Source organism: Paramormyrops kingsleyae, chromosome 12, assembly GCF_048594095.1.
Source record: "Paramormyrops kingsleyae isolate MSU_618 chromosome 12, PKINGS_0.4, whole genome shotgun sequence".
NCBI classification, from domain to species: domain Eukaryota; kingdom Metazoa; phylum Chordata; class Actinopteri; order Osteoglossiformes; family Mormyridae; genus Paramormyrops; species Paramormyrops kingsleyae.
In genome coordinates, this window is record NC_132808.1 from 14,819,741 (window position 1) to 14,937,956 (window position 118,216).

At 41.6% G+C, this 118,216-nt stretch overlaps 7 protein-coding genes across 10 annotated transcripts; 3 read left to right on the plus strand and 4 right to left on the minus strand.

Moving 5' to 3' along the window:
* Positions 1–9,410: 9,410 nt before the first annotated feature.
* On the plus strand, positions 9,411–11,970 carry LOC111858079 (keratin, type I cytoskeletal 13-like). The gene is made up of 7 exons (XM_023839478.2): positions 9,411–10,067; positions 10,190–10,272; positions 10,391–10,547; positions 10,875–11,036; positions 11,126–11,251; positions 11,365–11,588; positions 11,817–11,970. The coding sequence occupies exons 1-7, from the start codon at positions 9,426–9,428 to the stop codon at positions 11,923–11,925; spliced, it is 1,503 nt and encodes a 500-aa protein (XP_023695246.2). The 5' UTR covers positions 9,411–9,425; the 3' UTR covers positions 11,926–11,970.
* Positions 11,971–27,280: 15,310 nt separating this feature from the next.
* LOC111858080 (keratin, type I cytoskeletal 13-like) lies at positions 27,281–30,052 on the plus strand. Its single transcript, XM_023839479.2, has 7 exons — positions 27,281–27,803; positions 27,925–28,007; positions 28,159–28,315; positions 28,617–28,778; positions 28,871–28,996; positions 29,110–29,333; positions 29,551–30,052. The coding sequence occupies exons 1-7, from the start codon at positions 27,354–27,356 to the stop codon at positions 29,669–29,671; spliced, it is 1,323 nt and encodes a 440-aa protein (XP_023695247.2). The 5' UTR covers positions 27,281–27,353; the 3' UTR covers positions 29,672–30,052.
* A 3,991-nt stretch (positions 30,053–34,043) lies between these two features.
* On the minus strand, positions 34,044–40,081 carry LOC111858087 (E3 ubiquitin-protein ligase TRIM47-like). 2 transcript variants are annotated; one of them, XM_023839492.2, is made up of 6 exons: positions 39,827–40,081; positions 38,927–39,023; positions 38,024–38,565; positions 36,586–36,717; positions 36,023–36,184; positions 34,044–35,923 (listed from the first exon to the last, which is right to left on the minus strand). In XM_023839492.2, exons 3-6 carry the CDS (start codon positions 38,561–38,563, stop codon positions 35,891–35,893), a joined length of 867 nt encoding a protein of 288 aa, XP_023695260.1. In that variant the 5' UTR covers positions 38,564–38,565; positions 38,927–39,023; positions 39,827–40,081; the 3' UTR covers positions 34,044–35,890. The 2 variants fall into 2 exon arrangements, with proteins under 2 accessions (XP_023695260.1, XP_023695259.1); XM_023839491.2 differs by having other exon boundaries at positions 36,586–36,720.
* Positions 40,082–45,039: 4,958 nt separating this feature from the next.
* LOC111858110 (uncharacterized) lies at positions 45,040–83,715 on the minus strand. The gene is made up of 19 exons (XM_072718464.1): positions 83,576–83,715; positions 81,722–81,833; positions 81,246–81,593; positions 80,851–81,126; positions 77,904–78,011; positions 76,783–76,803; positions 74,727–74,747; positions 73,699–73,719; positions 66,465–66,485; positions 65,391–65,411; positions 63,742–63,768; positions 62,580–63,109; positions 51,843–51,879; positions 47,963–48,573; positions 47,631–47,726; positions 47,140–47,373; positions 46,917–47,064; positions 46,089–46,115; positions 45,040–46,008 (listed from the first exon to the last, which is right to left on the minus strand). The coding sequence occupies exons 2-19, from the start codon at positions 81,792–81,794 to the stop codon at positions 45,479–45,481; spliced, it is 3,150 nt and encodes a 1,049-aa protein (XP_072574565.1). The 5' UTR covers positions 81,795–81,833; positions 83,576–83,715; the 3' UTR covers positions 45,040–45,478.
* On the minus strand, positions 48,786–59,108 carry btr12 (bloodthirsty-related gene family, member 12). The gene is made up of 7 exons (XM_023839549.2): positions 59,005–59,108; positions 56,923–57,548; positions 55,945–56,040; positions 54,342–54,575; positions 53,990–54,137; positions 53,718–53,744; positions 48,786–53,044 (listed from the first exon to the last, which is right to left on the minus strand). Exons 1-7 carry the CDS (start codon positions 59,009–59,011, stop codon positions 52,506–52,508), a joined length of 1,677 nt encoding a protein of 558 aa, XP_023695317.1. The 5' UTR covers positions 59,012–59,108; the 3' UTR covers positions 48,786–52,505.
* Positions 83,716–87,726: 4,011 nt separating the features above from the next.
* On the plus strand, positions 87,727–98,298 carry LOC111858089 (DDB1- and CUL4-associated factor 8-like). Of its 2 annotated transcripts, XM_023839496.2 has the most exons (13): positions 87,727–87,888; positions 88,660–88,723; positions 88,977–89,048; positions 89,894–90,492; positions 90,692–90,832; positions 90,994–91,088; positions 93,287–93,397; positions 93,843–93,973; positions 94,434–94,541; positions 94,629–94,759; positions 95,545–95,664; positions 95,815–95,922; positions 96,073–98,298. In XM_023839496.2, exons 2-13 carry the CDS (start codon positions 88,684–88,686, stop codon positions 96,172–96,174), a joined length of 1,758 nt encoding a protein of 585 aa, XP_023695264.2. In that variant the 5' UTR covers positions 87,727–87,888; positions 88,660–88,683; the 3' UTR covers positions 96,175–98,298. The 2 variants fall into 2 exon arrangements, with proteins under 2 accessions (XP_023695264.2, XP_023695265.2); XM_023839497.2 differs by lacking the exon at positions 95,545–95,664.
* Positions 98,299–98,798: 500 nt separating this feature from the next.
* On the minus strand, positions 98,799–112,681 carry znf219 (zinc finger protein 219). Of its 2 annotated transcripts, none has more exons than XM_023839493.2 (5): positions 112,527–112,681; positions 106,791–106,887; positions 104,486–106,535; positions 104,206–104,352; positions 98,799–103,696 (listed from the first exon to the last, which is right to left on the minus strand). In XM_023839493.2, the coding sequence occupies exons 3-5, from the start codon at positions 106,530–106,532 to the stop codon at positions 102,585–102,587; spliced, it is 3,306 nt and encodes a 1,101-aa protein (XP_023695261.2). In that variant the 5' UTR covers positions 106,533–106,535; positions 106,791–106,887; positions 112,527–112,681; the 3' UTR covers positions 98,799–102,584. The 2 variants fall into 2 exon arrangements, with proteins under 2 accessions (XP_023695261.2, XP_023695263.2); XM_023839495.2 differs by lacking the exon at positions 112,527–112,681 and adding an exon at positions 111,471–111,575.
* Between the last annotated feature and the right edge of the window lie 5,535 nt (positions 112,682–118,216).

Below are 118,216 nucleotides of genomic sequence, written 5' to 3' on the forward strand. Positions count from 1 at the left end.
GCAACTGGGCACAGTGTAGGGAGTCCAAGAAAAATACTATCCACAAAAAGATAAAGACAAGAGTAATGATAGCTGTAGGGGGATACGCAAGAAGACTAGAGTCTAGTAATATTCTGTGATGGATTTTAGAGAAATTGCCAATTTGGTGTTGCAAGGGTCTGATTGCTTGTGGGGCAGATGGAGGGGTGAGGAGAGGAACAAGGTTGTGACTCCCCCAAATTTTCAATTCATTTATATGAGGGTGGCAGCCTTTTTTTTAAAGCAAAGAGCGAGTTCATCCTATATGTATGACAAGATTTACAGAGTCTCAATGGATAGAGAACAGGGTTTGAGATACGATTTTTAAAAGCGAAATATGTATATATGTATTTAACACAAAAACAAAACTTCAAGTACAAAAAATAAAGAAAAACAATTTCGTGGCGGGGAGGGGGGCTCTCAGTTTTAGATCACTCGGACGCGTAACAGCACAAAGGCGACTAACAGTATAACACTGATCAGGTAGCGATAGTCGTCACCCTCACCCCTTCTTTCTGAGTAAAGTTCGTTTGACTCTGCAGTTGTCTGCCCTTCACTCTCCACTTCACTACTTGTACCTGTGCTGACCGAGCGGTGCAAAATGTCCTCACCACCCCGAACTCAGCTGCCTATAATATGTAAATCGGAGAAAATATAAGAATTTTTGGGAAGGCGTGGTGACGATTTACTACGAAAAGTATATGAAAGAATTAGGAATCTCAATAGATTTGAAGCCTACATCTCGGACACTGAAGGAAACTCCGGAAAGCATACCACTTCACCGGAGCTCTCTCGTCATAGAGAATGACTTTAAGGAAGATTATGCAGTTAAAACATCACAGAAGCACGCGACGGACCACTTCATTCAAATATAACTAAAGAAATATCTAAATGAAAAATAATAATATTAACCCATAAATAAATTATTTATATTTACGAAAGTATTCTCATGATATGTTAAGACATAAAAATGCGAATGCGTCTATCGTTCCGAGAAGCGCCGCAGCCTCGAGCTCAAAGAGCCACTCGAAGCTCGCGAGCCGCAGGTTGCCGATCCCTGAATTATATGAAAAACATTGCAGAAGTACAGGGCATCTGGCTGCCTACTAGCTAGCTCGCATCTATTTCACAAGAAAAGTAATGAAATATTAAAACTAGTAGAAATAACTGTAGTGTCAAGGAATGTAATCAGAAGTATTTTGCATGATATTTTCGCTCGCTCTTTTATTGTTGCCTATAGGGCTTAGGTCCTAATAAAATCCTATGAAACAACGTGCTTAAATTGAGAGTGCTTTTAAACTTGATTTTTTTTTGTGTCTGTGTTAGTCCTGTGACTAGGGGCAGAGCTATTGATTCTGAGCCCCCTGACAAAATGTCACCTTGGGCAAAACGAACAGCGGGTCCCTGCCTTAGGAATTTCAGAATGGGGTGGCCACGGAAGAATTCCCGATGCATAATGTTTCACATGTGCATACTTATTTGTTTTTATATTCGGGGGGTTCTAAATCGGGCAGACCATGTCAGGCTTGTTCAATTCTCTGTCACATTTGTGTAGACAATTTTTTTCTTATAGCCAAATTTTTATGTCGGCATTTTATGCAGGAGCTGAAACTCATACTGACCCCTCCAAAGGTACGTACTAGAGCCCTGCGTTGGGAGCGGGATCCCGCGGGACCCAACGCAAATCTCACGGGATTGGCCGGGTTTTAGATTGTCGTGGGCGGGAGCGGGCGGGAGTGACAGAGATAGCGGGCGGTATAAAAATAGACAGCGGGTCCCAAAATTGTTAACTTAGCAGGATGGAGGATGCAGCTGATGTTGTTAATAAAATTGCAAAGGGAGAATATAAAACAAAACTAAAATTGGGGAAATCGGAGATATGGAAAAACTTTAAAATTGTAACAAACAAAGAGGGTAAAGAGTTGAACTTTGTGTGTTGTGTGAAGTGCGGCAAAGCGATAGTGCACAACGGGCACAAATCTGACACTTCAGGATTGAGGCGACACACCTGCCCCATTGCTGTACTCCCAGGTAGAGCCCTGCATTGGGAGCGGGTCCCGCGGGATAAATCTCACGGGATTGGGCGGGTTTTAGATTGTCGTGGGCGGGAGCGGGCGGGAGTGACAGAGACAGCGGGCGGGATTGGGCGGGAATCGTCAGAAATTCAGCGGGAGTGGGCGGTAATGGTCAGAAATTCAGCGGGAGTGGGCGGGAGCGGGATTAAAAAAATAGTCCCGCGCAGGGCTTTAGTACGTACTGTAGGCTAATCAGGAGAAGGCAGGGCTGAATAATTACAGCTAAAAGACATGGGGTACAGAGGATGTCCGAGTTTCTTCTTTATACCAAAAATGTAGAAAACAAATTTTAAAGGTATTTTTTTTTTGTAAATAGAAAGCCTGCAAATTTAAATTTAATTGACTTCAATGCATGTAAATGATAAAATGTATATATAATAATAATTATATAAATGGTATAATTTTATGTTTCAAATTTTTTAGCGCCCCCTTTACAGCGTCCCTGCCTGCGACCGTGCTGCTGTAGTATTGGAGAGGGCGGGCGAGGTGGTGTAGCTTTGTAATGCTGGTACTGTACGTGTTGTCTTTACAGATCACACTTTTGTTTGTAGTGGTTTTTTTTTTTTCCTGACTTCCTTCTACCTTTAACCAATCAAAAGTGAAACATTTAGTCAGATGTCTTGGACCCACCTCCTCTACAATCTGATTGGTTATCTCTCTGAACCAATCATTTTTGTGTAAAACTCATACGAGCGTTGTGCACTGCCCAGGACTTCTACCGCCCTGAAAGTTGGTGTTGTGCAGCATGTCTGGACTTTTAGATGTTTAATGAAATAAATGAATTGATCTTTTGTATCTGGTTGTGCGTTGCAGTTTTTACTCTTAATAGGCTATTGAGCAAATCGTTCTGTTGCGACAGGTTAAATTCTGGGTTCATTACATCATGTGACTATGGAGCTGTCACTGACAAGCATTCTCTTTTAAAGTAGGTTTGATTGACTTGCTTAAATCAGATGTCACAAATCTACCTTAAGTATTCTTCGAAAGTTCATAGGATGTTAGGGCATTTATAGCTTGTAAGCGTGGGATCCCGATCTTCATGTACAGTAAGTGATACGTAAAGACTGAATTCAGCAATTAGATGGATAATGCAGAATGCTTGACAAAAAGGTGCTTGGTTAAATGTGCTGTTTCCTTTTCAAGCAGCAGGAAGGTGGATTGATGTACTGTAATGGTTCGATCCCAACCTTTTGTTGACTACGGACCGATTTGTTTGTGCAAAAAAAAATCATGGACTTTTAAACCTGTCAATCGGGAGGGAGGGGGAGGGGCGGGCCACAGGAGGCAGATCGATCGACTGGAGAGATTTAATATTTGATAAGTGTAACTGTTTCAATTTCTTTTCTCATGCGATAAAAACACACGATCGACAGGGGTCGCATAAAAGGCGTGTTTCTGATGTATCCAAATATTCCTTGAAATTCACAGACCCCACTCAAAATTCTCAGCATTTCATGCAATACTCGCCACGCTCCCAGGACTGGGAACCGGTAATGTACTGCATGTAAACATAAATATATGAGTAAATTTAGCACAGAATCGAAGAGGATGATTTGACTTATGAATTATCAGTACATCAATTGCTTCAACCCTGAAAAATGCTCATGTTTCAATGAAACCATTACAAAGAGCTTTATTTTCGAGAAATAACCCTAGTACAAAGCATGTTCCGGGACAGTAGGTTCAAATTATGTTCATTGTCTTGAATAACAAATGTATAAAAGAATATATAGTTTTTTTCTCATATTCTGAACAGTATTGAATATAAAGCCTTTCATTGCAGTGAATATCTTGCTGCATCCAGGTTGGATTTAGTTTATGGAAAAACAACCAGGCGTGGACATAATGCTATTGCCGGGGGTGCAACGACTCAACTCCCAGGGCACCGTGGAGGTAACATTTCAGTGTGGGCTGGAATTACTCATAGGGGTGTGCCAGACTGCACAAAATGTGCAGAATTTCAAGAAGGTGATATTATACAATTGGTAACAGCAAACTGTGCTTCAGAGTAAAATATTTATGCACAATGACATGTTTCATGTTAGCCTGTCAATTGCCAGTCACATCCTGCAATACAATGACATCTATTTTACCTTTCCTCCTAGTGAAAATCTGTGCTTCCAATATGTAGATGGCATTTTTCAGGCTTACAATAGTCTCACTACTCTGTTGCATGCATTCCACGATGGCCTACCCTTGTTGATCTGTTTTGCTGTACTTTACGCTACTCAAATAACTAGTGAATTATGTATGAGTTTGTTATTTCTTTTTTTTTATTTGCACATATCTCTGACTTTCCACCTGGATACTTATAAGCGGGTGGGGCGGGATTGCACTTGAGCAACTGGAGAATAATGGAATATGATTGGATGTCGTGTGTGCTTCGTGCCAATCACCGTGGAATCTTGAAATGCTACACCACTTTGGCCAGTGTAACCAGGGGCGTACCTAGAAATTCTGGGCTCCTTGACAAAATGCAAAATGTCACGTAGCTTTCCCCCCCCATAATTCTATGTATAATTTCATGTATTCAGGCGTTCCCATCAAGAGTTGGGCCCCCTGAATCTGCTAGGGTACACATGCCCCTTTGACACCCCCGCCTGTAACACAAGCCATTTGCTCACTTCCCATGCCGGTTTACAGAATGTTCTGTTCCAAAAGCTCAACAGGGAACTGGGGCAACAAGAACAGCCCTGTTACTTTGTTATTAGTCACAATAATTTTATACTGATATTCTGTTTTTTCCCCTCTGAACTTTGAAACACCTCTGAAATCTCTGGAATCCGCATTATAAGAATTTAATTCTCCATCCTATGCATGAGGCTTGTTGAGACAAATGCCTTATAGTCAAACCATGCAGGATCAGACATTTCAGGGGAAAATGTACCCTCTGCCTTAAGGAAAAATTATAGCCTGTCAGAGACAAGTACTGGTGGCCTACTCAGGTCAGAACACTTGAGGCTAAATTGTTTAGGATTACTTTCTCAACATCCTTACAATGTATGTCTGTTTTGTTATTAACCTGCATATTTGTCGTTTTTTTTTGTAAACTTTTGTCAACAAATTCCGTTTTAAAGTCAGTAAATCCAATTGCTTGTGTTTCTAAGTGTTCTCTTCAATGCTTTATAAGTCTCCAATTTGTAATGCACTATATTTATGGTGTAGTATAAAAACATCAGCACTTACTGCTGAAATATTAAAAAAGAGAAAATAAGTTAAGTAATTTTGAGTTTACTTTTCTACCCAATTTTCAGCTTTATATATACTGTATGAACTGGTATGTTGCTAAGATAATTTTTTAATGATATATTCTGCCAAGAGTATCAGTTGGTACAGTAGATGAGTGATTAGAAAATGCAGTTTCCTTAACTTGATTATAATAGCCATTTTAATAAATATTTATGTATAGTATAGACTTACTAAAATAAGGATTTTTCATTTTTGCCATTTTCCATATTTTACAATAAAATCACATGGAATTATCCTTTGACTATGGTACTTTTGACAGGTGTGTGTGTCTGTGTCAGATGATTGTTGAATCATTTGTTCATGATTCAACAAACGCAACACACTGAACAAGAAAGGAGTCCATAGCAGGACACCAAGCAGGAAGCCACTGCTGTCAAAGAGAACATTGCTGCATACCTGAAGTTTGCAGTAGAGCACTTGGACTCTTCACAGTGGTCCTGGGAAAATGTTTTCTGGAGTGATGAAACCAAAATTGAACTATTTGGGAGGAACAAGCAGAAATTCATTTGCCGTAAAAAGGGCACCTGCATATCAACATCAAAACATCAGTAAAATACAGTGAAGGGAACATCGTGATTTGGGCCTGCTTTGCTGTGTCAGGACCTGGACAGCTTGCCATCATTGAGCGGAAAATGAATTCCCAAGTTTATCAACAAATTATCCAGGATAATGTGAAGGTGTCTGTCCATCAATTGAAGCTCAGAAGAGGCTGGGTGATAGAACAGGACAATGACCCCAAACATCGCAGCAAATCCACAGCACAATGGTTTCAGAAGAACAAAATCCGCCTTTGGAGTGACCCAGTCAGAGCCCAGATCTCAGTCCTATTGAGATGCTGTGGAATGACTTGCAGAGAGCCATACACAGACGACAACCAAAGAATATGGAAGAGTTAAGGCCGTTCTGCAGGGAAGAATGGGCTGAAATTCCCCCTGCATGATGTGCAGGTCTGACCTGCAGTTACAGGAAGCGCCTGGTTGAGGCCATTGCTGCCAAAGGAGGGTCAACCAGTTATTAAATCCAAAAAACAAACAAATAAATAAAAATAAAGCAGTCCTCCGCAGAGGGGTGGTGGTGGAGGAAATATATATATATAAAAAATAATTAATAAATAAATAAATAAATAAAGCAGCCCTCTGCAGGGGGGGGGGGGTGGCAAAAAAAATAAAAAATCCAAAGGTTCACTTACTTTTTCCGCCACCACTGTGAACGTTGATTGTGTTTGTATAATAAAGACATGAAAGAGTAGAATTTTTTGTGTATTATTGGCTTAAGCTCATTGTGTGTATCAGTACCTGTGACTTTAGATGAAGATCAGATCACTTTTTATGACCAATTCCTGCAGAAAACCAGATAAGTCCAAAGGGTTCACATACTTTTTACTTTGACTGTATATAGTGTTTTAGTGTTTTAAACCTATAAACATTTATAAGTGTATAGGACAACATGAAAAGTCTTTCTCTGTTTCTCTAATTTTATAAACATTTTAGTGCAATTGCAAATTTTCCCTCTTGGACATGATTAATCATACTTTTTCAAAATGAGCAGTTCTTGCTAATCGGGTCCAGCAACTCTCAGCCTGTGGTTTATGACATAAGGATATCTTGTCCATACATGCCTTCTCTGACAAACTCGAGACTCTCCCTTTTTTCATGCACACTCCTTTTTTAACCAGAACAGAATAATCTTGTGTTACCTTTGAATTGCAAATAAACTCTAATCAAACTTAAGCAGACCTTTCTTTGAAGACAATCTCCATCGGTACAATAAGGAACTTAGGGTTATATTTTTTACAAATAAAAATGCCCTTTTCAATGTAAGCAGCCACTGGAAGAACTGGAAGCACAACTTTAAGTTTAATGTTAAAAATAAAATGATTTCATTTAAACCGTTCTGGAGTTTAACACGGGCACCAAATTTATAATATCCCACATGCATTGCTGGTTTTAAATAATACATGTAGTTTTTTCTGTTCTTGCTGGAAGCACAAAGGACTGGCAGCCATCAAAAAGGGGCGTGTGGGGTTACTTGTTTTTGCTTGTGGCGAATATTTTTGCTGTGAAGCTGAAACACCTGGTGGGACAACACCTGAAACATGCAACGCTACATTTGAATTCTAAAGCGTTCATGCTTCATATATGATTAAAGAAGGGTCTTTTTGTATCACTGAACACAGAAAATCCGTATTTTAGGTTAAAACTAATGGTACCATTTCACAATAAGGATCCCTTCTGCCATTTATAAATTGTACAAACTGAATAATAAACAACTGTTACAACATGTTTATAATTGTCTATTAATGATCTACAAAGTGTAACAACCTAATTAATAACCTGATTTTAAACCATTCATAAACCCTTTGTAAGGGTAGTCTTACTGTGAAGACTTAATTTGAAGACTTAATTTGGTACCATTAGTTATATTGCAAATACATTAAAAAGCTATGGCTTTGTATCACTTTTGTATGCAAATAACCTGTTTTCAAACTTAAAGATGTTTGTATGAGATGTTTTTGGAAAGTAATGAAATTTTAATATTTGATTGCGATTGCGGTTCAAGCATGATTAAACAAAAAAAGCTTGCAAAACAAAAAGGGAGCAAGTGAAATGTGATGTTACTAAAAATATATATCCAGTATGATTTCTTATACAATGGCTTACAGTTAAAAAATGGAAAATTTTAGTTTTTCTCATCATTTCTATGGTGATAGAAGGACAATGTTTGGAGTAGCAAGTTACAAGAAAAACAAACCTTGACAGACTGTCAATGAGGTAACTGCGGTGGAACGAAGTCCCTCCTGTTTGAAGCAAACAGACTTATGCAAACAAATTTGTTTGTGCAAAGTTGCCAAGGAATCAGGAGCATATATTGAAATTTCCATACTGGGAATAATTCAGTTGATAACCACACTGCACTTGTTAACTATACTTGGAAGATCTCTCTGTAAATAATTTTGACTACAGGCAATTGTAAATATTTAATTATTGTCTTTCTAAGCACTGTGCAGTCTCTGTGTATATAACTTGAAGGTATGCTACATGTTGTAAAGCTGGCTCAAAAGTAGACATTAACTACATAGATCAGCCTGGTTTTATTAAAATGTTGCATTATTTTCATTTTTTTTGTTAATAAGTAAAATATTCTGAAGTTAATTTGTTGTCATATACCCAGATAATTAAGCAAGAAATGTTAAGCGTGACAATTGTCAGCTAAATATTTGAAGTATTTTTAATAGTAAAAATTTTGGTTACTCTTTGATAATGAATGAATAGAATTATTTACTTTATATGCTGTCTTTGAGACCACCAACTTGCTTTACGTATTAAACAATACTGAAGGAATACTGTAGGTATCCAAATTATATCCTTTCATGACAGATATTTTTCAATACTTTTTTTATATTTTCCACATTCCCAGTGGGGCAGTCATTTTGCTTTTCACTTTTGATTGACTGAGTTTACAAATGCAAATAATTTTGAACCAGTGAAATAGTTTTTTGGACTTGCTAGTTAGAATGTTCCAGATTTAAATACATTTTTGAACTGAAGAGAACCACGAAACAAAGAAAAGTATTTTGCAAAAAAACTTCATTATTAGTAGAAACAGATGTGTTAGGTGCACAATGTATTTCAGAAAAGAGTGCAGTTAAGACGAAATTTAATTGATTTGAAAATTCAACACCCTCTCTTTTAGGGTGTTCCTAAAAGTAATGACACCTGACTGTAAAACAAAGGAGAATTGTACATAAAATTCAAAACTTCACTCATGAATGACAGTATAATGCAATCCCACAATGTGTGTCTGTGTGTGTATGTGACTTTATTCAAGAATCTTGTGTATTTTTCTCAGCATTTTAAAAGCATATTGCACAACTTGTGCAATCACTCTGCTTGTTGATTGATAGAGCCTGACACTTCTGATCTCTTTTCAGATAACCTTTGTAAAATAGACAGTGAAGAGCTTTGGGGTAGAGCTGGTCCGGTAAAGACTTGCAGGGCGTTGTTTGTGTGAGATTTTACATTCTTCATATGACAGGCTTAGTGCCCTGCAGCTTTCCTCTTTGATAGATGGCCATGGGCTGAAATGTCCCTTTTGTCTAAGCTCAAGCCCACCCACCAACCGAAACCCCTCCTCAGAATTTACAGTTTAAAAGCAGCACCTCTGCCTGTCCACTGCACAACCACTCCTCTCTATCCAGAGCAGAGTAGCACCATTCTTGAAACCATCATCGCCATGCATTCCAGCTTCAGATCCTCAGTTGGGTCCTCGATGGGTTCCTCCATGGGTTCCTCCATGGGAAGCTCACGGGCATCCATGAGTGTAGGGGGCATGAGGTCCCTTGCCCAACGAGCTCCCAGCGTGCACGTTGGTGCTGGTGGTGGTGGGGTGCTCATGTCCAGCGTCTCTAGCTCTGGAAGCTTTGGTTCTGGAGGCTATGGCTCTGGGGGCTATAGCTCTGGAGGCTTCAGCTCTGGAGGCTTCAGCTCTGGTGGAGGAGCAGGTGGCTTCAATCTGGGAGATGGCATGAATGTGTCCGTCAACGAGAAGGCCACCATGCAGAACCTGAATGACCGTCTGGCTACTTACCTGGACAAGGTGCGCTCACTGGAGAAGGCCAATGCTGACCTTGAGCTGAAGATCCGCCAGTTTTTGGAGAGCAAGACCACTCCCTCTGCTCGGGACACCTCTGCCTACGAGGCCACCATAAAAGATCTGCAGACTAAGGTAAACCATGTTCTAAAGAACAATAGCAGTTTGGACGTAACTACACAATAGTGATAATTGAACAGTGAAGTGTTTTTTTTTTGTACTGCTTTAGCATAATTTTGCCGTGTCTTTTGTTTAAGATCCAGGATGCCACTCGAGTCAATGGAGGCATTTATCTCAGCGTTGACAATGCCAAGCTGGCTGCCGATGACTTCAGAATGAAGTGAGTTTCATTTTAACAAAAACAGCAGCTGCATTATGATTTTAGAAAAGAGTAATGTACTAATTATTAAAGATTTTATACATGCATGCTTTTTACATTTGACTTATCTGATACTCAGGTATGAGAATGAGCTGGCCATGAGGCAGTCTGTGGAAGCAGACATTGCTGGTCTTAAGAGAGTCCTAGATGAGCTGACATTGAGCAGATCAGACCTTGAGATGCAGATCGAGGGGCTGAAGGAAGAACTTATCTTCCTTAAGAAGAACCACGAGGAGGTGAGTCCAAACAGAATGAGCAAATACATAAAGAGGCAGGAAAAAAACTATACATGTATTTTTTCCAAGATATTTTAAAAAATCAATTAAAATTTTTATTTATTTAATATTATTAAGCTAAATTTCAAAGATCGGCATGCTATTTATAGATTTACAAATTACATTTTAATACAGTTCACAGCTATTTGAAAAATGAACAGTGAATTGGCCCTGAAATGTTTAATTTCTCTAAGATGATAAACAGCCTTTTGCGACTTCCACAAAAGCACAAAGTAGATGAGTGTTACTACTAAGATAGTGAACAGGCCGTTTTACGTGTGATTGCAGGAGCTCCTGGCCTTGAGGACTCAGATGAGTGGTCAGGTGCATGTGGAGGTGGATGCTGCACCACAAGAAGACCTCAGCAAAGTTATGGCAGAAATCCGTGAGCAGTATGAGGTGATGGCAGCCAAGAACCAAAGAGAACTGGAATCTTGGTTCCATGCTAAGGTAAAACTATTATTGTCATTATTATTATTATTATTAGTGGTTTGAAGAGTCACATTCAAAATGTCATGCTTTTTGGATTCACTCAACAGACAGAGACGCTGAACAAAGAAGTTGCCTCCAGCACAGAAGTTCTGCATCAATCGCAAAGTGAAATCAAGGAAGTCAAGCGCACCCTGCAAAGTCTTGAAATTGAGCTCCAGTCCCAGTTAAGCATGGTAAGGATGCGTGTCACACTCTACGAAGTCCACTAGCACTGTTGCTCTGCTCTGCATCTTGCTCCTGCTCAGACACTCTCTTTAACACTCTGTGTTGTAACTCCTGCTCTTAGAAAGCATCCCTGGAAGGCACACTGGCAGAAACTGAAGCCCGGTACGGTAGGCAGCTTGCTGGCTTCCAGATGCAAGTAACCAGCCTGGAGGAGCAGCTGATGCAGCTCCGTGCTGACTTGGAACGTCAACGGCAGGAGTACAATGCGCTGCTGGACATCAAGACACGCCTGGAGATGGAGATAGCAGAATACAGAAGGCTGCTGGATGGAGAGGCCACAAGCAGGTAAGTTTCTTTGCACTTTTGTCCAAAGGAACGTACAGTGAATCTTAATGAATATCACAGAGAATCATACCCAATGGAATATAATTTCACAGAATATTTTTTAATAAATTACTTTTTAATTATTTCAATTATACATATTATAAACTTCTATAATGTACCTATCTGCCATAATTGCTTATCCTTAACTGGGACAATGTGAACTCATGATCATATTTCTTTATTTTTCAGCTCATCAACCACCACAACACGCAAGGTGGTGACAGTTGTGGAGGAGGTGGTGGACGGAAAGGTGGTGAGCTCCACTTCCTCCGCCACCTCCAGTTCTTTAACCAAATGAGAGAGCCAGCCAAAAAAATAAAGCAAAATCAAATGCTGGACCTTACATTGTGTCATTCTGGTTTTTTTTATTCACGAGTGATGAATAGGACTATTGTTCCAAGAATCTAGAACACAAATACTGCACACAAAGACTAAGCATGGGAGCCAAACACAGATGTGAGACTATAGCTCTGCCCACTGAATGACCATATGAGGTTGTCATTCAGGGCAAAAAGAGCCACTGACATAATTCTAAAGACATAACAAAGTTGTAGCTCATCTGCAAATGCTATTGCTTTTTGTTATAATGTAAAAATCAAGTTTGCACATGCTTTTACCATTCAATTCCTAAGAAATATCTAGTTCATATAGTTGCCTGAAATAAATCATTTTCAGATCCAGACTATTTTCTTGTCAATGAATGTCCTATGTGTAACAACAGCACTTGGGAGACAAGAATCCAAATGCAGAGCAACCAGATTTTAATGGCAAAAGGCAGGAGTCATAGTCAGGTACAGTAGCAAGGCTCAAAAGGCCAGTAGATCTATTGTGGGGGTGAAGGGTAAGGAAATCATACATGCAGACACCAGGAAAGTGATACACACACTCACTCCAAGAGAAGAACAGGATCGCACAATTAGAGGGCTGAAAAATGGGAAGGTTATTCAGGCAGATCCATGAAGCAGGGAGAGTAAATGATCGGCTAGTTCCAACTGAGGACTCATACTTCACAATGAGGTACCGGATCACGCAGGTCGAAGTAGCCACTATAACGCTTAATCAACCGCAGCATCCAGTATTCAGGTGAAGCAGACTGGGTGAGGGTGGTGAGGCTGTGGTGAGGGTTCAGACCCCATCCTCACACTATGCATGTGTAGTTTTTTTTTGTTGGTTATTTGAATACAGTTTACTGAGTCCCTGTGACACAGGATGGATGGAAGGGTGGATGATGACTTGTTTATTTTTTCTTCATTTGTATTCAGATAAAGCAGACTGATAAGCATTCGTGTACAACTGAAAGTCTTATATGCTTTATATCAGCCTGTTATAGATGAACCTTCTTGGGTATTGAATGTTTAAATTTCTCAAATACCCCAAAAATTTCACACACACACTACGGATCTACCATTCTGTAACTGATGGTCAATGCTGAGTACAGTTGCAGAGGTGATGTGACAGCCGGCTCCAACCCAGTCACTCCACACCATGGGCTGATCAGCACCACACACAGCAGTGGTAACCATAGTCAGCTCACCGTTAGCATTAGCCTTCTGGACTCGTCGGTCCAGACCGTTTAAAAAGCTCAGCGAGTTTTTGTCATAGAATCATTTGGTAACGCTTTACATTAACTGAACCTTCATAATGCTTTTATATTGCATTCCTAAAACGTTCAGTACACCTTCATAATGTATTCATTAAGTATTCATAAAACATTCATAAACATCATGTATGTATACCTTTACATCCTAACATCCCTTGACAGCTGTAATATACATTAATAACAAACATTATATAATAATAACAAACATTATAATAATTGTATATTCATGTAATGTTTGTTATTAATGTATATTAAAGCTGTTAAATTAAGGGATGTTATGATGTTAAGGTGTACTTGCATGCTGCTTATTAATTTTCTATGAATGCATTATGAATGTCCTGCCCTGATCGTCCGCTCCTTCCGTGTGCCACGCCCCCCTCGTTAACCTTGTGTGGATTCCCCGTGTTTATCAGCTGTTTCCTATTGCTGTCATTAGCTCAAAGCATTTAAGTCTGCGTTAAATATGTTTTCCCCAGTCCGGTCATTGAAGTCTAACGTCCATCTGTAGTGTTGCCTCGTTTGTTTTTCCATAATAAATCCCACGATTACCATACTACCGCTTCTGTCCTGCTTCCCCGCTCCACGCCCAAGCATACAGCCGCGACAGAATGACCGGACTCGTGAAAGAAAAGCCTGGCAATCCGCCAACACGCCTGCCAGACGACGAGATGGCCTGTGTCCCGAGGCTGATCTCGGAGAACTATGTGTTCTGTGATCCTCGCCTGTACTGGGGGGATGCCGACTGGCGATTGACACCTGAAGGCTGCGATGTACTACCGGACAGCAAGGAAAAAGACAAAGAGGAAGAACCGAAGACAGGAGATGCCGGAGCTCTTCCTAAGGGTCATCTCGGTCTCCGCTGCCTGCCCTGCTGCGTGTCGGGAGGAGCCCCTCCCGATCCTCAATCCAGCAGTGTTCGCGCCTGAAATCACCGCCGCCACTTTACTTCAGCCGCCCGCCACTTCACCTAAGCGGAAGCACAAACCCCACATCGCCACTGCGTCCCTGCAGCTGCCCGACGCTCGTCTGCCAGACGTCACCATCGCCTTTCGAGGTATACGGATAGGTGCCAGGGGATGCCATCCTGCAGGTCCCCATGATCCTTAAAGGGACAGCGCCTGCTACCAAGGTGCAAACCCTGGCTCTGTCCCCCATGGTTCCTGCGCCCGAGGCTCATTTGCCTGCAGCTTCGCCGTTGGCTACACCTTAGACCCTGGCCTGACGGTTTTTTACCCTCCAGGGCCTTTACTGGCAGGTAGTGGCGGAACCCGTAGTGCAAGCCTCTTCAGGGGCTGCCATGCTCCTGCAGAGGGAGTTTGCTGCTGTCACTCCAGCGTCCCCACCCCATGAGCTGGAGAAGGTGGAGGAGATACTGAGTAGGCTGCTCCACTTGAGGATGGAGCAGGCTTCCTCAGCAGGAGATGCCGTGCCCGCCTCCCCCGAGCCGCAGTTCCTGCCCCTGTGGTTCCTGTCCCGTGGCTCCAGCACCGCCCTTTGAGGTTCCGGTTCCCGTCCCGGCAGTCAACACGCCGCCCTCCAAGGTTCCTGTCCCGGTGGCCGACGCGCCGCCCCCCATGGTTCCAGTTCCTGCTTTGCCCTCCATGGTTCCAGTTCCTGCTTCATCCCCTGTGGTTCCAGTTCCTGCTCAGCCCCCTGATGTTCCTGCACCACCCGTTCTGGCTGCGCCCCCGGAGGTTCCTGTGCCACCGCCCGAGGTTCCTGCAGCGCCGCCCCCCAAGGTTCTACCTGTGCCCATTGTTCCTGCTGCACCGCCGCCCAAGGTTCTTGACCCGGTGGCCGCTGCAGTGCCCTCCGTGGTTCCTGGCCCGATGGCTCCTGCACTGCCTCTGGAGGTTCTCGCCCCCGAGGTTCCCATTCCGGCACCTGAGGTCCCCGCACCCGAGGTTCCCGTTCTGGCGCCCAATGTGGCACCCTCGGAGGGTCCCGACCCGGCGGCTAACGCGCTGCCTCCTGAGGAGCCAGTCCCCGTGGTGCCCACTCCCGAGGAGCCAGTCCCCATGGTGCCCACCCTGCAAGGCCCCAGCCCCAGCAGCTGACGTGCCGCCCTGCGAGGCCCCATCCAGGCAAAGTCTGCTCCATTCTCTGACTAACCTCTGTGCCATCACGCCCGAACGCGCTCCTCCCTCTGGATGATGCTCCAAGCTGCAGCCCTCCAGGGATGATGAACACTCGTTCTGGTCGTCGCAATCCCTGCTGTCCCCACAAGGTCGCGCCGCGATCCCGGACGAGCCCCCAAAATGTTACCGGCCTCAGGTCTAGGGGATTCTGAACCGGCAACACTCGGTGCACAGGCCTGGTGACACTGTGAACCCGGAAGAAATACTGGGAAACGATGAGGAGAGAAACAAGAGCTCACATCTTATCCAAACCAGCTCCAGTTTATTTCTATGGGAGTGGCGTGTAAAGAAATAAAGACTATACAAAAAAAAAAGATAATAATAATAGTACTTTGTTTCCCCATTTCCTTTTCCACTATTTCATACCCCTTACACTGGGGAAAACTCCCATAAACAAGAGCACATGCCTGGGTTTTGATTACACTGATTGAGGAGCTGCAACCTTTTATTTTGTGATGTGAGAGAGTTTTCACTGAGGATATGCGGTGAAACATGCATTGCTTCTATTCATGGGTAACTGCAAATTCGGGTAAGTAGTGACTTTGTAAATTGCAAAATGTCACTTGTTTTCTAATTTTGATCACTACTGTAAAATCTTGTCTATAAAAATATGCAAACTGTTGATAACTAGGTTGTTCTAGTTTTTCAATAAATTTTTGAGATTGTTTTACAAGCAATCGTTTTATTTAACTTAAAATACATGTTGTAAGATAGCTTAAAATAGTATTGATTGTATTTGTTGAAAATAATGTTTATTTAAAATATAAACTTTTGCTGTAAAAATTTTTGTGTAATTCACATAAATGATGCAATGGACTGGGGTATGTTTCCCAAAAGCATAGTTGCTAATTACATTAGCGACTTACGCATTTAGAACCACACAATTGAATCTAAGTTGGTAATGGGAGCTTTTGGAACATGTGCCCCAGTTCAGCAGTAAAATATAAATATATTTTTTCATTATTCCATTGTGGCATTTAGCAAACTGAAGCATGGCAGCGGCAGAAACAAAACTAAAAATGACAGTTTCCGAACAAAGCAGCTTTTTTTGTAGCCCATAAAGGCGCTGCACAGAAATATCAACCACACTCCTATTGCATAAAACTGAGAAACACAAGGTCTGAAGCTGGACTGTACAGTACACAGATGATAACTACTTACAGAGACCACAGAAACACGTGAGTAACTGGCACAGATTGGGGCACACACAGGTAAACACACTTACATGAACCAAAGACACAGCCCAAGTATTTACAACACGGAAAACAAACAGAGCTATGTACTGTACATAGCTCGCAAGCATGCCGGGCATGTTAATAGGCTCCACATAGTGGAGCCATTTCACCGACGCTACAACAGTATTATACATACAAAAACTGCTTGGAAGGGCAAAGCATGTGATGTGTATCTTCAACCAGACAGGAACTGTTTTGAAGGTTGGCATCCTGATCATGACAGTGGGGTGACAACAGGGCACAGCTGGCAGCTCTCGATTGCCCCATTCAGTCCCCTTTGCTGAAGCCTAAAGCCCATGCAGAGAAGCCCGGGTGAAGGGAAGAGAAGAGAAGCCCTGAAAAGAGGGCAGGTATCTATTGTTTTCTGTCTTTGTGCTACTGAAATTAATGAGTGATACTTTATTGATCCCTGTGGGGAAATTCTCTTTTTGCCAACCCCATGCTGATGTCCTTGACACATACAGATGACAGCAGCCACCTACAGTGCCTGTGGAGCTGGGGGTTAAAGGCTTTGCTCAAGGGCCCATGGCTGTGTGGTTATTCTGCTGAGGCTCAGGCCTTGAGCCACACACCTCCCCTCTTCCCTCCTATAACTTTCCCTGATGAGGGATATTCCTGCATCTCTATCTCCGGAGCCTTATTGCTGGTGACAGTGGTGGAGAATGCAGGCACCTGGAGATGCTGCCACTGAACTGTGGGGTTTTGCCTGGAAGAGGGAATAGTCCGGGATGGTTGATACAGTAGGATACCTGAACTGCGGCATATTTCAGCAGTCTAGGGCTTGTCCTGCTCTCTTCGTCCAATGTAAACTGGAGAAAAAATAATACATTTAGCTTACCGCTGTTGATGAGCTCTCTCTCTCTCTCCGAGCGTGTGTGCTGTGTCCGTAACCCCCGCTTCTCCCCCTCCTGCTCAGTGCACATACACAGACTCCACCACACATCATGTAGCTGACCAATCACATGCGGCTTGAACAGAAACAATTAGAGGGGAAAAAACACAGAGCAGGTCCAGCCCCCAGGCAGGCTCCGATTGTTCACTTCGAAGAGCCGGTTACATCACTACTCCAGTAATGTCTTATATTCCCACAGAGCCCCTCAAGACTCAGGTGGAATAATAAAAGCCATCTATCTGCAAAGTTTATCTATCTGCATTTTCCCACCTTACTCTTCTCCTTTAGGTTAGAGAACAATCATCAGAACTGCACTGCTTTCCAATTGGCCCGTTTGAGTAGGGGCGTGTCAGTTAGTGCCTCCTCCACTCAACTAGGAAAGCACCATTTGCACCACGCACAGTTCACTGCATGCCCATGCAGTAAAGTTTGAACCTGTTGGCAGCCTTCTTCAATCAAATTAAAACAGCTCATAACTTTGATTCTTCCTCATTCTCTAGTTCTTATACATTTTCTAATAGTCCTGCAGATTCAGTTGAGTTTGCACATTTCATCTGAGCATTTACTTGATTTGTTAAAGATCACGTTAATCGTCAGCTAAGTCCAGCAGTTACAGCAGGCTGCTTGTGCTTGCCTGCTAGTTACTGGATTGGCTGCTAGCTAGTTAAATCGCTAGTCTAGTTACTGCAGTTGTCTTGTAAAAAGGTACACAATCATTGTGATAGAAACAGTTTTATTAACTGGTTAGGTAACACAAACAAAAGCAATGCATAGGTGGCTCATTAAATAGCACAAACGCCTGCCGCAGCGCATTTTTCTGAATCCACTGTTGAGCCCAGCACTGCTGCTACCAACACGGAGCAGAGCACCTTTGCATCCACGTCGGGGACTGCAAATGTACGTCCTCCATCACAAGATCTCGACAGGCCTATAGACAGTTTATTGGTGATTTCATATTTGTCAAAGTTTATGTTTTTAACAGCTGTATAAAGTAATGTTATTTTTTTTTGTACAAATCAACTCTGGTGAAACAAAATAAAAAATGTCCATTTTCAGGGTTGGCGTGACATGCTTTCAGACTCACACGCTCATGCAAAAAATCTTTTGGCAAATATATATTATTCCATTGTAAAGCTAAAATTAGCTCCATCAAAAGCACTGGGTGCTTTAGAAGTCATAAAACTATTTACGAGGTAATAAAGCTGTTACATACATGTAAATGTGTGTAGACTTGTCTCTAGTTGAAAATGTCACTCCAGTCAGCTGACCAAAGTTGGCAACCGGCATTTTATTTGAAATGATAATTAAAATGCACTGTTTTCCGCTGAAGGGGTTTGTCCTTCTGTTTGCATTGTTACTCCGACAATTATAAAACAAATGAGAAAACATTAGCTATATCACTTTTTATAACTATCTTTTCGAATAAGACAGCATATACCCAACTGTAAATCCAATTAAAGTGTACTTAATATATCATGATTTATTTTTTTTATTTATGGAAAGAGACACGATATGCTGCTACTCCTAAAACTTGGAAAAAGTTTTAATACCGTTACCGTGCAAAAAGTGAAAAATACTGTGATAATAATTTTAGGTCATATATCCCACCCCTACTCTCCCCCTTTCACCAGTCATTCCCACTTACACTCTGTCTTTCATTCACACGCATTTTAGTGGGATACCACTTGAATTAAATTTATTTTTTAAAGAATGCCTACTATGCTCATTTTCACAGTTTATAATTTTACTTTTCTGGCCTAATAGAATAGATTTACATGCTTCAATGTTCCAAAAACACATTATTTTTATGCTGTTCATCCCTATATCATCTATTATGTTGTCAGTTACATTTTTTTGTGAAATGTGATTGGTATTTTTGAAATTAGGTCTGTCTCCTGTTGCTGTGACTGAGACAGGACGTGAGAGTAACCAGGAACCACTATTTATTATTATTATTATTATTATTATTATTATTATTATTATTATTATTATTATTATCAGTTCACACTTACAGATATGGATACAATAGATTGATTAAAAATATTTTTCCACCCATTTTGCAGTTTTTTTGCCCCCCCAAATAAGCCAAATGACACTCTGGTCACACCTCTGGTTAGAGATACTCCCCTGATCAGTCTACCCACCACCAGATGTGGCAAACGGTACCTGCTGGCCCAGCACTGGCTCCAACCCAAGTCCCACATTCCACAGTAGGTTGCAGCCCTGAATTATTTACTGCACTCCCTCCTCCAGGACATATGGAAAGTGCTCAGCAGATGCTTTAAACCCAGTTGCAACATCTGAGGTCCTAGACCAGAGCTCTTCAAATCTGAACCTCAATTCCAAATCCAGGCTTTATTTTCAGTTCTCCCAGGTAGTTAGTTTAATAATTGCTGATTGTGATTGGCCATAGTAGCTTCATGTCCAGCTTCACGGGCAAGGGAAGGCTGGAAAATCAGCAGTGCTCTGACCTTGACAACCATGATTTGAATACCCTTGTCCTAGACCAAGACCGTGCAGACCATCAAAAACGGGCCTGGAGGAAGACAATTTGGGGGAGCCACAGGAGATCTGAAGCAGCCCTGCTCTGTAGGATGAGCACTTACCCACTAGCCCCAATACGGGCCCAAAGTTAGGGTTAGGGGTTAGGCTTAAGGTTAACATTTAGGGTTAGGGGTTAGATTTAGGGGTTAGGGTTAGGGTTAGGGTTAGCTATGGGATCCAGTGACACAAATTAGCCAGACACTTCACCTACACAGTCCACCTGCAATATTACCCCATGATTGCTGTCCTGGATTTTGGGAGCACCATCACCATAGCCCCCCCCCCCTGTCCTAAAGCAGCCTCCCCAGTGGTTTCTGTCCCCTTCATCTGCTTGCATGGCGACATGACGGTCATCTTGGCACTCAAAGTGCACATTGCTGGCTCATAGTATGAGTGTATAGTAATTATAATGTCATACTACTTGCAGTTAAAAAATAAAAAAAACTTCAGTTTTTCTGTTAAATCTGATAGTGATACAAGGACAATGTTTGGAGAAGCAGTGACCAGAAAACCAGGCATCTCATTTATCAAACGCACATATGATCAGTTTTGTGTGCATGTGTACGAATGTGCGTATGTACAAGGGCTGTTTCATAAGTAAGGTCTCCTACCACGTTGCATCTCTGGAAGTGGGAAAAAAAGTTTGCTTATGCGTTGGGTAGCCGATATTGTGCAGAGTAAATGAGCTTGTTTTCAGCTCAGCGTTCAAAGCTCTTAAGCAGTAGTGCTCATTAGTAATGAGTGCTACATCCATGTTATATATAAAGCAGTGTTCAGTAATAGAGTTTTTCATACTAGAAGGTTGCTTGCCAGTTGAAATTCATAGGAAAGGGGTGTGATTTACTGATAATTTCCCGCTAAAGGAACGGTGAATTACGAAAGGTATTGTGAAACCTCATAAGCACTTAAGCAACACATCAGCAGAATCAGACCTGAAAGAAAAACTTTGCATCAAGACAATGCAAGGCCGCATAACAGTGCACAAATAAAGAAAACAGTTACAAGCCTGAAATTCACAATTGTCCCATGGTCTCCTTACAGCCCAGACTTGGGACTGTCCAACTTCTGATAATTCCCACAATCGAAGGAGACGTTTTTACACATTTTTCCTCAGATGGTGAAGAAGTTGAAGCTGCTGTGCACAAATGGATAAGAAACCAACCAGAGACTTTCTTCATGGATGGAATGAAAAAATGGATAGACTGTTTGGAAAACTGTGTAGCAGTAAATGTGGACTGTGTTGAAAAATAAATTTACAATGTTTAAGAAAAGTAGGTTTCCTTCATTTTGATATCCATCCATCCATTTTCTGAAACCGCTTGTCCTGTTCAGAGTCGCAGGGGGTCCGGAGCCTATCCCACAAGCTATGGGCACAAGGCAGGGAACAACCCAGGATGGGGCACCAACCCATTGCAGGACACACTCACACCCACACACACCTATGGGCAATTAGGTAACTCCAAGCAGCCTCAGCATGTTTTTGAACCATGGGGGGGGGGGGGAAATGGAGTAATTGGAGGAACCCCCACAATGACACAGGGAGAACATGCAAACTCCACACACATGGAACCCTGGCAGAGACTGAAACCCTGATCTCAGAGGTCTGAGGCAACAATGCTAACCACTACGCCACCATGTTGCCACAGTGCCAATGACATTACCAGCAGGGAACATGCAGCGCACAGAACATGGCACAGTCATTACCAGTGACACTGTACAGGGGCTATTTTACAACCCACTGCCCAGAATGCACTGGGAACATATAAATTACATCTGTTAATGAGAGGCAACTTGCCGATGCTACAAGTCCCCCCCAAGGCAGGCAAACCGGTGACGCCCTTATGACCAGTTCCACCCCCCTTATGACCAGTCCCATCTCCTTGAGGGGTTCATGTTCCAAGAATCCCACTATTCAAACAGTAGGAAGGCTCATCACTTGATGAAGTCAAAAAGGTCTGGTGGCAGATGCTGGTGCACCCTCTCTGGCACCCGTAGCAGCCACTCATTACCAGTTCTTGTATATGACCGGGAAGCTGGGGCCTGTTGGCGGAGCCAGGCTGCTAGCAGGAGCTATCAATGCCGGTCCCCCCAGGGGTCAGCCCTTGGACTTACGTGACTTTGAGGTGGGCCACTGCTGACTGCCAGCCTGTTTCCCCTGCTGCCGTTCTCACTGCTCCAGTTCACAGTGTTCCACAGCCAGCTGGGCCTCCACAGTGTGGCACGCTTACTCTTAGTCAACGACAGTGGCTGCCATGGCCTCAGCCTTCTACTTATCAAGGTCGCGCTGCTGCTTCCTGCTTGCCAGCTCACTGTGCAGCCACTCCAACTTGTACCACCCCTGCTCCATGTCCTCGTCAAGTTCCTGGCACTCCTCATGACCCAGCAGCACCATCTCTGCAACCTCAGCCTGCTACTCCTGCTGGTCGCACCATGAGTCACTGCAGCTGGCACACTGAAATCCCTCCCTGGCAGGGGCATGGACTGTGCCACGAGAAGCTGTCGCCCTGCTTGGCCACTTATGTAGACTTGGAGGGCTAACCTGCAGGCAGACCGGAAAGCTGAGGACGAACTGACCTGTTGTGGGGTGACTGCACCTCCCTCAAGCTGAGTGGCTCTGTAGTGGCCAGGCAAACTTTGCTTCCTCACAGGGTCACACTGTTGTGCTGCAGATCAAGAACAGTCTTATTGCCAGCAAGGAAGTCCATCCCAACAATGCAGTCATCTCGAATAGGGTGAGGCAAAATTCGTGGCACACTATCATGCCCCCCAGCTGGACCTGGTGATGCCGACGGTCCTGCATTGGAACCATCTCTCCAATCTCCTCCAGCATCTCCGTCCCTGGCAACAGCTCCCCTTGATGACGCAGACTACAGTCAATCAGGGTGCGACAGCAAACTCCAGCAATGATGCAAGGTTGGAAGGGTCTGCGTATGCTGCCAACTTTCCCAATGGGGTGGGTCGCCCCAGCACAGTCGTTGGTCTGTGGTGAGTTGTTGGAAAAGGGCAACATCCTTCTCGCTGCCCGTCACTCGCTTCCTGACATCCCTGGGGCAAATTCCGGGCAGGGGAGGGCCCTCTTCCCCACAGTGCCAACAGGTGACCTGCAGTACTGGGCCAGCCTTGCAGGAAGTTCACCACTGTTGCTATCTGGCACCACCACGCACATTAGGGTGCCCTCCTAGTCTGCCATGCCTCCACTCTCTCCTCCTCTGCTAACGCTACATGCTGCACAAAGCCATCAAACACTCTTGCAGCTGTAGGCTACATGGGTGTAGAGTGGCAAGAATGGCCTGCAAGGCCAGGATGCTGATGTCAGCGGCTAACACCCCTACCTGTTCTCCCCTGCAACCCTGCCTCACGCCAAACATGTGCTGGCCATTCGCCTCCCCTCCACTGCTCCCAATCCGCAGCTATAATGCTGATTTGGTCTGACAAGCTGAAGCAAGCTTCTGGTGTGATGTCTAGGAGATCCTGTACAGCTTCACCCTCAAGTGCAAGTCTCAGCTGGACTGCTGCCGTCAGCTCATCGCAGGAGTTGCTTCTTGCTGTGAGCTCGCAATGGATCTCAAAGAGCTCCCACGACTGTCCCCCACTGTCCTTTGGGGGCTGCTCACCGGTTGCCGGTGCATTAGTACTGTAAGCATGGAAGCTCTTGGCCTGAACGCTTCAGCGCTTGCCGCTCATCTGTTGTGCCCTTGACTTGCTCACCCCCTCTGCTGTCTTCAGTTGAAGTGCTTCGAGAGGCTGGTAAAACACCACATCATCTCTACACTGCCACCTATATTTGACCCATTTCAGTTTGCTTACCGGCCAAACCGCTCCAGAGAAGATGCCATTTCCTCTGCTCTTCACCTGAGCCTAGGACATTTGGAGGACAAGGACACTCATGTACGAATGCTGTTTGTTGATTTTAGTTCAGCGTTCAACACGATCATCCCCCAGCAGCTGGTGAGCAAACTGGGCCCCCTGGGTATCAGCACACCCATGTGCAACTGGCTGCTGGACTTCCTCACTGCCAGACCACAGTCAGTGAGACTGGGTAACAACATCTCCAGCTCCATCACTCTCTCCATCGGTTCCCCTCAGGGCTGTGTCCTCAGTCCTTTGCTGTTCACGTTGCTGACTCACGACTGCTGTACTGCATCTGCCTCGAATCACATCATAAAATATGCAGATGACACAACAGTGGTGGGTCTCATTAGGAACGACAACGACCAGCCCTATAGAGAGGAGGTGAAGCGACTGGTGGGATGGTGCAGGCATAACAACCTGATCCTGAACGTTGAAAAGACCAAGGAGATGATCATCGACTTCAGGAGAAAACAGCCCAGTCATTCACCACTCGCCATTGACAACAATGTCGTGGAGGTGGTCAGCAGCATAAAATTTCTGGGTGTGCAGATGACTGGAAACCTGGACTGGTCACCAAATACAACTTCACAGGTAAAACGGGCTCAGCAGAGGTTGCATTTCCTGCGCAGGATGAAGAGAGCACACCTTTCCTCTCCCATACTCACCACTTTCTACCGAGGCACCATAGAGAGCGTGCTAACCAGCTGTATCTCCATCTGGTTTGGCAGCTCAAAAGCCTCAGACAGAAAATTGCTGCAGAGAGTGGTGAGGACTGCAGAGAGGATCATCGGGACTTCTCTTCCATCCATCCAGGACATTGCACTTAAACGCTGTCTGAGGAGAGCCCGTGACATCATCGGGGATTCCACCCACCCGCACCACGGTCTGTTCTCCCTGCTGCCTTCTGGGAAGAGGCTTTGCAGTATTAAGACCAAAACAGCCAGATTCTGCAACAGTTTCATTCCTGAAGCCATCAGACTCCTGAACTCATAACAGCCCCTCCCCTACACCCCACTCCCCCACACTCCGTGTCTCTCCATCCATGCACATGTCACTTTTCAAAGAACTTGCACTGTGTCTTGCACTGTCTACTGTCTTACACTATGTCTTGTGGTGATGTACACTGTGTTTTTTGCTGCTAAATTGCGGTACTTGCACTCTGCTCCTATTTATATATTTATATATACATCTTTTTATGTATATTTTATTACACACTCTGCCAGGCTGATGTCGAGCAAAATAAATGCAACGCAATTTCGTTCTGTTGTGCACTAACCTGTGTATCTCTGAATGACAATAAAGTAACTATTCTATTCTATTCTATTCTATTGTCGCCCTCTCCAGATCTCTGCAGGTCCGGTCCTGCAGCATCAGTGGAGCTGCTTCTGGCGCCCCTCTTCTGACATCAGTGTGAGACCCAGCGGACCCAGGCTCCAGAGAGGCAGGCAAGGCAGCCCACTGTATCTGTATTGACGCTGAAAAAGTCCCTCACTGGAACTGGACATATATGATTTTTATTACGATTTGGTTTAATTGGTTTTTAATTTTCATTATTATTTTGCTAGTTTTACTTAATTTTTAGTTGCTTTCGTATGGCTTTCAACACTCTCACATGCGTGACACTGTACTTACAGTGATAAATACCAATTTGCCTGTGCATGTGAGCAATTCTTACACACCCATTTAGGACTTGTTCCGCACATACTGTAAATGAGACCCCAGATCATGAAAAGCTTGTCTAGCAAGTCACTGAGGCGGAACCACACCTCTCCCTCTAGAAACAAACAACCTTCTGCAAACAAATTTGTTTTGTGTCAGATTAGCAGGAATCAGCAGGATATATTCCCATTTCCATTCTTTGAATAATTCAGTTGATAACTACTGAAAAACTTTAGCTAACGGCAATTGTAAATATTTAACTATTGGCTTTCTAAGCACTGTGCTTTGTCTGTATTCATGACTTGGATATACAATATATTTATTACTGGAAGCTCAAAGGCAGATAGTTATTAAATAATCAGCCTTGTTTTATTAAAATGTCGCATAATTTATTGGCAATGACTAAAATATTCTGAAGTAAATTCATGGCATATACCCAAACATGCAGAGGCTGAGGGGAGCACACCTGAAGCACACAGGTGTTGCGGTTGAACCCATCCCCAGGTGTTGCAGTTGAACCCATCCCCAGATGTTGTGGGCCTATCAACGAAACACAGATGAAGGAGGGTGCCCACCTGATGCAGGTCGCTGAAACCATATCGATTGCCTCTCCCCCACCCCAAAACATTAAGAAAGCATCAAGAAAGTGCTGATTATCTTAGGGATTGTACCAACAAGTCCTTTAGCTAAACCATAGGTAACTAAGTAAGAAATAATAAGTATGGCAATTAGCATCTTAATATTTTAAGTATTTTTAATAGTAAAGATTACTCTTTATTAAAGAATGAATACAATTATTTACTTTTTAGGCTCTCTTTTAGCCCAACAACTTGCTTTACGTATTAAACAACACTGTATATATAAATACTGTAGGTATCCAAATTGTATCCTGTTGTGTCAGATATTCTTCCTGCTTATTTCTGTTTTCTCCATTCCCAGTGGGGCAGTGGACATGGTAGTATTTCTGTTAGCTTTTGATTCACTGAGTTTAGAAGTGCAAGTGACTTTAAACCAGTGGAATAGTTTTTGGATTTGCTAGTTAGATTTTTCTAGAATTAAATGAAATTTCAAATTAAGGAAAACAAGCAAAGAGCAGTGTGTTACAAGATTAATTTATCAGTAATTACTACTAAAAATGTAAGACAATTTAAGACATAATTCAATAGCTTTCAATATTCAACACCCTGTTTTTCAACTCTGAGTGAACTTTTTTAAAGAGTGTTTCTTAAAGTAATGACACATCACTGTAAAACTAAGTAACACTGTATGTTACAAAACAGAAATTCACTCAAAAATGGCAGTATAATGCAACCCCAAAATGCATGCATGGCCAAATCACACAATGTTTTTGTATGTGTGTGTGTGCAGAGTTTGGATGTGCGTGTCTGCATGTGTTTGGCTGTTTAATGCTTAGTCCAAGAATGTGTTTTGTTTTTGTCTTAGAACAACATCCAAATTCATTTTAAAAGCATATTGCACAACTTGTTGTAGAGCCTGATACTTATGATTTCCAGATAACCTTTAGAAAATAAACACTAAAGAGTTTTGGGGTAGAGCTGGTCCCTGCAGGGCATAATTGGGTGTGATTTTACATTCTTCATATGACAAGCCTAGTGCCCTGCAGCTTTCCTCTTTGATAGATGGCCATGGGCTGAAATTTCGCTTTTGTCTAAGCTTAAGCCTACCCATCAACTGAAACCCCACCTCAGAATTTACTATTTAAAAGCAGCACCTCTGCCTGTCCACTGAACAACCACTCCTCTCTATCCAGAGCAGAGTAGCACCACTCCTGAAGCCATCATCGCCATGCAATCCAGCTTTAGATCCTCGAGTAGATCCATGGTGAGCTCCTCCATGGGAAGCTCACGGATCTCCATGAGTGGAGGGAGCACCAGGGTCCAGAGCCAGCGAGCCTCCAGCGTGCACGCTAGTGGTGGTGGTGCTGGGATGCTCATGTCCAGCGCATCTAGCTCTGGAGGCTTCAGCTCTGGGGGCTTCAGCTCTGGGGGCTTCAGCTCTGGTGGAGGAGCAGGTGGCTTCAGCATGGGGGATGCCACGAGTCTGTCCACAAACGAGAAGGCCACCATGAAGAACCTGAATGACCGTCTGGCTACTTATCTGGACAAGGTGCGCTCACTGGAGAAGGCCAATGCTGACCTTGAGCTGAAGATCCGTCAGTTTGTGGAGAGCAAGACCGCTCCCTCTTCTCGGGACACCTCTGCTTACCTGGCCACCATAAGAGAACTGCAGACTAAGGTAAACCATGTTCTAAAGAACAATAGCAGTTTGGACGTAACTACACAATAGTGATAATGGAACATTGTGTTTTATTTTTGTGCTGCTTTAGCATAACTTTGCCTTGTCTCTTTTCTTTAAGATCCAGGATGCCACTCGAGTCAATGGAACCTTTTATCTCAGCATTGACAATGCCAAGCTGGCTGCCGATGACTTCAGAATCAAGTGAGTTTCATTATAACAGAATTACCAGAAACACCAGCTGAATTATGAATTTAGGAAAGAGAAATTAACTAATTACAAATTTTAAATGATTCTTAAAAATTTTACATGCATGTTTTGTAAATTAGATTTTAACAACTTTTTTGATACTTAGGTATGAGAATGAGCTGACCATGAGGCAGTCTGTGGAAGCAGACATTGCTGGTCTTAAGAGAGTCCTAGATGAGCTGACATTGAGCAGATCAGACCTTGAGATGCAGATCGAGGGGCTGAAGGAAGAACTTATCTTCCTTAAGAAGAACCATGAGGAGGTGAGTCCAAACAGAATGAGCAAATACATAGAGGCAGAAAAAAACCAAAACATGTAGCCCATCAACACAATTTTTTTAATGCATAAAAAAATCACATTCACGTAATTAATATTATTAAATGTAAAAGACGAGTATGCTATTTACACATTAAATTTTTATACAGTTCACATCTATTTAAAATGAACAGTGCCCATGAAATGTTTTGTGTGATAAAGAAAACTTTTGCAATTTCCAAGAAAACACAAAGTAAGTGAGTTTTATTGCTGAGATAATGAACAGGCCCTTTTACGTGTGATTGCAGGAGCTCCTGGGCATGAGGACTCAGATGAGTGGTCAGGTGCATGTGGAGGTGGATCCTGGCCCACAAGCAGACCTCAGCAAAGTTATGGCAGAAATCCGTGAGCAGTATGAGACGATAGCAGCCAAGAACCAAAGAGAACTGGAATCTTGGTTCCACACTAAGGTGAAACTATTATTGTCATTATTATTATTATTATTATCATTGGTTTGAAGAGTCACATTTAAAATGTCATGCTTTTTGGATGTAATCAACAGACAGAGACGCTGAACAAAGAAGTTGTCTCCAGCACAGAAGTTCTGCATCAATCGCAAAGTGAAATCAAGGAAGTCAAGCGCACCCTGCAAAGTCTTGAAATTGAGCTCCAGTCCCAGTTAAGCATGGTAAGGATGGGTGTCACACTCTACGAAGTCCACTAGCACTGTTGCTCTGCTCTGCATCTTGCTCCTGCTCAGACACTCTCTTTAACACTCTGTGTTGTAACTCCTGCTCTTAGAAAGCATCCCTGGAAGGCACGCTGGCAGAAACTGAAACCCGGTACGGTAGGCAGCTTGCTGGCTTCCAGATGCAAGTAACCAGCCTGGAGGAGCAGCTGATGCAGCTCCGTGCTGACTTGGAACGTCAACGGCAGGAGTACAATGCACTGCTGGACATCAAGACACGCCTGGAGATGGAGATAGCAGAATACAGAAGGCTGCTGGAAGGAGAGGCCACAAGCAGGTAAGTTTCTTTGCACTTTTGTCCAAAGGAACGTACAGTGAATCTTAATGAATATCACAGAGAATCACACCCAATGGAAAATCATTTCACAAAATATTTTTTAATAATTTTTTTTTTTATTCCCATTATACATAGTATAACCTTCTATAATGTATCTATCTGCCATAACTGCTTATCTGACAACGTGAACTCATGATCATATTTGTTTATTTTTCAGCTCATCATCAACCACCACAACACGCAAGGTGGTGACAATTGTGGAGGAGCTGGTGGATGGAAAGGTGGTCAGCTCCAGTTCCTCTACTTCCTCCGCCACCTCCAGTTCTTTAACCAAATGAGAGAGCCAGCCAAGACAATAAAGCAAAATCAAATGCTGGACCTTATATGATGTGATTCTTGTTCTTTTTTTTTAATTCGTGAGTGATGAATAGGAGAATAGTTCCAGGAACAAAGGTAGAACACAAATACTGCACACACACGAAGAGCTAAGCATGGGACCCAAGCACAAACACAGGTGTGAGGCAATAGTGTTGTACGTCGCATAACCCTATGTGATTGTCATTCATGACAAAAAGAGGCAATAATATCAATCTAAAGTAATCACAAGGTTGTAGCTCAAAAATGTGCCATTTCTTTTCCTTATCATGCAACAAATGTAAAAGCTGGTATGTGCTTGTTTTGCCATGAAAATTATAATAAAATTCCAGTTCAGCAAATAAGACCCTGGCCCTTTTCTTTTTCAATGAACAATGTCCTACTGTACATGTCTCAAACCTGCTTTATTCTTGCAGGTTATTTGAATACAGTATACTGTTGTATCCCTGTGCCACAGAATGGATGGATAGGTGGGTAACTGTAGTTTACTGTGCGGAATTGACTCTTTACACATATACTTCAGATGTTGTTTTGGTTATAAATTATATTTTATTCATTTGTTGTGATAAGCATTAGTGTCTTCTGAATCGAAGGTCTTATATACTTTATATCAGTGACACAGCTGTTACGCACCAGCGGCTGATCAGCACCACTATGGTGTTGAATCTCAAAACCACGCACCTATGCGCTTGTGAGCAGAAAACCCCATCCTCTCTATGCGCTTGCATCTGCACAACACTGACTCGCTTGGAGTTAAATTAGTCTCAAAACCCAAACCGTGCAAGTGTATGTGCTGAGGAGGAGAAAGCAATGGAATGCCGAAAGGGTCATAAACACCTCAACTTATGCATTGCCTTAAGCGCATACAAGATTACGTGTCCTTCTGGCTCCTTGTTGACGCTTAATTGATGCCTTAATGATGCATTTTTGACACACAAAGTGCCTTGATGTCATGTTATTTCCATGTACTTAAGGCAAAACATATTTATGTTGGAGGCGTTTTTGACATGTGCAATGCATAAGTTGAGGCGTCTCTGACACGTAATCAACGCCTTATTGACACATTTTTGACACACTAAAAGTGCCTTGATATTGCATAATGTCCGTACTCAAGTCATAAAATACGTGAGTTTGAGACGTTTTTTGCATGTGCACTTAAGACAATGTGTAAGTTGAGGCGTTTATCACCCTTTTGGCGTTCCTTAGGAAATCCATCCTCTCTACACACACACTCGCTGGACCCTCTTGACGTGCTCACGTCTGCACAACACTCGCTCACTCAACAGGTTGGGTTTTATGACTTTGGAGGCGGGAACAATTTATAATTGTATATATTGTAAATCTTCTCTTGAAAAAAACTATAGCATGTACTGTAGGAGGACAGTTTGGGCTTGCAGACCCGCTAATGTTTTGATGTTCAGAATTACAGAGATAGAGTCACAAACTAGCCAATTATTGCAACTGAATATTTAACTAAATAAGTGCTTTGGGTTTATCGGGTGACTCAGAGGAGCTGCCATGAAAAGTCAATGGCAATAATATGATTCCAAGGTGGATGTAAACTAAAATACAATTGTAGTAAATTGATAGTGTCAGGGTGGAACCAACATTCAAGCACACTCCACTACATTATGTCATCCTGCCAATCCATATATCCCCTGCCAACCTATACACATCCACTTTCCCCTTCCAAGGTAATCCAAAAATTTTGGATATAGCATTGTCATTTCTTTTATTATTTATTTGGAAAGCAAAGTATCTACTCTGTGGAATATGGAATAAAGAATGGTGGATGCCAAGGCAACAACCTGACTCAATGTGTTGTCATAGGGCAATATTTTTCTGGCTGGTTCCTTTCTCATTTAAACAATTCATTTTTTAATTATCATATTTCTGGTATTTGGAGCGGGTATACAAAATTGTCACAGCCAAATTAACGGATTGGGTTGCCTGTGCTGGGTTGGTGCCCCATCCTGGGTTATTCCCTGCCTTGCACCTGGAACATAGGCTCCAGACCCCCCGTGTCTCTACATAGCACAACCAGGTACAGAAAATGGATGGTGGATATAAGTTGAGTGACCAACATCTATTGTGCTTCACTCCTAACTGATGTGACTTTCCAGCAATGATTCACCTCAGTATGCCGATTATACAGAAGAAACAGTACAAGATGTTCTCAGATAATAAATGCATAGCCATTAGTTGCGGCCCACCAGCACCTCCACTCAGCCACCCATCACCACAATGGCGGCTGAGGCCGCTACACATCCACCTACCCTAAGTGACCCCCTCCCCTCTCCCTCTACCACCTTTCTTTCTCAGTGGGACTTAACAAGATGCTCAAGTGTCTGAACCCCTGCAAATGAGCCGGCTCATACTCTCGTCTCCCCTTCCACACTGAAGCATTGTGCTGACCAACTGTCTCTGGTGCTCACAGATATCTTCAACACTTCCCTGGAGACATGGCAAGTGCTAGACTGCTTCAAAACCTTGACCATCATTCCTCTCCCCAAAAAGCCCAGGATCACAGGGCTGAACGATTACAGACCCGTCGCCATGATCTCTGTAGTAATGAAGTCATTTGTGCACCTCGTACTGTCTCATCCCAGCTCTGTCGCTGACTCTCTCCTGGACCCAATGCAGTTTGCCTACAGAGCTACAGTAATACATCTGCAGACAATGCACAAAGCATTGGTGCGCAAAGCCGTCAATGAGTCCATCCTCTCCTCCTCCATCACCATTTGTTGCACTGCTGCCACTGTCTGGCATATGGGCATACTGTTGTGCATCATCCACTCTACAGAGAAGGTGATTGGTTGCACTCTGCTATCCCTACAGGACCTACATGCCTCCAGAACCTTGAACCAGGCAGGAAAGATTATGGCCGATCCCTCCCATTCACTATTCAGAAAGACTCAGGTTTGTCAAGACCAGACCACATGCCACGCAAACAGCTTCTTGTCTTTAGCAGTTGAACTCAACAAGCCCTCTGACCCCCACTGCCAGTCTCTGCCTTCCACTCCCCCACTCACTTTACACACATCTTTGTACATCTTTTTTCATCTACTGGACATCAGATATTCTATACCATTTTATTCCAGTATTTATACACTTAATAATAATTCAGATTATCCTTCAAACCCCAGGAAGATATCTCTTATCCCAGTGTGTATAGGGAACCCAGCCCCAGTATAGGAGACATGGCTTAAGTCAGTCATCGGTTTGCTAAATTCCAGATCTGCACAGGAATATAATACCCAAGGACTTGAAAATCTCAATATTCATTCATTCACTACTAATTAGGTAATCGGCTAATATGCAATTGAGCTTGAAAAGGTAAGCTTGATGATGTTCCCCAGCGCCCTCTGATGGCCAAGTCGAGGCATTGTATTTGCATCTGTATTGTGCAATAAGCATGCGCAAGTATAAATAGCAATCAGGAAATTGTAGCTGGACCTGATGCAATCACACAGCACCTCCAGGCCTGTATATTCACCCCATACCTCACAGGTAGACTAACTACTGCTGTTTCTTCTGCTTTGCGGTTGGAAAGGTATAACACCTAGAATGCAGCAGTCCTTTTCCCTATCACATGGTGCTTCGATTCCATGACTGGGGCTGTGCACCAGATTAGCCAGTTTACAGCCAGTTCTGTTACTTGGTTCATCTGGCCCAACACTGGCTGCAGCTGGAGCGCCACAAATCCCAACAGGCGGTGGAGATGTTCGCCATGGACTGGTTTTTTGATACTGTTTTTTTCTTCTTTTAGATAAATGTTTTTTGTAAAGAACAGGACCGAGGTCTAGTAACAGTATGATCCATCATCCATTTAGTGATGAAACCAAAATTATAGTGAAGGAACAGAGTTGAGAGCTAACTGGGGAAAATAGAATCCAAATCACAATCCAGTAGTGGGGTCTGGAAATTCAAGCAGATGGTCAAAGCACGGAAAGATCTCAAAGTCTAGTCGTGAGGGAAATGCTTGGCAAAGAGAAAAATAATACCTTACAGCAGGATGTCTGAAAAACATGGCATGTATGTAATTAAAACCAGAAATTGGTTACAGGTGTTTAAAACTCCAGTGGTGAGGATCAGAGGAGGGTCTCAAGTCTGGGCTGGATTTCGGATCCGGAGTCACACTGTTACATTTTTCACTCCAAAATGGCAGATACATATAAATCTTGTGTTAATGGCCTATGTATATGTAGGAAATTAGTTAAAGAGTATAGGTAACAAATGAATGAATAAATGCATGAATAAATATTTATTCCAAGGACAAGATATATACTAAACAGTAAATTGTTAAATAATAATATTACAGTTGCATTTGTAAAGATTGGTTTATTTCAGATTTTTCCAAAATACAATCCCTATCTCTCTTCTTACTGCATTTCACAGAATTCATCTAATTTAATCACATTTTAAAATGAAGATCATCCTTATTTGCAGAGCTGCATAATACACTGGGTGTGTCCGAAATCGCGCACTTGCCTCAGTGCACTGAGATGTAGTGCGTAGTGCGCACTTCCTCCTGTAGTGCACACTACCATGGGTAAGTGCTGTCATAAATAGAACACTAACGTTTTGCACTTACCGGAAGTGACGGACTAGCATTTGATCGCGATTCTCCAGCGCCCCAAAATATTTGCCGTGTTTTGTTTACAATGAATTTCCTTGTGGTTTTATTTGCGTGTATATAACTTATCTACGACCGCCTAAAAAACTGCTAACATTTACGTGTGCGAACTCTTCCAAGCCGATATAATCGCAAACTCAAAATTATCTATAACTGTCGTCAGAGAGTGACAGGCTACACACCGAAGTATACATCAGTAAAATAATTTTATTAATGTTACATTTATATGACGCAGTTGCCTCCGCTTGAGCTTGCGTGTCTGTGTTGTCCGCCATTATTTAAACTTGCCGAAAGTCCCTCCCCTTCCGCTACGTAGTCAAAATGGCGTCTGTTTAGTGCGAGTAGTGTCCATCGTCCTGCACTGCGTTTTCTGGCCGCTTTCAGTGCACCATCCGGGTACTTTCAGTAAACTTTAATTTTGCCTTAGTTGTCAGTGTGAACGCACTACGCCCTAAAATCGCGCACTAAAAGTGCGCAAGTGCGCGATTTCGGACACACCCACTGACAAGCTGAGCTTAATACATACTCCTAAAAAGATCCTGAAGTAACTACCAAACAAACACCATGAAGGAGGAGAATGCAAACATATAATAAAGTAACATTATATCGGACAAGTGCTCCTTCCACTGAACCGTAGGAGTAAAACAGTTAAATGTCTCAATAAATAGCAATCATTCAAAGTTAAAATTAACAATATATATTAAGAATATGTAACTTTATTTCCAAGTAAGACTACAATATTTTGAAATAAGAATAATTTATATTTTCTTGAAAGCAACCTGTTTTAAAGTTTAATCCCCCAGTACATTTATCTTTGCTCTTAGGTTTCACTTCCCTTTTACTGGAAGTACCTTCTTTGTTTTTCATTGAGGTGACACTGTTTTTTGTGGTCATTGCAGTTGCTTAACAGGATGATAGGCCCGGCCTTCTAGCTGATACATAATGTGGTGACACAGATTTGTCCTGTGCTTGAACTGGTAACAGGCAGTGCAATAGTTTAGATGGAGCTTTCATAATATGGTGCATCAAGTGGCTGAACTATTTGAACCAGTCCACAGTCTAGACATGACATGACAATTAATGATAATTTAAATATTTATGCAATGAAATTGCCAGTCATTTATAATGGTCAATGGACTTGCCAGAGTCAAGTCCAATTTTTCCATGATTCTGATTACCTGAAGTCGCAGTCGTTCAGTTCTAGCTCTTCAACTCTATGCTGCACCTCTCAACAGACAGGTTGGCAAAAGGCAGACTTAAAGCTGGAAGTTTGGGTCTCTTGGAAAGGCATCGCCTTTATGTAAGAAAATACCCTGTTCTCACAAAACAATAGATCTACAGGCCCAGTAACATATGAATGCACTAAAAAAATTACAGTCAGAAAACAATCATTAAATAATGTATAATTCCCCATTAGACATGCACAAGTATATGTAACCACCAGTTGCATGTTTGTTGCTTGAAGATCAAAGGCTATCTTCCATAGCCAGTTTTCTACAGACCAAATGTTCATTAAATGTCTGTCCCCAGCCCCGGTGACATGTTCTTAGTGTTTACTGGTGCATAGCAATGGAAAGAGCTAAAAAACAAACAGGAAAGATCTATTAATATGGAAAATTTTGCTTGGTTATCTGTAGATATTCACATTCACCAAAGATTGGTAGTAAATGTTACTGACCTGTAGGAAGTGGATTGGATCCTCTGTGCTAGAGAGTTGCTCCAGTTCCACCCTCTGCTTTTCGAGCTCAGATATCTCCTTCTCCAGCTTTTCCATGAGCTCCAACGGCCTTCCATCAGCTGCCTCACAGTAAGGTGGAAGGGTTAATTCCCCTTTCTTATCCTATTGTGGAAGGAAAATGTTTCAGTGAATTTTAACAGGTTAGAAGCTCATTGGAGGTACAGTGCAGAAAAAAATGTAGAAGCTTTTTCATTCAGTAACCACTACAGCCATGAAAACATTGAACTGAAGATTCTTTATATTACATTGTTTTTAGACAGATGTTATATTTTCATTGTACAATGGAGTCCCAGACCACATAATGCATCTCTTGGGCATATACTGTAATTTGGTGTGACCTCTGATGTTTAAAACCACAGCCACTAACTGTGGTGTAGTTATAATAAAACATTTAGTACAAATTTTACAAGAAATATGGTGCTAAACTAATAAAGCCTTTAAAGCTGTTCAGTTTTTACAGGATATCATTTGTGAGGATGGGAAAATATCTATAGCAATGATACCTTGCTCTTTTCCATTGTTGTGTTATCACAGTTAATTGCGCTGATATCTGCTGACTGTTTTACATCCTTTAGTGTGGTCAATTTGACCTGGATCATCCGTTGTGTCTTCAACATAATCTTCTTTAGCTGATTCTGCTGGAAATTGTTTTTAAAAATATATCAGTAATTAATTATCTGTTCTTCCCAGCACACGGGAAGGTGTTAAATACAGACTCACAAAACCCTTTATGTATAAATTATACAATGTTTCGTATGGACATATTTCAACTGCAGGCCCAGTTTTATAAATAAGATTTAACTCAGTAATGTCCACCATTATGCAGGAGATACCTGATCTGCTTAAAAAATCTGCCTCATTCAAAGCTTACATGTCACCACTAGTTATTTCATTATGAATGTGCTTATCGTGGACTTTCCCAGAGTTACAGGTCTTTCATTCACATTCAGAAATCTTGTTTCGACCTGTTTGGTTCAAAACACCCCAGCACCCTGCCCGGGGGGGGTTTTCCATGAAGCAGGAGTTCTTATGTAGCTAGGTTAACTTAAGGTAGAGTCATGATTGTCCAATGCGTCTTTCCTAAACTCTTTATGGACAATCATGACTTCTAGCTTAAGTTAACCCAGTTAACTGAGAAATCCTGCTTCACGGAACATGCCCCAATGTAAGTGGTTAGAAGATCAAAGGTCAAAAGTTTTTGCACATCAAAAATAGGACATTTTCTTGCTAGTAAAGGTACTCATATGGTGAATATACTGTAATTTTATTTGTTAGCAAAGAATCTTGAGTATTATTTTTGTAAATGTTAAGTAGGTAACATGCAAATGTATAAAATCTCAGTGTGTGCAAAAACTTTTGTCTGGTAGTGTAATTCTATATACTAGGAGTGCTGCTATGCAGTGAACCAAACATTTATCACGATACAGAGTTCATGGTTTGGCACATTCATTGCTCCATATACAGTCATCAAGCTCATGTTTAGAAATGGTTGTCTAAATCCGTATCTTCTTTCTTAAACTCAAATGAGAGAAGTGGTCAGATGTCAAAAGTTAATTAGAGAGCAAAGAACCTGGAGAAGACAATTAACACACAATGATCAAAGGGGAACCATTAAGCGAAGTTTTCGAAGCACCATAATATGTTGCCTATAACTTTAATTCAAAATATGCAATTATATACAGTATTGATCTCAGGAAGCTGGAGACAGTGAAGCACAGCTATGCCACTAATAAGTTAGTGAAGAATCAGTTTTGTGGTCTATAACCAGATATGTTTTAAGATCCAAACATTAGTATATCAGTGTTTCAATGGGCTCTAGTTTGTTCAAGTATAAGATCTAAATCTCTACAAACGTATAATCACCTTGGCTATGAACTAGTTATTATAATTGCTAAATAGCTATTATGAATTTATTTGGTTTATATGTTTAGTTTCAGATACCTTCTTCTTCTCCCATTCTTTGACGACATGAACTATTCTGTGGCCTCTGTGGTCAGTGTGTATGCACTGAGCACAGATGCAAGTCTGGTCGCTTCGGCAGAAATGCTTCAGGGGTTGACCATGTAGCCTGCAGGTAGAGTTGTCCCGGTTCTTACACACAACAACCAGTTGGTGCTTCCTCAAGGCTGCACTCTGGTAGTGGGGCTCTAGGTGCTTGGGGCAGTAGGAGGCAAGACAAACCAAGCAGGACTGTACTGCCTGCAGGGCTGGGCCTTCCAAGCAGACATCACAAGGCACCTCCTGGTGAGTTACAGGGGTTTCCTCTTTGCACAGATCGCTGCTGTGATTTTCCATATGTGGGAGCGACTTGAGTTCCGCTTCCGGTGTGAACACATCCAGACAAAGCGGGCAGCGGCAGATATCCACATGCTTCCAATACTCCCCAATACAGGCCAGGCAGTAGATGTGTCCACAGGGAATGGAAACTGGATTAGTGTATGAATCCAAGCATATGCAACATTGCAACTGCTTCTCGCACATCACTGTGGAACAAGGCCAATAGACTGATGAGAAACTTTCAGGTTACAGAATTTAAATTCAGATATTTTAGTACGATGGAGAATGTATAATTTTTTTCAGCCACAATATCCATTTGTAAATAAACAATGTTCATGTTCAGACACAAAACTTGGATTTCCTTTACCTGTGAAATGCCCAGCTTGCCTGTACCTGAAACTGTCAGCTAAGCCTGTAATTCCATACTATGTTATTTGATGCATGAGTGATTAAGAGCATTCTTCAACTTAAGCAGTCTGTCCTAGTTCCTTAGTGTAAGGTAGCAAAATTAAATTCACAAGAAATATATGACAGTTCTCTGGTTTAGTGTAGTAAAGCTAAACTTACCTAGGATCTGTCTAAATAACGCAGTTCATTGTACAAAAGAGAATCTCCCTGGTATGGTAGCTGTACAATATACGGAGTTCCTTTGCTTCTCAGTCATCTGCAGGAAGTACACAACATTGATTATAAATGGGTGGGGCCACTAGAACTTTGTACTTGTTCCCCTCCCCCAAGAGTTTTTCTTTTACCCTATGGACTAAATATGGATATGTCTGGTCATCTGTCATTTTACTATAGGTGGGTAAAATAGTGACAAGAACATTCATTCATTTCTGCGTCTTATTACCAATCATTTAATATCGTGTTCTATTTAATTTTTTTCTAATAATGCCAGAAAAAAATCATTTTTCCTAGCTCTACCAAAATTGCACTGAACCGTGAATCCAAAACTGAGGTTTCTATCAAACTGTGAATTTTGTTTATTGTTACATCCATATTCCTTGGCCATTTTTAACAGAATATCAAAGTCTTATTCCTGACCTTATGTAATAGTGCTGTGGGCTGGATGTGGCCCATGGGCCCTCAGTTTGACATGAGATTTTAGTTTTTACTAACATACATTAAGTGACAAATACTTAGTAGTAACTCAGTTACTGAAGTACAGACACATCAAATATAGTAATTATTTGCACTAAGATGTGCCACGATTCATTAATGATGAACAAGCATGACTTCAGTATTTCACTTGTGTTATTCATGATTTGTTCCTTCATTAGTTCACAAAGGTTTACAGAATTAATAGATACAGTAACAAATATAGTAACTACTTGAGAAGATGTATCATGATTCATTAATGATGAACAAATCTGAGATCAGTATGTAACAAAGACTTAGTTTGTGGTTAAATAATACATGAGTTTACGTGTTATTTGTGTCCCATCAAATAAAACCCCTTCAGTTTACCTGGAGGCTGCGTCTAGGTTCTGCCTCTTCCTCGGTGTGACAGTTCCAGCAACATATCTCTGTTCGGTTTAACAGAACCAACTGGCAGTCTTGGTCTTCTCAACTAGTATCTCCAGTGTTGGTGTAATTTGTTAGGAAACCAAAATGTTATCAGACTGCCGATTGCGCCTGACTGTAAGCAGCATTAGCCATAACCAACTCACATCTACAATTAGCACAGTGTTTTCGGTGTTGAACATCTACTTGTGAATTTAGGTTTCGTTTGTGTAAAGAAATTTATTCACGCAATTCATTGTGTGTTTCAAACCGAAAATGACGCACACATGTCATCATCCTCTGCAGTCCTGCACTATATGTTTCCTATTTCTACACATCCCTCACTGACAAGTTAGACAAGTTAGTGAGTTAGCATAAAATTCAGCATAACATTCAAGTTGTAACCTGGCTGTTTGATTTCTTGGGACTAAACTCAGCCTATGTCTAATATAATAGAAGTATTCAGTGGATAATTTCAGATTAATGGTTTAATTTTATATCTCTAGAGAGGTTCTTGTATATCATTGTTCAGCTTTATTAAAAAAAATAATTAAATTTTCAGAAATAATGCTACTATAAAATAATTTAAATATAATTTACTATAAAATTCATATTTGTGAATGTTATTTATTTGTATATATATATTTATACTGTAGATATTGTTTGGGTCACACTGTCATTAACTAAATAAATAAGCTTTGGTTGGCCTTCATTGGTGGTTTTTAGTATGACCCATTCAGTGACTGAATTTGACATACCTGACGAAAATGTCCAAATACGCTGATAGATCCAGTCCATAAAGTACAAAGGTGCAAGCCAACTATGAAGCATGCAGTGACTCTAGGTACTTTGACCGTGTCTAACACATAAGATGACATTACTGTTATGTAATCATGGCTCTACACCAAGAACAGGGTCAGTACAAAAGCTTCCATTTCATCATGCTACAGTAATGCTATAAAATTTGTGTACCCTTTATAATTTCCTGAATTGCTACATAAATCTTACCGAGATAGAAGAGACATTCATAAGCAATAAAAATAAATGAACAGAGGAACCCAATATTGATTAGTTGTGTAGCATATAAGTCAAGGACAACATATGACTCATACTTTGAATCAAAGCAGAAATTTTGCCATTGGCAAGACGTGTGGCTGCATGCATCAAAAGAAGGTCAAAGGAGTGACAGTCAGCAATCAAAGACAAGGGAAGAAGCTAAAAAATTTAAATACAAAATCAGGAAGTTGGCTTTGGAAATCAATAACATGTACTATATTGTCACGGATCTGTTCCCTAACATTACTTTAGCAAGCTGTAATTTGCCATGATATTTTGTCTTGATAACATTACCCAGCTGGATTTCTGGTCCCACAGTGGATTTCCGGTCTCCCAGCTGATCAGCCTCACAGTGGATCTGTAGCCAGACTGTATTGTAAATAGTAAGCAATCCATTAACTTTAGATTTACCCTGATGTAAATGTTATGATTTGCGTAATTGTCATTATTTGCCACGATATGTTTAGGGTTTGATTACACTTGGTAGGTAGTTCTTTAATCGGAGGAGGTTTGTTAATTCTAAGATAGTTAGCAATCCGTTATTATTTTAACTTGTAAATGTAAATGTAGATGTAAATGTTATGACAAGATCTACTGTATGTTATCCAAAGTATGTCTGTCAGGACATCATGAAGGTCACCATCGCTACCTGGATGGTTAAGTTACCAAAATATTGTGTGAGCTTTTGAGTTTAAACTGATCACCTACATAATGTTATTGATATATTAATTTATAGTCTTTGAATCAAATGCTGATAAAGAAAAGTCACCCACAAGAAGCTCTTAAACATTGGTCAAACTGACACACCTTATGTATGATGAGAGAGAGAGAAATCGCTTACTATGGTAGTTATGGATTCCAACATTCTTACACTTCAGAGCCTTGTAGAAGCCTGTTTTCTCATTATGGCATCTCAATGAGCAGCTAAAAAGCTAGACACACTTTTGTCTTTCTTTAATTGCCTCGATTATGTTAAGAGTGAAAGGGATTAGTTATCATTGTTGACATACCACAGCACACAGTGCACACAAACAAAATGTGTCCTCTGCATGTAACCCATATGTGACATCGTGACATAGCAGGGGGCAGCTAATTCAGCGCCCAGGGAGCAGTGCTTGGGGGAAGTACCCTGCTCTCAGTGGTACTTTGGTGGTTGGGGATTCGAACCAGCAATCTGTGCAGATTCAGCTGGGCAATAGCAATATAAATTACTGAACAAATTGCTTAGATGAAACTTCTCTTATTCTATAAGGATGACATTGACTATTAAAAAGGCATTAATGTGTCTGCCTATTCAATAAAATGATATTCTGTATCTCTTGTATGAGGCCTCCATATTCCTTTCATGTGGCCTTAGTGCCCTTAAATTAATAAAATTCCAGGCCTGCTTAGAATCCAGAGTGACATTATTAAATATAATTTAAATCTAAGGAAAAACAAGTAGCTAAAACATTTTAATGGAAAGGCTTAGAAACACACACAAAGGCTACAATTATACAGTTACATCCCTCATGCTCCTACAGTTATTAGACAAACATACTCTTGGACATAATTTATGGCAGATTTCATTTAGAAAAGTGAGTAATTCAGAAGTGAAATACACCCTCTAGTGGGCAAAAAAATTATAACAGATTTCTGGAGCTAGCAGGAAACAAAAGCTGTAGCAGTGCTGACCTCCATTCTTCCATTCTTCTCTGAGGGAGCAAATCAGCTGCCATTCACACTTACGAGCAATTTGGAAACTTCCTTTCACCTTAGCGTGTTTTTGGACTGTGTGTGTGTGGGGGGGGGGGAGCCGCAGGGGACCCCACGGTGGCACTGGGAGAACATGCAAACTCCACACAAGGCAGAAGAACTCTGCCCATCCAGAGGCGTGAGGTGACCAAACTAATCACTCCATTTAAATATTTAAGGTTTGACAGTTTATATGCTAATACTGAGTAGAATTGAGTGAATGATGGCACGTAAAATAAAAGCAAAAATATGCCAGTATTAGGAAGTAGGTTAGTTGATCCTCCTTACGTATTACTGAGCTCTGCTTATTGTTAGTGTCATTCATTTTCATTAAACTGTTCCCCAGTTCACTTTGTGTACATGCAGCATGTGGTCAAGAGTTTATACCAACCTGCTGTCTCACCTTCTGCATATATTTATAGCTGCTTATAGTTATTTATAATCTTGTTTTACGTTGATGTTTATCATTTTTCTAGGTCTTTGTATTCATCTTGTCATCTTTTCTTGGTGCCAGACAGACCAGCACACCCAAGTGCTCCTCAGCCAGGCTAACAGGAAAACTAGGTGAAGACATTAGTAATAAAAGCAAAGCAAGAGCTGCACAAATTAAATGTGTAAATATGTGGAATATATGTACAAATGATATGGATGGTGTATCAAGGAATGATGAATTGTGTACTGCAACTATTCAGACATGAGAACATTCTGCTTACCAGCCTTTGTTGAAATTATTCCTTGTCTCCATTAGTGGGTCATAAAAGGTTTGTACAGGGTAAAAAGGTAAATGGTTTTCATGTAATTCATACTTTGAGTCACATAAATAGACATACTGTACAGTAACTAAATCTGTTGCAGTCCACAGTTCAAGGATCAAGGATCTATTTTATTATCATTGTGCAAATGGGTTAAACAAGTACAATGAAATTTCATAGCTGTGTCCGTAGTGACAGAAATATTATTAAAACACTATACAACACTGAAAAACTATACTACACAAACATAGGACATATAGTAGGAGTATATATCAGTGGGAATTAGCTTAGAAATATTCAATAAATAAGCTGTGTACCAGTTGTGCTGTTGTGAAGTTAACATATTGTAGCACAGGGAGCAGACATGGTATGGAAGGGTTAGGGCCATCACTAGAGGGTGGGCCTGGCAGAGGTTGGTGAAGGTCAGACTGGCAACAGCTCTGGGGTAGAAGCTGTTCCTTAGCAGGCATGTACGGTCCTGCATCTTTTACCTGATGGCGAAAGACTGAATAGATCATATCCAGGGTCGGTGGGTCTGAGGTGATTCTGAAGTCCCACCAGAGGCAGCGGTCATTGTAAATGCTCTCAGTGATTGGCAACTGTTGTCCAATTACATTTTCAGCTGGCTTGACTATGTGTCGTAGAGGAATTCAGTCAGTGTCAGAACAACTAGGGTACCAGGTTGTGATGCAGTGTATCAAGATCCCGTGTTTACAGGCCATGAGAGGTCTTCTGCTATGTGTACTCAGAGTAACCTGAAATTGGAGACTCGCCCAACTGCGCCATTTATGTGCTTCATTTATGTGGATTGGGAAATGTGGGCCGCATGCACATTTCTTAAAGTCTGTTATTAGTTTCTTTGGATTTTTTGGTGTTTGGGAGCTCTGTTATTTATTGTCTGCCACCCAGCCAGTTTCCACAATTCTCTCCTGTATGCTATCTCGTCGTTATTAGAGATCAGCCCTACCACAATTGCGTAGTCTGCGAATTTGTTAATGTGTCCCAGGCTGAGGAAGGGTTTCAGAGTTTAATAAAAAAGTGCGCAGAGAATAATGCTCAGTTGCAAAGTGGTGTGTTCAGGCCGAGGTTGTGGAGTTTGGATACAGGTTGTTTAGGAATTAAGGTGTTTAAATCTGAGCTGAAAACAACAAACAACATTTTCACATGGATGTTATGGTGACCTATGTGTATGAACAGTGTGGAGAGCAAATGAAATTAAATCCCAAGATATTATTATTTTGCAGATATTTCAAGTTTTCTTTCCTAATGTATTTCAGTGATACTTCAGTTATACCAATTTTAAAAATGTTTGATTTTGCCTGTTTTCCTTGAAATGAGTTGAAATGTTGGAACTTGTACTGAGCAAACACGTTTACACACATCCAAACCAAATGCTAGAAAAAACATGGAGGGTGGTTCAGAAATTGCCTAAATTCCAATTTTTTAGTAGTTTTAATTTTTGAATTGCTTAATTTGTAAATTAATAATAAAATATATAAAAGTTTATTTGTATAGCGCATTTTCATTTACACAAAACTCATTCAAAGAGTTTTACAGAAAAGCAGACAAGAAATAAAGTGTATTTGCAGAAATACAGTGAGGAAGGTTATAAAACAAAGAAAGAAGAAAAATAACGAACAATTCCATGATTGATTTATCTTTTTAATACAGACTTTTTCATTAATAGACTTTTTAAATATAGTTGTTCATCCCCTAAACGGAAGAATTCTGCCTAGGGCCGGCCCAAGGCGCAAACGAAGCCCCATTTGATTAACCTGTCAGAATGGGAAGGAAGATGACACATGACAACCTAGTTAATCAAGGGCCTTAGGGCCCCAAGAAGGGTTGGGCCAGCCCTGCCTCTGCCTGCATTAACATTGCATGCAATCATTTTGGGATAATCCTAAAATTAGACACGGGTGCCTTAAACAAATATAAAGCACTACAGTATTTTAGATGTAAGTATTTTAATGCGGTTCGTTTACTGTGACTGTTTATTTTTCCAGAAAATTAAGAAGTCAGTCCAAGCAGGTACTGTCAGTCTTTTCAGTCCTCAAGCATTTCTACATACTGCCTATTTCACTGGGCAGATTACCATTGTGTCAGACGCTTTATCACAGCAGTAGAGGTAAAAGAATGGATACAGCTTTTCAGTGAAAACGTCCATGAAGGTGTAGATATGGGATCTGGCTTTGACATTGTAGAAAGAAATCTGGCCTTCTTCGTAATCCACATAGACACCCACTTTCCTTGGTTTGGAGTCCAGGGTAAGGACAATGGGAGGTGTGGATGAGACTCGGTACTCCTGGTTCTTCTTCATAGCCAGGGCCCAGTATCCATGCGATATGCTAACAGCGATCCGCCCCTTCCTCTTGACAGACGCCCTAGCCACTCCCAGGTACCAGTCGTCCTTCTCCCCCACCTGTACCTCCCAGTAGTGCCGCCCCGACGTCAGCCCCTCCTTCCCCAGCACAATGACCACCGTGTCGAAGCGCTCTTGCTCGTTTGGGAGGTCCTGCCACGTGCCCCCATGTTTCAATTGTCTGCCATCGTCTGACAGCAGGAGCCAGGGGTTTGCAGTTTTGGGGTCGAAGGTTACATCGGCTGTGGAGGAGATCGAAACTGAGGATTTAAATACGCCGCAGGGATCACTCTTTTGGACAGAAAAACAACTGAAATCTTACCAGTGTACTTCTGCATCTTCTTTAGCTCTGAGGGCATAATTTATAAATATGATTAATTTTACATATCATTAAGAGTATTATTCAGACAAGAGTGCAATGCAGAAAACCTCAGCGAGGAACAATGTAACTAAAGGTAACACTTTATTTGGATAGTCCACCTAAAGAGTATTAGTTGCATTTCAACAACTTAGTTGAGATTGAACAATTCAGCTGTTTCACTGTCTGTAGATGTTTACAACAGAATACACAGTATATAGAGTACATGTAACGATTCATGAACATACCTACATATTCTTAGAGTAATTTAATTGGATTTGACTAGTCATTCAATTGATGTTATATTAATTGATGAATCTCAGCTAATAAGTTGTTGAAATGTCACAAAGAGTCTGTATACCCTCTGCACGAGGACGATCCAAATAAAACTATTCGTCTTTTATTTTGTTTTAAAGCTGGGGTCTCCAGCCTTATTTAAAGAAGTACTTCTTCAAAGAAAAAAATCTGAGGAGCTACATGATATAATATAAGATACATATCTACTGGGGAGGGTGGGGGAAGGCATGAGTAATTCTCTTTTCACGTCGACTCTTCAGCACGTCGTCATTTTGGCTTTCTTAGGTTCGGGCACCTGACAACCCATGGAATTTGTGGGCCAATGTATAAGTAAAATAAGAATGAATGACATTTATAGAACTGATCATATCTTTAAAACATGGACCTATTTATTGGCTTCCTATAAGCTACCTGTGGCTCGCAAGCAATATGCCACCAACTGCTGTTTTAAAACTGTCTTTTCAGGGTTCCATTGATTCTGTTTCCCAAACTCACCCGTTTCTGCCAATTTCTCCATTTCTTCACTGAGCGTCTCCCCGAGTCTAGATATGGCTCTTCTTATGGTGCCCACAGGGAGGTCAGTGTAAACAGTGACACCTGACCAGTTCTTGGTGTGTGGAGGGGTGCACAGTAAGGGGAAACTCTACAACGGCAGATGCAAGAAATACATCAGCATTGTGTTCATCTTGCCTGTTGTCTGGTAGAAAAGCTCACTGACCTGTAGGAAGTGGATGTGGTCATCAGTGTGAGAGAGCCGTTTCAGCTCAGTGTTTCTCATCTGTAGCTCTGCAATCTCGTTCTCCAGATCTTTAATGAGGCCTTCAGCTCGCCTCTCTGTTGCCTTCTGCTTCTCCTCCATCATTCCGATGAGTTCCGCTTGGGTTTGTTGAATGACACGTATTAGATTGGTGAAGACCTGCGCGCATTCCTCAATTTCCGTTTGGGCACTGCACTGGTGGGACAGGAGAAAGTACATCCTATTCAAAATCACTACATCAGCTTTGGTTTTGTACTGATACTTGGGGGAAGATATGTATCTGTTTTTCTACACATACTGTACTCTCATAGAATAGAAAGGTTTATCCGACAGAGAATCTCAGATTTTTTAATTTAAAGCTTAAATCCATCTGATAGTTAAACTTTATCTTTACTTTTTAGTGTAAATTTCAAATGAACACACTTATCTAAAGCCCCATAGGCTCATTTCACCTTGCTGAGCTCTACTGACTGCTGAATCTCATCCATTTTCTTCAGTCTGTCGTGGATCATCTGTTGAACTTCTACTTCGGTCTTCTTTAGCTGGGCCTGTGAGCAGAACATTAAGACTGGTTATTTTCTTTACAAAGCAAACTTTTAGAGACAAGATTGCAGATTGATTTATTTACAGAAGGACCTAATAATGTAGTTATATCTCTATTTGTGTCCTTTGATATTGTAACCTGTAAGATTCCGCCATTCAGGATATTAATTGAATATACCATTTCATACATTTCTCAAAGAGCTTTGGTTGTCAACAGCCCTGATCTCTCTTGTATCCTCACCCTTTTCTCGGTCCACTCCCTCTCCACGGGCACGGTATAGTGGGCCCTGTGATTGGTTTCAGTGCAAAGCACACAAACACAAGTCTGGTCTCTCTTGCAGAACAGCTCCAGGAGCCTTTCATGCTTCTTGCACATCCTGTCCTCCAGATTCTTAACAGGCTCCACCAGCTTGTGCTTGGTGAACCTAGCATTGTGGGTCCTGATGTGCTCGTCGCAGTAGGAGGTCAGGCAGACCAAGCAGGACTTGACAGCCTTCATTTTCTCTCCGGTACACACATCACAGGACACCTCACCTGACTGGCCCACCTGCTCAGTAGGTTCGTCAGATTGTCGTGCCCCCGAGGCGCTGGCTCGCATGTCTTTGAACTGCTCAGCTATCTCCCTAAGGACTGTGTTAATGCTGATATCAGGCTGCTTGTAGAAGGTCTTCTTACACATAGGGCACTGGTAGATTGCACTGGTCTGCCAGTAGCTCCTGATGCAGGTCATGCAGAAGTTGTGCCCACACGGGAGAGAGACGGGATTTGTAAACACATCCAGGCAGATGGAGCAATGACATTGCTCCTCAGACAAGAGACTGCTAGAGGAAGCCATTCCTAAGGAAAAAGAGACTTAATACAGTTGTTTTAAATTAAATAAGTGGGATGGAGAGCCAAGTATAAGATCACTAACATAATTTTGTGGTCAGTGCTTTTCTCTACCCTCTCATAGCCATACACAGCAAATTTGAGTGCAATGAGTGTTGTTGTATAGTGTTAAATTTTATTAGCTCTTATAGTGTCTAGTTGACACCATAGAGTGTTAGATCACTGCAACTCCACCTCTTCCCAGATTCCAAGCCCGTATAGGTGGCACACAGGTGCATAATGGGTGGCCCTTATCTGCCCCATTTTAATGTGCATACAAGAACTCATATGAGAATCATAAGAGCCACCCTGATTTACCAACCATCATGAGAAAGACTCTGACCAAGAAGGATCTCTCAGTGTTTTCTTATTATAGACTAAATTTTTCTTGGCTCAGTGCTGTTTTTTTTTGAAGATCAGAGGGCTGTGTGCTAATAGGTTAAACAATGCCTTGCTTTTCATGGCTTTTTCTTGCATATGATTTTTAAGTTAGACAAAAGCTATAATTGCATATATTTTAAGGGTAGGTGTGGTGTATTTGTTAATGTAAGTTGATTTTGGTCACCCATTCTGACCTTGGTTGATGGGTTTTGTATATGGAAATGTGTTACAAGAGTTCTGACACCTTTGCTATGCAACTCCTGGTACCGCCCACTTCCCTGTAAACCAGTGATGCTGGATGTTAATTGCATACCATGATATGGTACAGCCTTTTAACACATTTCAGTGTTTTTTTTTTTAATCCACCGTGATGGAACATGGAACAGAACCAATCAAAACTCCTTCAAGATCACACACCTACTGTACCATAGTCTCCATACTACTCAGACCACCTGACATACATCATCTCAAGCATAAAAAACAGCCCAGATTCATAGTACATTCATAGAGATGAATATCCATGACATACCATCCTAGAACACGCTGTGTTCTAAAATTTAAGCCAAATGAAAATCTGAATATTAAATGAGCAAAATAAATTGATATGTTCTTCTATCCCAAGTCTTGGTCTAAAAGCAATAAGGCCACCACCCATTATACCTGCTTTAGGGAAAATGCACTCCTATAGCCACTAGGGGAGCTCTCACCTTCTCTGAGCCCTGCTAAATAATTATGTTATGCATTTTAACAAGCTTTATTATCTGTGTCAATAAGCACTGCTTTTATACTAACAAAGCAGTGATTACCAGTCTTGTCCTTGTCATTAGGAACACATCACAATTTACACAGGGCTGTTTCACAGTGGGTTTCTCACTGTTGTTCCCCAAGACTGGTACCATACATTTTATTCAGTTTCATACCACAGGTGATTGCGAGAGGGCTCAATTGGTTTACTCTTGTACTGATGCAAGGAAACTATTTTACAGTATATGTGCTCAAAAAAGAAACTGATAATGAAAAGTTAAAATATTCTTTCTCTAACTCAATCCCCACTTTAAAGCACAAGCAAGGTAAGAGTCAGGAAGAAAAAATTTGTGTTCAGCTTACAAGAACACAGTGGGCTGGTCTTCAGAAAAATCAAAGCTAACAATGTAAAGCTTAGATAACAAGTGACAAGGCCTTGTTGGTCAGAGTCTTTCTTATGATGGTGGGTTAATCAAACACAGTTGCTGGCTGCCCCAGACATAAGCCACCCATTATCTACCTGGGTGCCACCTATATCGGCTTGGAATCTGGGAAGAGGTGGGGTTTCAGGGATCTAACACTCTATGGTGTCAACTGAACACTATAAGAGCTAATACAATTTAACACTATACCATAACACTCACTGCACTCTGTAAAGTGTTAAATGTAACACTGATTTGGTGAGAATTATATGAACACCATGCAGTGTTAATTTAACAGTGGCAAATGTTCGGTGTACGAAGTTATCTTCCGATTGCTTGAACATGAAATATACAATTTGAAAACAATTTTTTCTTCAAAAAAGTTTGAAAAAGTCAGAACATTTCTGTCTCAGGGGGTGAAATAAACAACTAAGGCCTCTGTAAATTTTATAAGATATATTTATTTATTTGTGCATAGATATGTCGGGACAATGATATTGCTAAGGTAAACCTGAGTTACATTGTTTCTAGGTTGCTACACCTGAACAAAATGTTTCACTTTATAAATCTTTAGCGATGTAGCAGAGTGGTTACAGGGCATAAATTATTATACAATATGACCTCAAATACCATACCATCACTGATACACAATTATTGATTCCCATTCAAAAGAATTTTCATACAATTATTTTTCCATAAAATCAGATTCAACTGCATTGCTTTTTGATTACATTAAAAACATTGTATGTTATTAATAATTACTTTACTTATTCATGATATAAGAAAAGCAGAACGGAGAAAGCGGGACCTGAAGAGAGTAGCTTAGTGTAAATCAAAATGTAATTAAGTTTTTTTGCTTTTATATTTAAATTATGAATGCCTTAAATCTTTATTTGATGCAACTTAAAAAAGTTAATTTGCTCAAACATTCAAACGTGGTTTATATTAAGTTTATAATTTCAGGTTAGATTTAGTAGAATATTTACATTAAGTAATATAGCCAACTCATTTATTTTGATTTAGAACAACTTTAAATATTTGGTTTGTTTCACCTTCAGAAATTAGTTTACATGAACTTAAAAATTTAAAGTTTACAGTAAATGGTTTATTTACATTACGGCAATGCTAAAATATTAGGTGTGACAGATTGCTTCAATTTTTTTAAGTTGAGCCAGTGTTATATTTCTTTCAGTGCAGATGTAATGAGTAAACATTAGTTTAGAAGTAGACATATAGTCAGCAAAGTTTTGCAAATATCTGCAAGTAAGTTAGAATTTGAGCAGAGAGTCAAGAATATATAATGCTTGGCTATATATAGAATCAAAGATTACCAGGCTTCCAAAAATATCAGCCCTGCTACTGTGTGGTAACTAATGCAGTTTCCAAACAGGCAAGAACAACATGGGGAAATATGGATTTTATGCCTAAGACTGATTGCTTAGAATTTCCTCACTGATTGATCATAAAATGACACAATACAAATAAACAGATAATAAAAAGCATGATCTTGGTAAAAGCTTCGGACTTAGTGGTGAGTTAGACACACCAAATTTAAATACAGTCACACACACATAAAATTCTACCTTCATGTCAACATGTTTTACAGTCATTAAAGCAAATGCCACCATGTAGATGTCATGCAAATAGCAATGGCACTTTAACGTGATATATGAATCTGCAGAGAAGTTTCCGGGAGAACGTCCTTACCAGCAGGCGTCTGCAGCAGTGTAGGTCTGGCTGGTCTCTAGCTGCGAGTGACATGGGCCGCAGCTGACGCCCACCATCACATGCACGTTTACACCCCCCCCCTGCATTTAACCCTTTGCGCCCTACTGGGTTCCCTCTTCAGTGAGAAATTAGGTCTTTTCCTCTAGTACAGTATCATATTTCAGCAAATTAAACTCCATTTAAAGTCCTTTTCTTATGAGAAAGGATGAACTGAAACATAGTCTCTGTTTCTCTACCCATCAGTCCAGCTTCTAACAGCTCATCCTGCTCAGGGTCAGAGAGGGGGCACATAGCTGGGGTACACACCGGATGGGATGCCGGTCCGTTTCATGGCACACATACAATCAAACAAGAAATTTACAGGCATCAGGTAGCATGACTGCATAGTTTTGGTCTGCAGAAGGAATCCACAGTACTTGGAGGAAATCAACACGTCATGGGGAAGAGATGCAAACTCCAAGTACTGTTTTATTGGTAGAAAATACCAAAACATACCAAAAACTATTTGTTGAGTGACTATAATATCATTACAAAATGCTTAAAAAAGTAGATTTGAGGAAAAAATTTATACATTGGCTCCAGAGCTGGACTGAGAATAAGAGAACAGAGGACAGGGTAGGATTTGGATATGGTCTCCACAGATCAGCTGTGCTTGATAGGGGAGATGATGAGAGGGGCGGAATTCCTGCCATCCCTGTTTGGGAAGGGGCTGAAGATGGGGTAAAGGCTCTCAGTGAATGTGTCCATAAATGTGTAGAGGTGCAGGCGAGCTTTGACGTCATAAAAAGACACCTGCCCCGCCTCGTAGTCTACATAGATGCCAACCTTGGTAGGCAGGGTGGGCAGGTGAAGGGGCAAGCGCGTTGAGGACAGGGCTTTGACCTCCCCATTTTTCAGCCACATGCACCAGTAGCCGCACTCAGGCCTCAGGTTGACGTCACCCTGCCTGCAGATCGACTGCCTGGCGACGCCCAGCATCCAGGCTGTCTTCTCGCCTACCTTTACCTCCCAGTAATGTTGGCCAGAGGCAAGACCCTCGCGGCCCAGCAAGAAAAGCGCTGGGTGAAAGCGTTGGTGACCCTCTGTCACGTCCTGCTTGTGGTCCTCGTATTTCACCTGCTTCCCATCCTCCGACACGACCAGGTTCCTCTGCGCTGTGCTTGGGTCAAACAACACTTCACCTTGCAGAAAACAGGAAATTGATTGGGTCAGTTATGGACTCCCCGCTTTGTACGATTGAACAGTGCCTTTCATATTAATTGATATGAAATTGGATTTCTTAGTATAAACAGATGGCTGTCAAATGACTAAATAGTTAGCTGTGTAAACTGCCAAGCTTTACAAGACTAGCAATTAAATATAATAGTGAACTGAAACTGTTAATTGTGCTCATTAAATGTTATATTCTTTTATTAATCTAGTCAAAGATGCTTATGAATAATAGATTATGTCCTTATGGAAGAACATGACAATTTCTAAGCATCCAGCTCTCCAGCTTCATAGTTTTTGAAGCAGCCAATAAAATCATGGATGAATCATGATATGCGTTCTTGACCGTACTTGTCTTTTTGTATACCCGTTTAACGTCATATTCCATTATCAAAGACCAGTTCCAATCACAAGCACATGAGCATGTAATCCCCATATGTTGGTCTTGCTCTGCCCCAAATATCAAGGATACATCAGCTGCATCCTCACTGAATAAGACCCATCCCATAATTCACTGAGCCCCAAGTTCGTTCTTGGACGGCAAGTTAGCAAGACAGGTCTTGCCAAGACCACAAGTACGCTTTCTTGGTATTTAGATTCACCCAGTGTCCCTCAAAAGGGTTTTTTTCCCTGAAAAGGACATACTTGCGTAGCTCTGGAGTTTGCCGAGCTCTGGGGAAAAAAAACAAATGTCAAAGGTCAACAGCAGATATCAGGCAGACACACACATAAAATGTGTAGGTACCCATGAAAGTGATGTATGCCTCTTAGTATATAACATTTAATGGTTTAAGAGCCATTCCCCAATGCTTCCCCAGTACACGTGACATACTGGAAGTGACTTGGCTGAATTCTGTGACCCGTGATATACTTCACATGATGCAATGGCAGAAACTGGCCTCAAGCTTTTCACTCACCTTTCTCGAGGAGTTTGTTGAGCTCCTCTTGGACCTTGTCCATTAAGGTGCTGACAGACTTCCTTAATGTCCCCACATACAGGTCAGTGTTCACAGACACACCCGACCAATCCATGGGCTCCAGCAGAGGCGGCATGGTGGGGACACTCTTCAGAGGGGACAGTAAAAGAACCTTAGAGTTTCCGTTTTTTGGTTTATATGGGTTTTCATTATATGTGGATGACTGTTGATGGGATGCTTTGTGAGGGAAAATATTGAGAGAACATCCCAACAAAAACATCTAACCCCTGCAGAACAGGTGTTTTGGGAAGTTCATCACAAAACACCTGAGCGTCCATGTTTCCTGCAGTACCTGGAGGAAGAGCACTTGGTCCTGCGTCTGTGCCAGCTGATCCAGCTCTGTGCTCCTCATCCTCAGCTGGCTCAGCTCCCTCTCCAGCCCTTCAGCCAAGTCCTGGGCCTTCCTCTCTGCCTCCCGCTGCCAGGCGGCGATGCGCTCCACCAGCTCGGCCTGGCTCTGCTCCACAAGGCGCAGCAGGTCTGCGTACACCTGCCAGCTCTCCTCCAGTTCCTTCTGAGCACAGCTCTGAGACATAGGAAAGGCAGGTGTACAGTATATCAGGAAATGCCAGGGCGCCATGATCTGATCGGTATCAATGAGAAGCAGCCTGACAGCTAGGATGCCAGTCTCTCAGCCTGTCTATGCAGTTTGACTCTGCGTGCGAGAATCAGGCCTGCTGCTGCAGAGATACTAATCAGGTTATGGGTTTCTAGAAGAGTGACGACATCAGAGTAAGCCAAAGCACCAGCGTTCTTGGTAAATGCTTTGAATGTTTTGTTTGCTTTCAATGTGGCGGTGAAAAACCAGACTGACTACATTCCCTCCAAAGGTCAAGAAAATACCCACATTCTATGTCAAGCTATCACTCCCATGTCTTCCACAATTTGTATGCTCACAAGGCAGAACGTCCAATGCAAATGTTCAAAGGTTATTGGTAACATTTTATTTAAAACCGTCATCTATAATACATTATAGATAGAATGCACTAGACCGTATTATGAATCTGTTTATAGATTCTTATAAACATGGCATTCAGAGAAAGTGATGTCTTTTTTTAATCTGCAAACAAATACCATGTGGCTCACTTCATCTTCCAACCACTTATCCTGGTCAGAGTTGGAGGGGGGAGGGGGCTGGACCATATCCAAAGCATTATGTTCAATGCGGGGGAACACCCTGAAGGGAATACCTGTCCATCACAGGACACATGCACTATCTCAGAGATGTCAATTCAGTAAATTTCAGGATTTTGGAGGAAATTGAGGAAACCCGCAAGCACAAGGAGAACATGAAGACTCCACAAGGGTAGAATTTGGGACCCAGGATTCTTTGGTTCTGGTATAATTTTTCCATATGAGTCTGAATTATTTATGAACCCATAACATGGTTTAACCAGATTGCTTTTTAGCTCTGCGATCTCCGTATGCGAGGCCAGTTACCAGTGTGTAACTGTATCCTTATTGTATTTTTAAAACAGCCCAGCTGGCTCTAAATCTATTTGCAGGCACAACTAGCAATGGAAGTTGCCGTCTGGATTCCCTATGTCAGTATGCAGGCTGCCAGGAAACTGGGTTTCACTGCAGGGAGTGCAGGCCGTGGCCTTTTTGGGGCGGAGGGGCATGTGATGCTAACTGTACAGTAACAGTTGTCAATATCATGATAAGTATATGTATACACTGTTGTTACACATGTGCTAACTGCACCAAAAGAGATTGGTTGGCAACACTTCTGAGGTCATATCCTGCCAGTGCTGACGGTGGGAGATATGTGTTATGTTTATAGCATGCAGAGGGTAAGAGAGACTGATAGAAAGAGGAAGATGTTCAGCAGCTGATCTTGAAGTTGGTCTGTTCAATGATTCTAAAATCTGGGATAGACATGTGTCTGTACTCACTTTGATAACCTTAATTGACTGCTTTATCTCCTCTAGTTTCTTTGCTCTTTCTTTGATCAGATGTTTGAACTCTGACCTCCTCTTGTTCAGGTGGCTCTAAAGGGGAAGAAGGAAGTTTGCTTAACCATCAAAATAAGGTGCCAACAGAAATCAAAAATGCTAAAAAATGGATTTAAAATATCTATCCAACTATACATCAATCATCTATCTTCCAATCTCTTATTCAAGACCGATCTGCGGGGGATCTATGGGGTTAGTGTAGGATTATGGTGAACCCATAACCTTCTCCTGGAAACACAGGACACAAGATAAGGCACACCATGGATTAGATGCCACCCCCCCCCCCCCACACACACACACACACACAGAGTCAGGGGCAAATAATAACAATAAATTGCTCAGTTCTTGCACCTTGGTTCTATGACTTTCCATACTGTCTTGCCAGCAGCCTTACTGTATTTTTGACCTTGTCTGTCTATCTACAAGTAACTTTAAACCAGGATTTCATAGCTCACTAATCCGAATATTTAAAATATAGTTGCGCCATGTGCTTGGACAATAGATAGATGGATGGATGGATTGACATACTATACGAGAGGATAATTGGTAACACTTTACTTGAGAGGGTACCAGTAATTTAGTAACTCAGATACTATGCAAATACAAATTATGAACAAATATATTAACTGCATGAGATTCATGAATCGTTATGATCGATTATTCAGGATCGAACACGAGATCAGTACATAACTAACACTTAGTTACTGGTTACATTAAGTAAGAGTGTATTACTACATTATTTGTACCCCCTCAGGTAAAGTGCTACTGAATAATTTATATCTGAAACATAAATAAAGGGATTTAACATTCATATAATTACATTAGTAACACAACCTGAGTGAAACCCAGGACACCCAGCAGTCTGGGTCCACATCAGACCATCGTCATTTATCCTGCCCACAGTCACTATGGACTCACCATCTTCCTCTTCCACTCCCGGTCAACGGAGACGACGTCATGAGACTTGTGAGCAGCATCTGCGCAGGCCGTGCAGATGCAGGAGTGGTCACTGCGGCAGTAGGCCTCCAGGAGGCGCCTGTGCTTCCTGCATACCTTCTGCTCTAGTCTGAGAGTGGGGGCGACCAGGCGGTGAGAGGAGAGAGACCTGTCCCGCTGGTGGGGCCGCAGGTGCGTCTCGCAGAAGGAGCTCTGGCAGTTCAGGCAGGACCTTATTGCCCTCATCTTCCTCCCAATACAGTCATCGCAGGACACTTCGCCTTCCCGTGCGAAAGAGCCACCCTCTGACCCCCCGAGATCCCTCTCTCTCGTCAGAGTCCTGGGGGCTTCGTTGGTGGTGACCGTATCCTGGAACTGCTCAGTGATGTCAGCCAGCACGCAGTTCACACTGAGCTCAGGCCTCCTGGTGAAGCTCCGCTTGCACATGGGACACTGGAATTTTCTGCTGTGGCTCCAGTAGCCTTGCAGACATGCCTTGCAGAAGCTATGGCCACAGGGCGTGGTCACGGGCTCCACGAACACCTCCAAGCAGATGGAGCACTGAAACTGCTCCTCCGACAGCGTGCGGGCCGCTGGGGAGCCTAAGTCTGCAGGTGAACGAGAGAGAGAGAGGTCAGAATCATTATAACAATCAGATACAGAGGGAAACGCGGTGAAATCATGGAAGGTCAGCTGGAAAATCAGTACTGTGGCAGCAAGGGGGCTCAGCGGGTAATTCGATTTATTGCCTTTTTTGGTTCATCAGCATAACAGTTAAAAGGCCCATCATTCCATGCATTTTACGACTCTACATTATAGGGAGCTTGTACTCAGATTAATAGATGAATGGAATAATGCATGTCATGACGGCTCAGTAGGTAGCACTGTTGACTACAGGGCTGGGGGGTTGATATCTGCCTCTCCTCTATGTGTGTGAAGTTTGCATGTCCTCCCTATGTTTGCGTGGCTTTACATCTGCAGTCCAAAAGCCTGCAGTTAGGTTGACTGACATATCTATATGGATTGTGCGAACCAAAATACTTCCAACCTCCATTCAGGCCTATTAGCATCAAAAGTTTTAAAGATGTTAAGTGCTTAAATAGTGTTTTTGCCATCTTTCATTTCAAATTTTGTTGCTTTTAGTTACCTGCATTTGTGGTGCAAAAAAGGAAGTAATTTTGTCAATTAAATTACAAAAAAATAAACTTTCTGAGTTTAAAGTTATTACTTCTTCATTCAGTTGACTTAGTATTATCTGAGTGTCACATGATTAGTTGGGATATACACATATTTAAAACACTTCAGAATATTTGATCTTAAGTTTCACATTTGTATGGTGTCTTGTTAAGCAGGGAAATATATTGCTCTTATGCTCAGCCATGTGAGTCGAGTTGTTTGTGAAGGAACTGGCTGATATACAGGTACATCTCAAAAAATTAGAATATCGTGAAAAAGTTCAATATTTCTTGACATTCCTTTCAGAAGGTGAAATTCATACATTATATAGATTCATTACACATAGAGTGACATATGTCAAGCCTTTATTTCTTGGAATTTCGATGATTATGGCTTACAGATAATAAAACCCAAAATTCACTGTCTCAGAAAATTAGAATATCACATAAGATCAATTTAAAAAAGGATATTTGAAACAGAAATGTCAGGCTTCTGAAAAGTATGTTCATTCCTATGCACTCAATACTGTGTCAGATACAGTATAATACGTAAGTATAGGTAAACAGGTGGGAATCAGGCCTAAATCCCTAAACCCACAGGTACATTCCAGCTAAGGAATGCTGCAGTGCAAGTTACGTCTCTCACACCACTGCACTGTCTGACTTTTTAACCATAACAACTTATCAGAATTAAAAAAGTGATCAAAATGTTCTGCTGTATTTACCAAAGCCCCAATTTGTTTCCATGATTAGCGCCATCTACATTTCATATGTTTCAGTATTCCGTATTCATAACTAATTCATTGTATTCAAAAAAATATCTTGTGTATGTAGCCATACACCTCTGTTTGTCTGAGTCTGACCACGATTAAAAACCCACTATACTTACTCTGCATGCTGAAGTGTAGATCTTCAGGCCGTAAGAGTCCAAACTAGCTGTACAGTTAAGTGTTCAGTGTCAGGCTGCCTGCTCCCTTCTCAGCCTTGCTTCTTCCTAGAGTGTCAGTACCTTCCCTTTTCACCTTGCTCTACCTCCTGCTCCCTCTCTCTCTCTCTCTTTCTTCTTCCTTCTCTTAGATAAGTTCAAGTCAGTTTGTAGGTTTATTTAAATCAGTAAAAGGATGATCGCTTAATGTCAATATTCAGATACTATATCAATATAGTATCTGAGTATCAATAACCACCACTTAAGAGTTTTCAGTCACTGTTACACCTTAAATAATTGGAAACACCTTACATTCCACTTATATTCTATTTTCTATTTCTAATTTATTTATGTATTTATTTATTTACACACTCTGCCAGGCCAATGGTGAGCAAAAATGCAACAAAATTTCATTCTGATGTGCACTAACTGGTGTATTTCTGAATGACAATAAAATTATATATATATTATAACATTATGCATTCACAGAACATTCAGTGCACTTTCATGTGTTAATAATGCATTCGTAGAACATTCATAATCAGCATATACAGTATGTATAACATAACATCCTAACATACTTTAACATACATTAATAAAAACATTATACAATTATGCAATTATAATGTTTGTTATTAATTTATGTAAAAGCTTTTAAGGTATGCTAGGATGTTATGTCACATTTACATGCTATTTATGAATGTTCTATAAAAGCATTATAAAGGCATTATGAAGGTGCAGTTAATGTAAAACATTACTAAATAATTTTAATGATTCCCTGCTGACTCCATAAAATGCAGCTTCACTCCTAAAAATACAGCTGTCTGTTCATGTATAGTTATATAGTTATGGAAATAATATGGAAATAAGGAAGTTAAATTTTACTGGTGGAAAATGTTGCTTTTAGGAACATGTGACACTGTGTCATCTTCCTGCTAATGTTATGGAGGTAAACTGGTTCTCCCAGCAGAGCCGTGCAGAGACTGTCTGAGGGGCTGCTCAACGGCACCGAGCAGGAGGACAGGGGCAGCAGAAGCACTCAAAAGTATAGGAAGGTCCACTCAGAGAGGCACTTTAAATAGTCTGGGCAAAAGGAGCAGGTGCTCATGCAAGCCCCTCCACCCAATACACACAGACCAGCCTCCCAGTCAGCTGGAAATACCTGTTCTTTCTGTTGAATTCAGTTCCTTTTTGTCATGCTCTGTACTTGTGTAATATTGAAGTATATGTTCTTAAGTATGTTTAGTCGCAAAAAAAAATCCTAGAAATTTAAATGTTTTTAGTTGCCAACCCTGGAGTCCAGAGATGACGGCATTAACCACTGTACCACTGTGCAGGTATTTGAAGATAGAGCTATATTTAAAGTTATACAACTAAAACGTTGTAAGAAAGTGTAGTGCGTGAATGTTTTCTCAGTGTGTTGCTGAGTCAAGTGAGTCAGTGATGGTCAATGGCACAACATAGCATCTGTGTTCAGGACCGAGGCTGGTAACACCATTCAAATCTGCAAACAGGTGGAAAATAACATACTGTACAGGATAGCCGGACTTACAAGGTGACTGGACATCTTGAGCCTTTCCCAGGAAGCATTAGAAAGAGGAGCCCTGGGACAACATGCACCCCAACCCATAAAAGTACACTAAGGACAATTCTGAGACGTCGATTCCAATGAACTGCATGTTTCTGGGAGTGCAGGAAATAAGCAGAGTACTTGCGGCAGACCAACACAACCACAACCAGAACATGCAAACTCCGCACATACAGTATACAGTCAAACCTGCAACCATCAGGTGCAAGACTGTTGCACCATTGCATCACCCCCGTACTCTATGTTAAGAAATGAGTTTAAATGATAACAAGCACACTACCAGTGTAATCACATTCTGCCCATTCAGAGTCAGTTCTGCCTGTCAGACAGAGAAGCTCCTTGCTGGTTACCGTGTGTACTGTGTGTACTGTCTGGGATTGTATAATGCCTTTATTTCAGGTATTAAGTGCAGCACTGTCTCAACATACATTTTCTTGCTCTTACCTGCGGTTTTGGATTTTAAACAGTACAATGCAACATATCAGGATTACAGATTAAATGTTTTCTTTTTTCATGGATACAGGAATTTCTTTTGAAATTTTAAAAAGAAAACTAATTTGGGTGTGGACATCAGGTCAGAAGGCTGTAAGAGAAAGAACACAGGGCTGCAAACAAAATAATGAGCCCAATATTATCTCTCACCTGACCTTCAATGCCCCCCCCAACAGGCTATTACATGGTTAGGTGAAATAGCACGTCTAAGCTGCCTATGATGTGTGCACCTTCTGATGGACTAGCAGCCTGTCCATGACATTCCTGGGCTCACGCCTTGTGTATCCTGGGATAGGCTACAGACTCATCTCCACCCTGTACTGCATCTCAGTCACGAAAGACAGATGTATGCTTAAATTCAGGTATCTGTCGACTTGCGTTCATATTTGGGACTGGGACCACCAGTCGCAAGTCAATTTGGGTGTATCTCAATAGTTATAGGGGAGAGGCAAGACAATAAGTACAGTACTGTAATATACACAAAGTACTCCATGGTGAATAATAAATACAATTAATTTATAAATATATTCGTAAATTAAAAAAAATCTAAACATTAAATAAAAAGCAGTACAGCTGTTAACATCCTACCACATCCACTTTCAGGTGTCTCTCAATCAGTGCATATTTACTATGGACCTCGGACATAAATGCAATCGGATATGACTTGATAGGACATAAATCGACATATCAGTATTACATATTATTCAGTAACTGCAGATACAAGTGAATTTTGAGTTTCACACCAATAAACTCACAAATAGAAACTGATCATGCAAGGGGATTTATAATCTCAAGCAGTGTGTGGTTGTATTTTTTAAATGTTTTTCTTTCTTTTTTTTAAATAGTTGAATGCATTTTTTTTTTTTTACTTATTTACCCCCACAAACTTATAGTTGATAAGCAGTTGGAAGATGCATATATTATTTATTGGTCTTTCACTTACAAGCAAAAAATAAAGAAAAACAATTGGTTAATTAATATTAAAGACAATCATAAAAAGAAATTGTGAATGATTTGTGAAAGACAGGATTCAAAGCAATTCAGCAGGAAACAAAACACTCTCTGGAACAACTGTATTTACAGATATTAACTTTTTGTTTGTTTTTTCCTAAAGGACTATTTCATTGCAACAATAGATAGGCATATTGAATTGTGTTTGATTTAAAAAACACAGAATTGCCGATATTTGCAGCTGTAATAGCCATTTCCTTTGTAAATGTTAAACACACACAAGCTAATATCTTTTGTCTTCAGTAATTTATATATTCATCTCTTTAACCACATTCTAAATGCATCCCTTTTCAGGAACTGTGAGAGAACACATTTAACCCCCTGCACTCCATGCTCACCATTTATTTTTCATGGCACGATGATTTCATCTACACTTACTGCACTAAAATAAACTGAGCAACTGAAATATACTTTGCCTAAATCGGAACGTAGGAAATAAAAATCATTCAGTTTCGTGAACAGTAGTTATAATCAGTGGGGCTGAATTGTCCTCATCCCACTTGATTGAGGGTATGAAAAATGGATAGAGCTCCTTTTTGAATTTCAACTCAAAGAAAGAGTAAATATAAGACTTTGCCCCCACATTGTAAAAGGAGACATGCCCCTCTCCATAATCCACTAATATCCCCACCTTCTCAGGCTTTTTCTTCACATAGAGGTTAATCCAGTGTTGACCGAAAGTCTGGTACCTACCTTTACTGAAGTATATACCCCAGGAAAGTTCAGATTTCTTCCCATCTGTGACCTCTACAACCCCTAATGCCCATTCAGTCTTCTTCCCAACCACCACCTCCCAGTAATGTCTACCTGAGGTAAACCCCTCCTTCCCCAGAACACCTAACTGGTTTAAATTATACCGTAAGTTATAAAAGAATGAGTAATCAAATCCCTGCTTATTGCCACTATATGTGACTTCTTTCCCATCCTCAGAGATGATCAGCCCAGGTTGTGCCGTATCAGGATCCAGGGTGACATCAACTGTTCAGGAAAAAAGGACAGGGAAATTGTGTTGTGCAAAAAAGTACTTTACACATGAGCAGATTAGTACAGTGATTGCTTTAATGATGAATGTGAATACAGTGCTATGGGTTTGTAATTAATTAAACTAAAGTTATTCACTGAAAAGCAATAAAATCAATCTGGGGTGCATTTCCGAAAAGCATAGTTGCTGATTACGTCAGCAACTTACATAGGTGGAACCATGCAACTGAACGGGTATAACTATGCAAGCTTTTAGGAAACGCATCCCTGATTGCTGGAGAATAATATCATTACTTTGAAAAGTCCTTTGTTCTTTGACCTAAACACAGAACACAACTTATTGCAAAGCCTATATTACCCTGGAAGCCAAAATAAATTCTTTCCCAGGAATAAGTTAATCCTGTTTGTACTGTAATGCTTAACATCAAAGTGTTGATTATGACCCAATATGTAAGCATTCTCTTAGCATGTATGCCCTTGAGAGCTGCAGGATCATCAGCTATCATGGTGGTGTTGGTGCATCCATCAGACAGACAGCTAATCCCTTTACATTAAGTCTCTATCAGTTTCATAGGTTTGAGCTTCACTGTAGAAAATGCCTGATCTGAGTGAAAAACCAATAGCTTCACCTGCATTTTTTCGGTTTGCTTCAAAGTCTGTGGAGAAAAAAAGCATAGAGTGATCAATGAGATGCTTAAGGTATGCAATATTTAACATATCAGACATACTTATAAAAGATAGGACATTAACACAATATTTGAATCACATACTGACTGCGAAATAAAATTAAATTAAAACTAATTAACTGTTAAAAGTATATAACAGAAGTATATAACTGTCACGTTCAGCTCCGAACGCTCCTCGTGTGTGCCACGCCCCCTCATTACCTCATGTCGAACCCTGATTGTTCTCACCTGTTGCCTGTTCCGTTTAACTAGTCTCTTGTATTTAGTCCACGTCTCGAGTAGTTTCCCCTGAGATCTGTCATCGTCTATTCCCATGTGTGAGTACCCGTCCTGCCTGCCTCCTAATAAACCCCGTTTTGTTTGTCAACCTGACTGCTCTCACCTCTCTCACCGGCTCGTCTACTCGCAACCTGACAATAACAATGGGAACTTTCACACTACAGGAACTCTTTCTGGGAACCAGAACCTTTTTGAGGAGCCATGACATTTTGTTTCGTTCACAAGCACAGAGCCTTATCCCACTGAGCCAAACGCTGCAGTACTTAAAAACGGACAGGAGCAGCATGATTTTGTATTGTAGGTCATTCAATAGCTGGGCCAATTCTTCACACAGTTCCAGCAGAATTGCTCTTGACAGTCTAAGATGGCTGATAAGCTACAAATCTTTATTAACAAGCAATTACCAATAAAGATTTCACTACTGCATGTGACAAACTTAAACACGGGCCTTTTTTACACCTATTACAGTAACTACGTGTGGGTGCACACGTGTTGATGCCTATACTGACTTTTCAGTACATACACCTCTAACTTAGATTGTCTGCAATAAAAATTCTGGTATGTATAAAGCCATTCATTTAAAAAATAAAACAAATGCTAAATGTTAGTTGAGATAGTAAATATAGTAAAAAAGTTCCAGAACTTTGGTGTGAAAGTCCACAATTATGCACGTATGTTACAGACCTCTCAAATTCAATGATGTGTTAATTGGAAATACAATTTGCATATATCTGAAAGGGGGGAATAGGAAACGTTGTTAATTTTAAGAGATGAAGGATATATGGGGCAGAGCACATTATCCCAGCTGCACCAGTAGTTCAAAGTGAAATCTTACACTTGGAAATGGAACTTTAATACAGAAGAACAGCAAACAACAATCTAGCACCATGGAGAGTTTATAAGCAAACTTGCAGCATCAGTGATATATTACCTGAAATACTGTTACTTTATCATCTACATAAAAATATATATATATAATTTGCAAGAATAGATTAGCTGGGGTGGCATGGTGGTGCAGTGGTTAGCACTGTTGTCTCACACCTCTAAGACCTGGGTTCAAGTCTCCACCTGGGTCACATGTGTGTGGAGTTTGCATGTTCTCCCCATGTTGTTGTGGGGTTTCCTCCAGGTACTCCATGAACTTAATATTTATTAAACATTTTCCAGAGCTGCAGTAAGTGTGTAGCAGGCTATACCGTAGATGTTTCTGCAAGTACACTCTTTGATGTTTGTATAATGATGAAATGGCCAAACGACACATTTCTCAGAATCCCCATCATTACTCAACATAAATACACACATACAAAACCTACCTAGTATTTTTGGGAGGTGATCTGTTGAAGAAAAGATGTTAGACAGTGGGGATTGTTGTAGCGTATTTAAGAGAATTTACTTTAGTAGCTTCGATGTTCCACTGTTCCAGGTTTCTTCTTGTGCACGAATGCACAGAATATTTAAGTCTGAATCGAAGTGTAAGTATTAAAAGTATGTGCATTATATAGGAAATCAAAGCATAGGGCTGAGTTGAGAAAAGCAGAATAGACACATGGGAACTAACACATACTGTAATAAATGGATATCAGTCAAACAACTGTTCTCAATAAATTTGGTAGCATGGCTGTTAGACCAACCCCTGGATACTCTACACATCTCCCCTGGGATCAGTAAACTATCTCTTATCTTAATCAACTCTTCCATAGAAATAACATCCAGAAATCCTAAAAACCCTATAGCATGTCTATCCTCTTGCAAAAGTCTATGTATCATCCTCTCCCTCCTCTACCATTACACCTTTTTCATACATACAGGAGGCTAAAATTTGATCACCAATGATGTGTTAATTAGGCAGCAAGAACTTTAGCCCAACAGTTGATGCGACCAACACAATGTGCCAATGTCAGCAACAACACCTTTACTGTAAAGAAATATCACATAAAGACAAATAAAATTGGATTTTTTAAATAAAAAAAATAATAATACTGACTTACCTTTTTTTCAGAAATTTTATACAGCAAAAAAGTAAATGTTTTTCTATAATGTTTCATTCACATTATATATGCATTTGAAACATTTCCCCTGTAATCAACCCTATTCTTTACAAAGAATGATTTTAATTATTTAAATTGTTCTTAATTGTTACTGCTAGTGTGGGTTTACATGTTTATCATCTTGTTAATGTAGTGGCAAAATGTTCTACATAAAATATAACGTTCAGATTCAAATGCTGACAAAATTTCTGCATTTACTTAGGATTGATGATCTTTATTTTATATACAGTATATATATACACACACTAATAAACTTTAATTAAGCACATTAATTGCTTATGATCATGACCTGCAGTGCTGAAAGGTCCACATACATACACACAGACACATAGAACCTACCTTGTATGTCTAGGAGCTGACCTGTTGAACAAAACAGAGGAGGTTGTTGTAATATTTATAACATGATTTACTGTAGTAACTTTGATGTTCCTCTATCCAGGTTTCCTCTTCAACTACAGCCATCCACATATACGCACATATTACATAAGTGTACATATGCATAACAGTCAAACAAGTGTTTACAATAAACCTAAGTTGGTTTTAAACCAACTGCTAGGTAATTGTAATCAGAGCTGCCCAATAGACTGCCGGTGAGAGTTAGATGTCTGGCCAGTATGATAAATCCACCCCCCCCACCCCCCCAATCACCTCCAGTTTAAAGTTTATCATTGGTAGCCCTCCCCCACTGGTAAATTTTAGGGTGTTGGTCCTCTGGTTTAGTGTAGCTGAAGGAATTTGGTCCTCTGGGAAAATAACTGGGAAATGCTGCTATATATAATTCAGTCTTAATCTATCCAAACCAAGCACATTCAGAATTTTGGGCTGGGGGTGGGCTGAAGTACCTGGAAGAAACCCCACAGCAACATGGGGGGAGCATGCAAACTCCACACACATGGAACCCAGGTGGAGACTCGTACCCGGGTCCCATAGGGGTGAGGCAACAGTGCAAACCACCCTCCCCCCATCCTTCCATCTTTGGGATAATTGACAGATTTCTCCCTTGAATTCAAGGCTACTATATCTTAGCCAAACCCTACAAACAAAAACCACTCAGATATCTCAAATATCCCACAGTATTTTTACACATAAGTGCATATACCATCCTGTCTCTGCTTCCTGATTCCTGATTTGTCGTTTCATGTTATTGGGAAGAAAGTGCCGACAAAATATCTACAAACAAGATTTCTGCATTTTCCCACAATATTGGTAGGAACAAGTCCACACCACTCATGCCCTAATCTACACCTTTGACAGGAAGATTGATAATTTGATAGCCTGTGCTGAAAGATGCATGTACATATATATATACATAGATACATACATACAGTACAGACACACAGGCACATACAGAACCTACCTTCCGTTCTGCTGAGCTGATCTGTTGAACATAGATATCAGTCAGAGGTTAGAGATGTAGCACATACAACATCATTTACTGTCGCAGTTTGATGTCCCTCTGTTAGAGGTTCCGTCTCGTACTACAGCCATCCGTGCTGCACACTCTTTGTATAAGAATGTTTTAATCTGAATCCTAATGTAAGTTTTCAAAGTGCATGCAGTGTATATGAAAATCAAAGCGTAGTGCTGAGCTGAGAAAAGCAAAACAGACACATAATTAATATGGAATTCATGGATCAGTCAAAAAAATGATTTCAAGAAATTTAGTAGGATGGTTTATAGACCATCCCAGGGATCCATCTTCTGTAACTGCATGTCCTAGTCAGGGCTGTGGGGGTCTGGAGCCTGTGGGCACAAGGCAGGGAACAACCCAGGTTGGGGCGCCAACCCATTGCAGGGCACAGTCACACCTATGGGCAATTTGGTGACTCTAGTTAGCCTCAGCATGTTTTTGGGCTGTGAGCTGAAGTACCTGGAAGAAACCCCACAGCAACACTGGTGGAGCATGCAAACTCCACACACATGGAACCCAGGTGGAGACTCGTACCCGGGTCCCATAGGGGTGAGGCAACAGTGCAAACCACCCTCCCCCCATCCTTCCATCTTTGGGATAATTGACAGATTTCTCCCTTGAATTCAAGGCTACGATATCTTAGCCAAACCCTACAAACAAAAAACACTCAGAAATCTTAAATATCCCACAGTATTTTTACACATAAGTGTATATACCATCCTGTCTCTGCTTCCTGATTCCTGATTTGTCGTTTCATGTTATTGGGAAGAAAGTGCTGACAAAATATCTACAAACAAGATTTCTGCATTTTCCCACAATATTGGTAGGAACAAGTCCACACCACTCATGCCCTAATCTACGCCTTTGACAGGAAGATTGATAATTTGATAGCCTGTGCTGAAAGATGCATGTACATATATATATACATAGATACATACATACAGACACACAGATACATACAGAACCTACCTTCTCTTGTCCTGAGCTGAGCTGTTGAACATAGATATCAGTCAGAGGTTAGAGATGTAGCACATACAACATCATTTACTGTAGCAGTTTGATGTCCCTCTGTTAGAGGTTCCGTCTCGTACTACAGCCATCCGTGCTGCACACTCTTTGTATAAGAATGTTTTAGTCTGAATCCTAATGTAAGTTTTCAAAGTGCATGCAGTGTATATGAAAATCAAAGCGTAGTGCTGAGCTGAGAAAAGCAAAACAGGCACATAATTAATATGGAATTCATGGATCAGTCAAATAAATGATTTCAAGAACATTGCATGCAAATATTGCATGCAATATGCTTAATTTTAAATCTGCGTGCCATTGCCAAAGGAATGCTAATCCACAAATCGACAGTGTCATAATCATTCTGTAATATTCTAGGGACACGTCAGTGGTATAATCATGTTGTAATGTTAAAGTGACTTGTCCGTGTTATAAGCATGTTGTACTATTCCAGGGACTCCAGAGCAAACCAGGCAGCTCATAAAGTTCAGGGCACATAATGAAGAGCAGTTCACCAAAAAAAAATATGCTGCTAAACAGCTATGGAAGTGAGTAACCCATTTGCCTTGCAGTCTGAATATGTTTAACATAATCTATCTTATTTAATGACTATTGTTTATTTTACAGGACTTTAATGACGTAAGCGAGTGGTGTCCCGTTTCCTAGGTAAAGATTTCAAGCCCTACCCCTTGTGGCTACGATCTGTGAAGTCAACTTCGGAAGGGAGGGCCCTCGAAATCTAGTGGTAGGGCTAAGGGAGGAGAAATGGGATTGGGCCTTAGTCTCATGTCATTCCACTAACGCAGTTCAGCTTTTATTAATCAAGGCTCATACAAGACAGACTTGCATAGTCTCACTTAGTGGGCACACCCAAGATATTTAAGCCCAGATGAGTGGATGAACGATAGTTCGGTCAAATGATTCAGAAAGTGTGTAAAATGAGAGTGGTGTATTTTTTTCAGCGCAGAACAAACGCTGCTGATGGAGCTGTATGAAAAATGCAAAGATGTAATCGCTAAAAAAGGCAATACTGTGGCCATAAACACAGCCAGGGAGTTGGCTTGGCAAGGAATTGCAGACTGATTAAATGTGTAAGTTACATAGATGTTACAAGTGCCCAGTACCATAGCACGGTACAGTGGTTTATGCTGTTGCCTTACACCGTGAAAGTTGCTGGTTTGATCCCCATAGCCAATGGGGAAGCTTCTGGGTTGAATTTGCGTGTCATTCTTACTGTATAATGTTGTTCTGTATTATCTGATCTCCGTAAAATACTTTTAATCGCATCCATGTGAAATGTTCTGCACAAATAAGCATATATTGGCTTTGATATTTTACTAATAAACTTTCAAAGTACACAGTAACTAAAAATATGAAAATACCGTCCTGTTCATATTATTTTAACCTATTTTTTTTTTCAGTTTCAGTCATTGCATTTCATGTTTGACCTTTGCAATATGGGTACGCTTTTACTTGAATTATTTTGGAATTAATTAGAATGCTGAGACGTGATTTTTTTATAGGCTTTATTATATTTATTACACGACATGAGAAGTGAGAGCACGGAATTTTGTCAGACAGAACGATCTTTTGGGAATCTGTTCCCACACCTCAGACGTTCTTTGAGACAACGCTTAACTAAGGGGGACAGTTAACCTGGTCCGGAGCAGACTTGTTCACTCGCCTACTGTAAGTTACCCTGGTAGCTCAGCAGGGACTCATTTAAGACACGTTTATGGAACGGAACTCCCACTTAAATGAGCCAGACTTGTCAAAATAAGTCAGACTTTCCCTTAATCCTGCTTGCTTTGTGGAATACCCCCCAGGTAGAGCTGAAGATCTTAATTTCTATCATTTTACACGGGCTCAGGCCGGGCTCGTGCCGAATTCTGTCGGGCCGATTACACCTCTAGGGTGGGGATTGGTGCCACTGGCTTTGGATAAACTGAACTGTCAGTGCTGTCACTCTAGCTTCACAATCCCTTGTGGAATTGAAGTGCTGACATTTCAGGGACTCCCCATGCCTGCATTCCCACCTGCCTCTCCCTCCTACTTATGCTGCCATAGCCATATCTGCCGGAGCATTGCACTTCATATTGCACTCACCTAACTGTTAGCACTGCCTGTAGTCTCCCCTACTTTGACTAATTGCACATTTTATTTCCCCTACTCCTCCTGGGGGGTGGCGCCTGGAGACCCCAATTTATCAAGATATCCTGCACACCTTTGTTATTTTATATCTTTGTCTTTGCTTTTTGTCCTCACTTTTGATTTTCCCTGCTCTGCCTGGTTTTCTGTTTTGAGTAGCCTTATTTACCTAGTCTTTTACCCCAAGAAAAGTAAGAAAGCTGACAAAATATCAACAAGACAAGATTTCTGCATACTCCTGCAGTATTAGTAGGGGCATGTCCCTGCAGTCTATACCCAAATCTACGCCTTTGGCATGAGGCTATAATTGGAAACCCTGTGCTGAAATATCCACATACATACAGACACACACGGACACAAAGACACATACAGAACTTACATTTCGTTTCACTGAGCTCAGCTGTTGAAGAACAGAGATGTTAGTCAGAGATGATTGTTGTAGGACATAGAACATGATTTAGCAGCTTTGAAGTTCCTCCATTCAATTTTTCTTCTTATATTACAGCCATCCTTGATAACATTCTTTGTTAAAGGTTTTAATGAGAATCCTAATGTAAATTTTCAAAGTGCATGCAGTGTATATGAAAATCAAAGCGTAGTGCTGAGCTGAGAAAAGCAAAACAGACACATAATTAATATGGAATTCATGGATCGGTCAAGTCATGTCGAGTCACGTTTATTTATAAAGCACTTTAAAAACAACAATAACAGCTGACCAAAGTGCTGGACAAGCAAGGAAATACGACCTGATAGACAAACGGAGAGGGCAACACAAAGTAAACATGAAACAAAATGCAAAAAAAAAAACATACAGATAACTCATTCATGCTGTATTGAATGCCAGGGCATAAAAATGGGTTTTAAGATGAGATTTATAAACAGCCAAGGAAGGAGCTAGGCGTCTGTGCAATGGCAGCTCATTCCAGAGCTTAGGCCCAATCACCTCGGCTTTTTAGCCTAGAGGGAGGAATGACTAGGTGGATTTGGTCAGCTGACCTAAGAGCCCTGGATGGTGTATGAACTTTTAAAAGACCTGATATGTAGGAAGGTGCCAGACCATGTACAGATTTAAAAACGAATAAAAGAATTTTGAAATGAATCCTATAATGGACAGGGAGCCAAAGAAGGGCGGCGAGCACAGGTGTAATATGCTCACGCCTTCGCGTTCTGGTTAGAAGGCGGGCTGCAGCATTCTGGACTAGTTGAAACAAAGTAGTTTGTTTGAACTAGGTCAAACAAATGATTTCATGAAATTGAGTAGGATGGTTTATAGACCATCCCAGGGATCCATCTTCTGTAACTGCATGTCCTAGTCAGGGCTGTGGGGGTCTGGAGCCTATGGGGGCAAAGCAGGGAACAACCCAGGATGGGGTGCCAACCCATGGCAGGGCAGACTCACACCTATGGGCAATTTGGTGACTCTAGTTAGCCTCAGCATGTTTTTGGGCTGTGAGCTGAAGTACCTGGAAGAAACCCCACAGCAACATGGGGGGAGCATGCAAACTCCACACACATGGAACCCAGGTGGAGACTCGTACCCGGGTCCCATAGGGGTGAGGCAACAGTGCAAACCACCCTCCCCCCATCCTTCCATCTTTGGGATAATTGACAGATTTCTCCCTTGAATTCAAGGCTACGATATCTTAGCCAAACCCTACAAACAAAAAACACTCAGATATCTCAAATATCCCACAGTATTTTTACACATAAGTGTATATACCATCCTGTCTCTGCTTCCTGATTCCTGATTTGTCGTTTCATGTTATTGGGAAGAAAGTGCTGACAAAATATCTACAAACAAGATTTCTGCATTTTCCCACAATATTGGTAGGAACAAGTCCACACCACTCATGCCCTAATCTACGCCTTTGACAGGAAGATTGATAATTTGATAGCCTGTGCTGAAAGATGCATGTACATATATATATACATAGATACATACATACAGACACACAGATACATACAGAACCTACCTTCTCTTGTCCTGAGCTGAGCTGTTGAACATAGATATCAGTCAGAGGTTAGAGATGTAGCACATACAACATCATTTACTGTCGCAGTTTGATGTCCCTCTGTTAGAGGTTCCGTCTCGTACTACAGCCATCCGTGCTGCACACTCTTTGTAGAAGAATGTTTTAGTCTGAATCCTAATGTAAGTTTTCAAAGTGCATGCAGTGTATATGAAAATCAAAGCGTAGTGCTGAGCTGAGAAAAGCAAAACAGGCACATAATTAATATGGAATTCATGGATCAGTCAAAAAAATGATTTCAAGAAATTTAGTAGGATGGTTTATAGACCATCCCAGGGATCCATCTTCTGTAACTGCATGTCCTAGTCAGGGCTGTGGGGGGTCTGGAGCCTATGGGGGTAAAGCAGGGAACAACCCAGGTTGGGGTGCCAACCCATTGCAGGGCACAGTCACACCTATGGGCAATTTGGTGACTCTAGTTAGCCTCAGCATATTTTTGGGCTGTGGGGGGGTGGGCTGAAGTACCTGGAAGAAACCCCACAGCAACATGGGGGGAGCATGCAAACTCCACACACATGGAACCCAGGTGGAGACTCGTACCCGGGTCCCATAGGGGTGAGGCAACAGTGCAAACCACCCTCCCCCCATCCTTCCATCTTTGGGATAATTGACAGATTTCTCCCTTGAATTAAAGGCTACGATATCTTAGCCAAACCCTACAAACAAAAAACAGTCAGATATCTTAAATATCCCACAGTATTTTACACATAAGTGTATATACCATCCTGTCTCTGCTTCCTGATTCCTGATTTGTCGTTTCATGTTATTGGGAAGAAAGTGCCGACAAAATATCTACAAACAAGATTTCTGCATTTTCCCACAATATTGGTAGGAACAAGTCCACACCACTCATGCCCTAATCTACACCTTTGACAGGAAGATTGATAATTTGATAGCCTGTGCTGAAAGATGCATGTACATATATATATACATAGATACATACATACAGTACAGACACACAGGCACATACAGAACCTACCTTCCGTTCTGCTGAGCTGATCTGTTGAACATAGATATCAGTCAGAGGTTAGAGATGTAGCACATACAACATCATTTACTGTCGCAGTTTGATGTCCCTCTGTTAGAGGTTCCGTCTCGTACTACAGCCATCCGTGCTGCACACTCTTTGTATAAGAATGTTTTAATCTGAATCCTAATGTAAGTTTTCAAAGTGCATGCAGTGTATATGAAAATCAAAGCGTAGTGCTGAGCTGAGAAAAGCAAAACAGACACATAATTAATATGGAATTCATGGATCAGTCAAAAAAATGATTTCAAGAAATTTAGTAGGATGGTTTATAGACCATCCCAGGGATCCATCTTCTGTAACTGCATGTCCTAGTCAGGGCTGTGGGGGTCTGGAGCCTGTGGGCACAAGGCAGGGAACAACCCAGGTTGGGGTGCCAACCCATTGCAGGGCACAGTCACACCTATGGGCAATTTGGTGACTCTAGTTAGCCTCAGCATGTTTTTGGGCTGTGAGCTGAAGTACCTGGAAGAAACCCCACAGCAACACTGGTGGAGCATGCAAACTCCACACACATGGAACCCAGGTGGAGACTCGTACCCGGGTCCCATAGGGGTGAGGCAACAGTGCAAACCACCCTCCCCCCATCCTTCCATCTTTGGGATAATTGACAGATTTCTCCCTTGAATTCAAGGCTACGATATCTTAGCCAAACCCTACAAACAAAAAACACTCAGATATCTCAAATATCCCACAGTATTTTTACACATAAGTGTATATACCATCCTGTCTCTGCTTCCTGATTCCTGATTTGTCGTTTCATGTTATTGGGAAGAAAGTGCCGACAAAATATCTACAAACAAGATTTCTGCATTTTCCCACAATATTGGTAGGAACAAGTCCACACCACTCATGCCCTAATCTACGCCTTTGACAGGAAGATTGATAATTTGATAGCCTGTGCTGAAAGATGCATGTACATACATATATACATAGATGCATACATACAGTACAGACACATAGGCACATACAGAACCTACCTCTCGTTGTGCTGAGCTGATCTGTTGAACATAGATATCAGTCAGAGGTTAGAGATGTACAGTAGCACATACAACATCATTTACTGTAGCAGTTTGATGTCCCTCTGTTAGAGGTTCCGTCTCGTACTACAGCCATCCGTGCTGCACACTCTTTGTAGAAGAATGTTTTAGTCTGAATCCTAATGTAAGTTTTCAAAGTGCATGCAGTGTATATGAAAATCAAAGCGTAGTGCTGAGCTGAGAAAAGCAAAACAGGCACATAATTAATATGGAATTCATGGATCAGTCAAACAAATGATTTCATGAAATTTAGTAGGATGGTTTATAGACCATCCCAGAGATCCATCTTCTGTAACTGCATGTCCTAGTCAGGGCTGTGGGGGTCTGGAGCCTATGGGGGCAAAGCAGGGAACAACCCAGGATGGGGCGCCAACCCATGGCAGGGCAGACTCACACCTATGGGCAATTTGGTGACTCTAGTTATCCTTAGCATGTTTTTGGGCTGTGAGCTGAAGTACCTGGAAGAAACCCCACAGCAACACTGGTGGAGCATGCAAACTCCACACACATGGAACCCAGGTGGAGACTCGTACCCGGGTCCCATAGGGGTGAGGTAACAGTGCAAACCACCCTCCCCCCATCCTTCCATCTTTGGGATAATTGACAGATTTCTCCCTTGAATTCAAGGCTAAGATATCTTAGCCAAACCCTACAAACAAAAAACACTCAAATCTTAAATATCCCACAGTATTTTTATGCATAATGTAAGTGCATATACCATCCTGTCTCTGCTTCCTGGTTTGACATTCTGTATCACCAACCCATTGCAGGGCACACTCATATAAGCACACCTATGGACAATCTGGTGGCTCAGATTAACCTCAGCATGTTTTTAGGCTTTGGGGGGCTACTCAGCTACCCACAGGAAATCTCATGATGACCCAGGGAGAACATGGAAACATCACACATGGAACCCAGGCAAAGACTCAAACAGAGGTCCTAGAGGTGGGAGGCAACAGTGCTAACCACTGCACCACTGTGTCACTGTCACCTCCCCCCCTCTAAAATTTGATGGCCCATGGTGTGTTAATTGGATAAGAAGAACTCTAGTCCAATAGCCGGTGCAATGAACACAGTATGCTAATGTCAGCAACAACATCTTTACTCTAAAGACATTTTGCAAAAAGACATTAAACAATACTGGATTTTGTAAATATAAAAACATATTAACATTTATCTATCTTTTTTACTTGAAGATTTATACATCCAACAATGTAAGTTTTTCTCATTGTGTTCCAGTGTGTGTTTTTTACATCATGTGTGATTTGATACATTTCTCAGAACTGTAATAAAACCTACTCTTTAGAGAGAATGATTTTAATTGTTTTGTTTTTATTTCTTACCGCTTGAGTAGGTTTACACGCTTACCAACTATCAAAATGTGGTGATAAAATATTCTGCTACTGTCAACCTTGACCTAACTTTTGTCCTTGAAGATTTATACATCAAACAAGTTATTTTTTCCATTGTGTACATTATATACGTGTCAGGGTTGTTCCCATCTGACCCCATCCTCTGTGACCTGGCCCTGCTCGGCCAGCAGGCATTGCTGGCCATTCCGTCTTTCCCCCTCTCTGTCATAAAGTCCATCTCTGTCCTAGGTGTTCCGTCCTCATTTGGCCAGCAGGTGTTGCTGACCATCCTGTTCCCTCCTCTGTCTTAGTTCTATAAGCCCAGAGGCCAGCCTCATCTGTTATGTATGTCTTATCAGTTTTTCCTCTTTGGTATTGTGTGTGTTTGTCTTTGCTGTTTGTCCTCACTTTTGATTTACCCTGCTGTGCCTGCTTTTCTGTTTTGAGGAACCTTATGTTCCTAGTCTTCCCTATTACTTTTACCCTAAGAAAGGTAACAAAGCTGACAAAATTGGTAGGGGCATGTCCCTGCTGTCAATACCAAAATCTACGCCTTTGGCATGAGGCTATAATTGGAAACCCCGTGCTGAAAGATCCACATACATACAGACACATGCAGACACAAAGACACATACAGAACCTACCTTTCGTTTTCCTGAGCTGAGCTGTTGAAGAACCAAGATGTTAGTTAGAGGTGAATGTTGTAGGAGATTGAACATTATTTACTGTAGCAGCTTTGATGTTCCTCCATTTGAGGTTTGTTCTTATACTACATCCATCCTTGATGCACACTCTTTGTTAAAGAAGGTTTTAGTGAGAATCCTAATGTAAGTTTTCAAAGTGCATGCAGTGTATAGAACAATCAAAGCATAGTGCTGAGCTGAGAAAGCAAAACAGGCACATAATTAATATGAAATTCATGGATCAGTCAAACAAATTATTTCAAGGAATTTAGTAGGATGGTTTATAGACCATCCCTAGGATAATTAACAGATTTCCCCCTTGAATCAAAGTCTATCTTATCTCAGCCAGACCCTCCAAACAAATAACATTCAGAAATCTTAAATATTTCAGTATTTTCGTGCATCAGTGCATATACAGTACCATCCTATCTCTGCTTGACCTTTACAACCTTTCTTCATATAGACAGGAGGCTAAAATTTGATGAGATTCAGAAATCTGAAATATTCCACTGTATTTTGACATTACATGTTGTTGGAAAAAAAATGCTGAATATTAAGACAAGCCTTGTGAATATTTTTGATGGTTGACCTGAATGTGGCCAGGAGCTACAAAAGTCCCAGGTCCAGACAGCCCAGGAACTTGTAACCTGAGACCAGGTTCCCGAACTTTGGTGTAAAAGTGCCTATTGAAATGTCAGTATAACCCCTGAGGAGGAAAACAAAACTCTTGCAAGATCTGGTCTGTAAGCCTACTCTTCACCCTCATAAGGCACTTTCCTACCGAAGTTGAGGTACCTAGTTCCTGGTTCCAAGTTCCACTGGCTGTTTCAAATGGGAACTTTTGTAGCTCCTGGCCACTTTTCTGTGTCGCTTATCCACAGGACAACAGAAGCTGTGACATTTCTGCTAAATAAGCATGGGAGACACAAAAAGCTTGTAGGTTAAACTCCACACATAATTTCATATGAAACTACACTGCCACCTCAAAACAGGGAAAACAAGTCATTTTGTTAGTTATTGGGGGGATTGATCAATATTGAGTGTAAGTATTCAAAGTACTAGGAACATAAACAACAACCTACCATTTTTCCTTTTTTTACAGCAAATTAAAATTGCCATTACAGTTAATGCAAGAGCACAAAGACACCAGCAAGCCACCTTCCAGGGATAGGCATGCTGAAACAGCTCACCTGTGAAACAAGATGTCATATATTAGATTTATGTAAGCATGTTTTTTTCTGCAATATGCATAAACCTACAGAGTTTTACATTGTCAGTTTCCATACTACACCCACAGCTGTATATTTGAACTCTCTCCACTGACTTACCAAGAAAGCACAGCCACAGGACCAGGGGCAGAACTATAGGTAGGCCAGGCGTGATCGCCACTCTTGGTCCCAAACCCTCTCATACTGTATACAGTACATACAAAGTTTTACTGATATAATTTCTCCCAAGCTTTTAATAGCTAGAATATACTACTTACACTTCAACTGTGACTTGACTTGGTATACATTCTTATTATGGTGGGCGTATGGTGTAATTTTGAATTTAAAAAAAAAAAATCTGAAAAATCCCTACAACAAACTTAAAATATAATACATAGTAATGTTTTGAAGTCAAACTAAGCTGTTCCTTTTGTATTCTTTTTGAGGAATTTGCAAAAAAACTACAGTGCATGATAGGTAGGATCTAAAAGGTGCCTAACGTCCTCATCCGTCTGATGACATACAGTACATCAAGACTAGGAAGGTGCATGCCTGGTTTGTTGGTAACGAAAGTAATTCAACATGTTTAAAAGTAAAAGTGGGGCACAAAAAAGAAAGAAAAAGAAAAAAAAAAAAACTTAGAGCAAGTTCTGTTCTAATACGCTATTACATGCCGCAGGCCATCTGTTTGTTTGCAATTTTGCCATGTAGGCTGCGTTCTTATAAACTGCTTTTTGTTGGATATAGCCCGATTATATACCGTGGGCCTTTTAATTTGTTTGTTTGCATTTTCGCCAGGTAGGCTAAACTGCGTTTTGTTAGACTACATATTTTGGGATGTTTTATTGTAGTCTTTGTAAATATGTGTAACTGTATTTACTGTGCACATTATTTTTTTTGGATTATTTTAATTAAGTGTACAGTATGTCACTGATTTATGTTATATTATTATTATGCTTTGCAGTAATTTTATTGAGGTTAATGTATATTTATTTTACATTACAATGTTATGTTGAATGATCAGATTTAATATTAATTTATTTTATTTTATTTATAATCAGTTACAGCACTTTATTATTTCGGTTATATTTACATGTGTTATATTTAGGTTCAGTATGTTCCCTTGGTTAACCGTTTTATTAGTTCCTATCCGCCCTGGTACACAGGGGGACGGGTTTAGAGGGGAACGGTGGAGAGCGGCTGGGGAAAGAATTTGGAAGGTGTTGTTCTGCCGTGTTGGTGATTATTAAACGTAATTGTTACAGAAACTGTAGCCCGCTTACTACCCACAGCCCGAGAGGGAGACAGGCACACGTTACCCACTCATCAAGAAACCAGGGTTACATATGTATATAGTTTAGCCTAACTGTTACGATAGCGGGGCAAGGCGAGCCGGGAAGCAGGCAAGCAGAGCCGTGAATAAGGACAGACAGGGTTTAATAACGCACACTAGGAACAACACCATAACAATACAATGACGGATCTGTGGCCTGTACTACGAAGCGGGGTTACTGGCTTATCGGGGTAACTTGTTGGATTTAAGGTAGTCTGAGCAAAATGTAAGTGAGCGAATATATAGTCCATTTAAACTGTGGTACCTTAAATCCGACAAGTTACCCCGATAAGCCAGTAACCCCGCTTCGTAGTACAGGCCACTGGGTAGACAGACTGAGACAAGGACTAAATACAAAAAACAAGCTACTGGTAACGAGCCACAGGTGAGAACAATCAGGGAATCACACGAGGTAACGAGGTGGGCATGGCACACATCGGGATCGAACGGAGCGGATCGTGACACTAACTCAGCCACTTAAGGGAGCAAGCAAGCTCAACTAGGTGCCGGTCCGAAGCCCGGATTAATGGGGAGGGTTGATGTCAAGAAATAAAGAGACTGTATCTTCATTGCATCACTGATGTCAAAATGTGGGAAATATGTGGTTGTATAAATAAATGCGTTAAAGTAGGTTAATGATTCTGTGCTGTTTAAAAAGTTAGGCTACATGACATTTGAATGGGCTATACCCGGAGGCATGGACGCATTATGATAATGAGAAAGACGGTGCCTGCACACGAATTAACCTATACCCTATTCACTTAGACAATACACTGTAATTTTTGCAACAGAAATGGATGAGATGGGCAGGCAGCTGGAGGTGGAATTTTTGTCCTTGGTAAAACTCTGACGGTCTCCACACTGGTAACAACGTTGTTTTCTAGACATAGCCAAACAAATCTCCTCTGGTCTGAAAAGGCGTAGAAAACGCAATTTAGCCACTAAAACTTTACGGTTTTTGTGAGGGACAGTCGAATAATCTCATTAAGTTTTTTTGTGTTCTAGCACCTACACTTTAAAACTCATTTCAGCGCCGCTACATATACGTGCATGCGCGCGCGCGCGGGAGGGGAGGGAGGGCCTGATCTGTGTTTTGCCCCGGGGCCTTGTGTGCAGTTCCGCCACTACACAGGACACATATATTTTCATTATGCAAAATAAATATACATGTACCATTAGTAGATTTACTTTACACTGAAAAGGCTAAAAATCTAAAGTGATCCTTTCAGCAGAGAGGTTACCTGAACAACTAAGAAATCCAGTGTCTGGGCCTTTTACAGGTATGATGGACAAACAAGCCACTGGTCATCTACCAAATTAAGTTGATGGTTAATGACGAGCAAGATTATAAACCATAACTTGGAGGATACTGGCATGCTGCAGGAATTCTTATTTAAAAGTTTAAAATACTGTGGATGGATGGATGGATGGATGGATGGATGGAAATACTGTGCCAAACTTTAAATACTTTTAAATGATATAACTCACCAGATATTTCAACGACCTCCTCTCTTAGTAGACCAAGCTTCTTCTGCAGAACTCGACAGGTAAACCTGTTATTCTCTGTCTCATGTACAATGACACGTCCTCTCAAACTGAGAGAACCATCTGTGCTTCTATGTGTTTCTGAATGTTCAGCAGTGAGATTTTGACCTTCACTGTCCAACCAGGTAACTTCAGCATCAGGATACCAGCTTTGAAGTTCATACATAAAACTGATTGCTCTATCTCTGTATCTTTCAATGGAGATCAATGACTGGGTTCCTAGAGATAGAGACACTTTTTAGGATCTTTAAGTAAAAAAATCCAGACATATATACATATTACTGGTATAATAAAATCAAATATTTGAATACTTTTAAAAATACATATACTGTACATACCCATGATAATTATATCAATGGACCAATCATCGTGCGATTCTGTAGACTGAACAAAGCATTTATACCGGCCACTATCTGAACTTTTTACTCCTGTCAGCTTTAGTGAAACATTTCCTTTTGTCAGTTCTTCTGGGAACAGCGCTGCCCTTTCCTTGTAAGATGGGATCTGATTTGTAGTAATAGTCTTAGTATCTTGGTATAGATACACATACTCTGTGAAGTCCTTTCTGAACCACATGACCTCCATGTCCACAGCACTGATACTGGGCTTGAGAAAACACGGCAGAACCACATCTTCACCGGCTACAACCACAACAGGTTCTGAAGGACCAAGAACCTCAAACTTTTCTGAAAAGAACAGTAATACAACAGTAAAACATTTCATTAGTTAGTAAACAGCCATTTGTGCAAGACACACACAAAAACTTTAGTATTTAGTTTAGTTTGTCAGTGATTATGGAAATTATCCACTGTACCTGGTCTGGATACACTGGCATGTTGGAATAGCAAGAGGATGAAACAAGAGCATGAAGACCATTTGTCCTTCATCGCTGGACTCCAGGTATATTCAGGTAAATACAGGTTTATCTGTGAAAAATGGGGGAAATGAGAATGCAACAAAGGCTGTAGGGGAGACTGGGATGATTGTAACATGGGATAGTGGTAACAAAGTCTATTTAAATCAGGAATGAGGGACAAATCACATAACTCACTCTGCACATGTTCAGTTTAGTCTTTATTTCACAAGTGAAGAAGGAACTTTTATACAAGTTAATATTCCTGCTCTTAGCTGCAAGGTAACCTTATTCATGGCTAACACAGTCTGGGATAGCTGTAACAGTATTTCTCCAACTCCCACCAGGCCAGTCCTCAAGCTACACAACAGGGCACTTCTCAAGCTCAGTGAACTTCTGCATTGTGTCTGTGGAACATTTCAAAGTCAAAGGAAAATTGGCTGAAATGCAAAATCTGTCCAAGGTGGGCCCATCAAACCTGTACACTAGGAGGAATTCAATACTCCTGTCACCATGATGATTCTGAAGGTGAATAACATCTCACACACACAGATACACACACATGTTTGTAATTATATCTTGTGGGGACTCTCCATTCATTTCTATGGAGAAAACTCTAATCCCAACATGACGACCTTAACCCCTACCCAGCCCTAACTTTAACCATAAGTAACTAAACAAAATATGAGACTTTTGGTATTTTTAGTTTTTTAATTGCATTCACAGATCTTTGTGGGGACCTGAAAAATGGTCCACACAACGTCAACATAACAAGTTTGTATCACTTTGTGGGGAACATTTGGTCCCCACAATGTAATAAAAACCGAAAAACATATACACACACACACACACACACACACACAAAACAGGCAGACATGCATACCAGGTACGTCACTAGAGATTTCTGAAAGGGGGGAGGGGGGGGGGCTAAGCCTTTATCAGGGGGGGTCTGATGGAAATGGCTCAAATTATTTAAACTAATTAGTGTACATTTATTTGGGAAGGACAAAAAAACATTTTAACGGGGCTAAAGCCAGACTAAAATATGCCTAACGATGCCGCGGATGCACACTATTATTCAGTTATTAAAACTGGTACACAGTTGTTTGGTTTTATTATGATCTTTGATTTTAATTGTGATTAATATACATTGTACACATATGCAAACATACCCACAAATTTTGTTGAACAAAAAAATTATAAATATCATGAATCATTTATAATATTACATATAACACAGAGCTATGTTACTTATCACTGACTATGGGGTAAATTGTAATATTTCACTCCAAGTGTTTGAGCCTGAACCATTCATTGTCTGTTTGTGATACAGAGATAAATCCTGTGCTGTTTAATAGAAGACACATGCAGCTAGTTTGTATCAAATGTTGAATGTGATTCTTTAAAAGAGCTCTGACGTACAGGCAAAAATGTAAAAAAAATGTGACATCTATTCCCGGGCTCCCCTACATCAGAAATAACCATGTCTAAGTATTTTCCTTAAAAATATTTAAAAACAAATGTACCAATTGCTGATCAACGATATATCAGTATTATGGTGGGAAATCCTTTCGCATCTGTACCCAGTGGTTTTACATGAATTATGTGGTTTGAAGTTACCTAAAATTATCCTTAGTAACAGAACATACTATCATACTCATATGAGAGGAATTTAAATCAATGTGATTTAATATAATTTTTCACCATTTTTTAATCATATGATAATATTTCAAAGGTTGAACCGTAGAAAAAGTAGGTCTAATAGGCCTGTGGCACAACTGTAAGTTTCAAAATTTAAACAGTTTTCTTGCTTACCTGCAGATGCGTCACTATTCACAGACGTGTTTTCAGTTTTGCTAAATTAAGTCCTGCCTCCATAGAAGGACACATATCAAGCAATATAAGACACTATAAGTCGAACTTTATTACAAATCACTCGCACATGTTAAATTGACAGGAAGTCAAAAAAAACTTTCGTTTTACTTTTGCTTTTGGTGGAAACGTTATATTGGCAAAGGTCAAAATGCATTACTGGGTAAAAACACACAACCATATATCTGCAATCAAACGTTAAATTTATAAAGTGTTTAAAACATCACCTAGACTATACCGAATGTGAACAAAATATTGAAACACCTTAAGAATATATATATATAAATTTCTTATCAGTCCATCTAGAAAAATACTCCACACACAATGATACATCAAAACGTATTTTAAAATAAGACACCAAATACCATAATTGTAAGTGTATCAAAAGGTACAGTATAACATACAGCAGCTATGGCATGTAACGAAATTAACTATATTTTTTTATTAAAAAAATTGTCACACTCTGCTCGCTCCGCCCAACTGATGCTTCAGTCTTCCTCCTGGCGGAGCTCCAAACATAAGAACATAAGAACATAAGAACTATACAAATGAGAGGAGGCCATTCGGCCCATCGAGCTCGCTTGGGGAGAACTTAACTAACTTAACATGCATTGCCTGGTGCTCATTTCCCTTCCCTCACAGCTGTCTCCTGTTCTCCCCTTCGTTAGTCTTCTTTTTAAGTGCCTCCCAGTGCTGTGATCCCGGTCATTGTTATCTGTCATTGCCTGTAAATTCTGTGTTGTCATACCAATAAATTCCCCTGCATGGATTTTCACCAACCTACAGCCTGCATTTGGGTCGTGCCTTATCCGCGGACATGACAAAAATACTTCTGTAACGGAGCATGAAACCACTTTGCAAACCTTATATCAGTCTATTTGATCTATCCCTTCCCCAGTACACTGACTAAGTTGATTAAGTGGACCGTGTTTAAGAGGAATAGCTTTTCTCTGCCTAAAGAGGTGTGCTGTCAATCCAACATATGCAAACAGTCAACAGATCAAATACTCTGACCTGCCAGTCACTCCCCAGATCCCCACATATCCCTTTGATAAACCAGGTGAAGATTAGTTTTAAAGAAACCAACAGTTTAATGTTTAAGTAATAGTTTGTTAATGATTCATAATTGTATATTGATTTTGTTACATAGTGTTTGATAATGAAGGGCCCTTCCTTGCATCAGTAACACTGACTCGGTGAAGTCATTCATAAGCAGACAACTAATAGCACCTTTATCCATAGCAACTTGTTTAAGTAATTAATTAATCAATAATAATAAATTGTGTGTTAGTTAATACAAATGATCATACTTTAACTGGGGTACAATCATTTAGCAATCATTTATTTAGTTTTCAACCATTAGAAACCTATTTGTAAGTTGAAAATGAACACTTTTAGCACTTAGCAAATTTAAAATGACCCAATATGTTTTGATTTTAGACTCACCCAGAAATGTATTCTGAAAGTAGCAATGGAACCCAACTCCAACTAGTGACCCTACTGAGAGATGCATAATGTGGGCTTAGAGGACACAGACACACACATCCACAGCCTAGTAAAGACATGTAGTGATGCTCCAATAAGGCTAAATAGAGAATGCTACAGATCAGGAATTCCCAACCAGTCATTGCGTGGTTTCCTCCAGGTGCTCTGGTTTCCCCCCACTGCCCAGAAACATGCTGGCCTTCCTGATGAGTTACCAAATTGCCGGTAAGTGTGCATGTGTGAGTGACTGGTGTGTGAGTGTGGCCTGCGATGGGTTAGTGCCCCATGCGGGGTTGTTTCCTGCCTCCCATAGCCTCCGGGATAGGTTCCAGAAACCCTACAACCCTGAACAGGACAAGCGGTTACAGAAAATGGATGGATGGATGTTGTCAATGGGGCCTGTTGATCAATCCAGCAAAGGAGAATAAATGCTTGACTGTAGCTGAAGATTTGATGACTGATACATGTATCATACAGTAAATATTGCATATCCCTGTAAATACCATCACCATACTGGGACAGTTGGACTTAAATTCCTTATTTCCTCCAATACCACCTTGTTGTATTGATCAGCTGTAAATACATTGAAATAAATTTCAATCCAAAATCCACCACAGACATACTCAAACATAATAAAAATTAATCAAGACTCAGTATTTCATAACATGGGAGGCTCAAGTAGGAGATCTAACAAATGAAATCGATAAAAGAATTATAAGTTCTGATGAAGGGTGAATTCATCATAAGGATTAGAATGCCACCTGGTGGACACCATGAGTACTGCAATAAGTGGTGACATTCTGTACAGGTACGTACAGGCACAGACAAACACACAATCAGTAGAAATAGACAGCACACTTCAGCCTTTGCAAAGTTTCAATGCAAGCAGAGTTCACTGGAAGCATTGCTGTATTGTTCTACTGTGGTTTAGATTGTTCCTGATGGCAGGAACAATCACTAGTAGTGTTCTTTAGCACACAGTGTTACAATGAACTGGTGGCTCAATGTGCACCAGCAAAGCGCCCCCTGAAGCAGATGGGCAGAATTGTTCATGATATTTTTCAATTTCGCTAACATCCTCTTCTCTGACCCTCGTCTCCAGTGGGTCCAGGGTTAGTCCTCTGATGATCCTGGCCTTCCTGATGAGTCTGTTCAGGTGGCTGGTTTTGCCTGAACTGATGGCACGTCCCCAGCAGGCCACAGTGTAGAAAAGCACACTGGCCACTATAGACTGATAAAACACAGCAGCCATACATGTTAAAAAACCTGAGTCTCCTCAGAAAGTAGAGTCTGCTCTGGTCTTTCCTGTACAGAGCTGCTGTGTTGTCCGCCCAGTCCAGTCTGCTGTTCAGTTGCCCCCCCAGGTCTCGTAGCCCTGCATCACCTCCACTTCCTCCCCATGGATGGTTACACGTCTCAGGGTCTCCCTGTTATGCTGGAAGTTCACCACCAGCTCTTTTGTCTTGCTGATGTTGAGCTGCAGGTTGTTCTCCCTGTTCCACAAGGCAAAGTCCTCTACTAGTCCTCTGTACTCTGACTCATCTGCATTGTTGATGTATCCTAAAATGGAGGAGAACTTCTGTAGATGACAAGAGCTGGTGTTATACTGGAAGTCAATGAAAGTAATATCAAAAATGAAATTAAATGAAAATGGTATTGACCCACATCTAATAATATATATAAAATAAAAATAAAATCTGCCATTGAAATCCAATCACAACCTCATACATTGTGGAATACTGCAACAGTTTTAGGCTGTCGCCCTCTTTGATGGCATGTTCCAGGCTTTATCTAGAGTCAAGAATCACCAGTTTTGCCCAAAATTAAATTCTGAGAATGCAAAATGCCTCCCACCCACCACACACTGTCTGTTTACTCCCTCTTCTCTTCATTCATTTCTGGAATAAACAGCATTAAGCACTCAGCTTCTGACAGCCATCTTTAACCCAAGAACCGTCTAATTGTCTAATCACTACATTCATACACAATCAAAACATTCATTTAATTTTATTAATTGAATTGACTAGATAGTTCAATGGTCATTTAAGCTTGCCTTTTAGTGTCATAGTTCAGATGTACAGAAGGATTATAACTTCCCCTCATATCCACTTGTGGTTTCATCTCTGGTTCATTGCTCCTTTGCTCCAAACTGCAGCCACTAGAGGTAGGTCTCTTGGAAGCACTCAGACAATCACGGAGACCTTAGTATTCAAGGCTTTTTTTATGTAATTGAATTAAATAAATGGATAAATCAATAAACAAAAACAGCAATATAGAATTAAATAATTGAATAAAAGCGGCAATAAAAACATTTTCGTAAAAGATGTATTTATTTATGTTCATATTTCATATCATTTCAATATAATCATTTTTTATTTCCACATTTCACTACATATTTATTAATGCAGACATTTATTTATTTAATAAAGTCCGAATAATCCATATACGTGTACATCATCACTCTACAAACACTATTGCAGTACGTAAGGTCATGTTCAGCGTATTCCAGGAAGCTTAGGGTACAACGCATGAACTACAACTCCCATAGCCCCTTGTCCTCACGCAATTCTATTTCCGGATAGCGCTCATTGGCTGCCGAAAAGCTGCTCGCGAGATGACACATGCGACTGACACCCATCAAAATATAAACAGAGCACGGTGGCCGAGCTCGACACCTACTTCTGTTAGGTGCTGTGATCGTAATGGGCCAATGTCGTCTGTTTTAAGTAGCAGAAGACAGCTCCAAAGAGTCCGTCAGAAGTAGAAACTAGGTACTTGTATCGAACTGCTTATTATCGTCTTATTTAAAATAGGTGACACGTCGTAATTTATAATTCCTTCTCTCTAGTTGGTAAACGTCAGAGGAGCTGGTTATGTTAGCTAGATACTAATATCCGTGTATTTGGTTAACATGCGGCAGCGAAGGCAGTTTGGTGTCGATGTTATATAGTGGGTTATAGCTTTGGTTTCCCGTTCGGTTTTTTGTTATATTCATGTATGGCGTGTTGTTGTTGAGTTTGTCTTGTCCTTGTAAATGTTAAGATGGAGGTTTGTAGCCGCTATTGCTACTTTTTAAATGGGCCTTGTTTTAGCGTTTATGCAAACATCCTTCTGAATGATGTAATTCTACTACCGCATGTGAGCGAACTGGGTTATATTTGCAATTTCAGTTATTTATTGTCATGAAGCTAGTGGCTAATTCATTATAAAAACCACTGCATTATTACTGCATTCTGCATTATTCCATTAAAATAAGTGTGGTGATGACCTTGCATAGATGATAGAACTCCCAACAGACCTGAAGTCAGAATCTGTATTTCAACTGATTATTTCACGTAAGTTCTGCCCTAGTCAGAGGTAGGACAACTCTGTGAAATATCAGTCACGTTTGCATTTAAATACATGTGAACGTGATACATCAGGCATTTAACTTTGTAATGCATAGGAATCCCAAGACTAACAAATAAATAAATAATATTAGCTTGTATAATTTTATATAGTTTAATATTAGCTTTTATGAATAATGCGGTTGCTTTGCATAGTTGCAGGGAAGGAGATACTCCGACATGATGGCCAACAAAGAGGACAGTTCCACACGCTTAACTGGTGAGAACATTGGAATTGCACTGGAGGATACAGCCACAACAGGGAGTATGAACTCTGTTGTTGGATTTATATTCCTCTTTTCTTTCTGTTTGGTAGTTAACATTAACATTTAGGTTTCTAGTTTAGGGCTTCCTTTATAATGTTCCTTCTCTTTCTGCTTGTTCCATACCTTCTGATTCTTTCATCCTTGCTCATTGCACTTTGACTTTCCTACCACCGACCATTCTCACTCTCTTTTTGCGGTGCTCCCCAGGCTCGGAAAGTTCCGATCCCAGAAAGGGGAGGGGGTCCCAGCAGGACGGGAGAACGACGGGGTCCGACACAGGTGTGTGTCTTACCTCCTCTCGGTACTGGTAGCACTTTTCATTAGATGTATTTTCATAAAGTGTAATAAATGCTTTTGTAAACAGTAAAAAAAGCAGAAAGCATTTGCAAAAACACTGTACTTTAAAAACTGCAATGTACATTTATGATATTTGTATCCCAACATGCATGTGTGCTCTCCTTATCATTTTCACTTGTTTGGGTTTATTTAAAAACATGTAAGATAGGGCTGCACAATATCACATCATGGTATAATCGCAATATGTGTACTTGTGCAACAACCACCTGGTCTTTGGATGATGAAATTGTATAAATTCTCCATATTCTTATGTTTAATAAATGTGTTGGACTTTAAACTGCAAAAAAAAGTACCACCACACCACCAACGTCTTTTTACCACAATATCTTCTCTTTTAAAAGACGTCATGGTTGCTAAGCCGTCCCTTTCTTCGCTGCTGCTTCAGTGCATATTGCTTCTATGATTTACCAAAGCAGTAGCATGTGGCATGTTCCTCTAACCAAATTTAATGCGCATAAGGATACACTGAATTTATACAGATTACTCACTTTTGGGCATCACAATACACCTCTCGTTATTATTTAAGGCATACTCCTAATCTGCCTTTCGAGTTGTGGATGTAAGCAAACGTCCGTATGGTACCGAAAATCCGGCATCCAGACATATTTCTATACCTGTTGCCAAAAGCCTTGGTGATTACTCTGCATGCATACATATCGCGTTTATATCGTGATGTGATATAGTGCAGCCCTAATGAAAGGCAAAGCTGTTTTCGTTTCATTTTGTCTACACCTCCTCCTATCCCTTCCATTTGCTCCTCAATCCAGTGCTCAGCCCTTGTCCCGAGGAAGAGGAAGAGGAAGAGGATGGAGACAGCATGGAGGAAAGTGAACCATATGGCCTAGCAGAGGAGGGAGAAGATGATGGGGAAAGTGGAATGGAAAGGAGGATGGATGAGAGAGAAGAGGGTCGAGTGAGGGAGAGCAGGAAGAGGAGGAGGGAGCGGGAGCCTTCGGAAGGCAGGGCTACCCACAGCTCCTCCAGCTCAGATGAGGAGGAGGAGGAGGAGGCAGAGGAGGAGAACGAGGTGGAGGAGGATGAGCGAGAGGTGGAGGCATGGCTGGCGGCGGACCTGCGGGACCTGGCAGCACCTGCCTGGAGGGCAGTGTCATCCCTGCGTCAGCGGGAGATAGGGCGGGGGGCGCAGTTTGTGCGGAGGGCGTGTGGGGCGCGGGGGCTTGTGCAGCGGCTGGAGCTGCAGGGCAGCCTGGAGCAGCACACGGGCTGCGTCAACACTCTGCACTTCAACCCGTCAGGCACGTGCCTGGCCTCCGGCAGCGACGACCTGCGCGTGGTGCTGTGGGACTGGGCCCGGCGCCGAGTCCAGCTGGAGTTTGACAGCGGCCATAAGAGCAACGTTTTTCAGGTGAGGGGATCATTTGGTTGCTGTCTACCAGCACAACCAGGATTAAACCAGGATTTTAAAATGCTAATTTGTTTAAAAATATAGTGGTCTCTTAATTTTTTTCTGTGACTGTATATATATTTCCTACCAACTGAACAAGAAATAGATGTCTGTCTAAACTGCGAAAGTATAAATTGATGGGACTGAGATTTTCTTCCAGGCAAAGTTCCTGCCCCACAGCGGAGACTCCAGCCTGGCCATGTGCGCGCGGGACGGCCAGATCAGAGTGGCCGAGCTGTCCGCCACTCAGCGCTGCAAGGGCACCAAGAGGGTCGCCCAGCACAAGGGGGCTGCCCATAAGGTAGACTGAGCGCCTGAATGTGCATCTCTCTTCACAAGGCAGCTATACAGTATAGAAGCTGTAGAATCAGTGCTTTGTCAGTGTTACTTTTTAAAAAAAAAATACATTGTGTTAAGTGAATTTGTCCGAGACTGAGGACCTGATCGTGTCCCCCCCCCCAGCTGGCCCTGGAGCCTAACTCCCCCTGCACCTTTCTGTCTGCCGGGGAGGACGCAGTCGTGTTCGGGATCGACTTGCGGCTTGACCGGCCCGCCACGTGAGTATTCTGATTCCACGGTGTCTTACAGCCACATGTCCCTCTCCAACAAACCACAGCCGCACCTGCTACAAACATGAATTCATCTTAACACTGGGATTGAGTACTGAAGGTCCTATATGATCGGTAAGCACTGCCCCATACTGCAATGCAGATTTCAGTGCCTTATTTTGGTGCCGCTTAAACGCCTGAGCTGTCAACTGAAATATTTACCTTCTGGTGCTCAGATAACAGAATAACTTCACATGCCATCAGCAGTTAATGTTACACTTATTCTGATGTCATCAGACAGCTACAGTTAGCTGGTAGCTACCTTAAACATGGTTAAAATGCCTTAATCTAAACGGTCTAAAGTGTGGCTTTTCATTTATTTCACTCAGAAGGATTCTCACCCTGTGATGTAAATTTAAGTGTTTTGTTTATATATATCTAAGGTTTTAAGTAGCTTAGGATAGTTGGGATAGGTTTTATTTGTTATGTTATGTAAAATTAAGTGTTTTGTATTTAATGTCTTAATATAGTACTGTTGTTCAATTTTAAGCTCAAATTTGTCTTATAAAAAAAGCCATTCTTTAATGTCGACTTTCGTTTTTTTTTTTTAAATACTGTTTTAGACACCGCTTTTGCAATGGCACTCTTTTAAAAGTATCAGTTTAGCTCCAGTATTTGAAAAACCAAACCATACTCCATCCTTCCATCCATCCATCCATCCATTGATTTTTTTCCGCCACTTTCCTGGGGTCGGGTCACAGGGGCAACAGTCTAAGCAGGGATCCCAGACCTCCCTCTCCCCAGCCACCTCCTCCTGCTCCACCGGGGAATACCAAGGCGTTCCCAGGGCAGCCGAGAGATATAATCTCTTCAGCGTATCCTGGGTCTGCCCTGGGGCCTCATCCCAGTTGGTCATGCCTGAAACACCTCCCCAGGGAGCCGTCCAGGAGGCATCCTAGATGGATGCCTTGAACCACCTCAACTGGCTCCTTTGTAAGCAGAGAGAGTCATTGCTACTACTTGTATCCACTATCTCATTCTTTCTGTCACTACCCAGAGCTCATGACCATAGCTGAGGGCAGGAACGTACACTAGATCGACCGGTAAATTGAGAGCTTTGCCTTCTGGCTCAGCTCCCTCTTCACCAAAACAGAACAGTACAGTGTCTGTACTGCCGTCTGTCGATCTCCTACTTCCTTTTTCCCTCACTCGTGAACAACACTCCGAGATACTTGAACTCCTCCACTTGAGGCAGTAAATCATCCCCCACCAGGAACGGGCAATCCATCCTTTTCCGGTCGAGAACCTTGGCCTCAGACTTGGAGATGCTGATCCTCATTCCAACCACCTCACACTCGGCAGCAAAATCGCCTCCTTATGGAGGGGTTTGTGTGTCTCTGTGATATTAGGAGCTATGTCGTCGGGGGCAGGTAGGGTCTCCCAAAGCAAATTGGTCCTAGGAGAGTGGCCAGACTAAGTGCGATTCAGAAAACTCCCATGAAGGAAAATAAAACAATGGACCATGTTACCTCACCCAGATTGGGGAGACCTGGTCTCACCCTGGAGCCAGGCTTGGGGCAGGAGCTCAAGGGCAAATGCCATGGTGCCCGGCCGGGCATAACCTGAAAAAGTAACATGAGTCCACCCTCCTGTGGGCCCACCACCAGCAGGGGGAGCCGTGGGGGTCAGGTGCAATATCGATCAGGTGGCAGTCGAAGGTCGGAACTTTGGCGGACCGATCGCCGGCTACTAAACGATACTCAGTCCTACTAAACGCACCATCACAGTGCAGTACAGCTCCACAAGATATACAGATGCAAAAACTGTGTGTTTTGCAGAATGAGCTGCACAGCAACATCTTTTCTAGCTTTAGCGTTAGCTGTGTAGGTAAAAGGGCAACATGTTGCTGCAGTGGCATGGTTTCCTCACACCTTTTGAGACAAGGGTTGCATAGTTTCTATGTTCCTCCTGTGTCTTCATAGGATTTCCTCTGGTTTCCCCCACAGTTCAAAAACATGCTGAAGCAGGTTGATTTTGCCAAATTATCCATAACTGTGAATGTGTCTGTGTGGATAGTATCAGTGGCCTGTGATGGGTTGGTGCCCCATCCTGGGTTATTCCCTACCTAGCTCTCATTGTGTGGATGGATGTATCAGTTAAATAAATCTTTATGTATCTTAGTCACATTTCCTTTTTCACACCATTAGTAAAATAGTGTTGGTGAAGGACAGCAATAGGAACATTGGTCTCTACACCATTTTCGTCAACCCTGCCAACGTGCACCAATTCGCTGTGGGTGGGAGAGACCAGTATGTCAGGTAAGATCTATCAGTGGATTTGTTGGTTTTCTTTTTTCTTTTCTATATCCTCCTGAGACCCAAGGAAAAAAAGTGTCCTTCAATTGTAGGTTATTTGTCTTTGGAGGAAATAAGACATCTTACAATTTAGATTTTTTCAAATTTATTCTTATTTTAATTTCACAGCATGTCCTCTTTAGTGCACAACAAGAATAAATACGTTTCCCAACATCAGTGAAAAAATAAATGCAAAAATACAATGTCCACTACAATGGACATAAATGAATAGGTCGGGTCTCAGGAGGATATAGCTCGCATCTGGCTCAACAAGGACTATAAAAACATTGTTGATGATTATTCTCAAACCTTGCGTAACAACACGTGAGGTATATGCTGTATTATGAAATGACGGTGGTATTCCTCACTGCTCTGCCAGGTTGACTGACAGCTGTTCCTTCTCCTGTAGGATCTATGACCGGAGAAAGATCAATGAGAGTGACAATTACGGGGTGTTGAAGAAATTCTGCCCATCCCATCTTGTCTCTAGCGAAACCAAAACCAACATCACCTGCTTGGTGTACAGTCACAATGGCACAGGTATCAACCTCTTGCCCATGTGCAAACATACAGTACACACACCACACCATATTCTCCTGTATATTTGCCTTGACTGCATGAGGATTTGTTAGTTGCTCTTCTGTGACTGTGACTGCATAAATAACTAGTCTTCCAGAATTGTCAAGAATGGAGTTCAGATCTTAACTCTTGGAATTTTCCTTTTTAATGAAAAGCAGAAGGGTTTTGGACAGAGAAGGAAAACAAATGAAATCCCACCCAATGTGGCCACTTTAGCTGAAAACAAGGATGCAATGTATTTGTCTCCCACATTATTGTCCAAACTGCTCAATAAAGAAAATGCTGAGAGCAATTTTTAGGTGACATGTTCAGAGTGAGTGCCAGGTAAAACTGCTGACCTGCAGCCTGAGATCGATGGTGATCGACCCCCCCCCTACCCCCATGCAGTTCTGTAATCTATATTTTACTCATTGTCCCTAAGAGCTGTTAGCCAGTTACAATGATGAGGACATTTACCTGTTTGATGCCAACCTCCCTGATGGGGCAGAATACAGCCGGAGGTACAAAGGCCATCGTAACGATGTCACGGGTGAGTGAGGGGGAGGAAAGGGGTCCGTGCACCCTAGGTGAGACTTCCTGTCTTCACTTCCCTCTCTCTCCTCCGCCTGCCACACAGTGAAGGGTGTGAATTTCTACGGCCCCTGCAGCGAGTTTGTGGTCAGCGGCAGTGACTGTGGACACATCTACCTGTGGGATAAATACTCGTCCCGCATCATACAGTTCATGAAGGGGGACAGAGGAGGAGTGGTGAGTGAGCCGATAGACATTAGAAAACTGTGATCTTTCTTAGTAATGTAAGAACTGCAAAGGTGTGTTTGTTGTTATTCATCATAATGCGAGTGTGCCTGTGACTATGTAAGTGGGTGCTTTCACACCAAATTTCTAGAACCTGGTTCCTGGGTTGTCTCAAACAGGAACTTGTGTAGTTCCTGTCCACTTTCATGTGTTGCTTTCCCACCCAATAAGCTCATAGGTTAAAATTCACATGTAATTTCATATGGAACTACACCACCACCCCAAAACAGTGGAGGATTAACAAATCATTTTTATTTATTTGATAGTTATTGGAGGGGGATCGTGACTATAATGAAAGAGAGACATAGCATAGTATTTATATTTTGCACAACCCACAACAAGTTGATAACTCATTATTAAACCTGCCCAGCAGATTAATTCCGATAATAATATTATCATCACACTGGCGATTTTAGACATAAGTATATATCGGTTAACGGTTGAATTTTCCAATTTTTCCCAGCAGTTCTGTGTAACTTCCAATCTGACACCAGTGCTTGTGGTCAACCAATCAGCAAGTTTATCGCTGCAAGCCCCTCCCCACTAGTATGTGTTTGAATGAAAAGTACCTAGTAGGGACTAAAAAAAAGCTTTGATGAACTACAGTTCGTTCTTGCGGTGTGAACATAACAAAAGTTCCTGGTTCTTGGAAAAAAGGTTCCAGTTCCTGAAAAAAATTCCTGCAGTGTGAAAGCATCCAGTATGTATCTTAAAATGGACACCCTGTCACCCTCCAGGTAAATTGCCTGGAGCCCCACCCCTGCCTGCCGATGCTGGCCACCAGTGGCCTGGATCATGATGTTAAACTGTGGGCCCCGACCGCCGAGGTGCCGACTGTACTGAAGGGCCTTAAAGAAGTCAGCACCATGCTCGCGTGGCACTTACATGCACACAAAACATGTTCCCATACATTCTCGATTGTGGACCTGTGAAATTGTTGCTGTAGAAGTGATCAAGATGTTTTTTTTTTCGTTTTTTTAATGGTGATTGATGTGGTGATGATGCAGGTAATAAAGAAGAACAAGAGAGAGCGCGATGAAGACAGCATGCGGTATGGATACCGGTATGACACTCAGCTGCTCTGGTTCCTTATGAGACACAGGAGGCTGCAGAGGGTGAGTAAACTCTCAGTACCAGTAGAGGCATCAATAAGTATCTGTAAAATACCGTACAATCACTGACAGATCTATACTTTGTGTACTATACTCTGGAGTATAGTGTAGTAGTGCTTGGAATTTGAACTTGTATTAATACCCCTCTTATAGAGTCGGCGGACTGAGGGAGAGGTAGATGAGTCCTGGAGTTCAGCCGACTCCTCAAACGAAGAGGACATGGGACCTGACAGCATGCAATGCATGTCCTCCTGAGTAGGAAGCAGAACGACTCTTATGGTTCCTGGTTTGTCTCAAACTTGACACACACACACACACACACACACACACACACTTATGTCCTAATACTAACATGGCTGACTGACCTACAGGAAACAGATTCTGTGGATGCATATATATTATTTTGAGGAAATGCTGTTACATGTTTCAGCGCTACCTGCCACACTTACACGTAATAATGATGACAGAGGTGCACAGCCAGAACTGACATATTTGAGACCCTGAGTGATTCACAGCCAGGTCAAGCCGGCCATTTTACAGTCAGGTGATTTGGTTTTTGGATATTGGTAACTTCTAATAATCACAGCCAATTCCAATGTAAGCCTGCCTACTGGGGCTTGGGCAGGTACACATACTGAAACTTTGCTCTATCTGTGCATATTATTTTGTCACCCCCTACAGGGGTTAGAACCCTTCCTGTTAACAACAGGCTTTACTGAAAAGAGAACAGTCTGGATCATCCAATCCATGCAGCTGTTGCAGAAAATGACACACAGCAATATAGTTTCAAAAAATATATTTTTATGTTTATCCATTACTTCAAAATCTTGCTCACATGCCAGTTAGAAGCAGTGTCTTAAAAATGTATTGTCGGTTTATTTTCCGTTTCCCCATCAAAGGGGAGAAAAGGGAAGCCCCACCCTGCAATATTTGAAGGGCTGTAGACCTTCTTGTAATACAAAGGCGTCTTACTGTAGGTTAACCTGCTTGGCATCATGCAATTCAGGTTCACATATATTTTTGGTGGGGGCTACTAGGAGTGCATACCGTGGATGCTGAAAACTCTTTACTTCTTTGCTGCTTCAGCTTCACTTATAATAAAAATGGGTCACTGATTTTAAAGTTTGCACGTTTCGTGTTTTACCACAAACAGTGCATGATCCTTCCTGTGATCTAGCTGCAGCACAAGAAAAAAAACGGGGTAAAGGGCTTTCAGACCTGCTTGAATCTGAGCCATGTTCCCTTTTGTCGAGATCCAAGAGTCACATTTTTTTGGTGCAGTTAAGACCTCAGATTTTTTTCCCACCCTCTGAAACTGTCCTTACGGTCTTTGCCCACAGGGTGAAATGTTTTTTTTTAAGCAATTTTCAGGGACTTCTAGTGATCACAAAACATCCTTTGCAAATATCTGATGTAAGAAAATAGTTATTTGTTTAGGCTTCCCATGATCCACCTGTGCACCAGAAAGAAAATGTTATAAACCAAATCAAAAGACTGGACTTAGAGTCTAAAAAGATGTAATCTTTATTTTTTCTTTCTGTTATCAACATAGTGCTGTAATGTTTCGTATTGTTCAACAAATTCAGGGAGGACATATTGTACTGCAGATGTTTCTGGTGACACAGCAGTTCAGCTCTTGTGACAGGACTGCGCTTAACACAAGTCGTGTTAAGAGATTAAAGGGTGAGGTTTCTTTGTATCCAAGAAAAAAAAAATCACACAAATCTTTGTACTTAGAACTGTAAAGCGGAACTTGAAAATGTATATAAAATCCAGAGGTGTTTTTTTCTATATGACAAAAGATAACTTGAGAAGAGGATGGGTATTGTGACAAGCATTTGATGATGTCCATAGGATTTATTTGTTTAATTAGTCAGTAAAAACTTATCCGTGTTTCTCCTTTAAACGATACCTGTATTTTCACTGAGGTTCCATTCACGTTTGCTTTTACTTGTGATATTAACTGGTCTTTGCTTAAGATGTTCTACGCTTCTCATGTTTAAAACGCGTGTGGTTTATTTAGTAAACAAACTTTATTACTCAGGTTTTTCTGGAGTCTTTTTTTCCAGCAAAACAAATTAAATTCAGTGTAAGCTCTGGTTAAGTAGACTGTGGTATTCATTTGAAAAGAAAAACACAAAAGCTGTTGATTTTTACTCAGAAATAATTATTTTGACTTTATATAGGTTAAAAATCAATATCAAACAATTTGCAAAGACAGTTTTGTTCTGCATGTAATAATCTAATGGAGGAACTAATACTGTTTTATATTCCAGTGTATTGGTATCATTGTTACATATGCAAAACGCTGTTAATCAGGGAATAAGGGCAAATCAGGTCTAAAAAGCATAAGGGCAATAAAACCCATGATTCAATGCATTCTGGGTTTGTCCATTTGTTAGCTTGTTTCAGTTTGTGTGAAGTGCATGGAATTAACGTTCTTAAGTACTGAGAATATATAATAACCACTAGATGTCATCATAATGCCTTATGTTCCATTTTGAGAAGCAAGCAGTAATAGTCGATGTAAATGTGAATGATTGCTTATTTTCTTTAACAACTCTGGAATCTCCACAGCTGGTACAAAATTTCACATAACTACAGTGATCATGAATACCTGAATCCATCAGTCTTCTAACTGCATATTATCTTGGTTAAGGTCACGGAGAAGCTTGGAGCCACAAGGTTGGGGTACAGACTACACAAGATGCTACCATGCAGCATGCAAACCTATAAAAGTATTTGCACATGGAAAATTGCATGCTGTGACAGTAAAAAGCCAATGTAGAATTCTTGTTTTATATGTATTTTGATATGCCCATTCATATTGAAATGTTGCACAAGTCATCCCAGGACAGAAACAGAAAACACAGTTGGCGAACTTTTAAAAACTCTTTAATGGTTTCACCTCTAATGTTTTCTGTCCACGGTTTCATATTAGTCACTACATGTTAGATTAGCTCCCTCACTGCAATGGCAGTCAACTACACAAGACCCCAAACCCACCTGGCATCCCACCCTTCTCACTGCACTTACCAGCACACATACAAACACAGAGCCCACCGGCCAACGAGCCGCCTCTACGTGTGCCTTAAAATGTCATAACCTTCTTGAAAAAGTAATACGTTAATACATGTTGATGCACAAAGCAATAAGTCAATGACATTGTTAACTTATAAATGACTGGTTATTTTCATATGTAATTCTATAATATACACATGAAATGACAACACGTAATATATATACGTCACATACATCCTTTGTGATTATTACCAACTTTTTCAGGAAGAATATCGTCAGGCACAGTAGCAGAGCTGCTGGGTTTGTGGTCTCAGTAAAACACATTGTTACTAGTGCTATCTGTACAACATTCATCAGACACGGTTGTTTTTCATTATACCAAAAATAATAATAATAATAATAATAATTATAAGAAGAGCAGTACAGCATGGATCCCCCATCTCATCAACATCATTTTAAAAAGTCACATTTCAACATAAACTTAAACAAAGGCCTCAATACCAGTTAGTTTACATCACCTTCTTATGGTGTTTGAAATAGAGAGAAGAGCACAGGGGTTCACTAACACCCCAGTATGACAACATTAAAAACAGATTCCTGGATTCCTGCCACACAGATACACAGATATGTGCTGCATTTGTCTGTGAATAAGATTTATTTTAGCTAAAATGGAAATCAAAAAGACTATGCTGTCAACAGAAAGAGCAAAGGACAATGAACGATTCAGGATTTGAGCATTTGAGCAGGATTAAATCACTAAAAATGGGTGGCAAGTGGAATTTAGGCATTGGCAGTGAGAAGAGAAATGATTAGGTATCAGAAATGAACTGAAAGAGACTAAGTGCTTTTGGTGAGCTCACAGGATACACCAGGAAGTGCTCGAAACAGAAGGCACGATGGCATCGAATCTAAGAACCGACGCTCTGACTGTAAACTCATAAGGTGCTCTAATAACAAAAGAATAAAACGCACAGACTGACGCAATAAAGCCACAACAAGAATCACTGGCCCTCTTCTTATCAAGAAAAAAAAACACAAGAACTCAAATCCTACCCTCAGGATAATCACACAGTAATCCAATCCAATGGATAGAGTTCACAAATCTCAACAATTTTTAGAGACGTTTACATGCTCTGAGAAGTCAGCCCTATTACTAGTGTAGGTAGGAGACACTTGAGGATTTAAGGACGGACTGAACCAAAGGGAAGCTTTTTGAACTGAGGGTACCGCAATTAATACTTTTACCTTAAGAAAAGGCAACAGAGATTAAGGGTCAAACCCAAATGCTCCAGTGTGCTGGAATTGCACATTTTATACAAAAAAATAAATGTCTGCCTGTGGCAGTGCCCCCCCGCCCCCTGCATCATGAGAAGATGAAGGTACAGGACCATGGGTCACAGTTCAAGCTGTAGCTCAACAGGTTCAACAAGAAAAAAGCTACTTCATTTAATATATTTATATATATTTATATAAAATGTTTGGTTGTCCTTAACTGGAAAAAAAAACTATTTAGGGAAAAAGTACCCCTCACACAGTGATCTGCATACATTTAATTCCAGTTTTTTTGTAACTGTTATAATTATTATTATTACTAATATTAATACTCTTTACCTTTATTTTTTTGTTCTTTTTTGTCTTATAAAAGCTACACATTTTCTACTGGGTTTTCTATTTGTTAGTGTTTTATAACTTGTTTAACTTAAAAAAACAAAACTACTGATCTAAAAGAAGTAGTATTCGGATTTGCTTCTGGTTATTTTTGCTCCGCATCTGTTCTTATCTTTAGATGGATAGTTTTTTTTTTTTTCTTGGGGACGGGGGAGAGGGGGTGAGTGATGAACAGTGAGTCCAAGCCCATTGCTTGGTTTCCATCTCCCTGCACGGTGAACCTGTAGCACCTTCTCTTCCCTGTTCAAATGCACCTTCATCGCAGGAAAAAACAGACTCTGGATTGATGTCAACAGTGCCAGTTTCTTAATAAACCTATAGCTCTGTTACAATAACATTTCACAAACAATACTGGCACTTTTGTAATACACATGGAAATATGCCCTCTGTTTTCATTTTATCTCATACCATTTTTTCCTAAAGGCGTCAGCATTATGTACAGTAGTCAGACTGAATGACGCCAGTGCCATCTAATTTATGTATAATAACCTTCTTCTTTACACTTCTGCAGTTTTTCTTTCTATCCATAAATCAGATCAATGACCGTCTTCCTACCACGTTACTAGGCACTAATGTTGTTCTTAAGAAACACACAGTTCTCGAAATCACACTTGGAATACATCAAACCAGATGGAAATGGGACAACTGAGTCATGTGCAAGTGAAAAGCATGTCTGCAAGTTAAGGTAAATGAGCACACTCTGGGCTTCCAGCTGCGTGGTTCTCTGCACCATTGTCTTGGCTTGGGACCACAGGCGTTAAATAGGGCATCTTTGCCATGAGGATGTAAGTGGTTCTCAGACACAACTGATCGCTCAGTGCTTAATGGATGTGGACAGGCATCATGCACGCTTGCAGTCAAGTGGCTTACAGTGGCAATAAAGGTGCCCGTCGTTTTCTGGGTGCCCTTTGAAATGCCAAAGGCAGCTTTGTGACTAATAGAACCAGTTCTAGATTGGCCCTATGGAATGTATTCACAGATAAATTCTTGCTTAGTTCCACATGCAGGACTGCTTCTCCTGAGTTGGAGTGGTATGGTCCATCTGAACTCACAGCACTCTAAGCTGTCCATGTTGGAAATACTGATATGGAAATGGAGAATACTTTTACGATAACAGTATGAAGTTCTACCTCAATGGCTGGCAAGATTTTTGAACAGAAGGCTGTTTCTGAGTCCATGTTCTTCTCTGGCACCAGTATGGGCAATTCCAGCAGCAGACCTAATGCTCACTCATCCAGCAAAGCATATTTTATTGTGTGAATTCATTTCTGTGAGAAAGAAGTTGTCTCCCTGAGGAAAGACATATCCAGACCAAATTTATGTTTTTTTTTTTATTAAATTCATTTACCTTATACTGCTGAATACTGAAATTCTAATGGCTACTTTGACAGAAGTGACATTCATCTCCTACTTTTGTAACTATTTATTCTAACACTACCCTTTCCTTCAGTTAAAGGGGCCTCTTCTATTCCGCAAGTGCTATGTGAATCAGAATGATTGGTAAAAGGATAAGAAACATCCGTTTACATCTAGGAGGAAAAACTCAAGCCATGCAGCTTGTGTTTTTCTTCTGTGCCCATTTAGAGGGATCACATTTACCACTGTCTTGGAATTGATGGTTGATAATTTGTCAGGAACAGCCAATGGAATATTGGGATTGCAAGTGGTGAGAATGTTGTCTTCACAAAGTGGAAGCTTTGGAATTGTACTAAGGCCAAACCTTTCTGTTTTGTCATCTGAACTTATTTTTTTCACAACATCAAAGCTGTCCATGCAGGACAAGGGAAAGGACATGGTTGATGATTTTTCTATCATGAATTTTTGAGGATTCCCTCATACATTAAAAAAAAAAACAGACAGCAAAACTTGAAACTATGGCAACACCTTGTCATCCATATTCTTTCTTATTTGTTTTTTTTTACTTCTTTCTTCTCAACTCTTTCCCTATTGCCTCTCACAGCTTCTTCTCTCTCGGGTTAATTGGCCGCACCCCTCTCTACCACAGGGGTGCTCTCCTCAAACCCTAAGGCTGGGGAATGGATTACTGTTCCCTCAGTCTTGGGGGAATCACCTAAACTACTGCTTTCTGCCTCCTTGTCTCCTTCCATCTCTTCCTCTTCCTCTTCCTCTTCTTCATCCTCTTCTACTTCTTCCTCCTCATCGTCACACTCATACATGCTTCGGACAGCTGTAGAATCAGGGTTAGTTTCAGCGGTTGAGTTTGATTTCATCTTAGCTCTCGGTCCTTCCCGTAAGCAGCCATTAGGTCTCACTACTGCGCTATTGGCCCAGCCATCATTCCTCCAGGACTTCCACAGGGCGACAGGGTCCGCCCCAGGATGAAGGGCTGGTTTTGCAGCCTCTCTGTGGGTCCAGGTATCCCCCATCAAGCTCCTTTTGCGTCGGGACTTGCTGGTGTGGTTGACTTGCAAGTGCATCGCCATCAGCTCTGCGGAGGAGGTGCGGAAGGGACAGAAGAGGCACTGGTTCAGGGTGACCGCCCCTCCATCATCTTCAGAACCCTGGCCAGGGGAGGGTCGACGGGAAAGGTCCAAAGGCTCAAATCGCTCCAGTGGCCCTCGGGGCCTGCTGCCTTCCATTTGGCCATTAGTGGGGACCATGCGGCTGGTGCTTGCTGGTTTACGGCGGGACACCTTTGTCAGCTTGCCATGGGGACCTTCCCCACCCCAGCTGCCCTCAGATCCCCCCAGGTAGAGTCCCCCCATGACCCCAGGAATGTAATGGAAGTCCTCCGCCTCCCTCTGCACTCCCTTACCGCCACTCCTTTGGGAACCCCTTCGCTCTCTGCGCTCTGACGGACCTGCATGCCACGGCTGACCGTGTTTGGGTGACTCCACCCTCCTAAAGGAGCTCTGGGAGGAGGTGGAGGTGGAACAGCGTTGCTTGGAGCCGTGCTGACCATAGGGGCCCCCAGAGCCAGGTGTCAGGGGGGCACTTCGTGTTGGGGCTGCATTGGAGGCACCTGAAGAGCTTCTCTGTTCCCGGTGATGCCTCTGTAGGTGGTATTTCAAGGAGCCGGACTGGGTCCCAGCATAATCACAGTGGGGACATTTGTAGGGTCTCTCCCCTGTGAAGACCCAAACGTGGCTGATTCAGGTACTGTGCATGGCAGGAAACACCCAAACATTGAGCACTGGGCTCACGAACATGTAAGATGGCTTCATGGCTGCAAACTGTAGAACTGTACTCATAACTAATGGCCACAATTCAGCCAATACCACCTTCCCATTTAGTAATATCTAAATGTCCGAAATAAAAGTATATCATGTGAAAAATGCAGTAAATAACTAAATAAACAAAACATTAGTTACGTTCAACCAGTCTGCATACAGCCATTAGCAGCATGCAATAATACATTACAGACACTAGATGGAAGCAGAATGCTTGATTCTCTTACAGGAAACCTTGCATTTTGAATTTTTCATCACAGCACCATCTTTGTTATCATAATCATTACAATATTATTATCTATATCATTGAAGGCCAAACCAAAGACCACATTAGTGTTTTTTTTTTTTTTGCCTTGAAGGTAATAACGTCTGCTGTTAGGTGTGGAATAGAAAGTGAGGCACTCACCAGTGTGCACTCGGAGATGCACTTTTAAGTGGTGGGAGGAACGGAAGGCTTTGCCACAGTAAGGACAGTCCTTCACCCCTGTACCTCTTACCCGCTCCTTGGAGCCTGCAGGCTGACCAGAGGAGATGCTCCTGAGACCATTCTCACCTGAAAAAGAGTCACACACACCAGCCCCGGGTTAAAATCATAACAGCATGCCGGAGAAGGCTGAAAACAATTAGCTTTGAAATAGATACAGAGAAAGGGACTGTAGGCGACATTACAGCAGTAAGTCTGACACCTTGGTAGTGTGACATCATAGCGTGGACTCCTCCAGCAGCCACTGCACCCACAGCTGCTCCTGTTGCTTGCTGCTGGCTCCCTGGGCCCTTGGGGATGTCCGCCCTCCCCTCGCTGCCTCCCCTAGCTCCTCTTTCTCCTCCGCTGCGCCTCTTCCCGCTGTCCTCCCTCTTTGGTGGCCTTTGCGTATGGACTCGGGCATGTGCCACAGCCTGCTGCAGGCTCCGGAAGAGCTTGCCACAGTCGGGGCATTCCCACGACGCCCCTGGCGGCACCTCCCTGGACATGAGCCCCCCCAGGTAGGCCCGCACTTGCTCTGCCTCCCCGGCCACTGAGCTCCTGTGCTTGCGCTGCCTGGGTCTCTGCTGTTGCTGGTGCTGCTGTTGCTGGTGCTGATGCTGGGCCTGTTGAGCAGCAGCCAGGCTGTGGGCCACCATATGCCACACAGCCGCCTGATCCCCCAGCCCGCCTCCTCCCCCTCCCCCGCTGCTCATCTCGGCTACCTGCGCCACAGCCTGAAGCCTCTCCATGCAGCTGGCCGCACCTCCGTCCCCCGGCAGCCCCAGGTATCCCAACAAGGAGACTTTAGCTGAACCTCCTGCCTCACTGCTCCCTGCTGCAGCCAGCTTAGCAAGGGCTTCCCTTTCTACCCTCCCTCCTCCTCCCCCTGCTTCACCAGTACCTCCTGCTCCATGAGCCAGGAGTACACTTGAGTAAAGTGTCCCCAAAGCCTGGCCTCCAGTGGGGGTTTTGGTCTGGTCATCAGACACTGTGCCACCCAGGCCAGTTTTAAGCCCTAATTTGTTGAGGTGCACCTTCATATGGTTCTTCAGGAACCAGGGTTCCTTGAAGCCACGTCCGCAGACTTGGCATTTATGGTCAAGAGAGTCCTTGTGCTTCCGCATGTGGCCCTTGAGGAACCAGGACTGGGTGAAGCGCTGACCACAGGTCTCACAGCAAAATGCTGGAGGCGGGGGTGGTGCCACAGCAGTGACAGCGGGGGTCGGGTCGCTTTCACCAACCTCCACAGGGGACATGGCTGGGTGGCTCTCCTGCAGGTGCAAAGCCAGATCCTCTTCTCTGCTGGCTGAGAACGGACACATGGTGCACTTGTATGGGTTGTGGAGGATGCGGACATGCCGCGACAGTTCAGACGCTGTACGAAACTTGCCCTTGCAGGCATGGCACCGGAAGGCAACGGAGGCGGAAGAGCCAACATCATCTGTGGAAGCAGTGGTGACAGGGACAGCTTCTTCCATGAGCGGTGGGGTCAACTGGGCGGTCTCACCAGCTGAGATGAGCGGGCTAAGGGTAGACAGGGTCTCGCTGGTTCCTGGTGAGCTTACAGAGCAGCCCTCCATAGGGCTCCGATTCGCTGGCTCTGGTGCTCGACTCTGGTTGTGGTGGCCCTTCAGGTGTACGGCAAGTGAAGCCCGACTGGAAGCCCGGAACCCGCAGCACTGGCAGACGAAAGAGGCGCGCTCCCGTTCCAAGATGTGAGCACGAGCGTGCAGGGATAGGATGCTGTTGAAACGGAACCTTTTCCCGCACACCTTACAGGGGAACTTGAGCGCAGGCGACGTCACCTGTGTCCCTGCTCCATCCCCCCCAATCCTTTCACCCTCCTCCCCACTTGGGCGGCCGTTGTGGAAGAGCTGTAGGTCCAGCTCATCACTGCAGCTGGGGTCCTGGGTAGAGGACAAGGCCAGTTCCAGAGCCCCAAATCCTGGGAGTGCTTCCCTCAGGGGAGTGGGTTCCAGGTGCATGTCTGGAGGGCTGTTGTCTGGTGAAGGACTCTGTGCCTCCTGGTCTCCTGGGAACAGCGCAACTGCAGGGGTGGGGGAGGGGGGTACAGAAATTTCCTTTTCTTCATTCTCATCTTCCTCTTCCTCCTCATTGTCTTCCTTGCAAGGAAAGGAGGAGAGCTGAAAAGGTGGAGGAGAGCAATTGTGGAGGTCCAGAGGACTATGGTCCAAGGATGGAAGTGTGGGGGAAGTTGGGAGGGGCTCACAGGAGAGAGCCAGAACAGACTCTGGGGGTGAATCCATGCTCTGCAAGAGCGAGGAAGACAAAGTGTGAGAAAAGAGGGTTAGATGACAGAAAAATTCATAGTCAATCAAGTTTCACAGGATACTATTTTGCTAGTTTGTGTGTATCTGCTCACATCACACAGTGCCAATGAATTCATTGCATCAGTACATTACTTCATTCATTGCATCTTTCTTACAATTACAACCAGCAGTAACTCTGTCAGCTTCAAACATGTTGAGAGCTTTTACTATGAGGGAGCATGTGGGTGATCTCACCAGCAGTGCTTGTGTGCCATACTTTAGTTGGTCTACTGGGTGTGGAAAAGCTGTTACAGTGCTTGGTCCAGTTCCTCAGACCACCTCCAACAGTGTTCTGTGAATTTCAACACATAATCGTCATCATCATCATTATACTTTCATCACCTGTGTCACTACAATCATCATTATTCATCACCATCATCATGATTCACCATGGATTTGAAATTATCAGCATCACTGCTCCTAACTGCACCATTCTAGTAGCCACTGCGCCTCCATTTCAGAGCAGATAGCGAGCTACTTGAAACTTATACAATCTCCGCTGGCCTATAGGAACAGGGCAGAGCAGGACGCAGTGTGTCCCAAACAGGATGGGCGCCAGATGTTTTTACTTCCCCACACACCCTTCCTGTTCACATACAACAGCGCGCCCCGAGACAGTTCACGCCAAGCGCACCGGGTCCCTGACGCAGCACAAAGTACACAACCACACGCCACAAACATAGACAGAGACGAGGCAGAAATAAAATCGTCACACGGGAACCTGCGAACTTCAGTTCACAGGGAGAGACTTGTCCCTGAACTTGGCTTAATCATGTGCATCTGTACCGCTAAGTGTGACATCACGGCACAAGCTGTAACAGTGGACTAACGAGGCGAGAGTGACCAATGCATAACGACTGTTCCTGTTCTAATGACTCCTTTATAAAATAATCATTGCCATATTTCAGCTGGTGTGACAGAGATTGGCGCTCACGCTCGGCAGCTGAGAATGTCACGTACACAGACGCACAAACACAAGTGGAGTATTAACTGCACGCACGGCGCCCACGTTCCAGCGCATGCAAAGCATGCGCACAAATTAAGTCAGGTGGGTTTTAGAGAACCTGTTCTCTGGATAATGTCATGCTGTGTAGGTAAAAGTTTATAATCACCAGGAGAGGGCTCATGCCAAGGTACCCATATTGAGCCGGGCAGATCGCAGTGACACTGTAATACTGCGCTCTAACATTTTGGCATAATCATGACTCTTGAGGATCGACAGTATCAGTCACACACTCTCATTCTGTCTCCCTTGCCTCCATTTTTTGCTCGCTCAATCTGCTGTTATTGTTCCATCTTTTCGCCCAAAGTTGCTCTCCTTCTGTTTTTCTGATTCACACTCTTCCCATCCCCCTCTCATTCTCTCGCTCGCTCCCCCCTCCATTATTCACTCATTCTCTTTCATTCTCTCTCTCCCTCTCCCCGCTGACTGCAGTGCCAGTTGGCCTCGTGCCAGGGAATGCTGATATCAGCTGGTAGATTGGGCCTGCCAACATGGCGAGGAAGAGAGAGAAAAAGACAGGAAGAGGGGCGAACAAGGAAGGATAAACAGGGGCAGGAGAGAGAAGACGGGATCAATTATGCACACCACAAAAATGGTGAAGAGAAGAGATGGAGATTCAGTTGAGACATGATTAACTCAAAGCACATCCTCCGAGAGTAAGAATGATAAGAGACAGCACATGCAACTGAAAATAGATGGGTGTGGACTGAGATTTTCCTAATAAGAATTGTGTTGCTTATGCGATATGGGTCCACTTGCCGTACTACTCCTATACACATCAATGTGCCCTTTCTGGTTTTCTGTGCCTCTTGGGCCTGCACCTACTTGATGTGGTACAGCCATGCCTTTCCCATATTATTGTTTATTCTGATGTCTTGCCAATGACATTGTTAGAATTTCTTTTTCATCATCATACTCCTTAAGTACTGATCATAGCCAAATACAGCTTCTAAAAATGCTCAAAATGGAAATCCGAAGCAAAGAAAAGGTGCCAGACAGGGAGGGGGGTTGAATGAGAGAGGAGGAGACCCAACCAGATACAATGCATCTGTCTGTGTATACCGAAAGACAGGGAGACTATACACACAATCATATGTAACAGAGTCATACAAATAAATGCAGTGCTTGTTTTGTGATTTTGCTGCAGTGCTTGAGTGTGGGTACAGAGAACACTATGTCCAGGATTGTATTTGCACCTGTATGTGTGTTGGGGAGTTTCTGTGGATTTGTGTGCATCAGTAGCTTTATGTTGGATGTGTAATTACGAGATGGGCACATGCTTACAGTCAGCGTGTGGGTGTGTGTGTAACTTTACGGTGGGTGCGTAACCACACGCATTTGCCCATGCCACGTGCATGTGTGACAGAGACGGTGGAGACAGAGAACACGAGGGAGTGTGTGTGTGGGTTTATGGTGGGGTCTAATTCGAGGCTTGTGGTTTTCTGTCATGGCCGCACAGCGGACTTCCACACAGACGGATTTCATTTCCTGTACTTCACCTTTCCCTGAACCCTCTCTCTCTTTCTCCTCTTCTCTTTTCTGCATGTGCTCCGTTTAATCTCACCCTGTCCCTTTCCCTTCCTTCTTCCCAAGGCGATGCTCTGCTGCACCAGGATGGTCCTATATCTTACAAAGTGTTTGTATTGTTTAGAATTCAGGAACTGTTACTTTTAAAATATTCCTCAAACGTGTTTTAACATGTTTCAAACTTTACAACTAGACTATTCCTGGACCACCTGCTGCCACTGGCAAGCCCTGATCAAAATTAGTCTGAAAGGTGCTAACTTGTATCACCATGAAGTAAATGAAATGAGTTAGTAGTTAGTTAAAACAAAAGATAATATAATTATTGCTTAATATAAATGTGCAAGCAGCATCTCTGTTGCTTGGGGTGCGCTGAAATTCCAATGCAAATTACTAAGTACAGATTCCAGACTCCCATCAGAAGTACTTCCCATTGCATTGCCCAGTATTCTGGGAAATATACATCCTAAAGATCTTATATGTAAAAATAAAGAATACTTCAGCACCTTTCTAAAAGGTGAAATTATAGACTAAAGGTAACAGTCCAACTTATGTTATGTTGCATGTCAAAATGCCAATCCTGCACTTTTTCAAGTGTAATAATAACAGTAATGGTACAGGTAGTAAACTATACCTAACCTGTTTCCCAAACCCCGGAAACACACCTGACTTTAACTTCTCCTTCATCCCCTGAGCAGTGATATCCTCCATCATTGCACATGCCAGACACCATGTGGCAAAACCCATGCAAATTTACAATAAATCAAGCAGTGCTTCAATAGGCTTCTCTCATAACTTCACTGCATCAGAACTCTTTGGTTTTTGCACCAATCAAAATCATTTTATTTGGTTATTTGGTATAAAAATTATTGCCAATTACATTATTGTATTAATAAAATTATTACTAATGTGAAGAAACACGTATTGTTTGTCTGTTACCGTTGCTTGACACAACAAAGTTGTCTCCATTTAAGCTTTCTGTAAGGTGTATTTATTTAGGTATTTGGTAAGGTTGGTTTTGGGATTTTTAAAAATCTATTCATATAGTATAATTTCTTACCTTCGGGCTTTTCTGCTGTATATCATGTTTTTGAAAAAGATAAATCTTAAATATAGACACAAGTAGACAGGCAGACAATCAGATAGACAGATAGATAGATAGATAGATAGATAGATAGATAGATAGATAGATAGATAGATAGATAGATAGATAGATAGATAGATAGATAGATAGCCGAGCCCCGCCCCCTTGCACGAGCCTGTTACTCCACTTTCATCCGTCACTTGGGACAAAACAGGTTGAAATATATATATTTTTAATTATTATTATTACATTTACAAAGTTAGAGACCGAAGCAGTTTGTTAAAACTAAAAAAGAACCTTTCTTTCATCATCCACCTGTGTGCTGTGTGTACTTCTTTTTTTAGTAAATAACATTGTATATAAAAGTGCCCTAAATCATGAAGTACTGAAGTGAAAAATGCTGTGTAAATTGAAATGCAAGACGTATGTGCTTAGAAAAGTTGCGTTATTTACGATTTTATATGTTATGGGAGTGTCTCCAGGCTACACAGATGACATGTCTGTTTCTTATCTCGAGAGGAATTTCCTCCGCGGGTGCCTGATGTGCGTCAATAACGTGCAACCATTTTCAATCCCTTTCTCCCCCTCTCTTCGCGGCCATCTCAATTAAAAAAAAGGCACATTATTGAAATAAATAACTACCAAAATCACTTACAACACACTTTCATTCGCAGACACTGAGAAAAACCGCTTAAACCGGATCGTTGTCCCTTTTTAACTCGTTTAATTAATTTCGCCATATATTAATTGTAACGTTATACGGTTAAAGCTGATATTACGAACAGAATATATATATTTTCAGTTAAATAGCTAGCGTTGTAGCCTAAATTATACTTCGACAAGCATATTTTAGCCTTCTTGGTTTCTTTATATATATTGTAAGAGAAAGATTAGTAGGGGACGACACGAGTATGGGAAGTGAGAAAAAGTGCCATCATGGATTTCATTTTGAATGTCTGACAATCTCTCCGCCCTCTCAAAACTGCAATGTTCCGTTCGTATTTTCTCCCCTTAGACAACAACAGAAAATCGAACTAAACAACCCACTCAACACACTGTTTCTCCGTTATGTGGTTTAAAAACTGCTACAATTGCAAACTCGTCACTTTTAGTGAAAGGGACTTAACCTAGAAAGATGTTCTACAGCTCAGAAGAGGTGACGTTAGGACATGCAGACCAGTAGTAATAGTAGTAATTACAGCAGCAAGAAGTAGTAGCAATAATGTGATAATGGCTGTTTACGACCCAAGTTAGCGGAGACTACCTGGTCTAGTAGTAGGCTACGTCTCAGCTGAAGAGAAATCTATTTAACGCCGTCTTGACACGTTTCTAACAAAAGAACGAGCTTGTCAACTACACTGTTTTACTCGCGCTTTGGGTGGCACTACTAAAAATCGCAATATATACTGCCTCGGTGTTTATATTTTTGGAATAGTGTCACTGAAAAATGACGATGAAACATTACGACGATAACCCATGTATATATATATATATTTCCTGAAAGTTGTTAAATATACCAACGAGCAAGAACGACTACATTTTAAGAGATACAAAATACACACTCCCACATGCGAATATATCTATTCATACGTATATATATATATATATATATATATATATATATATATATACACACACACACACACACACACACAACTGTAGGCACTGTAACTTCGTTCCAAGTACTTTTCTATTCTTTTACTGTTAGTTACTGTTTTAAAATAAGTATGACTCCCACATATATTTGCCTATTCACTTTCACACACTTTTCTTGCACTTCGTATTTAGCCGTGTTCGGCTTCAGTTTATTAAAAGCTTTATGTGTTTTTGCCGGTATCAGTAGTATTTTAGGCCCACGTATTAGTGCAACTATGCAGCCTAATCTCGCCTTTACTATATATAGTCGGACCAAAAGACACGCGCACATACACGGGCTGAATACATACAAACAAAAGTGCACAATTGAACAGCAGTACATGTATGCAGAGCATTAATATATGACCCGCCAATCAATGCGATCACCCGCTCACTACTGCAACACATGAAAAAGAAGGGTAGGAAAAAGAGATACAGGAAAGATATATCATTATAACAACTATAAAATATTTTATCCGATTCGGAAAAAGTCGTCGTCAGATATTTGTTGTTTGAAACTGTAACAATAATATCTCTGAAATATAATTTGGTTTATGTTTTGCCGGAACGTGAAAACACTGCAGTTCAGTATAATCACGTCTAAATGCATATGAGTGTATGTATTTATCAGTTTTATCTAATTTAAAATATTTTTTGTGATGAAAGTAAGGCTCAATGTACTTACGGGAGAGGCGGCGAGGAGATTAATGACACGACACGTCATGATTACGTTTCACTTGAATTAAATACATTACGAGTTGGGAAAAAAATGGAAATCGGGGTTGTTGTATACAAGCATACGCCGCTTCCCCCTCCCTCACTCTCTCTTTCCTCCTCCCCTTCTCGCTCGCACGTCTCTCTCTCGCATTTTTTCAAAGATCCCTTTATTGTGCAGTCGTGAGTGAGTGAATGAGAGAGAGAGAGATGAGAGAGTAAGAGGGGAACGATGTAGGTTGCAAATGTAATTATAATCCGCGAAGCACCATTTTAGGACATTCCTACATGTAGAGCTACTATCACTGTCTTCAATCACTGACGGACACCGCTCAAACATTGCTGTGGATGCTGCCGTCGAAAGAAATTATGTAGTTTTGCTATTCAAAGTTAGGCAAAACTGTCACTTTCTATGTGGTTTCATAACGTGTTCTGATAAACGAGGCCGGAAGCGCACGGTTTCAGACTTTGAGATGCAAGTTGTTAGAACTTCTGGGGTGTACCTTATTTGAAAACATCCGTTTTGGTGAAACAAAGCAAAAAGGCACAGGTACTACTGTGAAAACTTGTTGGCAAACATTAAAGAAAATCATTTAAATGTATTTCTCATTTAATACTTTCCAGTAGGCTATTACTTTTCAAAACTGTCAAATTGCAAAAAGATGCATAACAATATTGCAAGCATATAGGCCTAATACCTACATTGCAAGCATAGGGCGCCTTAGCAGGACCGATAAACTGATTTTCTGGTATCATTATGATTCATAAAATCTGAATGAACTGATGGAGATATCCTACATTATGGGATGAAATCCCCCGTGCTTCCGGGTAGGTTGGAACCTAGATCCGTAAAATTCAGCTTCAGGAACAATGGCAAGCTTCAAATTTGGCTGCACATACATGTGCAAATCTTCACCCTACTGTTTGTGTTTGTGGTTTTCCTCATCAGTTAGCCATCAGTCCGCATGCAACTGGTTCAGTTTTATTGTCATTGAGACATATGTTTCCATGTTTTTTTACCATGTGCTTTTCTTGGTGGAGCTCATGTGTGGTGTTAAATGGATTTAAGGTTCCAAACTTCCCTGTTATAACCCAGGTGATGTGAAAATTCATCTGCATAATAGCTTCTGTAACACATTGCTACACTACAAATTGTATGTAAGTTCCATAGTTCAATTCAATTATGATTTTATATTCACTGTTACGGTCCTATCTAGTCTCTGAGATGCAGTATCTATTATATGTATTACTAATATTGTAGTGCAACACATACAACACGATTTTTTAAAGGACTTTGAATATTTCAATTAAAGTTTGGATCCCCTCTATTTTTCAATTTTGGCTTAATTTATGGGTAATCTTGCAATATTTTAATTTAAGCAGTTCTGACTTCATTGGGGTCAGTTCAGTTGAACCCCTTCTATATATTGACCTGAGCAGTGTCTGATAATAGTAGTAATTGGTTTAAAGACTAAAGGGGACATAAACACTCCATTAGAACCCCAGAAAAACACCTAGTTGAATCAGTTGGGCTGGGATTTTTAATCAGACAATCACCCTTTGATGACACTGGTATTTTGAATTTTCAATCCACCACACTGAAGGAACGGAGCAACACTTCTGATTGAAAAGAAACTGAACCAAAGGCATGAGCAAGACCCAATCCTGGATTTTTCGTGTGAGATTGCAGAGCAGCCAGTGCCAAAATGAAAATGAAGCCAACACGAGGCCCCCTGAAAACTGGGTGTGGTTCTGAGAACAGCAGAATGTAGTTTAGAAGAATATACACCTGGGGGGGAGAGCCTAACATCTGTGGTCCTTGTAAGGGTGGGACTGGACCACACGCTTGGTCAACAGGAAACATACCCAGAGACACAATCACATGGGTCTGAATCCGAGTCTCTGTTGTATCCCAAGAAGACACAGGATTATGCTACATTTGCACATGTGTCTGTGTGTTTCTCTAGACTAATGATTTTATTCCTGTTTGTATTTGATTTATGTCAGTGTACAGTATGTAATGTTTGAATATATGTTTAATATATATTTCTGTGTCTATAGGGCAGTGTGTTTTATGTATATATGTGAGTGTACATATGATCATGCATGTTATGGTAAAAATGTCCCTCACTTCTCACCCGCCCCGACAGCTCAATTGTTTTCTCAGCCGCAGCACAAATGCACCAATTAATATGCAGAGAGTGACAAACAAAAACCAGAGAGAGACGAGATGGAGGAGAGGGAGAGAGGGGTAGAGAGTGAGAGAGAATGGAGGAAAGGGAGAAAGAGAGAGAATGGAAGATTGAGGGAGAGAGAAAGAGGAAAAGCCAAAGCAGAAGAGGGGAATGGAAGAGAGTGATAGACTAGGGATAAGGATGAAAGGGGCGATGCAATGGATGGAATCTGATCGTGGTAACAAAGGGGAATGAGACAGGAGGGAGAGATCAATATGTACATATTTAGAGGGAGATGGGGGACATCGATACAGAGTGATGGAACAGAGGGGGGAAGACTGAAGAGCAGGATGCTGAGTGGGGGAGAGGGGGGGGAGAGGGCCATGGGGGGAGAGAAAAGATGCTGCTTATTCGTGCTGTAATCTCCAAAATCACAATACAGTCACACTATAGCAGCACATGCCAAAGCGTGTGTGAGGATGTGGGCGCGTGCATGTCTGAGTGCATTTTTGGTTTTTATGTTCATGTCTGTCTACAGATGTAATTGTTTATGTGCTTATAGAGGTTCTGACTGTTTTACTGTGGTGTCGATCCATGGATGTTCGAATACATATTAATGTTTGTGTTGGAGGTGTGCTGACAAACTCAGTAGATTGATATACCTTGACAGATGAATTACTACTACACACATAAATAAGATTACAATGTCTCCTCACTAAGTTTGCATGCAGTAGAATCATTCATTCACAAAGTGTAGTGCTTTAGTATTTTGTCAATTAATATATACTGTTGTACCTTTTCCAACCATGTAACTGTGCCCAGTTTGTGTATATATTACATCCTCTTCTCAGTACAGTGTCAGTGCTCTGCAATGTCAGGTGTTTATACGGCTTCCTGACTCTAAATATGGTGTAAATGAATTGCAGAGTACACAATGCAGAAGCTCACTTCCTTAGTATAATGTTATTTGAGGTTAAGACATGCCTGCACCCAGACATTATAGTCAATGTCTAGTTAACAGAAATAGCTTATTTTCCCTCTCTTTCTGTATTATCTATAGCACCCATTCTCCCCCCAACCTCCACCAGCCCCCCCCCCCCCACACACACACACACACACGCCAATATGATGTAAAAAGCTAATCGCATGCAAATGTCTGTTGTCCCGGTAACCAGTCCCGAAAAATCCCTTTGATGTTTCACCCGTCTCATTCTCTCCACGTTCTCTTTGTTCTCCACATTCCCTCTGCTTTGTCAACATCCCCCTTACCCCTCTCTCTCCCCATCTACCCCCTCTCTCCTCCTTTCTCCTTCTCTGTCTGCCCCTCTCTCCCTCCCTCTGATTGCTCTGTCCTCCTTCTTTCCCCCCACTCCTCCCCTCTCTGTGCCTCTCAGTCTGATCCTTTTCTCTCTCAGTTTTCCCCCTCTTGCTGTCCTGTCACTCTTTCGTGCCTCTTTTTCCCCTTTCTCTCTGACTTCCCCCCATTTTCTTTCCAACCCATTTTCCATTGACACCCTCTTTCGTTATTACTTTCCCTTCGTCTGACTGTTTGATCTTTCTACTCACAAGCATGTCTTTCCTGTCTCGTGGGTTTTCCGGAAACAATCATATTCTGAGGAATCTCTGACAATAAACACATATGTATGTCCTATTGGTAAAGCTATAAAATGTTTATGAACATTGTTGATGCCTGTGTCTAATTCCCCGTGCTTTGTGGGACAGGCTTAAGATCACACCTCATGCTGATTGGACACCACACAGTCACTGGAGAGAATGCATAGATCTTTTAACATTTCCAAATTCCTAAGGGTTTGGATTAGGCAGAAAGTGGTCAATGCGCATAGTGAGGAGCTGGAATTAACAGCGACAAGGAGAACCTGAGGATCAGACTTTTGGCAGACTGTGGTCCGGAGAGCTTTCTGCTACTATTTACTAAGACCTAACTGCTTGTTCCAGTTATTATTTACTCATGGGGTTAAGAAATTCCAGGTCTCAAGAGCCGCAGTTGTAGGTCTTTCAGAGTATGATTTGTTTAGTGTTCAGCTGAAATTTGAAACATCAGGTGATGCGATATCAGTATAATTATTTAAAGGAATTAAGAGCTTTAATGAAACCTTATTGTCAGTGTAACTTTCCTGAATTTGAGACATTTACTAAATTAGAGGATAAGCACTGTTACAGTGGTGCACAGCTCTGATGGGTAACATGTGTTGATATGTCTTTTTCCTGGGTTTCAGGCCAGTACTGGAAAGAAAACTGCTGCAAAGTCTCATGAGATTCAGGTTAAATGCTTGTGACTGGTAGTGCAGCACCTGTAAACACGATGGGGGTAGAAAATGGGAAGGGACCAGCAAACCTCTCCCAAGAATATAAGCGCCTGGCCACAGAATCAGCATTTTTTTTGTGGCAAAAATTAAGCAGTTAAGACATGACACCTTTTATGCAATCTATGCAATTTGAAATTGACCATAGCATAGGGATTAAAACACAGGGTATCAATGTAACAGAGTACACACCTGCTTATCTTCCTTAAGTAGCTAAGGATTACCTGTCATAAAAATGACAAAGTATTTCATCTTTACTGTAGAGTGGCTTAAAGTATTCTAGGATGTTGAATTACACAGTAAATGCAAGCAAATACCAAAGATTTTAAAAAGTATTCACATAAAAAAATGATATCTGGCAGGGACAGCTTTGGCCACCCTTACTAATGTAAGTCTTCTTGAAATCATCTCTTCTAACTTCCAATTATGAATCATTCAAACTTTCTGATCTTCTTCAACATTGTGAAATATCTTCTCAATATTTTGCATCACCTCATTAACACATGATAGTTAAGGGCTCTTCATTGTTGTACAGTGTCTCTCACATTAAGAACTCTGTCTTTCTAAACAGCTGTAGGCCAGACAGAGGCGTCCCTTTCCACCTCGCTTCCTGTCTGATGTTGGCCACGTTTGGGAGATGATGCACATTCTACTTCTTTACGACTGACGAACCTGACCTCATAAGAACATTCAGAGTTCCGAGTGATTGTTAATGCTTTCAGTCTTCCTATTTGAAATTCACTGCCTACACACATACAGGTGTTTTTACATGACATTAAGAAAAGCCCTATTGTTGCCCAGCATGCAGAAGCCTCTAAATTAGGGGTTGGTTTGCTTTATTATCTTTATACATCTAATCTTGTAGTGTACGACAATAGTATTTACTGATATGATATTGCTTAATTTGCTTAAATTGTACTGACCGAGGGTGGTACGGTGACTCAGTGGGTAGACCTGTTGCCCCACACTTTCATTTTTGTAGGTTTGAATCCCAGCCCCACACGGTGTGTGCAGCGTTTGCATGTTCTCCCTGTTTTTGTGTTGGTTGCAGCCCTTGCAGCCCAAGGAATATTCCAGTCAGGCTAGCAGGTGTCTTTAAAAAACAAAAAAAATCACCCAATGAATTGTATTGTGTGCATCAGCCGTATGATGAACATCTCATC

Excerpts from the sequence above, each read along its gene's own strand:
- LOC111858079 (XM_023839478.2), top strand. The coding sequence starts at position 9,426 with ATGTCCCTTTTGTCTAAGCTCAAGCCCACCCACCAACCGAAACCCCTC. Across the intron at positions 10,548-10,874 it reads TTAAGAAGAACCACGAGGAG|GAGCTCCTGGCCTTGAGGAC; the intron begins GTGAGTCCAAAC and ends GTGTGATTGCAG. Across the intron at positions 11,589-11,816 it reads GATGGAGAGGCCACAAGCAG|CTCATCAACCACCACAACAC; the intron begins GTAAGTTTCTTT and ends TTTATTTTTCAG.
- LOC111858080 (XM_023839479.2), top strand. The coding sequence starts at position 27,354 with ATGCAATCCAGCTTTAGATCCTCGAGTAGATCCATGGTGAGCTCCTCC. Across the intron at positions 27,804-27,924 it reads TAAGAGAACTGCAGACTAAG|ATCCAGGATGCCACTCGAGT; the intron begins GTAAACCATGTT and ends CTTTTCTTTAAG. Across the intron at positions 28,316-28,616 it reads TTAAGAAGAACCATGAGGAG|GAGCTCCTGGGCATGAGGAC; the intron begins GTGAGTCCAAAC and ends GTGTGATTGCAG.
- LOC111858087 (XM_023839491.2), bottom strand. The coding sequence starts at position 38,563 with ATGTGCGAGAAGCAGTTGCAATGTTGCATATGCTTGGATTCATACACT. Across the intron at positions 36,185-36,585 it reads CAACAATGGAAAAGAGCAAG|GATAAGAAAGGGGAATTAAC; the intron begins GTATCATTGCTA and ends CTTCCACAATAG. Across the intron at positions 35,924-36,022 it reads ATCCAATCCACTTCCTACAG|CTCTTTCCATTGCTATGCAC; the intron begins GTCAGTAACATT and ends TTTGTTTTTTAG.
- btr12 (XM_023839549.2), bottom strand. Across the intron at positions 53,745-53,989 it reads CAACAAACTCCTCGAGAAAG|AGCTCGGCAAACTCCAGAGC; the intron begins GTGAGTGAAAAG and ends TTTTTTCCCCAG. Across the intron at positions 53,045-53,717 it reads CAAACTCCAGAGCTACGCAA|GTGAAGTGTTGTTTGACCCA; the intron begins GTATGTCCTTTT and ends GTTTTCTGCAAG.
- LOC111858110 (XM_072718464.1), bottom strand. The coding sequence starts at position 81,794 with ATGAAGGACAAATGGTCTTCATGCTCTTGTTTCATCCTCTTGCTATTC. Across the intron at positions 47,374-47,630 it reads AGTCAGTAGAGCTCAGCAAG|TGCAGTGCCCAAACGGAAAT; the intron begins GTGAAATGAGCC and ends CTGTCCCACCAG. Across the intron at positions 47,065-47,139 it reads ACCACATCCACTTCCTACAG|AGTTTCCCCTTACTGTGCAC; the intron begins GTCAGTGAGCTT and ends CTGCCGTTGTAG.
- LOC111858089 (XM_023839496.2), top strand. The coding sequence starts at position 88,684 with ATGATGGCCAACAAAGAGGACAGTTCCACACGCTTAACTG. Across the intron at positions 93,398-93,842 it reads GGGAGAGACCAGTATGTCAG|GATCTATGACCGGAGAAAGA; the intron begins GTAAGATCTATC and ends CTTCTCCTGTAG. Across the intron at positions 95,923-96,072 it reads GACACAGGAGGCTGCAGAGG|AGTCGGCGGACTGAGGGAGA; the intron begins GTGAGTAAACTC and ends CCCCTCTTATAG.
- znf219 (XM_023839493.2), bottom strand. The coding sequence starts at position 106,532 with ATGGATTCACCCCCAGAGTCTGTTCTGGCTCTCTCCTGTGAGCCCCTC. Across the intron at positions 104,353-104,485 it reads TATGATGTCACACTACCAAG|GTGAGAATGGTCTCAGGAGC; the intron begins GTGTCAGACTTA and ends ACTCTTTTTCAG. Across the intron at positions 103,697-104,205 it reads GCATCTCCGAGTGCACACTG|GGGAGAGACCCTACAAATGT; the intron begins GTGAGTGCCTCA and ends GGGTCTTCACAG.